At 39.5% G+C, this 144179-nt stretch overlaps 4 protein-coding genes, 1 long non-coding RNA gene and 1 other non-coding gene across 7 annotated transcripts; 3 read left to right on the forward strand and 3 right to left on the reverse strand.

Annotated features, from left to right (window-relative positions):
• Positions 1-6920: 6920 nt before the first annotated feature.
• On the reverse strand, positions 6921-8105 carry LOC131254088 (uncharacterized). 2 transcript variants are annotated; one of them, XR_009175490.1, is made up of 3 exons: positions 7976-7990; positions 7453-7854; positions 6921-7124 (listed from the first exon to the last, which is right to left on the reverse strand). It is a non-coding gene; the product is annotated as an uncharacterized LOC131254088 (long non-coding RNA). The 2 variants fall into 2 exon arrangements; XR_009175489.1 differs by having other exon boundaries at positions 7453-8105.
• Positions 8106-11137: 3032 nt separating this feature from the next.
• LOC131254338 (oxysterol-binding protein-related protein 3C-like) lies at positions 11138-11815 on the reverse strand. The gene is made up of 3 exons (XM_058255326.1): positions 11710-11815; positions 11508-11626; positions 11138-11260 (listed from the first exon to the last, which is right to left on the reverse strand). Exons 1-3 carry the CDS (start codon positions 11780-11782, stop codon positions 11138-11140), a joined length of 315 nt encoding a protein of 104 aa, XP_058111309.1. The 5' UTR covers positions 11783-11815.
• A 23260-nt stretch (positions 11816-35075) lies between these two features.
• On the reverse strand, positions 35076-35182 carry LOC131254548 (small nucleolar RNA R71). The gene has a single exon (XR_009175666.1). It is a non-coding gene; the product is annotated as a small nucleolar RNA R71 (small nucleolar RNA).
• A 9969-nt stretch (positions 35183-45151) lies between these two features.
• LOC131254339 (wall-associated receptor kinase 2-like) lies at positions 45152-58076 on the forward strand. Its single transcript, XM_058255328.1, has 5 exons — positions 45152-46078; positions 46555-46680; positions 46768-46971; positions 56007-57247; positions 57873-58076. The coding sequence occupies exons 1-4, from the start codon at positions 45199-45201 to the stop codon at positions 57140-57142; spliced, it is 2346 nt and encodes a 781-aa protein (XP_058111311.1). The 5' UTR covers positions 45152-45198; the 3' UTR covers positions 57143-57247; positions 57873-58076.
• A 32906-nt stretch (positions 58077-90982) lies between these two features.
• Positions 90983-112848, forward strand: LOC131253512 (alpha-soluble NSF attachment protein-like). Its single transcript, XM_058254536.1, has 6 exons — positions 90983-91061; positions 91610-91761; positions 109389-109548; positions 109642-109689; positions 110380-110460; positions 112599-112848. The coding sequence occupies exons 1-6, from the start codon at positions 91008-91010 to the stop codon at positions 112605-112607; spliced, it is 504 nt and encodes a 167-aa protein (XP_058110519.1). The 5' UTR covers positions 90983-91007; the 3' UTR covers positions 112608-112848.
• A 29019-nt stretch (positions 112849-141867) lies between these two features.
• On the forward strand, positions 141868-142528 carry LOC131254089 (uncharacterized). Its single transcript, XM_058255109.1, has 2 exons — positions 141868-142369; positions 142457-142528. Exons 1-2 carry the CDS (start codon positions 141974-141976, stop codon positions 142487-142489), a joined length of 429 nt encoding a protein of 142 aa, XP_058111092.1. The 5' UTR covers positions 141868-141973; the 3' UTR covers positions 142490-142528.
• The last annotated feature ends 1651 nt before the right edge of the window (positions 142529-144179 follow it).

Consider the following 144179-nt stretch of genomic DNA (forward strand, 5'->3'; position numbering starts at 1 on the left):
CACAAGGGCCTCACGTACATCACCATGGGCCTAACTCAAGGGCTGAATACACATCACGAAGGGCCTCACTCATGAGCCACATATATGTCACATTGGGCCTCGCCCATGGGCCTGGAATACATCAGGTGGGCCGAATCAAATGGGCTGAATCAATGGGCCAAGTCGAATGGGTTGGAAATACATCTCAATAGGTCTCATCATATGGGCCATAAAGACATCACATCATGCCTTGCTCATGGGCCTCGAACACATCACAACGGGCCACAACCCATGGGCTTCAATTACACAATAGGTGGGCCCTACACATGGGCCTCATATACATCAAGTGGGCTACACCAATGGGCCGCACTAATGGGCCGAATCCAATGCATTTTGGAGATCCAACCTATTCATAAGTTAGCATAGAGATAGATGAAGTGAGAACCAAATATCAACTTGGGCGGGAACCACTGTGGCTCTCAAAAAGCTTTAAACGGTGGATGTTACTGTACCCCATTATTATTGCAAATGGTGGGGTTCACTTCATCTTTGAACCTCACTCATTTACTCCACGCCATAAAATGATCTCACAAATGGTTAGACTGTTTGGATACAACACATGTATTATGGTGGGTCCCATAGATAAACAGCATGGATGGAATAGGTGGGACCATGGAACTTGCCGCCGTGTACAACAGCTAGCAGTAGGGTACATTTGCTGCTGTGCATAGCAGCAATATAGCTGCCGTGTACAAGCATGCAGCTGTTGCTGGCCCACCCTTAAATATATACAAGGTATATATAATATAATGTATTTTAATATATATAAGTATCTCTATTGCTAGTGCAGCTAACACATTAAGGAGAGGGCAGAGGTGGGTCCCACGCGGGGCCCACCCTCATATATATTTGTAATATATATACCTAATATTATATTATAATATAATACAATATAATATATTAATATATTATATCATATACACAACGTCCAGGCCCTGGACGGCCTGGACATACACATATATCATGGTGTCCCCACACGTGGGGTGGGTCCCACCGTCCATGGACAGTGGACGGCTTGGATATACACAGTGGTGTGGCCCACCAAACTGGATGGTCGTCGTGGGTGGGTCCCATGTACTCCACCATCACAAACACCCCCCTGCCACCTGCATGGCAATCAATGCCCATACCTCAGTGTTGAAATGAGGAATCCTTCACTCTGTCTGCCACTTGAGCTATGGGACGTGGGTCCCACGTTGAAACGAGGTGTCTTTCACTCGATTTACCAGTTGAGCTATGGATTTGGGTGTGGAAAACGGGCCCCACAAGGATGTGGCCCCACCGTCCAAGGCGGTGGACGGTTTGGATAAAACACATACATCATCGCGTGGCCCACTAAAGTGGACGGATGGAGGGAGTGGATGGGTCCCATGGACCCCACGACCAGTCCACACTTACGTCAGTACTCTCATGTCAGTACACACTCCATGTTAGCCACCACCACAGGGATCAATACCAAGACCTCCAATGTTGCAACGAGGCATCCTTCACTCGGCCTGCCACCTGTGCTATGGAGCTGGGTGGGCCCACGTCAGATCACACTTCACTAGCAGTCATCCTCACTGTTAGCCACCTCAACGTGGGCCCCCTATGGACGGTTGGGATGGCATATAAACATCATGGTGTGTCCCACATAGATGGGGTCCACCTGTAAATGGCATGGATGAAATACACACATCATAGGTGTCCAAGATCATAGAAAGAGAGAGGGAGAGGGAGAGAGACATTGGCAATATCGGAGGGGCCCCGCCACTATGGGCCCCTCTTGAACATAAGCATACATCAAGGTGGGTCCCACATATATGGACCATTAAATCAAACAAATGAATGAAATACAAAAATTCAAAATCACCAACCGCCTTCTTCTTGCTCCATTGGCTTCTTTTGCTCCTTAGCTTCGATCCTAACGGAGGAGATGGACTTTTGATGGTTGAGCTGGGAGATGAGAGGGGAGAAAGTGGGCCACGTACAAAGTTTGCTCATGGAGGTGTTTGGGAGAGCTTGGACGTGTGATACTTCTCTTGCTTGGAAAGTGATTTGAGAAATGAGAGAGAGTGAATTGTAAAAAGAGATAGTTGATGAAGTGATGGAGTGATGGATGTGGTGAGTGATGGGTGTAAAATCTTTTTGACTTTTGTGGTTTTGGTGTAAGAAAGGTATGAGTAGTGTAAGAAACTTTTGACTATGGGGTTGCTTGGGGCTGGGTGAGAGGTGATGGTGTACTTGACATGTACTTGACATGATGGGATGAATTGATTGATTGATTGATGTGACAAGTCATAGAGATTCTCTCGAAATTCGCACGCACGACATTTTTCTCGCACCGTATGCTGGCCCACATCTCCTGGCCAGAGTATCAGATCGGCACGCGAGTCGCGGCATCGGAACCGCGGTGACGGTGCGGTCGCTAGGGTACAAGTCTCAGGTTGAGTCGACTCGGGTTGACGGCGTGTGACGCAGGGTCCCCCGCAAATGCCGATCAAGGGTTGAAGGTTGCCGGAATTCGACTGGGAAGACTGCGGAAGTCCACGGAACGGTACTGTCTAGGATACGGGGCTTACAATATACATCAAAGTGAACCCCGTGGTTAGGTTCCATGCATTTTGGTCGATGTGAGATCCATTGTAGTGGTGCCCAAAAGGCCCAATAGGGCAGGCCCCACAGCATATGTCATCCAATTAAATCACACCATGTTTTTCTAATGCCAGTGTCAGTATAGGCTAAGTAATACCAATAGGGGTGCACATCGAACAGGTAAAACTGTGGAACCGGACCAGAACCGACCAAACGGTCCGATTTGGTCCGGTTCTAGAGTGCACCGGTTCCGGTTCCAGTTCCAAAAATCAAAGAACCGATTACATAGGTTCGGTTCTTGGTTTAGGGGTATGTAGTACCAAACCGAATTGTGAACCGAACCTGGAACTGAACTTGGAACCGAACCAAGAACCCTTTGATTGTTTTCATATTTGACTCATGATTTATGGTTTATAATGCACCATTCATCCAGCACCTAGCACTTGTCGTAGAACGCCCAAGCTTGTAGGGTCCACCATGTCTTATAATATTTAAAATCCACTCCGTCCATCAGCTTCAACCCTCGTGCTAGGACTTGCAACCAAAAAAAAAAACCACAACCCATTCATTTGATAGCCATCAATTGGATGGTCGGGATTTTTATTTTTATTTTTTTAAAATCAGTATGAATTTGGGTGGTTGAGATTGCTTAATCAGTGTGAATTTGGATGACCTGACAGTATAAAATGGTAAATAAATCAAGCCGACTCGGACTGCCATGTACCACCCGTGGTGTGTTGATGTCACCAAGTTCCGTGGTCCCCCATGACGTGTGTATTATATCCTAACCATCCATCCATTTTGGAAGATCATTTTAGGTAATGAGTCTACAAATAATGCAGATCCAAACCTCAAGTGGACCACACCACATAAAGCAATGTGACAAGTGAAGCCTACTGCTGAAACTTTCTTAGGGCCCACCATGATGTATATTTGCCATCCAAACGGTTCATAAAGCACAGCCAAATCTCAGGTGAACCACACAACAGGAAACTGCAATGATCAACCGTTGAAATCTTCTTATGGGCCACGAAAGTTATGGACCAAGCTAATATTTTTATGGTCCCTTCATCTAGGTATGTGTGACCTTATCAAAATGTTGAATGGCAAATAAACATTCCTATAGCCCCCAAAAAGTTTTTAATGGTGGGTATTCAATCACTACTGTTTCCTTGTGTGGTCAACCTGAGATTTGGATATTCTTCAATTTTAGGGATAATGCAGTAAGATGATAGCTTTTAAAATGGATGGACGGAGTGGATGTAAAGAACATACATCACGGTGGGCCCTACAGTCAGGGATCAACCATAGCCACGCCCATTTTCCACGGCTGGCGGGGGTAGGATGCTGTCCACATCCATCTTCCACGGACGTAGATTATTCAAAGGCTCATACGGTGGGCCCCACGTAGCCCTTGCCCTGCCAATCCGTCCTGGCGGTGGTTCCGCCCGTAATCGACTTTTCCACAAACCTGCGACAGTGACGTGCGGCATTTACAAAAAATGGCGAAAAAATCCGGTGACAAAATGACGAAAATGTCATTTTTACTCTAAGAAGGAACGCGCACGCATTGGATTGAACGTGCAAGGGGCATCAACCGTAGAATGATCGTGATCACTCGATTGAGCCTAACTTTCCATTTTATTAAATGTTAACCATTGGATGTAGTTGAGCCACCTATTGGACAAATGGGGACATCTAATAGGGGATGTATTGGTGGGCCACCGGACGAAGGAATTACGTGGTATCCAAGTAGTAGATTTCTATAGTCCTCCTGCTACTATGAAGATTATGATCTGACAATCTGGACTGTTGATATGATGGGAGTACAAAGGATGGAACAAGCCCTAAATGCCCATCAAATAGATGGTTTGGATCTTTTATCCATGAGATCCCTTCGAAAAGAATCCACTCATTGATTGTAATCAACTCATATAATAGACGGTTGGATGGCGTTTGATTTTAATCAGGTGTAAAAGTATATTACAGTTCAACCTTGGGAGTTTTATAGTCTTAGAAAAATCCCCCGTGCATCATCACCGTGAAATGATCATCTACAATATTCTTCTATATACCATCTACATGATCTGATGTTAGATGTTATTCGGCTGCTTTTCTAGCATGCTTTTGCTCCCATTGAATGAATTTACACCTAAGTAATGTCATTTCATTTTTAGTGTACAATAATAAAGTAATATGAATAGTAGAGCCATATACAATACTAACATACACAACAATTGGAATGGAACAGATTCATCACTTGCAGATAATAATTGGTCTTGCATCGCATGCAGCTTAATTGACACCTGTGAATTATTAAGCTTTCGTTATCACAAGGGTTTTGTCCATATTCAACCAATGATCTATCCCTGCTACAACACATAGGCTTGTATGATCTGACTGGATACTAGCTGATTGTGTCTATCCTGTGAGATTTCATCTAAATTATCTTATAAATTAGGAGATACATATTACATGCATATGCATCTCAATGTAATTACTCTTGTTGTACTGTAACAATAGTACTGATCATGCGACACCAGAAGCTAGTGGACCAAACTTTTAATCGATTGAGTATTGGTCACATCTTAGCGTGACAGTGAAAAACAATGTTTATGTATATAAATCAGTGTGGAATAATCACATCTACATGTACAAAAATACGATAAAATGTGTATTAATATTAGAACAGCAGGAGGCACAAAGTCTAATAAGGAAGTCTCCTACACCCAGCACCACCCAACCCATTTGCCATCTAGTCAATGTCCATATTGTTGGCATTCTCTGTGTTTTCTTGTCACATGTGGCATGTAGGGGCATATTAGAATCGATATAACAGCTCAATTTAAATCGATCAACTTTGACCCCAAGCACTGAAATAAGTAGATACGTCTAATATAAATGCATATGATTAGAATATGAGAAAATTGGTCGTCAATTCAGTTACTTGCACAAGTTTTGTAATGATTAGGCGATGATCAGAAGGTAGAGTTCTTTCTCTGAAGATAGGTTGCACTTTGCATTTCACAATAAAAGACTTTTCAATATATCAGTGCAATTAAACAAAATGAAACTTACAACCTGTTGCTAGGAGCTACTGTAAGAATGTGTCTCTTAAAAGAACTTTTTGATATTTGATATCGGTCAAGTCCAACGTATAACCCTAGACTTATAATATTATTGCTACTCCTATAATAACTTAAGATAAAGTAAATTGATATATTTAGTTGGATTAGTATGAGACTTATCTCTCTATTGATTTCGTCTACTATTTATGAATTTTTCGTACTGCTTTCCTTCACATATTTTATTTAATTCAGTAGTTACAGTAGTCAAAGAGTCTCTACCTAGATCCTTCTCTTGTAAAGTTTTTCTTTCTTACTGTTTTCTGTTTTTTTTTTTTTTGGGCCAAGCCCTGTTTTTTCTTTTTTTTCGATCACCGCTCATTTTTTAATTGCACATTAGCCACATTACTTCTGTTGGTTGCCATCATACGTGTAGTATTAAATCTATACCAATTATGACTCACAAAAAATGCAAATATCTTAAAAAATCTTTTCATTCACAACCATCTCTATCTTGCGCAATGCCACTTGTCTTTCTCCAATTGGTTTTTACAATGACAGCAAAAAATGAGAGTAATAAACATACATGAAAGCTCCAGGGAAGACTTTATTGAAAGATTTGGACGGTCCGCATTCATGGACAAGAAAGTGAAGGATCTTTTACCCCTGTGCATCAGTCTTCTTGGTTTCACTGTAACACTACAAGAAGAAGAATCTTTAGGCGCCGCTAAAATCCCCAAAAAGCGCCGGCTTATCTTTTCGCAGCGCTAGACAAGCGCCGATAATTGGGGGTGTCGTTAAAAGCTTCAGCGGCGCTGGTATTCTTTTAGCGGCGCTTGTCTCAGCGCCGCAATTGTACAACGGTATTTTTGACAGAAGCGCCGCCGCTAAATGCGCTATTTCTATACACTTTTTTCACGTAAAAGCGCCGCTAAAAGTCTACATAAGCGCCGGTAAAGCTCTTTGTGTCGATTTCAAAGGCCCCGGCAGGCCAATAATATTTTTTATATAATTCAATTGAAACCTGCATTTTTTTAATATTTGAAATACAAAAAATGATGCAATACAATTAAAACTGAATATTAAACAAAATTTATATTACTTCACAATAAAAAAAATATAATATTTATTACAATAAATTAAAAATGGTCTTGAATAAATAAATAAATAAATAACCTAAAGCGCACACCTTCTGGTCACCAAAGCCATTGATTTGGTGGGCCTGGAATGAGCCATGAGACAGTTACAACCAATGGTTCATATTTAATGGAGACCTTGAACAGTTGTCATTATTCAATAGGGTAGGTGACAAGATTACAATCAAGAAAGTTGTGTTTTATAACGCAGACAACTCACATGCAATGATTCTCTTCTTGCAATTGAACTACCCACCCCTTTTGCTATCATCGAACATGTGCGTGAATGTGGTAACATGTAAACAGGGGCCTGCAATAAAGAAACAACATCCATCATTACATGGCCATACTGCACTTGGGTTGTAATTCTTACAAGGTCATAAAACTGGGAACTATCAATGCCTGAACTGCTGAGAGGGATAACCAATTTATATCTTATTAACCAGAACCATAGTAAAGTCACAAACCCAACCAAAACTGCCTGAACAGCTGAGAGTGATAGCCAATTTATATCTTATTAATCAGAACTAAAGTTACAAGTCACAAACTCAACCAAGACTTTGAAATATTCACAATTATTCTTGCATATAAATAATTTCAAATGCGAAACAGTTCAAACCCTTATCATGGTTTTTTACCTGTTCTGAGGGTCCTTCCATTTCAATCTACCATGGAAGCTTCTGATGGTGAAAGACAGTACTTTGATGAAGTTATAGAGTCCATCTCCAAGGATGAGAGCTATGGAGATAAAGACATGCAAACCCAATCAGCAATTCATGGTAGAATGAGAAAAAGAGAATGGTTGATGACTTAAATGATTCGGAGATAAAGACATGCAACTATCCTCCACGTACAAACATGAAAGGACCTATTACCATCCACCATTTTCCTAACAAGGCTATATACAGAAGGCCTATAGATTTCTAGTAGCTTTAAAATATATCAATGACTCAACAATGTTCTTTTATACACAATTGTAAATGAGAGCGCACCTGTAAGCAGTACTGCACATCAACTATCAACTCTATTATCTCAAACCCCTTGTTCAACATCAAAGAACACTTATCAGCTTGCCAGCCATCAAGGAGGAATGCCATATTTTCACAATAGCCCTAAGTAAAATGAAATGGGAGCCCAATAAGCATTGTGATGCCTGAATACCTTGATTATATCACTGCGGCTTTCACATGTCCAAGTAATTAGTGTTGTTAGATCTGACATGTACACCTGCAAGATGCGGAAGGAGGTCACCAATCACCATCAAGTGTGATATATGATATGAAAAACTTAAAAATTATTTGGAAATAATTTATTTTTTTTCCAATCCTCCTCAATCTGAATATGGCTTCAAATCATCTCGAGAAACTCCAAAACTCTGAAATAAACTTCCTAAACTGCAATGGAAATAAAAAAAAATTGAAAATATCAGTTTCTTAACAAAAACTGAAAGGAGATAGAATTTCACAAATGTTAACAAGTACCAAAGGCATTATCTTTTCTTTTCCTTTCTTTTTTCAATTTCTCTGTTTTTCCTCCTAATCCAAGAACTACACCAAAAAAGATCTCTGTAATTAAAGAAAATTGAAAAAATAAATAAATATGAAAAATCATTAAAAACTAAGCACAATCCATGGGATAGTAACCACAAACATAATGCTCCTTGCAGAAGATAAGTTATTACTTACATAACTTTCAGTCATGGATCAACCAAAAAGTTCATCAATGGAACAACATAAAATACATCAAAAGAAAAGAAATTGGCAACTGCCCACATTTACAATAAAAGGATAGCTTAGTTAAAAATTAAAAAAAGGCATTTTTATGAAGTCACATCATGTCGACACTTAAATGCGTCTGCATATTAGACAGTCCTAAACATGGCTCATATATAGAAACAATTTTATGTTTGCATTTACCTATTGTTACCTTTTATTTTGTGAAACTTCTTCAACATATAAAAAGTTATTTCAGGTAAATATTCATTATTTATTTTGACGATTCTTTCACAATTCACATGTTATTATATCAATAAACTAAAGCATAGCATTTTATTATTTCACGTAGGAGTGACAAGGGAAAAAAGATGGGGTTTCGACAAATAGAGCAACGTGGAAAATCCCAATACTAGAATGCAACATTAGACAACACAGGGCTAATTGGTACTCTTCCTGCAATGACAGAGTAGCAGGTCTGCTTATTTTTTGAAGAACATACAATATTGCTGATCTTCTTAAAAAGCTCATAAAATGCTTCAATTTCACTTACGCTGACTGCAAAGAAAATAAAGCACAAATTATCATCAATGTTATATTAGAAATTGATTTAGCGAGGTATCGAAAAAGCATAAAACATTAATGAGTTACAGCAAGAAGAACATAGCTAGCCAAAGTGGTCACACTTGAAGCAGTTTCCCCTCGAAAACAAAAACAAAAATGATGGAGCATGTGGTTTAATTCTGAATGAAGTATCTGCCTATGGAGTACATTCGCAGGAATGGAACTCAAAGAAATTGATGGGGGCCTGCACAAATGATGGAGCATGTGGTTTAATTTGAGTGGATTTATGCCAATATCCTGGTGCAAGTGTATGAACCTCCACACTCGACCAGAATATCAAAGTTTATACATGTTTAATACTTGGCAAACATGACCATCTTGGTTTTTGTTTTTCTTTAAAATAAAAGAATCAACTCAACCAGATATCATAGTTTTTTTTTTACTCCCTTATATTTAAATAAATCAACTGCCTTGATACGAGCAGCATGCGCTCTATCAGTCCCTAAGAGATAGATATATATATATATATATAAAAGTCGAATACATCACTTATAACTTTGTTGATGTGTCCAAACCGTACACTACAAAACAAGAAACAATAGTGGATGCACCAGATCAACGGTCTAGATCAATATATTATATCATGGGCCCACTTGAAAGGAGGCGTGACCCAAGAATGCTAGAGATAGTATAATTCCTCTTTAAGATGATAGGGGTTGAATCTCCTTGCACATGCGAACATTGCATGTGCATGCAAGATCCTGGTCGTTCATCTGGTATTTCACATCCTGATATGTTTTGTGACAAAAAAAGAGGCCGGTCCAGTCACTAGGTGAGCCATGCTTGTATGAGTAATATTGAGAGTTAGAAAGGATTGAACAATAGTCCATGTTCAATATATTCACATGGCCCACCTGATTACCTTACCAGCCTGCAGGTATTCGAGCCACGGTGCATATGGTCCAGGGCACACCTGATGAACAGCTCAGAACTCTCATACACATGTCACGCGTGTGAATAGAGCGATTGCGTCCTACAAGCGTGCGTACTTAGTAAACTTTGTGGGGCCCAGAGTAATTTATGCCAAAGTGGTCACACTTGAAGCAGTTTCCCCTCGAAAACAAAAACAAAAATGATGGAGTAGGTGGTTTAATTCTGAATGAAGTATCTGCCTATGGAGTACATTCGCAGGAATGGAACTCAAAGAAATTGATGGGGGCCTGCACAAATGATGGAGCATGTGGTTTAATTCGATGCAAAGTCGAGAACAAGATTATTAACCAAAACAGCCTAGAAAACTAATTTTCAGCAAGTAGGAATATATAATCCAACCTGAACACATCTTTCAAAATAGTTATTAAAAAACCTAACTATCTGATTTGGACTGAACAGAGCTCACTCTATATTGGCCCTATATCAACTGTCATGAGTTTTGGTGGTGAGTGATACCGTATGTCAACACAAATAGAGCAAAGAGAGGGTAACCAAAACAGAAACCCCCTCAAAACAGAGCACCACTAAACAATACATAAGGACGCTCAAGGATATGGAGAAATTCTCTAATGATAGATGTACGGATTCCTCTTAGAGGTCCACTGATCTTCTTTGTCATTCGCCACAGTAGATTCCTTTAGCACTAGATCTTGATGCTAAACAAGCATCAGAAGGTAGACAGAAATATCATCTCTTGGAACAGGAAGAAGTGTATAAATCCATTAACAACGGAGGTACAGTTATAAATCCCTCAAGGATTTGAAATACTTCCAGACGTACAAAAATCCCTAATTAGCAAAACACGAAAATTATAATTTAGCAATTTTGGTGTAGTGATGACATGGATCAGCCTAGGTGGGCCCTGACACCTCCCTAGTAGGTGAGGCAGTCCACACTTTACTGACAGATCAATCAAGCATAGGTGGATCAGCCTAGGTAGGCCCTGACACCTCTCTTTCTTTTTTTTTTCCTTTAAAGATGATAAAGTTCTTCTCTTTTACTTACCCCTGTGCCTTTGCTAAGGTAAAGTCCACCACCACGCACTAATGTGCATTTAGAATGACCGAATCACATCAACGGAGTTTCCCAGAAATTTGGTCTTTAACTTGGATGTCACATCATAGGTAAAATGATCATTTTCTGCATGCCCAGCGCTCATTGGAGGATGATGACTCACCTGACATTTGGAAGCATGATAAAAGAAAGGAATTGAGCATCGTAGAACAACACCATGGAAATGACAATGAAAAAGCAACCACAACAAATAATGTTAACATGGTTTAGCAATTAACGGGTGGGTCGTTGGGAGAGGCGGTGGGTGTATGCATGAATGTGTTAAAAAAATCAGCTGACAGTGTTCTTGTGAAATATCAGCAGCCAAAAGATGAGAAATCAAAATCAAAGTAAACTTATGAACAGTTCACCTGCTCCGCAAGGAATGTAATGCCACCATGATTAACCATTTCATAAGTCTCACCAAGGATGGGATTGAAGGGCTTCCAGGTTCGTTGATAGGCATAGTAAACAGATATTGCCCATGATGCTGCAGACAATAGCCAATATTCCATTACACTAGATAATACATGCACACAACTCATAAGCACCACAGTAGAGAAGACCACTCACTAGCATATACCATCCGCATGTAGGGATCCTCACATTCATCAGCCAGGTCTAACAAGTGGGAGTACTCCAGCATATGTGAGGATAATGCAATTTATAATGCTCAATATCTGATAAGCAAGGCTGAAGGCATTGCACAAAATTGACAAGCATCAGGTTTAAAGTGCAAATAGCACAGACCTCTGACACTTCCTAAATCATTGTCATGGACTCAAATATAAGAACTGGAAGTGTCACCATCGATGTAACATCTGAACCTATATATTTCTGCATCATCTTCCAATAACTATCTCGATCCTGCAAGAGACGCAAAGAAGATTCGAAATACAAAAAACAAAAAGCAAAAAGACATTCATCAAAAATAAAAGAGCAAACAGATCAATGTCATGGTCATGAAAATTATGAGCAGCAATTATAAAAAGAAATGAACTTATCTCACTTCATCACTGCTCCAATGTACAGTTGACAATATCGGTGAAAAATGAATCAGACAGTTCCTCCTTTTCCAACTGCCAATTGAGGACTACTTCCTCATTATGAATAGTAAGGAAGGTTGCAGTTGTAACTGCCAATGTAATGTTCGAGTTGATATTATGAAAAGCATAATAAATGCCAATTATATATAAATACTTTTTGATAAGCAAAGCAGATTTGAGTATTCATTCTGTCTAGACCTTGTTCTCTGAGTGTGATATTACCTGCTACATATATTGGCACCAAGAGAAAAGTATAAGCAATGTTTATTGGCTTCTTGAATTCTGAGTTCTTGGGAATGAATGTAGGTGACTCATCAACCTTACACATGGCACTGATATAGCTCCATCCACAGTTGGTTCAGTGATTTGGACAGTCAGGATTGCTGTACAACTATGCCATGTGTACGGTTGAAGAGTCTCCACCAGTTTTTAAGTTGTGGAAAATTAACCTAAGTTTAAGTACCTAACTACCTATCTCAGGTCCTGTTGCGATTATTATGGACAGTTAGTGGATCCATCTGTTTCTGATAGGTCCAAGTTGTGCCACAAGAGCCATCTATCTCTCTAAAGAAATACAATGCGGGTCATTTTTCCCGTTATATGGCCATTATGACAGCGTAACAGTGGCACCGTTACATGACGGCTGATTCGTAGTGACATGATTATCATTCCTGTGTGCTTATAAACTACCGTGCTAAAGAAATACCATGTTTGGCAAGCCACTTTGCAATTAACTCAGATCGGGAAAATAAAGAGAACAAAATCCATATCATCATAGCCGCAAACAACATTTGAATTTGAAATACTATGCCAACTCGAACATATAAATTGAAAACTGTTAGAACAGAGACATTTCATCAAACACATGTTGTGCACACCTTAAACATTCACAACAATAAACCATAAAAGGGATTTTTTAGGAAAGCCCTAATCCTTTTCCCATTACGGAGTTTAGGAAATCCCTAATTCCAATATTGTATCCTCTGATAATCTGCGGATTTACAGATCTAGAAATAAAAAACTTAAATATCTATTTGAGAGAAATGAGTACCTGGCGGGGGAAGAGATGAAGGGCAGGGGCTGCTGGCCGCACCAGATCTGGAGATGATGCAAGTGAGAGAGAGAGAGAGAGAGAGAGAGAGAGAGAGAGAGAGAGGCGCGAGATCTGGAGATGAAGCAAGTGAGAGAGAGAGAGAGAGCGAGAGAGAGATGCGCGGGGTCCGGGAGTGAAATGAGGCTGATGGAGAGAGAGGCACGGGGTCCGGGAGCGAAATGAGTACCGTAGGGTTTTTTTTTAATATATAAATATATACGGTAAAACATCCGGAAACGGATTGGCTACTCCCCCTGACACCAGCCCCGGAGCTGGTGGTCGGTGCTCTGTGGGCCCCACCATGATGTATGTGTTTCATCCATTCCGTTCATCCAATTTTAAATATCATTTTATATCTTTATCACAAAAATGGAAGGGATATAAGTCTCAAGTGGATCACACCACAGGAAAACAATAGTGATTGGATATCCATCATTTAAATCCTCCTAAGGCTCGATGTACTGTTTATTTGACATCCAATCCGTTGATTAGGTCATAAAGATCCAGATTAAGGGAGAAAAAAAAGATCAACTTGATCCAATACTTTTAAGGGCCCCAAAAAGTTTTTAACGGTCTAAGTTCATTCAACACTGTTTCCTGTAATGTGGTCCACTTGAGACTGGGATATAACTCATTTTTTGTAAATTACCATAAATTGATCTAGAAAAATAGATGGACGGAATGGATGAAAAATATACATCATGGTGGGCCCACAGAGCACCGACCACCAGCTCCGGGACTGGTGTCAGGGGGAGTAGCCAATCCGTTTCCAAAACATCCGTGGGCCTGGGCCCTGTTTTACACAGCGCCGGTGCAAGAGGCACGTAAAGTGCCGCTGTTGGTCTTATTTGTTGTAGTGTATAAGAAGAACTTTCCCAGACTCCTATGCAAGTTTAGGACAGTTTAAAAAGAGGTGGAGATTCATCATCATCACCTATGGCCCCAGTGAAAAGCTATCCATACCGTTAAGGATGTGTGTCCCATTGCAGGTGGAGCATATATTTAAAATTACAAAGATCAAGCGATCCTAGCAATAGTGGCTAACAAATGGATGGTTAAAGTAAAACAAGAGTGGTCCAAATTCAAAGGGAAGTATCAGATGGTTAACAATATCCTATCAGTGAAATTTTTCTGTAATTAATGCTCCATCCAAAGTTGGGTCAGTAATTAGGATGGTCTGGATTGCCATACAACTATGCCATGTGTACGGTTGTAGTGTCACCACCAAACTTTATACGGTGAAAAACTAATATAATGCCTAGCCCATAAGTGGGCCCAGTCTAAAGATTCGGTCTGCTTGTGTCATTTTCACTCCAGTCCGAGCTTTAAGGGAGATTCGTTGTACATTTCCACGAAACCGTAGAGTCTAAACTTTCATAAGACTAGTGACATGAAAGGTCCATGGTTGCACGATCCAGACCGTTGATCTGATCATCCTCATTGTGGACTGAGGTTGCTCCGAAAATCTTCTAGATGGACGATGCTCACCGTTCAATCAATTTTTACAAAGAAACATATGTCGACATTGATACTAGAATAGGTCAGGACTGAAGGGCAGGGTTATTCTAACCTTTCGTAGTCCATTGTCCATTCACGTGATGGAACGTCATTCCGGGCTAGAATTTTGGGGGACAGTCCATCAACAGTTGAGGAACTGGCCCACTCGTAAAAATGGAAAGCCCTTGTAAGTATTTTGTGTGTCACGCTCGGATGCTAGCTATAGGACCCTACCGGAACTCGAGCTATTTACTATTAGACCGGATCTAAGGTGCAAACAGGAGGCGGATATCGTGTAGCCTATGTAACTTGAATCTCCATGAGCCCATTGTGATATCGTGTGACATCCACTCAATCTATCAGTTTCATCCACACATATTATAACATGAGACCAGAAATGGGGCAGATCTAAATTTCAAATGGACCAGATCACAGGAACCAGTGGTGATGGAATGCCCACCACTAAAAACTTCCTAGGGGCAAATAAAATGTTTATTTGACATCTAACCGGTTGATAAGGTCACATGATCCTGGATGAAGGGAAAACACAAATATCAGCTCGATCCAAAACTTTTGTGGCCTCCATGAATTTTTCAATGGTAGACATTCAATTCACACTGTTCCCTATGGTGTGGTCTACTTGAGTCTTTTAAATGCTTCATTTTTTATTTAATTTTACAAAATTATCTGTTAAAATATATGGACGGAGTGAATAAAATAAATAAATTACGGTGGGCCCCACAGGTTTTACTCGTTACGCTTTTTCGAGTTACGCAGTTCGCAATCCGCTGCCTTCTTTGACGTACTCCTTTCTCAAAATTTTGGGAAGCGGACTGCGTACACGCGTGCTGAGGAAACTCTGTGGGCCCACCCTGATTTATGCATTCTATCAACTCGGTCCATCCATTTCATCAAATAATTTTAGGGTTTAATTGAAAAATAAAAACATATGCAAAGCTCATGAGGTCCACACAACAGGAAACAGTGTGAATTGAACATATACCATTGAAAAATTCTTGGGGCCACATAAGTTTTGGATGAAGCTGATATTTGTGTTTTCCCTTCATCCATTTCTTTGTGATCTTATGAAAAGATTGGATGAAAATAAACATCACTATAAGCCCCAGAAATATTTCAACGGTCGAAATCATTATTCCCACTGTTTCCTATGGTGCAGTCCACTTGAACTTGGGATATACTTCAATTTTGTGATCAACCCATTAAATGAGCTGTAAAAACGGATGAAAGGCGTGGATACACTACATGCATTCACGGTGGGCTCGACAGAGTTTACTCAGTACGATAAAAGCGTACTGAGTTACTCAGTACGCAATCCGATTTCAAAATTTTGGTGTGAGCTCGGGCTACAGCTGCCAACGTTCCACGTTTAGCCATCTTCCAACCCGGAGGTTTCTGTGTACGTTCCTGAAGCGGATAGGCTGGTGTACCACACACCAGCTATATAGCTGCTGTAGGTACGTGTCTTGCGAAGACGAGCACTGACGCTCCTCGACCTGAGTTGCACGAACGGTTCAAAGGAGATCAAAGTTTTATGGGCCCCAGTGATGTATTTATTATATCTACATTGTTCATCTATTTTTAGAGATCACTCTAGAGCATTATTCAAAAAACAAATCATATCAAAAGATCATCTGGATCACACCATAAATAGCAGTGAAGATTTTCACCATTAAAAAATTTGTAGGGCCCACCATGTTTATTTTCCATCCAATCTGTTCATAAGGTCAAAAAGACCTGAATAAAGAGTAAAAACAAATTTCATATTGAACCAAAACTTCTATGACCCCAAAAAGGATTTCAATAGTAGACGTGCACTCCCCCACTGATTTTTGTAGTGTGGCCCACCTGATAATTAGATCTGTCATTTTCCGCCCCAAGCCTTAAGAAGAGCTCGCCAAATGGATGGATGGTTTGGATACAACACATACCTCATGATCAAACCCATAAAACTTACTGACGTCAATACACCAGCTATATAGCTGGTGTGAGGTACCCCAGCCAATTCGCTTCCTGCACTGATATGGTTAATAATTAAGGTGGATTGGATACAACACCTCCCTTTACCAAGGCAGTACATGTACAAAGTGGCTATCTCAGGCTACATCTCTAACACCAGCATACCATCTAATCAAATCCTACTATATCATGCCTTTATCAACCAACGTCAGTAATTACAAGATAGTACCATTCTGCATTAGCTAAGCTCATTATTTAAAAGTTGTCTATGGTGAAAACTAATCCAGTACAAAAAGACAATGCCATCTTAGACTTAATGAATTATGGCTCTTTTCTCATTGAATACTCATTTTTCAAATGTACTGACCACGATGGACATAGAGTTTGGACAAAAAGGTGCAGGGCCATTTTCTGGACTTCATGAGTCATGGCTCTTCTTCTCATTGGTCTGGCCATGATGGTGGTCCTGCCGGTGACCTTATTTGTTAGAAACTTGGAATCCACGCTCTCAAGGGCCTACCATTAGTCACGTCTCACATCTGACTAAGTGGGTCGCATCCTTTGCAAGAAAAGGGGCTTGGGGCAGACTCGGATCATCTATAGCATCTACCACCTCGTTTTTTCAGATCATAGAATGCCCAGACTTGTAGGGTCCACCATGTTGTATATGTACAATCAACTCTGTACATCAGGTTCAACCCTCATGCCAGGACCTGAGGCAAAAAAGATATGAAGATACACAACTAAGATGTGCCAGTACAGCACAGGAAACAATGTTGATGGGATATCAACCATAAGTTTGTGTGTTGGGCCACCATGGTGTTTATCTTTGATCAAAGCCGTTAATTCTTGTAACTCACCTTGATGCTCTGAAAATGGAAAAATCTGCTGCATTGGCCACACGTGAACTGTGGTTTTAGGAGTAGTTTTACATTGGATGGTTGGGATTGCTCAATCAGTGTGAATTTCAATAGTTGGGTTAGCTATAGTAAACTATCACAAGTTTGATGTATAAAACGGTAAATAAATCAAACCTTCAAGTAGGGTTCTCAACAGGCCGGGCTCAGGGCTGGCCGCAGCCCCCATTTTGTACTGTTTCAGGTTAGCTGTTATTTAAATTTTTTATTTTGGCAAGCCCGAGCCTGGCCCAGTGACAGCGTCTTCAAGGTAGGTGAACGATTAAAATGGCCTTTTACCGTCAATCCGTACAAAAATATAAGAGAAATTTACGACTGTGGACCCTACCTTTTATCCATTGGATATTCTTGAAACAATACAAACTTAGAATACGCAGTTGGACCTCCTCATACGGACGACAAATTTCAGGATGAAAATACCCCTCCTTTTCACGGAAACGGATTGGTACGCCTCCTGCCACCCGCCCATGACGGATAGTCAGTGGTACGTGGGCCTCACCATGATATTTGCTTTTCATCCATGCCGTCCATATATTTTTTCAGATCAGTTTATGGTATGAGACCAAAAATGAGGTATATCCAAGTCTCAAGTGTACCACATTACAGGAAACAGTGTTGAATGAGCGTCAACCATTGGAAACTCAGGTGGAGCCCACTGTGATGTTTGCGAGAAATCCTCCCCATCTAAGTTCATTCATAGGGTCACAAAGACCTGGATGAAGAGGAAAAACAAATTTCAGAATGATCAAAAACTTTTATAACCCCTAAAAGGGTTTCAATGGTAGACGTTCAATTCCCCACTACCTTTTACAGTGTGGTCCACTTGATAGCTAGATCTATCTTATTTTTCGTCTCAAGCCTTAATATGAGCTCGCCAAATAGATGAACGGTTTGGATATAACACAAACCTCATGATTGGACCCACACATTCAACACAGTAAAAAAAAAAACCACAGACAGTCTGGCAGAAGTAGTTTTTTTTTAAAAAAAAATTTACTGTGAGAATTTTTTCTCCCTTACATTTTTCTCTAATACATAATTATATAAATATGTATATATAAGTATATAAAAATATTTTTTTATCTTTTAATTCATTTCTTTGTCCATGTATTCAACAAGCATATCTCCTAAATTAAAATGATTTGTTTTTTTTTTTTTACACACCCCCACACACTCACACTAGTGGAATTTTACCACCTATGGATACTCAAACGCTTGACCAGGTGTTGAAACTCCTAAGAGTCTACCACCCGAGGGAGAGTAAGGATCCAAATTAGAATGATATACTTAACGTACTATATATGATTTTGGGGTAGGAAAAGTTAATTTAGCGGGGCAAGCATGAAATTCAGCGGGGCAAATATGAAATTCAACGGGGCAAACATGAAAATGAGAGGGCAAGCATGAAAATTAGCAAGGCAAACATAAAAATGAGAGGGCCAAACATGAAAATGAGCAAGGCAAGCATGAAAAAGAGCAGGGCAAACATGAAAAAGAGTGGGGTAAACTAGAAAATCAACGGGGGAAACATGAAAAGCAGCGGGGCAAACTAGAAAAACAGCGGGGCAAACTAAAATATGAGCGGGGCAAACTAGAAAATCAGCGGGGGAAACATGAAAATCAGTGGGGGAAACATGAAATGCAGCGGGGCAAACATGAAATGCAGCGGGGCAAATTAGAAAATCAGCGGGGGAAACATGAAAAGAAGCGGGGCAAACTAGAAAATCAGCAGGGAAAACATGAAAAGCAGCGGGGCAAACTGAAACATGAGCGGGGCAAACTAAAAAAACAGCGGGGTAAACTAGAAAATCAGCGGGAGAAACATGAAAAGCAACGGGGCAAACTAGAAAAACAGCGGGGCAAACTGAAATATGAGTGGGGCAAACTAGAAAATCAGCGGGGGAAACATGAAACGCAGCGGGGCAAACTGAAATATGAGCATGGCAAACTAGAAAATCAGCGGAGGAAACATGAAAAGCAGCGGGGCAAATAGATTGAGTGTGGATTGTTTGTGTAGAACGTACACTAGTGACCTTGGGTCTCATTTGTCCACGTCATTTCCAAGGACTCAAGCTAACAAGATATGTCAGATTTCTCTCTCCCAAATAGATTATGTTCTATGCTACATGACTTTTTAAAGGGGTAGTCCTATATTTTAGCTTGGTTTTTTAAAGAAAAAATGAAGTTCTTTATGATGAATAATCACGTATATAATTAATAAAATCATAGATACAAAAAATAAGTCCTATATTGAAATATAATAAACTAATATAATAATGAAAATATTAGCATGTATACACCCGACCAACCCAATCAACCCATCGAGCCCTCTTGTGTTGGGCTTGGGTTAAGAATTCCCAACCCAAGATTGGGTTGGGTTAGGTCAAGGTTTAGGTATAGGAACCTTGGGTTGGGTTAAGGTTGAGCACCAACCCGAACCAACCGGCCCGACTTTCAGCCCTAATTTCATGTTTGCCTTACTCAATTTCATGTTTTACCCGCTAAATTTCTAGTTTTCCCCACTCAATTTCATGTTTGCCTCACTTAATTTCATGTTTGCCCCGTTGAATTTTCAGTTTGACCGCGAAGTGATTGAAATTGACCACAAACTGAATGAAATGGATTTTTGACCATCGACCCGATGGAATCTTGGAAAATAACTAGGTTGGTTGGCTAAATTAGCTTCTCCTACCCCAAAATCATATGTGGTACGTTAAGTAAATCATTCTAGTTTAAGAGATATGCTTGTTAAATAAATAGACAAAGAAATGAATTGAAAGATAGAAAAATATTTTTATATACTTATATATACATATTTACTTAATTATATAGCCCACTATACAGTATGTGTGAAACCACCTCCATCTATCAGGTCAAAACACTTATTTTCACTATTAGTTATAGGGTCCCACTGACCCTAATTCACTAGCTTCTTTTTCTTTTTCTTTTTTCGTTATAATTCCTACGGCATTTTGTGGGTCCCATTATAAGGTACGTGTTATATCCAAACCGTCCATCTATTTGATGAGCTCGTATTAAGGCTTGAGACGAAAAATAAGATAGATCTAGCTATCACCTAGATCCATAGCTCAACTGGTAGACTGAGTGAAAATATCTCGTTTCAACACTTGAGGTCTTGGTATCGATCCTAAGAGTGGGGCAAGCATGAAAAAGAGCGGGGCAAACATAAAAATGAGCAAGGTAAGCATGAAATATGAGCGGGGCAAACTAGAAAACAATGAGCAAATCAAGTATGAGAGGCTTAAACCAAAAAATAAATGGGCAGCAAGGTAAAGTTGATGCAAATAAAAAGCAAGGCAAATCCAAAACTCTGATGGGCCACACCAGCGAAACAGTGGAAACATGAAAACATCCACCTGGTGGCCTAAGCATGGAAACATGAAAAATATCGAGGGAAACATGAAAAGCAGTGGGAAACATGAAAAGCAGTGGCAAACTAGAAAAATAGCGAGGAAAACATGAACAGCGGGGAAAACATGAAAACAATGGGCATGTTTTCATGTTTTCCCTGCTTTTTCTAGTTTTCTCCACTGCTTTTCTAGTTTGCCTACTGCTTTTCATGTTTCCTCCACTGCTTTTTTTTTCCCGCTGCTTTTCATGTTTTCCCTACTGGTTTTTCATGTTTCTCCCGTTACTTTTCTAGTTTGCCCGCTCATACTTAAGTTTGTCCTCGACTTGAATACTCAATTTCTCAAGATAGATTTGCCGCCATTTTTCTAGTTTGCTCCGATGTTTTTCTAGTTTGAACCGCTATTTTTCATGTTTCTCCCGCTATTTTTCACTTTTCCCATTGCTTTTCTAGTTTGCCCCGCTGTTTTTCTAGTTTCCCCCGCTGTTTTTCATGTTTCCCCCGCTGTTTTTCATATTTCCCATGCTACTTTTCTAGTTTGCCCCACTGTTTTTCTAGTTTGCCCCGCTCATATTTCAGTTTGCCCTGCTATTTTTCTATCTTGCCCCACTCATATTTCAGTTTGCCCCGCCAATTTTCTAGTTTGCTCCGTTGTTTTTCACAAAAATACCCCTCCTTTTCACAGAAACGGATTGGGTACTCCTCCTGCCACCCGCTAATGGCGGATCGTCGCTGGTCTGTGGGCCCCATCATGATGTATGATTTTCATCCATGCCGTCCATATATTTTTCCAAATCATTTTATGGTATGATACCAAAAATGAGGTATATCCAAATCTCAACTATACCACATTACAGGAAACAGTGTTGAATGAGCGTCAACCATTAGAAACTCAGGTGGGGCCAACTGTAATGTTTGTGAGAAACCCGATAAAACTTAGGTTGGGCTTGGGTTGAGGTCTCAGGTTATCCGACCTAACCCGAACTCGATCAATATATTAGTTACTTATAAATTATAATTGAGTGTGGATTGTTTGTGTAGAAGGTCCACTAGTGATGTCGGGTCTCATTTGTCCACGTCATTTCCAAGGGATCATACCACGGGAAACAATGGGCATAATGATTTCCACCGTTGAAACCATAATGGGCCTAATAGTGATGTTTATTTGTTATCAAACCTATTCATAAGATCATATAGACATGGATTAATAGAAAAAACAATTATAAGCTTGATCCAAAACTTCTATAGCCCCCAAGAAATGATCAACAATAGAAGTTCAATTAAAAATTTCATTTCGTGTGGTCCATTTGAACATTGAATAAGTTTAGATTTATCGGCTTAAGCAATAAAAAAATCTGTTAAGTTCCCCCATTGATTATCTAGTTTGCCCATTGAATTTCATGCTTGCCTGCTCGAATTTCATGTTTGCCCCAGAGAATTTTATACTTGCCTGATTTTCTAGTTTTCGCCACTGATTTTCTAGTTTGCCCACTGATTTTTAGTTTGCCCGCTGATTTTTAGTTTGCCATTGATTTTATAGTTTCCTCCGCTCAATTTCATGTTTGCCCCTCTGAATTCCAGTTTGCCCCCTTAATTTCATGTACGATGAAAGTTGGCGGGTTCAACCCGACCGACTGTCAACTGGCCCGACATTGGGTTAGGCTCGGGCAGGATATATCAAGTCCGATCTCAAGCTTGGGCTATACAAACACCAACCCGATAAAACTTAGGTTGGGTTTGGGTTGAGGTCTCAGGTTGCCTGACCCAACCTAAACCCAATCAATATATTAGTTACTTATAAATTATAATTGAGTGTGGATTGTATGTGTAGAAGGTACACTAGTGATGTCGGGTCCCAACCTGATCGGTCCTACCGTAGTAGATGCGAAGTGTGGCTAATAAAATGTAACAAATTCGAGCTCTCTTCCAATTTTCATAGCTATGGCCGCTTGCATGTGTCCTGACACAACTAACACAAAGAGAACCGGAAGACAAACCGTTCAGGGAATTTCAGCACTAAAGTCTTAGGCTATGATTCATGCATGTGCCTCGCTAGAATCATAGGCTAAGAACTCCTTTGTTTTTCGCTAGAATCAACCAAGAGGTGAGATCCGACCCTTGACCCAAATCCTAGGTTAATTGGATTTTCTCTTTCCAACTATCCTTATAAACTTCGTGTGTTGGATAGGTTCTGACGACCCTTAACCCAAACCCTAGGTTAAAGCATTTAATCGGGTTTTCTCTTTCCAAATATCCGTAAAAATGCTATACATATGTTATATTTGAGGATTATATAAATATGCAAATCCACTGATGTGTATTGTGTTCGACGAAATGCCTGTGTGGGCCTGATAATAACATTACTAGCTAAGTATGTTTGACAAAATGAGTTCAAACTTGGTTTTGCTAAGTGAGGTTGACAAAAAAGAAAAATGCCATCAGGATTATTGTGAAGGAAAAAAACTAAAAACACATTATAAACTCACTGTTGTGACTTGACCCGGTCGACCCCATCTGGCTGTAATGGCCATTGACCCGGTCGACCGGGTCAGAGCTTGGCCTATCGCTACGGATTATAACCGTAGCCATAACTATAGTGCTATGCACTTTTTTCTATTTTTTCTTTTTATTTTTTTATTTTTATTTTTTACATGGAGAACATTTTCCCCCTTACATTTTTATATAATACATAATTATGTAAATATGTATATATAAGTACATAAAAATATTTTTCTATCTTTTAATTCATTTCTTTGTCTATTTATTTAACAAGCATATCTCCTAAACTAGAGTGATTTACTTAACTTACTGCATATGATTTTGGGGTAGGAGAAGTTAATTTAGCCAACCAACCTAGTTATTTTCCAAGATTCCATTGGGTCGATGGTCGAAAATTTATTTCATTCATTTCGTGGTCAATTTCAATCACTTCGCGGTTGGGTTGGATCGAGTTGAAAGTTGGGTGGGTTGGTTCGGGTTAGTGCTCAACCCTAACCCAACCCAACCCAATCTTAAGTTGGAAATTCTCAACCCAAGCCCAACCCAAGAGGGCTCGACAAGTTGATTGGGTTGGTCGGGTGTATACGTGCTAATATTTTTGTTATTACATTAGTTTATTATATTTCAATATAGGACTTATTTTTTGTATATATGATTTTATTAATTATATACGTGATTATTCATCATAAAGAACATCATTTTTTTCTTTTAAAAACCAAGCTAAAATATAGGACTACTCCTTTAAAAAGTCATGTAGCATAGCACGCAATCTATTTGGGAGAGAGAAATCCGGCATATATTGTTAGTGTGAGTCCTTGGAAATGACTTGGACAAATGAGACCCGACATCACTAGCGTACCTTCTACACAAACAATCCACACTCAATTATAATTTATAAGTAACTAATATATTGATCGGGTTCGGGTTGGGTCAGGCAACCTGAGACCTCAACCCAAGCCCAACGTAAGTTTTATCGGGTTGGTGTTTGTATAGCCCTTCACGTAGGTAGCCCTTCGCACATGTAGGTAACCCTTCACGTGTCATTAAGGGCCCTTTTTACTATGTAGAGCATCCAAATTGCGGGGCAAACTAGAAAAACAACGGGGCAAACTGAAATATGAGCGGGGCAAACTAGAAAAACAGCGGGCAAACTTAAGTATGAGCGGGGCAAACTAGAAAAACAGCGGGGCAAACTTAAGTATGAGTGGAGCAAACTAGAAAAACAGCGGGACAAACTGAATTATAAGTGGGGAAAACTAGAAAAATAGCGCGGCAAACTAGAGAAACAGCAGAGCAAACTGAATTATGAGCGGGGTAAACTGCATTATGAGCTGGGCAAACTGAATTATGAGCGGGGCAAATTGCATTATGAGTGCGGCAAACTAGAAAAATAGCGGGGCAAACTAGAGAAACAGTGGGGCAAACTAAATTATAAGTGGGGCAAACTAGAAAAACAGCGGGGCAAACTGAAATATGAGCGGGGCAAACTGAATTATGAGCGGGGCAAACTAAAAAAACAGTGGGACAAACTGAATTATGAGCGGGGCAAACTAGAAAAACAGCGGGGCAAACTACATTATGAGCGGGGCAAACTAGAGAAACAGCGGGGCAAACTGAATTATGAGCGGGGCAAACTAGAAAAACAGCGGGGCAAACTGAATTATGAGCGGGGTAAACTGAATTATCACAAAATAACATTTTTTTTAGAAGTAATATCTCAAAATACTGTAGAAAAACAAAAGCTCTAAACACTCACACATAGAATCTAACAAAATCGAATATCACAGATTAACATTAGGCATGTTTTGATACAAGGAATGAAATTCTCTTGCTTCCAACAACAAGCATGAATTTCCGAAAAAGAATCTTTAAGTGTTCTAGATAGTTTATCTCATGTGCCTCTTCATGGATTGGTGATGGATAAAAAATCTCTCCCATAAAAGAATCCCAGCCATCCAACCATCAGATTTCTTTTCCAATAGAAAACAAAATTAACAATATTTAAGTAAAAAAATGACCATCTTGACCCTTTCAGGTAATAGTTTCTGGCCCAAAACAAAAGACACCCCACACTCAACATATGCGTCTTTATGCCAATGTTAGTGGTTTTGGAATTTTGAGTATTCATGATATTAAGGTAACTCTTTAAGTAGATATAGATTAACTCATGATATGGCCTGTTCAACTGATATTTTTCCTGTTTTATAGTTGCTACACCAACAAGCTCGTAGCAATTCGATTAGTTAAGATAAAGAAAAGATTTAAAGTCTCCCAACTTATACTTTTCAATATCTTTGGAAGTTTAAAAAAGAAAAAGAATAAAAAATCAGTAAAAAAAAACCATAGCTAAACATACATGCAATTGGAGATTTAAATGCGTTAGAGAGATCTAGAAATATGTTGGATTGAACCAAAAGGATTTCATCAGGATACTTTGGAAAACTTGGTTCGATTTCATGCAATTGTTCATGAGTGACCGTATGATGAAAAGTTGGACCGAGTGTCAACAGTGCCTTGTCTAATTAGATCGGAGTGTTAAACATGAGGTCATTGACCAGTCCCGACAACAGCACATCTAGATCTTTGATGAATGACTCTAGATAGAAAGCTAGAGCAGATGAAGAAGAAGATGTGGCCATTGAGATAAGGAAATTGAAAAATTTTGATGCAAGAGAGAAGAAGCAAAGGTAAAAGAAGAGGCGCACAGACTTAGTCTTGTTTATGTATCGGCGACAATACGTGTGCATTAATGAAAGGATGATCATGACTCCTCGTACAATACGATTTTATATGATGTGTCACATGTACAACTCAAAAGGATGAAGCAAAGGATATCTTTCGGTATAGTTTCAGTCAGGTAGAATGAATGGGCAGACAATATGTGGAACAACGATCGATTACATTTATTGTATCGGACAACGGAAAAACGTCGCTTTCACCTTTTTACCAAAGGCGAACTGACGTGGGGGAAATGATGTAGCTTATTTCTGGCCATTTTGGAAAAATCCAATAGGAGAGCAACATGTGGCATTGTATGAGAAATAGGATATGGATGAAAAGATCTTCAAGATATGTGGAGCGCTTTTTGTAGAATCATAGCTGACGTAAGTTCAATTTTACACATTAGTAAATGGTCGACAAAGTGATATGGCTGAGTTATTCAAAAGTCTAATGAACAAACCACTGTAGTAATGAGAGAAGGATTTGGAAAGAACAAGCTACATGAAAACTCTATAAATAGCAGAGGAATCCAACAGAGAAAAAAATGCAATATCCAAACATAATACAATAAAAAAACCAACCAATATATCCATTGACTTTTATTCTAGCTTATTCTAGAAATAACAATAATCCAATAGTGATAATTCTTAGTTATAATATTTAGTTGTAATCCAAATATACACTCATACGTTGGATTTGATCTTTATTCAATATCATGTAGTCCTTTCAAGAGACACAATCTTGCAGTTGCTCCTACTGACTGATGGTGAGTTTTTCCTTTCGTTTGATTGATGTTTTTCTAGTTTGCCCCTTTCATAATGCAGTTTGCCCCGCTCATAATTCAATTTGCCCCGCTGTTTTTCTAGTTTGCCCCGCTCATAATGCAGTTTGCCCCGCTGTTTTTCTAGTTTGCCCCGCTCATAATTCGTTTGCCCCGTTGTTTTTCTAGTTTGCCCCGTTGTTTTTCTAGTTTATCCAGCTCATACTTAAGTTTGCCACGTTATTTTTCTAGTTTGCCCCGCTCATATTTCAGTTTGCCTTACTGTTTTTCTAGTTTGCCTCGCTTATAATTCAGTTTGCCTCGCTGTTTTTCTAATTTGTCTTGCTCATATTTCAGTTTGCCCCGCTGTTTTTCTAGTTTGCCCTGCTCATATTTCAGTTTGTCATGCTCATAATTCAGTTTGTCCCGCTGTTTTTCTAGTTTGCCCCGCTCATATTTCAGTTTGCCCCGTTCATATTTAAGTTTGCCCCGCTGTTTTTCTAGTTTGTCTTCCTCATATTTCAGTTTGCCCTGCTGTTTTTTTAGTTTGCCCCGCTCATAATTCAGTTTGTCCCGCTCATATTTCAGTTTGCCCCGTTGTTTTTCTAGTTTGCTCTGCTCATAATGCAGTTTCCCCTGCTATTTTTCTAGTTTGCTTCGCTCATACTTCAGCTTGTCCCGCTGTTTTTCTAGTTTGCCCTACTCATATTTCAGTTTGCCCCGCTCAGGTGGTAGACCCTTAGGAGTTTCAACACCCGGTCAAGCGTTCTAGTATCCGTAGGTGGTGAAATTCCACTAGTGTGAGTGTGTGGGGGTGTGTGTTCATGTTTCCCCTGCTAAATTTCATGTTTCCCTCGATCAATTTTCTAATTTGCCCCACTCAATGTTTTCTCAAAGCGATCGTTTTTTATATATCGCAATGGAGAATTCCATCGTTTATAGTTGAAAAGAAGAGTCAAAAGAGGTTTTCCAATATGATGGAATATTAGAAAATAACTAGGTTGGTTGACTAAATTAGCTTCTCCTACCCCAAAATTATATGTGGTAAGTTAAGTAAATCATCCTAGTTTAGGAGATATGCTTGTTAAATAAATAGACAACGAAATGAATTAAAAGATAGAAAATTATTTTTATATACTTATATATACATATTTACATAATTATGTATTAGAGAAAAATGTAAGGGGGAAAAAGTTTTCCATGTAAAAAATAAATTAAAAAAAATTAAAAATAAAAAGAGAAAAAAGTGTATAGCATTATAGTTATGGCTACGGTTTATATTCGTAGCCATAGGCCAAGCTCGGCCAAGCTCTAACCCGGTCGACCGGGTCCTAGCCCGATCGACCCCAACTCACTGGCTTCTTTTCTTTTGTTTTTTTTTTTTTTCCCTTTGTAATCCTCACTGAATTTTGTGGGTCTCATTATGAGCTATATGTTATATCCAAACCGTTCATCTATTTGACGAACTCATATTAAGGCTTGAGATGAAAAATAAGACAGATCTAGCTAGCAAGGGGACCACACTGTAAAAGGCAGTGGGGAATTGAACCAATACCATTGAAACCCTTTTAGGGGTTACAGAAGTTTTGGATCATTATGAAATTTGTTTTTCCTTTCCGTACAGGACTTTGTGACCCTATGAATGAACTTAGACGGAGAGGATTTCTCACAAACATCACAGTGGGCCCCACCTGAGTTCCCATCGCCGGACCGTCGTCAGCGCTCGTCTCTGCATGCCTGCACGAGGAAGGCAGGGGTATTTTCGTCCTCAAATTCGGTGTCCGTACGAGGAGGTCTCGGTGCGTATGTTAAGTTTGTATTGCTTCGTAAAAACCACTGGATAAAAGGTGGGGTCCACAGTCGTAAATTTCTGAAAAAAGAAGAAGCAAATAATACGACAATAAGATTTAAAATCCGAAGAAATTAGAATATGAAGCTAATGCGGTCCGATGCTAGGTGGGGCCTACCATGACGTTCGGTAGGAATCCACCCAGTCCATCCGTTTTGCTGGCTTATGTTAGAATACTTGTTAAAATATGAGGCGGATCCAAAACTCAAGTGGGCGACATGACAAGAAAAAGTGAGAGAAGGAAATGTCTACCATTGAAACCTTCTTCAGTCCACAGTGATGTTTACATGCCATCCAAACCGTTCATTAGGTCATCCAGCTCAAAACCTAAAATATTACCCACCCTGATATGAAACTTATGTACCCCTGTAAATGTTTCAACAGTAGACATTCAATCGTCCTTTTTTTTTCCTATGGCGTGGCCTACTTAGGGTTTGGATCTGCCACAGTTTTGGACTCATGTTTTAAGATGAGCTGTAAAACAGATGGACGGAGTGGATTACTAACAAACATTACAGTGAGCCCCGCTTAGCTTCGGATCTGCAGGAATCGAGTCATAGGCAATCGGTGCAGAATTTATTCGAAATGTCGTACGGTTGGGACGGATTTCCTGCGAAAGCTTTTCGCTGGAACTTCCTGCGCTGGAAATATAGTTGGGGCCCACCGTGATGTTTGTGATAAATCCACTCCGTCCATCCGTTTTCTGAGATATTTGACAAGAGGCCAAAAATTAACCGTATCCAATACTCAAGTGAGCCTAAAATGTGAGTATTGAACGCAGACAGTTGAAATATTCGTGGGGCCACGGGAGTTTTAAATTAGGCTAATATTTGTGTTTTCAGTTCATCCCAGTAGGAATGACGTTATTAACGGTATGGATGGCATGTAAACATCACTTTCTACCTCAGAGAGTTTTCAACGGTAGAAATTTTCCTACTCACCTTTTCCTCTGGTGCGGCCCACTTGAGTCTTGGATCCTTTTCACTTTTGGTCTCAAGTCCTAAAATGGGCTCAGAAAACAGATCTACGGTGTGGATTTTTCAAAAACATCACGATGTTCCCCACCCAAGTTCCCAGCGCTGGAAGTTCCTGCGAAAGGCTTTCGCAGGAAATCCGCGTCCAACCGCCTCCCATTTTCCACGGGGCTGGCTTCGGTCAATCTTGAGATCCACCCAGGTTGGTGGATCCCTGACTGTGGAGCCCACCGTGATATATTTTCCTTACATCCACGCTGTCTATCCGTTTTGAAAGATCATCTTAGTGCCTGATCCGAAAAATGAAGCAGATTCAAATCGCAGGTGGATCACACCACAAGAAACAGTGGTGATTGACCTTTAAAAACTTCTTATGGGCCACAAGTTTTGGATCAAGCTGATATTTGCATGTTCCCTTCATCCAGTTATTTGTGACCTCTTCAACAGGGTGAATTGCAAATAAACGTTCCGGTGGACCCTCAGACGTTTTTAAAGGTGAGTATTCAATCACTATTGTTTCATGTGTTTCATGTGGTGTGGTCAACCTATGATTTGGATCTGCTTCATAATTGGTCAAAATGTCCTAAATTTAGCTTTTAAAACAGATGGACGGAGTGGATATAAGGTAAATATATCATGGTAGGCCTCACATTCAGGGATAAACTGACCTCAGTGGATTCAGGGATCCATTTAAGCCAGCCCCTTTTCCACAGCCCAGATTATTCAAAGTCTCGGAAGTAGGCCCCACAGAGTCCCTTCTTCCTGGCAGGGGCAGGATGCAGTCCGCATTCATTTTCCATGGACTCAGATTATTCTCAATCTCGTAGGGTGGGCCCCACACATCCCCTCCCTTCCTGCGCAGCGGTTCCGTACCCGCTTGTCCGAAATCTGCAACAGTAGCGTTTTCCACGCCGTTAGGCTCGACCTTGCGTCTAAATTCTCAATTATACCATCGTAAGAGCCGAGTTTCCAGGGTGATCTATTATAAAAAATGATTAAAATATCCGGTGACAAGATGGACAAAATGCCAAAGAGCACACATGGACGGAACGTATCACTTTGTGATACAGGATATTCATTCGGAGAACTATGGAAGCACACGGATACCAATCAAGCAAAGAACTATACCAATTTCCCTCGTGCAGGACACCCAATCCATGCAAATGTGGGCCACATCATGATGAAGATCACGTGAGGGAAAAAATCAGGATGGTCCACTGGGACACAACACCTATCTACAAGGTGTTTGGACTCTGTGGGCCCCACCGTGATGTATGTGTTTTATCCAGGTTATTTTAGGGCATGAGTCCAAAATTGGAGTATATCCAAGTTCGAAGTGGACCACGCCACCGGAAAATAGTGAAAAAACCGTGGAGATAATGACATCGACCATTGAAACCTTGTTGGGGCCAATATAATATTTATTTGTCATCTAATACCTTGATAAGGTCACAAAAATGTAGATGAATGGAAAACACAAAATCAGCTTAATCCAAAAACTTCCATGGCCCCAACAAGTTTTCAATGACAGGCATTCAATGCCCACTGTTTCCTGTAGTGTGGTCCACCTTAGCTTCGACAACAGCTGCTGGACTAATTTAAAATATAGGCACAGCTCGTCTAATCTAATGTGGTGGATCCACTGTAATTTTCAAAGGACTTGATCTCCATGGTCTGGTCCATCTCTTGCATGATTTTGATGGCCTACGTACATGACACAGTCGTAGGAAAGACGTGCGGCCATAATAATTCATGTACAGTGCCTATGCCTCATCATTTCTACAAGTGGGTCCTTGATTAAGTAATCCAGTCCATTGGTCCGGTCGGCCCCACTATGCATGGTCCACACCAGGAAAATCTCCTCTTCGGGATAAGCATGGTTTTTCAAGTTTCCGCTTGCAGATGGACGGTTAAAAATGAGTAAAAAGATCCACATGCAACTGGAGAAAAAGGTCAACATTCGTGGCTAGGACCTTCCACAAGTACAATATCCAAGCCGTCCATTCGAAGGATACCACTATGTAGATTCCTCATCCCAAGAATCGGATCGGTCTAGTAGTCAGGTGGCCCACAATTAACTGAACAAATACACGGTTGTGAAAAAATCGACCCAAGTTCTCTAACCTACCCTCTTATTTCTAATATTATCACACCCCTTTTCCACAAGAGCATCTATATGGTGAGGTCCACATGATGGATGGCTTGGATTGAACCTTGGATCATTCACACACTACTCTCTTGTAGAAAATTTAAGGATCATACCTTAAAATGATCTGACAAAAGCGATGAACGGCATGGATAAAACACTTACATCACGATGGGCCCCACAGAGCCCTACCCGGACGGATTACCGTATGGGTGGGGCTAGGACGCAATCCGTGTCTAGGAAGGTATTGTGTGCGAGGACGCGGATTGGATACTGACAGGTTGGCTACTGAAGTGACGTCACCAACTTCTGTGGGCCCCACCATGATGTATGTGTTGTATCAACACCGTCCATACATTTGGAGAGACCATTTTAGAGCATGGTCCAAAGAACGAGGCAGATCCAAGGTTGGGGTGGACCCCACCACAGAAAACAGTGATGAGAGTGACGCCCACCGTTGAAACCTTCTGAAGGTCCACCATGATGTTTATTTGAGATCCCACCTATTCATGTGTTAAAGCAGACATGAAAGAAGGGAAACACAAATATTAGCTTGATCGAAAACTTTTGTGGCCCTTAGAACTTTTTAACGATGGGCGTCACTCTCCCCACTAGTTTTTTTTTTTTTTTGTGGTGGGGTCCTCTCGAGCTTTGGATCTGATTCATTTTTTGGATCATGTCCTAATATGATCTCTGTTAAGACTCAAATATTGCATAATTTTCGCCATTTATATCTTGGTTTTATGAACATAAATCATCTTAATATTCTATTTTACTTATGTATGTGTTGCAAGGTGAATTTAAAAGCTTGGATTGAAAAAGGTGTTAAAAAGTAAGAATTTGATGCTCAAATTCACCAAGGCAATGGATGGATCTTAGGAGATCAAGATTGAAGAATTCACATGCCAAAGATCCAAGAAAACCAAGCGAGGAATGAAGAGAATCGAAGATTTGAAGTGAAGAATCCTGAAATCGTCCTAAAAAAGTGTATTTTGAAGCTGTGAAGTTTATTTTGGAAAACTGCGCAGCAGGAAGTCTGTTTTAAACGAACTATGCAGCGAGAAGTCTATTTTGAGAAAATACGTATATTTGAGGCGTTTTCTAGGGTTTTCAACTTTGTACGAAGTTTGGAGTTCCCTACTTATAAATAGGGCCTCCTAGGGCATTCTAAAGCATCATTAGAAGCATTCAAGAGCAATATTTAGGGTTTTTTTTAAAGAGTTTTTAGTTTTATTAAAGCTTTATAAGTTGTTTCTTTCCTTTTAGATCTTTTTTATTTGCAATTTTTCTTCTTTCTTTCTTGTTGCTTTTTATTTCTGCAATTTAATTATGTTTTTCTAAGTTCCCTCTAGCCCAAGCTAGAAGGGAAGCACATGGGTTTAATATTTCTTTAAATTATGATGATTGATTGTTTTAATGATGAGAATAATGGTGTATGCATATTATCTATTATTTAGGTTTTGTTTTTATCCTCTTCTAAGATCCATATGTTTCCATCATATGAGATTTACATTGATGGATAGGCTTACCCTAGATTAATCAGATTTCTTAGATAGGAGATGTTTTCAACCTGTTATATTTCTTTGATATTCATTATCCTATAAATATTGAATACTTAAAATCACTGACGCTTGAGAATATATGTCAATGGTGCAAATCTATTATTTTCTAATCTTTTATATCATTTATTAAAATATTTAAAGTGTTTTATTTTCCGATTAGGCTGACCATAGTGCTCAGATCCTAGTTGTGTTATCCAAGTCATCATGATTTTGGAACATTAACCTATGTGTGGAACTTTGAAGCTTGGGTGTTTTTTATTCAATTGAATTACATCCATTCAAAAATCCAAAAATCAAATCATCAGTTTAGTTTTTATTACTTAGTTTGTTTTGCATTTGATTTTTTCCTTCTCGCAATTCATCTCCCTGTGGGATCGACCCTGTATTCACAGGATATTACTTATGAACCTCTGCACTTGGAGGCAAGCAATCAAGTTTTTGGCGCCGTTGCCGGGGAGAGACTGAGATAGATCAGATCTGTGCAAGATAGCTAAGGTAAGTTTTCTTCTAAACCCTCCAGATTTTCTGTAGATTTTTTTTATTTTTTTTTCTTCTTTTCTTTTTCTTTGAAAATAAATTCAGTTGGGTCTTTCAAGCACTAACTATGACATAAGGTTGCCCTGCTTGGGATTTTATCACCCAAGTGCTATGGTTGTCCTATAGTTGCTGTTTGATCACAAAGATCATCCACTGAATCTATTTTCCATATTAGCATAGTTTAATTTCTGCATTAGTTTTACTTTTATTTATTTATTTATTTATTTATTTTGCTTTGTGGACTGAACCCTCATGGTCGGCTCTGCCACCTGGGTTGTTGATTTATTTTGCTTTGTGGACTGAACCCTCATGGTCGGCTCTGCCGCCTGGGTTGTTGATTTATTTTTTATTTTTATTTTAAGTATCATACTTGCGATTTGAATTAGTGGTATTTGTTGTGTGGTGTGGATGGTTTATGTCCCGTTGGAGTAGGGATCAAAACAATCGACTCTCCTCTGAAGGGGGACTAGTTCCAGGCCTTGATCATTCACTTAGAAGAGGCACTCAATATCACTTGGATTCCATGGCAGACCCAATTGATAATCCAAATCCAAATCTGCCAAATCCAACTATAAATCAAAATAATCCTCCTCTTGAGGATGAAAATGAAGTTCATAGGAATGTGTTAAACCAACCACGGACTTTACGTGAACATTTATACCCTGAGAGATCAACTTTACCATCTTGTATAGTGTTCCCTGCTCACACAGGGAACATTGTTTTTAAACCAGGTGTGATTCAATTAATTCCTAAATTTCATGGCTTAGATTCTGAAAGCCCCTACTTGCACCTCAAGGACTTTGAGGAAGTAATTGCAACGTTACAAGTAAACAATGGCAATAGGGATGTACTTAAGCTTAGGTTATTCTCATTTTCTCTAAAGGATCGGGCCAAAGCATGGCTCAACTCTCTAAGACCTAATACCATCACTTCATGGCAAGCCTTAAGTAGAGAGTTTTTGAAAAAGTTCTTTCCCGAGCACAAAACAAATGCACTAAAACAAGAAATCATGTCATTCTCCCAAAAGGGGAATGAACTATTTTTTCAAGCTTGGGAGCGCTTCAAAGACATTCTAATTACTTGTCCACATCATGGTTATGAACCATGGCACGTGATTGATGCTTTCCGAAAGGGGCTCACCATGGATACCCGTCAGTTCATAGAGATGATGTGTGGTGGAACCTTCCTTGATAAAGATCATAATGAGGCTTGGGATTTTCTAGATATGTTAGCAGAGAATACTCAGACATGGGATGTTTCTGCTAAATCAGACCAAACTAGACCCATTCCTAGAGAGAAAGCGGGAATGTATGTCCTAAGAGAGGAAGACGACCTTAATGCAAAATTCGCTGCATTGGCTAGAAAGGTCGAAGCTTTGAAAATTAGGAAGATTGATATGGTTAAAGCAAACACTTCCTTAGGTAATTTTTGTAGCATTTGTGGTGGTACAGACCATGACACAAAGGATTGTCCAATAATCTCAGTTGTACAAAATATCACGCATGAGCATGAGCATGCAAATGCTATAAATAACTACCAAAGGTTAGTTATGCAACCAATGGGAAACACGTATAATCCAAATTGGCGTAACCATCTTAATCTTAGTTGGAGGAATGAACCACAAATTAATGCGCCTAATGCACCTCAAATGCCTCCACAAAACAACTTCTTTGGTGCATCTAACAATGCACCATATGTGCCCCTGTCAAAGCAATCATTTGTGGATGATGCATTGACCACATTTATGAACTCTCAAGCTTAAATGAATCAGTCTCTAATCTAATCAAATTAGGAATTAAAAAAGTCATGGCTATGATTGAGACTCAACTAAATGCTAGGGAAAAAGGCATCCTTCCTTCTTGACCTGTGCCAAACCCTAGAAACACATATTTCATTGGAGACTCAAATCCAAGTGAGATACATCATGAATAAGCTAAGACCATCATTACCTTGAGAAGTGGAAAAGAGGTCGATAACAAGATAATGCAACCGATAGAAATACCGAAATGTGAGCCACCATCTCAAGAGAATGATGAACCGGCTACGCTTCAAGAGCCGCAAAAACAAAAGGATAAAGAGACTAAGTCATATGAGCCTCCAGTTCTGTTCCCATCTAAACTTCGAAATTCGACTGTCCCCATGAAATATCATGAGGTGTTGGATGTGCTCCAAAAGGTTGCTATTAATATTTCTCTACTTGATGTCATTAGACAAATTCCATCATATGTTAAATATCTCAAGGACTTGTGCACTGTAAAGAGAAAATTAAATGTGCACAAAAAGGCCTTCCTTACTGAGAAAGTGAGCGATATCATTCAATAAAGGGTTGTACCCAAATACAAAGACCCGGGAAGTCCCACTATTCCTTGTATTATTGGGAATTTTCAAATTGAACATGCTTTGTTAGATTTGGGTGCAAGTGTCAACTTAGTACCTTATTCGGTTTACAAACAAATGGGGTTAGGCGAGCTTAAACCAACCACGATTACACTCCAACTCGCTGACCGCTCTATTAAGGTACCAAGGGGAATTTTAGAGGACGTGCTAGTCCAAGTGGAGAAATTCTACTTCCCCGTGGATTTTATTGTACTAGACACTGAACCATGTGTAAATGCTAGCGCTCAAGTTCCCATCATTTTAGGCCGCCCATTCCTAGCAACTTCAAATGCAATCATAAATTGCAGGAATGGAATGATGAACTTGTCTTTTGGTAACATGACTCTAGAGCTAAATATTTTCAATCTATGTAAGCAGCCCATTGATAATAATGAGATCCATGAGTTGAATTTCATGGACTGCTTGATAGAAGAAGAGGAATTAGAACCTAGTCTGACTGATGAATTGATTCAAGTCATTGGAGACTTGAAAAATTCTGATTTAGAAAAAGTGCTTGCTGAAATTTCTGATGATAATGAGAGCACTACCACTCAGGACATTGGTATGTGCCAATGGAGACCGCGCACTCAAATCCTATCTATCGAGGACTTGCAACCTCTACCATCACCAACTAATGTTCCAAAGCTTGATTTAAAACCACTGCCAAATGAGCTTAAGTATGTATACTTAGGTGAAAATAAAACTTATCCTGTGGTGATCTCTTCATTTTTAGAGAAGGATCAAGAGATTAAATTGTTGAAAGTTCTAAGGGACCACAAAGGAGCCTTGGGCTGGACCATTTCTGACATCAAGGGTATAAGCCCTTCCATTTGCACCCATCGGATCCACCTCGATGATGACGCCAAACCAATTAGACAACCTCAAAGGCGTCTCAATCCAAACATGATGGAAGTTGTAAAAAATGAGGTGATCAAATTATTGGATGTGGGAATCATCTACCCAATATCCGATAGTGTTTGGGTGAGTCCAACTCAAGTAGTCCCAAAGAAATCTGGAATAACTATTGTGCAGAATTCTAATAATGAAATCATACCAACACGTGTCACCACTGGTTGGCGTGTTTGCATTGACTATAGAAAATTGAACCAAGTCACAAAGAAGGACCATTTCCCTCTACCATTCATTGATCAAGTTTTAGAGAGGGTAGCAGGTCACTCCTTCTATAGTTTTCTTGATGGATATTCTAGATATAACCAAATAGAGATGGCCCTGGAAAACCAAGAGAAAACCACGTTCACTTATCGATTTGGCATGTTTGCTTTCAAACGGATGCCATTTGGATTGTGTAACGCCCCAGCAACTTTCCAACGGTGTATGTTAAGTATCTTTTCAAATACGATTGGGAAGTTTCTTGAGGTTTTCATGGACGACTTCTCTGTATTTGGGAGTAGTTTTGAGGAATGCCTCAACAATTTATCTCTTGTCTTGTCTAGGTGTGAAGAGAAACACCTTGTCTTAAATTAGGAGAAATGTCATTTTATGATTCAAAAGGGAATTATTTTGGGACATGTTATCTCCAAAAATGGAATCGAGGTATATCGCTCAAAACTCAACATTATATCTAATCTACATATCTCCCGAACTGTTAGAGATATTAGATTACTTATAGGGCACGCTGGTTTTTATAGAAGATTCATTAAGGACTTTAGTGTCATTACTAGACCCTTGACTAATCTTCTTCAAAAGGATGTTCCATTTAAGTGGACAGATGAGTGTGCAAGTGCCTTTAATAAAATTAAATCATCCCTTACCACTGCACCTATCATGCGTCCACCAGATTGGACACTTCCTTTTGAACTAATGTGCGATGCAAGTGATTATGCCATAGGGGCTGTTTTGGGCCAAAGGAAAGATAAACGGCCCTACGTTATTCACTATGTGAGTAGAACTCTAAACTCGGCCCAAGTGAACTACTCAACAACTGAAAAAGAGTTACTTGCAGTAGTTTTTGCTTTGGATAAGTTTAGGTCCTACTTGCTGGGATCCAAAGTGGTCATTTTCACGGACCACTCGGCTTTGAAATATTTGTTATCTAAGAAAGATGCAAAGCCGAGACTTTTGAGATGGATCCTCCTACTCCAAGAATTTGAATTAGAGATAAAAGATAAGAAAGGAGTAGAAAACGTAGTGGCCGATCACCTTTCTAGATTGGTGTTAGATGATTCCACTGAGGAGATACATATCCAGGACACTTTCCCTGATGAACAATTATTTGCGATCTCTAAATTACCTTGGTATGCGGATATAGTGAACTATCTTGTAACGGGAAAAATGCCATATCATTGGAAGTTACAAGATAGGAAGCGTTTTGAAACCGAGGTTAGGAACTTCTTCTGGGATGACCCGTATTTATATAAATATGGGACTGATCAAATTTTTAGACGTTGTGTCCCAGAGGATGAAGTTCGAAGTGTTATTTCTTTTTGTCACATGGAAGCATGTGGTGGCCATTTTTCTGCTAAGAAAACCACTGCAAAAATCCTGCAATGTGGTTTTTACTGGCCCACCATGTTTAAAGACACCCATGCTTTCTGTGTTGCTTGTGATAGATGTCAAAGGTTGGGAAGAGTGTCCCGACGCAACATGATGCCTTTATCCCCAATTTTACCATTGGAGATTTTTGATTGTTGGGGTATTGATTTTATGGGTCCATTTCCATCTTCTTTTGGATTTCTTTATATATTGGTTGGTGTGGACTATGTTTCAAAGTGGATTGAGGCAGTTCCAAGTAGGACCAATGACAACAAAGTGGTCATACGATTCCTCAAGGAAAATATTTTTGCTAGATTTGGAACTCCAAAGGCCATCATTAGTGATGGCGGGTCTCACTTTTGCAATAGAACATTTGAGGCTTTGATGAAGAAATATGGCATCAAGCATAAAGTGAGCACCCCATACCACCCACAAACGAGTGGGCAAGCTGAGATTTCTAATCGGGAAATCAAACATATTTTAGAGAAAACTATAAGGCCGGATAGGAAGGATTGGTCCCTCAGACCATCCGACGCTTTATGGGCTTATAGGACTGCTTATAAGACCCCGATTGGAATGTCTCCATACAGATTGGTGTATGGGAAGGCTTGCCACTTGCCTGTGGAATTGGAACATAAAGCCTACTGGGCAATAAAAAAATTAAACTTTGATATGGATCAAGCAAGTGGACAAAGGAAATTAGAGTTAAATGAATTAGAGGAGTTGAGGAGAGACTCCTATGAAAATTCTAAAATCTACAAAGAGAGGACCAAAGCTTTTCATGACAAAAATATCCTGAGGAAGAATTTTGAACCTCAGCAAAAGGTCCTATTGTACAATTCCCGTCTCCAGTTCTTTCCGGGAAAGTTAAGATCAAGATGGACAGGCCCCTTCATTGTGAAGAATGTTTATACTCATGGGGCTGTTGAAATTGAGAATCCACGTAATGGCAATGTGTACAAGGTTAATGGTCAGAGATTGAAGCCTTATGTGGAAAACTTTCATTTAGGAGAGGAGTCCGTCCCTCTTCATGAGCCAGAATATTTAGAATGATGCTCCTGGTCTGACGGAGCATTTGTGTAGGATTTGTATCATATTCAATTTTTTTAGTATCACATAACAGGTGAGTTTTTCATGGCAGGTACTATCCACCATTTCTTTTATTTTTATTGTTCTCTACATTACATTATCATTACATTGGGGATAATGTAGATTTTAGGTTGGGGTGTGTGGATAGTCATCCATGTGTAAGTTTTTTTTAGGTTGGGGTGTGTGGATAGTCATCCATGTGTAAGTTTTTTTTTTTTTTTTTTTTGGGAGTTTCAGTTTATTTTATTATTATTTTTATTATTTTTAGGTTTCAGTTAGGTTTAAGTTTATTTTTTTTAGGTTTATGAAAAAAAAAATTCAACATTTTCAAAATAATATTTTTTATATACAAGAATGTGAACATGATATTTTGCGAATTCCAAAGGCAAATTTAATACCTAATCTAGGTTGATAGTAGTCAGAAATCTGACAACTGAAAATTATAAACTTGAGTTCAATTATCTAATCACTAGTTTAAAGTGAGTTGTAATTTGATGTACTGAATTCACAATACACCCTAGCTAACTAAGTGAGGAATATGATATGTGAACTAAAATAACAACTTTTGATTCAAACAAGGTTGAATGAACTAGTACCATTGATATATGTTTAAAAGAGAGAATATTAAAGGAAAAAAAAAAGAGAGTGATGGAAAAAAAGAAATTTTTATTATAGAGCATGAATGCAATGACCATAACAATCGTGTCAGTAATCCGGAGTAAGAATACCTAAGTATCCATTACTGTTACCATTACAAGTACGATACCTTAGGTTATGAAGCAAACCCGATGGGAATCTTCATCTAAGGGTGGTCTATAATAATGAGGATATGATGATAAAAGAAGAAATGTCATAAAAAAATGAGATAACTAGAGATTTCATATTCTTGGGATGATTGAAAGGAGTTAGGATAGGGAACATGCATATTTCTCAAAGTTAGACTAGTGTCACGAAGCACCTAAGGATATTGGGTTATAACTATTCTAAATTTTGATTAGGTCTCTGAACTCAAGGATGTAATGGATTAAAAAATTAAGATTCTAGCTAACTTCATATCTAGGGTAAGTATTGTTTTGGAATTCATATGATTAATGGAGGCATAATTGTATAAATTTTATAGTGTTGAAATATTTTTCTTATTTTCAATGTTTGTGGGTAACATTTCTGGAAACCCTCACGAGACTATAACTCGTCCACTAGGGGAAACCTAGGGGTTTAAAGGCTTGTTGCATATGCTAAATGCAATCGAGATTACTTGCGAAAGTGGTGTAGTTAGAATTTTGTTTTCATTTTAATTTTGTTTCTAGAATTATTATTTTTCTTATTTTTATTTTTCTTCGCTTATTTTGCTCGGGACTAGCAAAATGCTGGTTGGGGGGTGTGTTAAGACTCAAATATTGCATAATTTTCGCCATTTATATCTTGGTTTTATGAACATAAATCATCTTAATATTCTATTTTACTCATGTATGTGTTGCAAGGTGAATTTAAAAGCTTGGATTGAAAAAGGTGTTAAAAAGTAAGAATTTGATGCTCAAATTCACCAAGGCAATGGATGGATCTTAGGAGATCAAGATTGAAGAATTCACATGCCAAAGATCCAAGAAAACCAAGCGAGGAATGAAGAGAATCGAAGATTTGAAGTGAAGAATCCTGAAATCGTCCTAAAAAAGTGTATTTTGAAGCTGTGAAGTTTATTTTGGAAAACTGCGCAGCAGGAAGTCTGTTTTAAACGAACTATGCAGCGAGAAGTCTATTTTGAGAAAATACGTATATTTGAGGCGTTTTCTAGGGTTTTCAACTTTGTACGAAGTTTGGAGTTCCCTACTTATAAATAGGGCCTCCTAGGGCATTCTAAAGCATCATTAGAAGCATTCAAGAGCAATATTTAGGGTTTTTTTAAAGAGTTTTTAGTTTTATTAAAGCTTTATAAGTTGTTTCTTTCCTTTTAGATCTTTTTTTATTTGCAATTTTTCTTCTTTCTTTCTTGTTGCTTTTTATTTCTGCAATTTAATTATGTTTTTCTAAGTTCCCTCTAGCCCAAGCTAGAAGGGAAGCACATGGGTTTAATATTTCTTTAAATTATGATGATTGATTGTTTTAATGATGAGAATAATGGTGTATGCATATTATCTATTATTTAGGTTTTGTTTTTATCCTCTTGTAAGATCCATATGTTTCCATCATATGAGATTTACATTGATGGATAGGCTTACCCTAGATTAATCAGATTTCCTAGATAGGAGATGTTCTCAACCTGTTATATTTCTTTGATATTCATTATCCTATAAATATTGAATACTTAAAATCACTGACGCTTGAGAATATATGTCAATGGTGCAAATCTATTATTTTCTAATCTTTTATATCATTTATTAAAATATTTAAAGTGTTTTATTTTCCGATTAGGCTGACCATAGTGCTCAGATCCTAGTTGTGTTATCCAAGTCAACATGATTTTGGAACATTAATCTATGTGTGGAACTTTGAAGCTTGGGTGTTTTTTTTTATTCAATTGAATTACATCCATTCAAAAATCCAAAAATTAAATCATCAGTTTAGTTTTTATTACTTAGTTTGTTTTGCATTTGATTTTTTCCTTCTCGCAATTCATCTCCCTGTGGGATCGACCCTGTATTCACAGGATATTACTTATGAACCTCTGCACTTGGAGGCAAGCAATCAATCTCTCCAAATGGATGGACGGTGTAGATATAAAACATACATCATGGTGTGGCCCACATAACTTGGTGACGTCACTTCAGTAGGAGTCTCGCTACTTAACCTGTCGCTGGCTAATCCGCATCCTTGTGTGCGAAGGAAGTGGATTGGCTGGTGTTCCACTCACACCACTGATGTGGCTGGTGGGTTGACGTCACCAAGTTTCGTGGGTCCCATCACGAGGTATGAGTTATATCCAAACGGTCCGTCCGCTTGGTGAGCTAGTCTTAGTACTTAAGCCGAAAAATAAGACAGATCTAAAAACTAATTGGCCTACACTGTAAAAAGCGGTGGGCTGGGGGATCGAACGCCTACCATTGAAACCCTTTTGGGGGTCACATAAATCATGGATTAATATGATATTTTTTTTTCTCTTCATTTAGGTCTATGTGACCTGATGAACAGATTGGATGGAAAGTAAATGTTATGGGGGGCCCTACAAATGTTTTAACGGTGAGAATCACGCCCATAGTTAAAAACTTCTCGAGGGCCACAAGTTTTGGATGAAATAGATATTTTTGTTTTCTCATCGCCCAAGTATGTGTGATCTAACAAACAGGTTAGATGCATGGCAAATAAACATTACAGTGGGCTTAGGAAGTTTTTAAAGACCGGTGTTTAATCACAACTGTTTTCTGTGGTGATGTCTATTTGGGACTTGGTTATACTTTGTTATTGGGCTCATGATTGGAAACGATCGGAAAAATTAGATGGACAACATGGATTAAACACATACATTATGATCAATCCAAAGAGCACCATCCAATATCTTCCTAGCTGTGTACAACATGCAATTCTTGTGAGATTGTGAAAATCTTGGAGGGCGAGTCATTATTTTGCAAACTCTCTCATTCTCACGGCTATTGAATCCTAGCCGATGACTGTAATCTAACAGCTCATATAGAAGCTTGCATTAAAGCTCCGTGCGGCCTTGTGCGCAGGAGACCGGGACTATATATATGTGTATATATATATATATATATATATATATATATATATATATATAGAGAGAGAGAGAGAGAGAGAGAGAGAGAGAGAGAGAGAGAGAGAGAGAGAGAGAGAGAGAGTCATGCTCACCTGCGCATGTGCGCACCTTTGCACATGTGTCATGGGTGTCTAATTCGAATGGTTGATCCATGTGATGCAGAATCCCATAAAACCCCAAGGGACAAATTTTCACCCTGATCTAAAATTCTGGTGGGGCATAGCAAAGTGATATGCAAATCAAGGGTGGAAACTGTTTTCATTTTTCATGGTCGACTAGAGTTTTGGATCAAAGTAAAAATTGGGGCCGGAGTGTTTCATGAGGTGCTAATTCACGTGGACTGTTCAGATTTTGGAGTCAAATCATCTATGATGCGTTCTCAAAAAAGTTCACATGTGTTCCGTGTGAACTGGTGCGCAGGTGAGCATTCGGCTACACATACACACACACACACACACACACACACACACACCCGACAACCCAAGTCGAGTCGGGTTTTAGATCGGGTCGAGTCTGATGGATCGAGTGACTGGGTAACTTGAACTTGACTCGGTTTGAGTTCGAATTGGGCGAAGCCTACTGGGTTTGGACCAAATCACCCATTTAGTTCGGGTGGAGTCGGGTCCCAACGAGTCGGACAAGTTGAGCTAGGAGAGTCGATTCCGTTCGCAGCCAACTCTACCTATGTACGAGTACATTGGGTCTGTGGTGAAAATATGTGAATTTCCGGTAGAAACGGATCGACTACTGACCTTGCCACTAGCCAATGGCCAGTGGTCGGTGCTCTGTGGGCCCCACCATGAGGTGTGTGTTTCATCCATGCCGTCCACCCATTCTTCCATATCATTTTATGGTATGAGCTCAAAAATGAGGTTGATCCAAATGTCAAGTGGACCGCACAGTGGTTATTGAACACCTATCATTAAAAACTTCTCTGGGCCCACAAAAGTTTTGGATCGAGCTAATATATATATATATATATATATATATATATATATATATATATATATATATATATATATTCCCTTCATCCGCATCGTTATGACCAAATCAACAGGTTATATCTCAAATAGCCATTACAGTGGACATTCAATCACAACTGTTTTCCCATGGGGTGGTCCATCTGAGATTTAGATCTACCTCTTTTTTGGGATCAATCCTAAAATTATCTTTCAAAATGGATGGACGCGTGTTGATGTACAATATATACATCATGCCAATGGTCATCATCAGTCAATCGTTGACCCCACTTGTAGAAACTCGGAACAAGTGTGACCCGACATTATTATTATTACGTTTTTTTTTTTTTTTTTTTTTTTTTTTTGACCTCTGTTCATTTCAACTGGCCCGAGATTGAGTAATGTATGGCATATTTATAGGGACCATCTCCCACCTACTCTCTACATTTACATTTTGAGAGAGAGAGAGAGAGAGAGAGAGAGAGAGAGAGATGGGTTTGTATCTGTTGCTTCAGCTCTTCTGTCAAGCAACAACATTAGATGCAATAGCATCACAACCTCTAGCAACAACGAGGCGGCACTGCCCTGACAAATGCGGTAACGTTCACATTCCCTACCCGTCTGGCATTCGCCATGGCTGCGACATTGGCGTAGGAAGCTTCAATATCTCCTGCGACAACACTCATCACCCACCGAAACCGTTTTGGGGTGTGTTCGAGGTTCTCGAAATATCCATAGGGACTGGCCTAATGACAATTTCAAACAATATAAGCTACGTGTGCTACGACAAGATGGGAAGATTGGTCAACTACTCCTCCAATGGGATCGGGTTGTTTAAAACTAACTCGTTCACATTATCTGAAACCCATAACAGATTCACCGCCATCGGTTGCGACACAGTTGCCGTGATCAGAGGCATATCAGGCCGCAACTTCACGAAAGGTTGTGTATCAATTTGCAGCCGCGCTGATGATGTAACTGAAGGCCCTTGCTCTGCGGCAGGATGTTGCCAAACCGTAATCCCAAAGGGTTTGAAGAGATTCAAGATGGCTTTTACTAGCTTTGAAAGGCATCGAAATGTTTCAAGTTTCAATCCATGCAGCTTCGCCTTTCTAGGTGATCAAAAAACGTTCAGCTTCCAAGCATCGTATCTGAACGATGTAAATTTTTTGAATGGAAACACAACCGTTCCGGTGGTGCTTGACTGGGCTATCGGAGATAAATCATGTGAGATTGCACAAAATGACTCGGTCACCTACGCTTGCATGAGTGAGAATAGCTACTGCTACAACTCGCCTAATGGTCTGGGTTACCGGTGCAATTGTTCTAAAGGTTTCAGAGGGAATCCTTATCTCCGTGGAGGGTGCCAAGGTATGATTTTCCTTTTAAAGTTTATTTATTATCTCATGCAAATAGGCAGCTCGTGGTTGTGAAAAATGATGTGGATCGGACAAAGTTCAAAATCCCATCATCCATCTTAAGTACTGTAACTTGGGTCCAATCCAATCTTGCAAGCTGAGGATCGTCCATCATGTGCTGCCCATCACTGATGGCCCATCTTGTGGATGAAAATGCATTGAATTTCTATTCATCAGTGATGACATGGCCTGATAAAAATGCAAGAGATGGGAAATCCCTGTTTTCCAGCAACAGCAGAGGATCCGGACTCATTTTTAAATAGACCGAAGGCATTTCAATGGGGCTCTACTAGGACTTAGGAGATAAGATGTACCAGATAGCTCAAATCGACCTCATTAAAAATAGTGATTACGATAATTCACGTTTAAGGGGGGAAATCCTTATCTCACTAAAGGGTGTCAAGTTATGGTGTTTTTTTTTTTTTGTAGGGCAACAGTCTCTGACTGTGAATATGAAGTGGTTTGGACAAGTGAACAACCCAACCATTGATCTGGACCGTAAATTCAGTCCAATCCGCTCTTTGAGTAACACCCAGAAAAAATCACATGGATCCAGTAATTCTAACCATTTGATCAACAGCTTTAAAAGCTTATGTTTTAGATGTAAAATGGACTAAAAACAGTGGGCTGTAAATTACTGACTTGTTGTTGTTGGTTGTGATGGCTGGTTTATAGATATCAACGAACGTGAGAAGGATGAGGTGAAGAAACGTTGTCAACATGATTGCAAAAATCTGCCAGGAAGTTATTATTGTTCTTGTAGAAAAGGCTACCATGGACTCCGCAATGATAACGAAGACTGCATTAAAGACACACATGAATTTCCGGTAGTCTCAGTTGTTCTAGGTAATTCTTCGATTCCAATTACACTAGTAGTTCAAGAACTTCTTGGCCTAGTCAACTCGCTTGAAATAGGAGAAAGATAACGAAAAAAAAGAGTCACCGTGGTATTTCATGAATTTTCAAGCGTCATTTTAATGGTTTTTTTAAAAAAAAAAAAAATTAAATATCAAATTTTTTTTTATATTTTGGCGAAATTAGATACAATCACCCAAGAAAGAAAAAAGGGAAAGGGAAGGAAAGAAATTTAGCACTCATATTTTGGGCTGGGTGTTTTTTACATATTGCATCTTTCTTTTAGGCAATTTTTTGAAAAGTGCATGCTTTCGTGATATTTAAAGAAAAAGAATCACGTTTGCAATTATAGAGAGAAATCGTCTCTTTTACCTTGACTAGCAGTCAAAAATAAGAAAATGCGCGGCAAAGGTGCATAAATGCCACATTTGTCCGTACATTCTAATGATTTTTTTGATATACCTGCTAAAAGGGGTGGGAGCGCGGGAAGCGGATTAGCTGGTGTACCGCACAACAGCTATATAGCTGCTGCATTGCCGTTAGCAAGTTATGTGGGTCGCATAATGAGGTATGTGTTATATCCAAACCGTCCATCCATTTTGTGAGCTCTTCATAAGGCTTGAGACGAAAAATAAGACAGATCTAACTATCAAATGGACCACACTGCAAGAGGCAGTGGTGGATTGAACGTTTGCCATTGAAGCTATTTTGGGGTTCACAAAAGTTTTGGATCAATTTGAAATTTGTGACCTTATGAACAGATTTGATGGAAAATAAACGTGATGGTGGGCCCTAATAAAATTTTAACAGTGAAAATCATTATCTCCACTGTTATTTGTGGTGTGGTCCAGTTGATCTTTGGATATGATTTATTGTTTGCATAATACTCTAAAATAATCTCGAAAAATGAATGAACGGTTTGGATATAATAAATACATGCTTGTGGTGCCATGTAACTTTGATCTCCTTTGAACCGTTCCTACAACGAGGAGCTCGAGGAGCGTCAGCGCTCGTCTTCGCACGACACGTACCTACACGGACGCGGATTGCGTCCTACCCCCACCCGGACGGTAATCTGTCCGGGCAGGGCCCACCGTGATGTAAGTATTTTATAACGCGGTTTATAGATTTTCTCTCATCACTTTAAGGAATAATATTAAACTTAAGCAGGTCCACAGCTCTAGTGGACCACAAAGTGGGGATTAAACGTCCACCTTTAAAATTTTATTGGGAGCTGGAGAAGTTTCCGATCAAGCTTATATTTGTTTTTTCACTTCATCCACGATCTAAATGACCTTATGAATAGGTTGGATGGTTAAAAAACATCACGGTGGCCCTTAGAAAGGTTTCAACCGTGGGTGTCATTATTACTGCAGCTTCCTTGTAGTGTGGTTCACTAGAGATTAGGATCTGCTTCATTTTTGGGATCTTACCTTAAAATGATATAAGAAAAGCGATAAACGGCATGAATTAAACACTCACATCACGGTAGGCCCCACATAGACCTGCCCGGAAGGATTACGATCCGGGCTGGGGTAGGACGCAATCCGCGTCCGGTTGACCCCATCCCCAAAAATAATGTTTGTGAGCCAGTCCATCCGATTTGTTAGCGCTCATGCTAAGACATAACACCAAAATTCAGTTTAGATCTGACACCCAACTGGGCCACACAACTGGAAACAGTAAAATAGGACTGCTTATAGCTCATATCTTTCTGCTCTACACCATCGTGCTTATATACAATCCAAATCGTTTATAAAGTAGCCTAACCAATCACAAGGTCATTTCCACTGAAATGAACCGAGCACGAAAAAATATTAGTCAGATCCATAGCTTATGTGGATTCATAAATGTTTTGATGTTGAGTGTGCAATCTACACTGTTTTCTATCATTTGGCCTGCCCACTTGAACTTTAGATCTACCTCATTTTGATGGTCGAGCCTTAAAATAATCTCTCAAAATGTATGTACCACGTGGAATTTTCATAGACACCATGGTGGCCCACCTAGCTTCACGCATCCCATCTACGATTGGAAAGCCAATTAGGTGCGACCCAGCCTCACACAACACGGTGCAACCCTTGCAGTGCCTTGATGTATGTATTGTATGTTCACGCCGCTCATTGGTTTTTACAGGCCATTTTAGAGCATGAGCTCAAAAGCTAAGCAGATCCATATCACAGGAGGACTGCACCTGGGAAATAGTGGTGTTTAAACACCAACCATTAAAAAAAAAACTTTCATTGTAATGTTTATCTACAATCTAACCTATTGATCAGTTCACACGGACCTAAATGAAAGGAAAAGCTAAATATCAGTTTGATCAAAAATTCTTGGGCCCACAAGAAGTTTTTAATGTTCAGTCAATACTGTTTCTTGTACTTTTAATGGCCCACAAGATTAGGAATTGCTTCGTTTCTGGTACCATGTCCTAAATGGATAGACGGCATGGATATACAATACTTATATCAAGGTCGGCCCCATGTCAGGGCTGCTTCCTGTTTGGTTTGGCCGAGGCCGCACCTTATCAAAATCGTATTGCGTACTGAGTAACTCAGGACGCTCTTACTGTACTGAGTAAACGCAGTTGGGCTCACCTTGAATGTACGTAGTCTATCTATGCCGTTACTCAGTACGCTCTTACTGTACTGAGTAAACTCAGTTGGGCTCACCTTAAATGTACGTAGTCTATCTATGCCGTCCATTCGCTTTTCCATATAATTTAAGGGGTTGAGCCCAACATCGAAGCATATCTAAATATCAAGTGGATCATACCACAAGAAGAGATAATGATTTCCACTGTTGAAACCTTTCTATGCCCTACAATGATGTTTATTTGTCATCCAATCTATTCATAAGATCATAAAGACAACGATGAAGTGAAAATACAAATATAATATTGATCCGAAACTTCTACAACTCCCAAGAATTTCTCAATGGTACACATTTAATTTGACTGTTTCCTATGGCATGGTCTAGTTGAACATTGTATATACTTAATTTTTGGGCTCAATTTTTGGGCTCAAGTCATAAAATTATTTGGAAAAATTAATGGATGGAGCGGATAAAATACATAAATTATGGTGGACCTCACAAAGTTTACTCAGTACGCTAAGCGTAGTGAGTTGCTCACTACGCAATCTGCTTCCCACCTTATCCCCTCCATTCTCATGCCGCAAATTTCAGGTTTGCATGCCGTTCGAGTAACCTGACCATGCCGAAACGCAGGTGGGGCCATTGTGATATTTGTAAAACGGGCGCGGATTAGTTACTTCCCTCGCTCAGAGGGCTACTGAGGATACACCATGATGTTTTCAATTTATCCAAACCGTCCATCCATTTTTCCATATCATTTTATCGTACTGAATAAAAAATGAGACAGATCCAACGCTCAATTGGATCACACCACAGGAAGCAGTGGTGCTAAGGATGCCCACCGTTGAAACCTTCTTAGGGTCCACCGTGTTTTTAATTTTCCATCCAACCTGTTGATACAATCATATACACCTGGGTGAATTTGAAAAACAATTATCATCTTGATCCAAAATTTCTGTGGTCCTAGAGAATTTTTCAACGGAAGGAATCTAATCCCCACCTTGTGGTCCATTTAGGCCTTTGATCTTCTTCGTTTTGATTGGGTACTCTAAAATGATATGGAAAAATGTATGGACGGTTTGGATAAAATTAAAACATCACGGTGGACCCTCAGTGGTCCCGAGCTCCGAATAGGCGGGGAAGTACCTAATCCGCGCCCCTGTAAAACGGACGCGGAATTCCTTCGAAAGCCTTTGGCAGGAAGTAACTTAGGAGGTGTCCACCTTGATGTTTTTCAGAAATCCACTCTCTCCATCCGTTTTGTGAGCTCATTTTATGCGATGAAACCAAAATGGAGCACGATACAAGACTCGAGTGGGCCATAATAAAGGAAAAGATGGTTAGGGAAATTTCTTCCGTTGAAACCTCCCTAGGTTTGACAGTAATGTTTACATGCCATCCATACCGTTAATAACGTCATTTGTACTGGGATAAACTGAAAACACATAGCATCATTCAAAACTTTTTTTGGCCCCACGAATACTTCAACCGTGGACGTTTTCAGCCCACTTGAGCATTGGATATGGTTCATTTTTGGCCTCATATCCTAGAATGAACTCAAAAAACAGATGAACGGAGAGGATTTCTCACAAATATGACAGTGGCGCCACCTGTGTTCGCAGCACAGGAACCTCCTGCGAAAGGCTTTAGCAGGAAATCCGCGTCCATCTAATACAAAACACCCGTCTATCTTTCTTGACAACTCTCTTAATACGTGGTACCAGAAGTTAAGTAGATCCTTAACTCAGGTGGGACGCAAGATTGGAAACAATGGAAAGGGTTGGCTTACCCTTCAAACTTTTTTAGACCTCAACGTGATATTTATATACAACCTAGGCCTTTTATAAAATGGCTTAACTATTCACAAAGTTGTTTCCTTTCTTGAATGAAACAAAAATATTAATATTAACCTGATATAAAGATTGTAGACCTAGGAATGTTTCAACAATAGGTGTTCAATCTCCACTTTTTTTCTTTTTTTTGGGCATGTGGCCGACTTGAGCTCTGGATCTACGTCATTTTTTGGGTCATACCCTAAAATGATATCGCAAAATGTATGGACGGGTGGATTTCTTACAAACACCATAGTGGCCCCTACTTAACTTTGGACCCCTGGATGCGGCAGGCCCTCTCCTAAAATGGAGGGCAGTTTTACCTTTCTATTAATACTTTTACGAACCCAATATAATCCAAATGGAACGATAAGATGTCTAATGATATAAAACATAAGTAGTTTACTTTAATATTTTGAAAGCTGGCATTTTTTGAAAAGTAACTTTTAAAGGCAGATGTTATATGGGAAATACTCTATTAGGTTTGACTTTATCTTTTTAGCATCACTCATATATTTTCAAAATGATAATAGTATTCATAATCAGCTATAGTGATCTATTTTTTCACGAGAACATTGGACTCAACCTAACAGTGAACAAGTGGCATGATATGAAGGATCTCACCATGCTAGAGGGTGGACCACCTGATTATACAATATGAAAGTAGAAATTACAAGAGATAGAGCATTACTAATTTGAACAAGCCTCGAATCCACTTCACAAGCCCTATATATGCGCTTGAAACCCTTAGGAATGCATCAGAAAGTCATAAAACTCTTATACTACTCTCAAATCCTGACTACACCCAATATAGACAATATCACATATATAATGTCACAATCGGAATATGAAACCAATCCCACACTTACGTAATTTTGCATGCTCATTCAATGGAACTTCGATGGCATCAACGATATGTGGATGGCATCAAACACCTTTGATGACATCAAGTAGAAACACCAAAACGTTCTAGCACCAAAATATGAATTTTCTTAATTTTTAAAATCAGACTTCAATGGTGTTGACCACCTGCTCGATGGAACTTCGATGGCATGCACAGACCCTATTGTTTATAAATTTAAGACATCAACAATATTAGTTGACATTTACACACCACTATGTTCCTCATATGCAACCCTCGTAGAATAAACTTATTCTCTTGACTTTTACAATTGCAATGAATAGCATTTCATGTAGAAAAAAGGGCAATAGTCATGGTACATATGGCTCAATTCCGTTCATCTAAAACATTAGCATTTGATAAGCCTTTTGTGGATTGACGTGTGATGAAAATTTTCTAGAATGGAAGATCTTTAGCATTTTATCTTATGTGTGCCCTCTGTTAATTATTGAATGTGTGAAAATTTTTATTTACTTATACTCATAGATATTAGAAATTTACTTTTATTTAATCTAGGTTTGGTAGAAACATACATAGCCTTACTACTCACCTGCTTAGAAAGTGAGAAATTTTAATTTTTCTTCATTTTTTTAGACTTTTGTTGATTTTTATTTTATTTTATTTTTTGTCTTATTTATATTTTGGATTTTGACCAAAAAAGCACTGTGGTATACTCAAATGCCCCAAATATTTGAAGGATTAAACAAATGTCCTGCCTAATCACCCGACGCCTTTTTTTTTTTTAAAAAGGTTGGGACGAAAGTACCTATAGTTGCCTTTTATGTTTAGCCTACATGTGGTGGGAGAGTTTAGATGGGGTAAACATTGTGAGTCCCATTATGGTGTTTGTGAGAAATCCAAATCGTTCACATGTTTTTTCAAATCATTTTATGACATGAGCTGAAAAAATGAAGAAAATCCAAATCTCAAGTGAGCCAGATAACCAAAAACAATAGAGATCATATTCCCATGGTTGAAACATTCATGGGGCTACAGAAGCTTTGGATCAGCTAATATTTTTATTCTTTCAGTCCATCCCCATGGTAAGGATTATGAGCATTTGGGCCACTTTATGAACAGTTTGGATTGCATATAAACATTACACGGAAGCCTAGAAAACTTTGAATGGTAAGCAATTCCTTTCCACTTTTCCAGTCGTGTGGTCCACCTGAGTTTCAAATATGTCCAATTTTTTGTCTCATGTCATAGCATGATCTTCCAAAATGAATGGATGGAGTGGATTTCCTACAAATATCATGGTGGGCCCAACATATTTTACAGTAGTAGAATCTGCCTCTAAAAAGCTTTTCTCTCAAAATCACACGTAAATTGGGTAAATGGACCTATCTAGAGATAGATGGTTTCGTGAGGTCCATTGTGATGTATATATTTTATCCACTTCGTCCATCCATTTTGAAAGATTATTTTAGGACTTGAGCCCATAAATGAGGGATATCAAAGGCTCATGTCAACCACACCATTAAAAACAGTGAGATCGAAAACCTACCATTGAAAAGTTTTTGAGGACCATAGAATTTTTTGATGTAACTCATTTTTTTGGCACATGACATTAAATTAAATTATAAATCCAATGGACAGAGTGGATTCGATACATAACCCACAACAAGACACACAACCCTTAACACATCACAACCTCAACCCTTATCACGTTACAACCACGAGACTTACCATGTTATAACTATGGCCGTTACCATGTTACAACCCCGACGCGGACCCTTATAACATGACAACCTCGACCCTTAACACATAAGAATATCTACCTTTCACATGATAACCTCAACCCTCACCACATTACAACCTCGACCCTTACTGCGTTACAACCCTGACCCTGATCCTTATAACATGACAACCTCTCTTAAAAATAATAAAATAAAATAAATAAAAAATAAAAAAAAAACCTTTTTTATTTCATAAGAGAGGTAGCACTAGGCTGTACAACTCTAATATTAATTCGAGTTGGGCCACCGACAAAAAAGGTTGACCTACCTATCATGTATGACTACGAAAAGAAAGCAAAAACAATGGGAGGGGATTAAACCTCACGAAGGTAGCCTAATCCTACCTTGTCCAGAGACACCTGGCCCTTGATGATCGTTGCAACCACAACCTCGACCATTAACACATTGCAACCATGACCTCGACCATTACCCTTACCACATTACAACCACGACCCTCGACCCTTATAAGATGACAACCTCGATCCTTAGCACATAAGAATATCTACTTTTCACATGATAACCTCGACTCTCACTACATTACAACATCGACTCTTACCACGTTACAACCATGACTTTAACCCTTGTAATATGACAACTTCGACCCTTTACAACCATGACCTCAAACTTTTTTTTTCTCCAAAAATGGTGCGGCGCAGATGTTAGGACCCACCTGCTATATATATTGCAAAAAGAAACTGTATACAACCTATGCTATTCGAGCAGGACTGTAGCACCAAAGCAGCCTTGCCTATCATATCCTATACGGCATCAAGCCTTATAACATGGCGAACTTGCTCATTACCACATTATAACCACGACCCAAACCCTTAACACATGACAACCTCGACCTTTAAAACATAACAACCACGACTCAGAACCTTAAAACATGATAACCTTAATCCTTAACACATGAGAACCACGACCCAAACCCTTAACACACAACCTTCACCCCTTATAAAATGATATATATTCGTTGTCTTCCAAGGTAATGCAATACAAAATCTTAATTTTGATCTCATTCATTATCTTCCACATGACAACTATAACCATCCCTCTCTATCTATAACCAAAAGTGGCTTCCATCGGTAATAAAATGCTATTCTAAAAAAATAAATAAAGAATTCATTTAAAATGTCTTCCACTATTAATGACTTGCCCATATGCTGGAGAAGTTGATGGTGCATGGTGAACGTACGCCGAAAAACGTAGTTGAAAGGAGTGGTGGTGGGTTGAAAAATATTTTTGAAAATGAAGAAAAACCTAACAAAAACTGAAAAAAAAGAAGAAAAAAAGCTCCGTACAGACCAAGTTCTAAGGACAAGGGCAATTTAGTCCTTTTTTTTCCTCAAAAACTTGTCAGATGACTACCATCGGAATATTTGAAACTTTCTATCCTTTTAGAGATTTTTAGCATACCTCAATGCTAGTACGGTCATAATTCCTTTATATTTTGCCTTATTTTGGTCATTCCTATCTGATTCATGAGGATGATCGTCCTCTATCATTGTTGACTCAAAGTTTTGGCAATATGGACTAATTAAGTGGGCCCTTTGTGACTTATTTGTCTTTTCAAAAAATGGGGCACTTTTCCTATTTCATGTCCAAATCCTCCTTTCTAAGATAAAAAATTACCAGATCAACTATTCGAGCAGTCATATAGATTGAATTAAAGCCTCAAACAGAAAATCCTCAAAATCACATAAATCAAGGTTAAAATAGTGAGTTTCAACATTTAGATCCATACAAAGATTATTTTCTTGCAAATTGAGGAAGTTGAAATGGGATGGTAATAACAGTCTCACACAAGTGAGACGTATGCATCAGACATGTTCTCAAACTATATATATATATTGTGGTCTGAAAAGATCATTTTCTAATTAGAACAGGCATGATGTATAGTTGTCATCATGGAGCCATATTATGAAAGTATAGTTCACTTATCTTTGAGGATCCATGCAGGTATTGGCTTAAGTCTCTTATTTCTACTCATCAGTAGTATTTCTTTGTATTGGGCATGGAGGAAAAGAAGACTCATCAAACTCAAAGAAAAATTCTTTAAACAAAACGGAGGTTTCCTATTAAAAGAAAAGATCTCTTCTCGTCAATCATCTGCCGAGCCATGCAAAATCTTCACAACAGAAGAGTTGAGAAAGGCAACCAATAATTATGACAAGAGCCAAATTGTTGGTGAGGGAGGTTATGGTACTGTTTACAAAGGAATCTTACCAGACAACAGAATCGTCGCCGTTAAAAAGTCAAAAATAGTCGATGAGACCCAGATCGAGCAATTTATAAATGAAGTCCACGTCTTATCTCAGATCATCCATAGGAACATTGTGAAGCTCTTGGGTTGCTGTTTAGAAGCTGAAGTTCCCATCCTGGTTTACGAATTTATTTCCAACGGAACCCTCTTCCGGCATAACCATGGTGAGGGCTATGCATCATCAATTTCCTTGGAAAACCGTCTAAGGATTGCTGCAGAAACGGCAGGGGCACTTTACTATTTACACTCTGCAGCTTCCACTCCCATTTTTCATAGAGATGTCAAGTCTGCTAACATACTTTTGGAAAATAATTTCACGGCGAAAGTGTCTGATTTTGGAGCTTCAAGATTGGTTCCATTAGATCACACTCGGGTAACGACATTGGTGATGGGGACATGGGGATATCTAGACCCAGAGTACCATCAAACAGGCCAATTAACAGGAAAGAGTGATGTTTATAGCTTTGGCGTAGTTCTAGTGGAACTCTTGACCGGCGAGGGGCCCATTTCTTCCACTAGGTCCCAAGATAATAAAAGCCTTTCCAACTACTTCCTCTCATCGATGAAAGAGAATCGGCTCTTTGAAATTTTAGAGGAACGAGTTCGAGACGAAGGGGAAGAAGAACAACTCATTGCAGTTGCTCAGCTTGCTAAGAGATGCTTGAAACTTAAAGGAGAAGAACGGCCTACAATGAAGGAAGTGGTGGTGGAGTTGGAGGGCCTAAGAAGGTTTCATGAACATCCTTGGGAGCCAAAAAACCATGAAGAGACTAAGAACTTGCTAGGTGAAGCTGGACCTTCGCAGAGCTACTCTGGCAATGTAACAAACTGAATATAGTGTTGATGGCCACACCCTATCAGCACTAGAGACAGGGCGTTGATTCTAATCTATTCAATTTCCACCAAAAAGATTTGGCCACACTTATTTGTTTCGAAGGTAATACCCTAACATCTGATTTTGTTTTTGTAAATAAGATGAATAGCACGAAGGGAATTGATATCTTCACCAATCCTTATTGATTTGATCATATAACCATGTTCTGTTTTTGAAATTGAAATTGTACCCTATTGTTAATACGGTGGAGACGGAAGAAGCAGAATATGGTGCAGCCACCTCTCTACATTGCACGTGCCAAGCTGATGTGTGAATCGGGTCCGCCTACTATGGATGGTTTATCTAAAAATGACTCATATCTTATCTTTGGGCATTATAGTGTTGAAAAAGAAAATACTTGAGCTATCAAATCTGAAGTGGGATGAATGGTAGAAAATGTATTGGAAAGGATCGTCTCATAGTTTTATTGTTAATGTAAGCTATCCATCTTGGTGCCAATGCATTGGTGGACCTAATGGGTGCATTACCCTGCCACGTGTTCTCTGTGGAGAGATGGCTCTACCATATTATGGTTCTTTGAGGGTTGGTACATTGTATCATCCAACCCACTTGTACGGTACCCATTCAATTCCAAAAATGGGTAACTAGTGTATGCAAATCATCAAAGTGGGTGTAAGTAATGACTCCATTTTCTAATATGGTATTTGACTTTTACTTTACATTTCAGGTAAAACATTAATGTATTATGGTGCGAAGGGAGATATCTTTGAGATAAAAAAGTGCTATATTCGCCTAGGAGTAAGTGTTATACAGCTGCTTGACTGATGTCCACCGTAATGTGGTGTGTTCAAGTATAAAATACACATGTACAAGTAGCATATGTACAACTATATGGATACATTTCTGTTTATCTACTAAGATCTCCTACATATATCTGTTGGTCTCTGCTATGCATTCCTCTCATTCTCATTGAAATGTGTATGACGTACTGTTTTTCAAATTGTAGTCCCAAGATCTCTAACATAGTACCATAGCCCCCCTAGGGGCCTTTGAACCAAAACATTCCTTGCGCAGGGATGACCGTGATCATGAGGTGGTCCATCATCGTCTTCCTCAAGGATAACTAATCCGAATCCATGGAGCTTCTTTAAACTCCTAACCGATATACCTCAAATCCACGAGAGAAAATAAAAAAAAATAGAAATAAAGAAATTTGAAAATTAATTAATTGATGAAATAAATAAGTTTACAACCATTTAAATAGGGATACTAAACTGTGGAAGAAGTTTTCGAATTAAACCATCACTAAAACTCCAAAAAATTGTGATTTACTACGAATAGTAAGCTTACTATTTATAGACAGTCATGATTCCTACTAGGCATCACAGTTTTTGGCCAAAAATAGTATGTCCTATTTGGCTTAACCATGCTATTCTCCTAACTTTTCTAAGGACTTTTCCTGTTGGACGCAACTCCTAAAGCCCAATGGATGAAGAGTTACAATCAAAAACTTACTATAAATAGCTAAAACGGAATTTTGACTGTCGATATGATGAAATCCGGAAACTTAGGTGTGGGAAACCCAATATAGTGGGTTGGTTGGCTAAATTAGCTTCTCCTACCCCAAAATCATATATGGCAAGCCACGTAACTCATTCCGATTTGCGAGATACGCCTGTTTTAAGGTTCCGACGGTCTGGATCACTTCTGCATTCGATCGGGCCTTTCCTGGTCCATTTTGGCCATGAAATTTTTGGCGACCCGCTTCTACATCAATTCCTAATTCCACCAGGTGAACAATGAATCCGGATCATCCAAAAGTATTACCATCCCAAATCTAGATCAACCCATGACCTGGGTTCTTTTGTTGGGAAGTGGATTGCCTGCGACCCTCATATTAGAAGCTAGGTGGGGCCACCATGATGTTTGCAAGAAATCCACCTTGCCCATCTTTTTTGCCCACTCATGTTAGGACATGAACTTAAAAATGAAACAGTTCGAAAACTAAGTGGGCCACATGACGAGAAACAATGGGAGTTGAATGCCTGCCATTGAAAAAGTCACAGGGCCACAGAAGTTTTGGATCAGGATAATATTTTTATGTTTTTAGTTCATCCGAGTGGGAATGAGCTTATGAATAGTTTGGATGCCATATTAAAATGGCGGTAGAACCTGGAAGGTTTGAATGTTGGGAATTTCCCACCTCACTTTTTCTGCCACAGCCCACTTGGAGTTTGGATCTGCTTCATTTTTGGGCTCATGGCAGAACATGAGATAGAAAAAGGATGGATGAGGTGGTTTTCTCGCAAACATTAAAGCGGGCCCCACTAGTTGGGTCTCAGGCAGTCTGTCCCTTTTGTTCGTGCCTCGCTGTCCTGACTCGCATCAGCATAGAACCTGATCTGGACCTGCTTGCATCGTAGCATTTCTTTGTTGGCCACCCTCTAGTATCAAACTGCAGAGGCCAGACCGATCTCAGTGGTGATCCATACCATGGCCCACAAAGAAAACTTCCCTGATTGAGATCTGAAGCCACCGGTACCTTCATCTTCGAGTCATGATCTAATAACTCATTCCTGTCCACAACAGATTAGTTGGATGGATCACTGACAAACCCATCACGGTTTCATTTCCACTAACTTGTGACCTGACACCTGAACTTTCAACGTAAATCAGTTCCAAACCCATCCATGACTACCCCATGCCGGCCCAAATTCTGGCAGATATGAAAAAGTACTTTGCCAATTTCTTCCAGGGCTGGTCAAATGAAAACAAGAAGCTGCACTGGGTCATGTTATTAATGTGGCCGTCTAAGCAAATGGGTCAAGCTCCAGTTGAACCCTATCCCACATGCCATATGTGCGACATGGGCACATGGGCCACCATTCATCTTCAAACATGCCAAAATGCCAATGTGTCACTTGAGCCAATGTGACATAAATATGGTAATCCATTTTCAATTCACGCATCTTTCCCTAGTCTTTCAGTACAAGAATTTAAATTTATTTTTCTCCAAATATCGTATCTTGAAAGGAAGAAATATTTTCCAAGAAAATCTTGTTAAAAAACAATTAAGAGACAGACTTTCATCTTATAACGCTTAGAACCGTCAGTGGGCTGGGCTTGAGTTGGCTTGGGCAATGATTATGAATTGTTTAGGACAGGCATATATGACGGGCTACCCATATTCAAAATTTTGATTTTGATTGGCCTGAGCGAAGACCGTTGACATGATACGGAGCACTTAGAAATTGTACATGAGGCATGCATTAGCACAAGTTAACCCTCTTTAATTGTGGAGCCTAGTACTGTCACTAAGTCTCTATACCAAACTCAGATTGGTGATCAATAAATCCTAACCTCTCATTTGTGGACTGCATTATTGAAAGAGGACCATTGGATTTTTGCATTTTAAACCGTCTAAAGAATGTTTAGAATTCCTTTGGTGTGGCCCATTTGAATCATAAGTCAGCTTGGTGTTTTGGTTCATACGCCTAATGTTGGATTACATAACTAATGGTGGGAGTAGGTTTCACATACACATCACGGTCGGTCTCACCAAAAATTGACAGTAGCATCCTTCCCGCAAGTAATACTGGAACAGATTTAGGAAGCGTGCCGTGCTGATGTTACCAAGTTCTGCGGGTCCGATCATGATAAATGTGTTATATCTACACCATCCATCTGTTTTGCAATATCATGTGAGGCATGGCCCAAAAATGAAATAAATCCAAAGCTTAAGTTGACTAAGATATAGAAAGCAGTGGGGACAATGATGTCTACCATTAAACCTTCCTAGGGCCCACCATGATGTTAATTTGTCATCTAACGTGTTCATAAGGTCACACAGATAAAGGGGACAAGGACAAAACGAAAACACAAATATTAACTTCATGCAAAACTTATGTGGCCCCCAAGAAGTTTTCAATGGTAGGCAGTCATGAATCCCCACTGCTTTTTATGGTGTGGTCAACTTTTCTTTGGATTGGTCTCATTTTTTGCCCGTGCCCTAAGATGATCTCAAAAAATAAGACAGTGTGGATATAACACATGCATTGTGATGGGCGATGTACAAACCACCACCAAGACTGATGCACACCAGGCAATCTACCTCTAACTTTGGTATATTACAACAAGAAGAAAACATATAGCAGGCACACTTAGGCCCGTTTGTTAAATTAGAAGCCTGGATCTAAAATCTTTAGCCTGAATAATCGGAAGCCAAAAAACCCGTTTGATAATTATGACTAAATTCTGACAATTAAGTACTGAATTTGTAACAACTTGTTTGTTAACAAATATCTTAGATGTCTGAAATATGTTAATTTAATACATTTGCCCCTATCTCTCGTTTGAACATGTTATTCTTAATAAAGAAATTATTTTTTATTAAATAAAAATAAAATTATTATATTTAATTCAAATAAACTAAAATACTTAATAAAAAATTAAAATATTATAATTCATGAAGTCCCCAACTCCCCCTGGCAGTAGATTGCCAGTATCTATTGTCCGGTAGCGTTGAGCACCAGTAGCAACAAAACCTACAAATAAGGCACCCCAAAAAGGGTTTTAATGCTAGACGGTCAATATGCCGCTGCTTTTTGCAGCGCGGTGAGAAATTTCCAACTGTACGACCCATACGGCCCCCATTTATCAGGTTGAAAATGCCCCTGCTTTCTTTCCAGAAGCGGATCACTTGGTGCTCGATGACGAGCGCTGACGCTCCTCGAACTCTGAGTTGTACGAATGGTTCAAAAGTGATCAAAGCTACATGGCCCCACAGTTATGTATTTATCATATCCAACAGCATTCATCCATATTTGAGATCATTTCGGAGCATTGCATTATTAAAAAGAAAAAATCATATCCAAAGATCAACTGGAGCACACCACAAAACAGCGGGGAAATTGATTTTCACCGTTAAAAATTTTGTAGGCCCCACCATAACATTTATTTTCCATCCAATCTATTCATAAGGTCACAAAAACCTGGATGAAGAGTAAAAACAAATTTCATAATGATCCAAGACTTCTGTGACCCTATAACCGTTTCAATAGTAGAGGTTCAAAGAAGCAAGATAATGTCTCATGCTATGGTCAGACCTATAGCTATGGATTATAACTGTAGCCATAGATGCCTTGCCCATAATCAAATCCGAATTGGGGTGGGCTTGCTGAATTGGAGGGCCCCCCGCCACTTGTTGGCTTGTCCGGCGGGGCCACGCCGATCTAGTGCCCCCCCAGGCTACGGATTATAACCATAGCCATTGAAAAAAAGAGTACGAACTACTACGGCAGCAGTCTGTGCACTTTTAAAAAAAAAAAAATACATGGAGAACTTTATTCTACCTACATTTTTCTATAATACTTATTTATATAAATATGTATATAAAAAAAAATTTCTCTCTTTTTTTCATTTCTTTCTTTATTCATTCAACAAGAATATCTTCTAAACCAAAATTAGTTACTTGGCGTACCTTATATGTAAGACTCGTATCCTAACCTATACTGTTCTGTAGGCTTCCAGTCCTTCGGGTCGAATTCCGACAACCTACGACCTATAATCGACGTTTGCGCGTTATCGAAAGTCACATCTTTTAAATTTAAGTCGGCTTAATCCGAGACTTGTACCATTGCGACCGCACCATCGCCACGGTTCCAATGCCGTGTCTTGCATACTGATTGGATACCCTGGCAGGGAGATGTGGGTCGACGTTTATTTCAAAGAAAACGCCGTGCGTTTGCAATCTCAAGAGAATCTCTATATCATGTCCCATCAATCAATCAATCACCTCATGTCAAGTACAAGCAACTCCAAAGTCAACTCTCTCTCACCCTCTCTCTTACACACTTATACATGTCAAGTACAACTTTCCATCATTCCATCACTCACATCCATCACCTCTCCCTTACAACCCCTTCTCTCTCTCTCTCTCTCTCTCTCTCTCTCTATCGTTCTCAAAACACAAAATTCTAAGCAAAAGAGAGGTGCACGTCCATGGTTTTTCAAGAGAGAAAGTGAGATGTGTGTGGCCCACTTCCTCATCCAAAAACCTTCATCCTAGTCATTCATTTCTCATCTTCCACCATCAAAGTGAGACACAAGGAGATCGGCTTTCCAATAAACCAAGAAGATCGAACGGTTAGTGCTTTTATAAGCTTAGATTTCATTCTTTTGATGATGGGCCAAGTGGGGCCTACTGATTGATGGTATGGATCTCACTTTAGACCCTAGGTGTGGCCGATGACCCATCTTGATTCTCATGATCATTTCATGATGGGGCCATTCTCCATGGACCCCCATCATGATGTTTATTTTTCCATGCATGGATAATGTAAGACCCGTGTCCTAATCCGTACTGTTCCGTTAGCTTCCGCGGTCCTTCCGGTCAAATTCCGGTAACCTTCGCACCGAATTCGATGTTTGCGCACGATCCTAAGTGAGGTCCCGCGCACCGACGTCGGCTCGATCTGAAACTTATGTCTTGACGATCGCGTCGTCGCCGCGGTTCCAACGCCGTGACTTGCGCACCGAACCGATACCCAGGTAAGAAGATGCCGATCAGCGTTTATTCCGAAGAAACACCGCGCGTTGCGGATTTCGAGGGAATCTCTACACAATTAGTCTCTCTAATTAACCATAAATGCAACCATGCCTCAAAGTACTTCACCCATTCCCTCTTTTTCCAAAAGTCCACCATCTTTCCACCTCACCATTCCTCTTTTTCTCATTTTCAACTTCAACCATCCCTCTTCTCCACCAATTTCAAACTAAACCATACCCCTCATCACTTCTTTCTTACAACCATCACTCCACCCATCCCTCCACCCATTATTTCTATCTCTCCCTCTCATTCTCTAGCAAATTTTCCAAATCCCATGAGAAATTTCACTCATCCAACACTCCTCTCTCAACTTCAAGTGTGGCCCACCCTCTCATCTCCAATCTCAACCATTCATCCTTCATCAATCTCCATTAAAAGTGAAGGTAAGGAGCTAAGGAGTCCAAGGGAGCTAGGAGAAGGAAGATAAGGTGGGTGATCTTCCATTAATTTAAATTTTAGGGCCCACTTGTTGGTGGGACCCATTTGGATGTATGTGATTTAATCAAGAGGGCCCATAGTGGCGGGGTTCCTCTATCTCACCGTGTATCTCTCTCTTTATCTCTCTCTCATTCTTTCTTTGTAATGGTGTGGATCCCACCGATAGGTGTTACATCTCCTCCGTTCATCTACATCAGACGGTGTGGCCCACTCTATTATAGGTGATGATCCGCACCCTCTACTGTTGGGATGGGTCCAATGCATCTTTTTATAGGTATATATATATATATATATATATATATATATATATATATATATATATATATATATATATATATATATATGTATGTTATATTTTATATACTTATGTATATAATATATAATATAATATGTACTTATATATATATACAATATAAGGTAAACATTAAATGTATATGTATATATATATATATATTGGTGGGCCACATTCACGTGGGACCCACCACAATTTTTGTGAATATATACAACCGTCCAGCGTCCCTGGACGCTGGACGTTGCAACAATGGACAGTTAAAAAAAAGAGAAGAAAAGAGTGGTGGGCCACTCATGCAGGCCCCACCTTGATGTATATGTAAGATCCGAGCCGTCCATGTTGTTCCTCAACTCATTTTAGGCGTTGAGCCGAAAAATGAAGTTGATCCCATTTTCTGGCGGGCCGTACCATAGGAAACAGTGTCCGTACCTTTGATTTGCTCCCTGATGCTCCTGTACATCTGAAAAAGCTCAATATTGGACTCTATGGGTTGGTATCAAGCCACAGAGACCAATGGATGGAGTGGATCGTACTGAAGCGGGCCCCACCTAGGAAAAACCGTGAAAAAACTCTTTTTCAAAATAAAAAAAAGAAAAGTAAGAAGCGCGCTGCCTGCGGCTGCGCCAGACCGTCTGACGGACGGACGGCCTGGGCTCACGGCCCCCCAGCTGTGGTCCCACCTTGGTGCATCTCGGCCATCAACACCGTGCATTTGATGGGTCCCCATATTTCAGCCGTCCACCCCAAAATTCAACTGTATATGGAACTCCGGTGGGCCACATCATTGAAAATCATGTGAAGACATACTAAAACATATAAAATCATTTGGCAGGGCCCACCTGAGTTTTGGATGTTGCTTAAACTTGGTCTGTACCATCATTTAGATGGGACCCACATAATGGATGGGCTGGATTTGTGAACCACATTTCGGTGGGCCCCACATCTGCCCAAAGGTCTAATGACCTTACCAACAGGTTGGACGTCAAATATACATTACAGTGGGCTCCCTGCCCGCGTATCCTTTTCAACAGGTTAGATGAGAAATGAACATTGCGGTGGGCCCTTCACCACGTGGCCTGTGTGAGCAGGTTGTACGGAAAATAAACATTTCAGTGGGCCCATTCAAGTGTGCCCTACCCCAGGTGCACGTGACCAACGGGTTGTGTGGTAAATATGCATTAATGTGGGCCCAGGTCACGTGTGACCTTATCAAAAGGTCGAGTAGAAAATAAATATTACAGTGGGCCTTACCTGGCCTAAATGACCTTATGAGGAATTGGATGGCAAATAAACATTACAATGGGCCCAGGTTGGTTAGAAAATAAACATTTCAGTGGGCCAGATTGGGGTGGAAAAGAAACATTATTGTGGCCCCGAGTTTGAGTGACCTTATCAATGGGTTGGATGGGAAATAAACATTATGGTAGGCCCCACACGGGACCCACTTATATATGTATGATAATCCACACCCTCCTTTAGTGTGGGCCCCACCATGATAGGTGTGTTTCATCCAATCATTCAATCACCTTGAAAATTATTTTTTGAGGCCCATTATTGAGGCCCACCTTAAATTGCATAAGCCCTCTGTAATGTATGCAAGGCCCGTGTGACTAGGCCCATGTTGATGCAATTTTGGCCCGTCATTGAGGCCCACCTTGATATGTATCTGAAAGACCCATGTATGAGGCCATTTGATGTTTTAGAGGCCCATGGGTCGAGGCCCAATAAGATGTGCAAAATACCCATTGAAATGTGTGATTCGTGGAAGGCCATCCTTTGGGAACAATGTTGGTTTTATGTCCACATTGTGAGGATAATGTCGGTTAAATGTCCGCATTATGAATCTCCCTAAGGCCCATTAATAGGCCCATACCTGTAGTATATAGGCCGCCCAGGCCCATCTTCATTTTAATCAGAGTCCACCACCTCATAACATGATAGTATAGGTCCATAATTCATGATCATTCGCATCATATGCATGCCTGATGTGAGGAGTGACCAATCATAGCATATGCCTTGGGCAGACTGTTTATGGGCTCCCTGATATAAGTGCATGGTACATACGAGATTGTTGCATGACTGATAATGTGACTCATGCACTTGCATTTGTGTGATTATAGTTACTGAATGCCCTAGTGACATCAGGGCCATAGCCTCCATAGACACATCATGGATGGCTGGGTTGGATGCCGGAAATGTTTGGTTCTAGCATACGGGCGCCATAGACGTCCCTGGGTGAAAATCCCTAAACCCGATGGTACCAGAGGATGACTCCAACGTCGAGACCGAGTGGATATACGAGCGCATGAGGGCCGAATACCAGGAGGCCGCGTCTCCCACTGTGTCGTGGTCGGTTGGAAAGGAGTGTGGCCTTACTCGCCCGAGGGTAGGGGCAATACTAGGCTGAGTTTGACCAGCTCGTGAATGGGTCCGCTATCGACGTGCTTAGCAGGTATTGGCAGACTATTGATCAGGCGGATAGTGAGGTTTCTTACGCTTACTTGGACTGTGCGGCTAGGAGAGCGACAGTGCCATTTGGAGTGTATTGAACCCCGGTGATTATCCAGAATGAAAACTGTACTGATACATGTTGAGAATTGGCATGCTTGAGTTGCATCTCGCATCGCATGGCTGTGTATAGCCGATAGCATTCATATCTTGCACCGCATAGCCTTGGTACGGTTGATTGCATTCATGTGCTCATCACCATGTTTCCGCATCACTCTGACCTTGCATTTTGAGCACGTTTATATTGCGCACACACTTACACCACCCTCTAAGCTTTCCATAAGCTTATGCACGATTGATGCGTGCAGGTGACGCCAGGACGCAGTCGCAGCCATAGTCTCGCCGTAGTTGGACCGTGCAGACGAGCTTCTGGAGTTTTGTTTCTTTTATCACATTGTATTTTCCTTTTCTATCGCATTGTACTCAAAAGTTTTTGATCTTAGTGGATTTTGTGGTGGTGTTCTTGTGGTTATTGTTTGTGGGTTATGCTTTTGTTATGCTCATTATGAATCAGACTGATGACTTGAAATCCTCCTTGTAGTATTCCAGGATCGGAACCTGGTGAATAGGTGCCGGGATCCGAAAATGGGGTTCTACGGAGGCTGTCGGCGCCGGATTCGGCGATCGGGAATTTTGTGAGCCCGGTTTCCGAGTTCGGGGCGTGACAGATAAGGTCATCTAGACCTTTCATTTTAGTGGAGAATAGATCTCCACCGTTGATCTTGATCGGTGGGCCCATATGTCATGGGACCCACTTGAAGTATGTTGTAAATCATGCAAGGGAGGGCCCTTAGTGTTGGGGTCCCTCCATCACACTTGTCCCTGTTTCTCTCTCTCTCTCTCTCTCTCTCTCTCTCCCCTTTTCTTTTTATGAGATGATGTAGTTGTGTAGCCCACCCGGATGGACCCCACCATGAAGCATGTATATGATCCAAGCCATTTGTAGGTGGGGCCCATTTTATATATGTGTTGTATCCACGCCATCCACAATTTGGTGGCCCACTTGAGCTTGGCCCACCTTTATATATGTGGTGTGCCCAATTTGTCCAGCATCCAGGGACGTTAGACGTTAACAACAAAAATATAAATATTAGCTTGGTTTAAAGCATTTGGGGTGGGCCACTTGTGTAGGCCCCACCTCGATGCATGAATGTAATCTATGCCATTCATCCTATTCTTCAGATTATTTTAGGCGTTGAGCCGAAAAATGGAGCCGATCCGATCATCTGGCAGGCTATTTCTTAGAAAATAGTATTTTCTACCATAAAAACTCACTTCGATGTTTCTATACACCAAAACATGCATAATATTGGGCTTGATGGATTTGTTATGGACTGAAGAATCCATTGGCTGAACTGGATTTAGCTGATGCGGGCCCTACCTCTGAAAAACCATAGAAAATGTATTTTTTTTTTCAAAAAAAATAAAAATAAAAGGAGGCAGCAGGTGCTGCTGGCGGCTCTCCTACGGTGGGCGTGAAGGGCCAGGGGCCACAGGTCCCAACCGTGATACGTGTGTACATCAACACCGTGCATTTTGTGGGCCCCTTCTTGAAGTGGGCCCCCTCCAAAAATCAGCCCTATCTGGAACTTAGGTGGCCCACGTCACAGTGAGTAATAGGGATTAAACGGTTGCCATTGAAACCTAGCTTGGGTTCATAGCAGTTTTAGAACATTATTAAATTATTTTTCCTCTCATCCAGGTCTGTCTGACCTCGCCAATAGATTGGGTGGAAATAAACATTATGGTGGGCCCCACGTGGGACCCACTGATGCATGTGTTGTACTCCACCCCGTCCACCAGTGTGGACTCTACAGTGATGTATGTGTTATACCCCACCGTCCAGAGGCATGGACGGTGGGCAGATGTGTTGTATGTGTTTTATTCATGCTACATAGCAGCTGTGGGACCCATGCACGTGTGGACTCCACATAATGCATGTGTTTATCAATGTCATCCATCTGTTTTGCATCCACCGTTCAGATGGCTGGACGGTGGTGCATACTGTGATGTATGTGATTCATATCCTGGCCGTCCATCCCTGGTTGGGACGTGGACGCCACGTGATGTACGTGTTGTATCTACTCCGTCCATTCATTTGACGTGGTCCACCATGATCTAGACGGTGGGCCATACCATGAGTTATGTGTTGTTCATCCATGTCGTTCATTTAGTGGACCCATTTGGAAGGTGTAGGCCCAGGTGCAAGGCCCACCTGTTATGTATATTAGGCCCATATGCAGGGCCCACCTGTTGTGTATTTGTGGCTCAAGTATGAGGCCCATTGTGTTGTGTAGCAGGCCCATTGTGATGTATTAGGGCCCATGGGTTGAAGCCCATTGTAATGTATTTGGAGCCCATGGGTTAAGGCCTATTGTGCTGTATTAGGGCCCATGGGTTGAGGCCCATTGTGATGTAGTTGGGGCCCATGGGTTGAGGCCTATTGTGATGTATTAGGGCCCGTGGGTTGAGGCTCATTATGATGTATTTCCGACCCATTTGGCAAAGCTCATTGTGATGTATTTGGGGCCCATGGGTTGAGGCCCATTGTGATGTATTAGGGCTCATGGGTTGAGGCCCATTGTGATGTATTTTCGACCCATTTGGCAAGGCCCATTGTGATGTGTTTCGGGCTCATATGTTGTGGCCCATTGTGATATATTTTCAGCCCATGTGATGAGGCCCATCTTGATGTATTTGTGGCCCGCATGGCTAGGCCCGATGTGGTGTATATGTGGCTCAATGCGAGGAATGTGCACTCGATGTAATGTGTGATTTCACTATAATGCAGGTAATGATGTTATGGCGGGCCGTGCCTTGGGAGCAATGTTGGTTTGACGTCCACATTGTAAGAATAATGTTGGTTAACTGTTCACATTATAACTCTCCCTAGGGCCCATTAATAGGCCCATACTTGTTATGTGTAGGCCATCAGGGCCCATCTTCATTATGAGGATAGTTCATCACCATATAAAGTGCTTAGTATAACTCCATGATTCATGCCCATACGCATCATATGTATGCCTGATATGAGGAATGTCTGATCATAGCATACGCCATTGGGCAGAATATTTATGAGACTCTTTATGAGACGGAGTGCCCACATTATCGCGCTGTACACGCAGCATTGCTGCATGACTAAATTGTGTGACTCATTCATCTCGCATATATGTGACTTGATCATTGTATGCCCTAGTGACATTAGGGTCGTGACCTCTACAAGCACATCGTGGATGGTTAAATGGGATACCGAAAATACTTGGTTCTATCATTGTAGGTACTTAGAATGTCCTTGGGTGAAAATCCCAAATTCTCCAAGGCTAGGAGGTGCCCCAATGTCTAAACTGAGTGGAACATTAATGCCCAAGTGCTGAATACCATTAGACCACGTCTCCCACTGTGTCATGGTCGGTTGAGAGTGGGTGTGGCCTTATCCGCCCGAGTGAGGGGGCTATAAACTAGGCTGAGTATGACTAGCTCATAAATAGGTCTGCTATCGACGAGCCGAGTAGGTATTGGCAGACTGCTGGTTAGGCGAATAGTGAGGTCTCTTCCACTCGCTAGGCTATGTGGCTAGGGAGGTGGCAGTCGGTGTGCAGTGTAATAGACCCCGGTGATTTTCCCAGAGAGCAACCATACTGATAGGTGGATTTATTGAGTAGGAATTGCATATCCACTCCTTCATTCACTCACTATCCACTCAGGCTGGTGGTGTATAACTATTTGTTATGTGTACCATCGCATGACCAGGATTTCGGTTGGGCGCACGACTAACCTGAGATCAGTAGTTTACCACATTGTGTCTGACTATCCAAATTTAGGTATGGGACTGGTTTAGATAAAAGTCCCTTGTGATGGACCCCATAGCCTGTGATATTTTGTACTATCATCTCGACTTCACATTACAGCATGTTCATTTCATTCGCACCGCATATTACATTGCATCTGCAGTATTTAGCATTTTGATTTACTATGTTTTTGCACTTATATGGCTTAGACGGACTTAGCAGGATTTGCATATTGCATTGCATCATCGACATCTGATATTTGGCTTCCGCATTTGCATAGCCGATCTGCATTGTATATTCTGTTATTGAATAATTCATGGACTTACTAGTATATTTCCGCTAACTCTGATATCGTATGATTCATGATCTTGTTAGTATTTCCGCTTATCCCGATGATGTATAATTTATGTGCTTTATTATATACTTAGCACTTACCTTAGACACACTTTCACCACCCTCTAAGCTTTTGTAAGCTTATGCACGATAGATGCGTGTAGGTGGTGTTAGGTTGTAGCAACGTTAAGCTTGATGCGTGCTGCTGTCTTCTGGAGCTTTGATCTCGATATGTGTAATTCCCTTTCAGCATTGTATTCAAATGATTATATTAGTGGATATGTGGTGATGATGTTGCCTTTGTGACTTGGTTATGCTTGTGGTTATGCTCCATTATAAGAAAAAAAAATTCATACTGAAAATCTTCCTTAAAGGATCCCAGGATTGGAATATGGCATGTAAGTGCCGGGATCTAAGAATGGGGCACTACGGAGGTTGTCGGCGCTGGATTCAGCGATCGAAAATTTTGTGAGCTCGTTTTCCGAGCTTGGGGTGTGACACTATATGATTTTGGGGTAGGAGAAGCTACTTTAGCTAACCAACCTAGTTATTTTCTAAGATTCCATCAGGTCGATGGTTGAAAATCCATTTCATTCACTTCGCTGTCAATTTCATTCATTTCATTTACTTCGCGATCAATTCCATGCATTTCATGGTCAATCCCGGCATTTCCCCTTCACTTCACGGTCAATTCCATGCATTTCACGGTCAATTCCCTTCACTTCACGGTCAATTCTGTTCATTTCACGGTCAATTCCCTTCATTTCACGGTCAATTCCATGCATTTCATAGTCAATTTTGACGATTCCCCTTCACTTCACAGTCAGTTCAATTCATTTCACGGTCAATTCCCTTCACTTCACGGTCAATTCCATGCATTTCACAGTTAATTCCATCAATTTCACGGTCAATTTCATCGATTTCAATTTCACGGTCAATTTCATCGATTCCTCTTCACTTCACGGTCAATTCAATTCATTTTATGATCAATTCCCTTCACGATCAATTCCTTGCATTTGACAGTCAATTCCCTTCATTTCACGGTCAATTCCATGCATTTCACGGTCAATTCCGACAATTCCCCTTCACTTCACGGTCAATTCGATTCATTTCACGATCAATTCCGTGCATTTCACGGTCAATTCCATTCATTTCATGGTCAATTCCATGCATTTCATGGTCAATTCCAGCGATTCCCCTTCACTTCACGGTCAGTTCAATTCATTTCATGGTCAATTCCCTTCACTTCATGGTCAATTCCGTGCATTTCACGATCAATTCCCTTCATTTCACAGTCAATTCCATGCATTTCACGGTCAATTTCGGCGATTCCCCTTCACTTCATGGTCAATTCAATTCATTTCACGGTTAATTCCTTGCATTTCACAGTTAATTCCCTTCATTTCACGGTCAATTCCATGCATTTCACTCCATTCACTCCCTTACACTCAAATACACGTCTGAACTCATCTCTGCCATCCCTATTCCCTCAAAGACACGTTCGAACTTATCTCTTCCGTCCCTATTCCTTCTTTTCACCGATTTTCCTCATTAAATCTCCATCCTACTATCACATTACATCTTCTATGTTCCATTCTACTCAAGGCTACCTGCGTTCATTTTCTGAGAGGATGTGAATGCATTGATAAATGTGAAATGTTACAGGCTTTTCTTCGAAGAACGTGTTACACATCAACACCGGGATTGACCATAAAATGCATGGAATTGACCATGAAGTGAAGGGAATTGACCATGAAATGCATGGAATTGACCGTGAAGCGAAGGGAATTGGCCATGAAAAGCATGGAATTGACCGTGAAGTGAAGCAAATTGATCGTGAAATGCATGTAAATGACCGTGAAGTGAAGCGAATTAACTGTGAAAAGCATAGAATTGACCACGAAGTGTAGCGAATTGACCATGAAATGCATGGAAATGACCGTGAAGTGAAGCGAATTGACCATGAAATGCATAGAAATGACCGTGAAGTGAAGCGAATTGACTGTGAAATGCATTGAATTAATAGTGAAGTAAAGGGAATTGACAGTGAAATGCATGGAATTGACCGTGAAGTGAAGGGGAATCGCCGGGATTGACCTTGAAATGCATGGAATTGACCATGAAGTGAAGGGAGTTGTCCGTGAAACGAATCGAAATGACCGTGAAGTGAAGGGAATTGACCATGAAATGCATGGAATTGATCATGAAGTGAAGGGGAATCGCCGGGATTGACCGTGAAATGCATGTAATTGACCGTGAAATCGACCGGATCCAGATAGGGTCGACCTCGGTCCCCCTCAAAGCTTTTTGGTTCATACCTGAGTTATAGATTTATCTTGTGATTTTGATTTCCATCCAATTGTTAAGGAAACTATAGATTATTAATATACGGTGATTCCAAGAATTTAACATTACACTCTCCAAAATTATCTCACATCCTCTGCATTGAACTTCACGCCAATTGCTTTAAATGGGTCTCGGTATAAAGAAGAAGTGGAGGCCAAATAGCTTTCAGTCGAACCAGGTTGATCCTTCCATGCATTTAATGGTCAATTCCGGTGATACCGCTTCACTTCACGGTCATTTCCGTGCATTTCGCGGTCAATTCCGGCGATTCCAGTTCACTTCATGGTCGTTTCTATGCATTTCATGGTCAATTCTGGCGATTCCCCTTCACTTCATGGTCAGGTCAATTCCCTTCACTTCATAGACAATTCCATGCATTTCACGGTCAATTCCATACATTTCATGGTCAATTCAAGCGATTCTCCTTCACTTCAAGTCAATTCCATGCATTTCACAGTCAATTCTCTTTACTTCACGGTCAATTCAATGCATTTCACGGTCAATTCCCTTCACTTTATGGTCAATTCCATGCATTTCATGATCAATCCCGGCAATTCCCCTTCACTTCATGATCATTTCCATGCATTTCGCGGTCAATTCCTTTCACTTCACAGTCAATTCCATGCATTTAACGGTCAATTCCCTTCACTTCATAGTCAATCCAATTCATTTCACGATCAATCCCTTCATTTCACAGTCAATTCCATGCATTTCATGATCAATATCCTTCATTTCACTGTCAATTCCCTTCACTTCACGGTCAATTCCATGCATTTCACAGTCATGTTCGGCGATTCCCCTTCACTTGATGGTCAATTCCATGCCTTTCACGGTCATTTTCGGTGATTCCCCTTCGCTTCACGGTCAATTCCATGCATTTCACGATCAATTCCCTTCACTTCACGGTCAATTTCATGCATTTCACGATCATTTTCGGCAATTCCCCTTCACTTCACGGTCAATTCCATGCATTTCACGGTCATTTTCGGTGATTCCCCTTCACTTCATGATCAATTCCATGCATTTCATGGTCAATTCCCTTCACTTCATGGTCAATTTCCTTCACTTCACGGTCAATTCCATGCATTTCACGGTCAATTCTCTTCACTTCACGGTTAATTCCCTTCACTTCAAGGTCAATTCCATGCATTTCACTGTCAATCTCGGTGTTGATGTGAAACACGTTCTTCGGAGAAAAGCCTATAACATTTCACGTTTATCAATGCATTCACGTCCTCTCAGAAAACGAATGCAGGTAGCCTTGAGTAGAATGTAACATGGAAGATGTAATGTGATAGTAGGATGGAGATTTAATGAAGAAAATCGGTGAAAAGAAGGAATAGGGATGGAAGAGATGAGTTCGGACGTGTATTTGAGTGTAAAGGAGTGAATGGAGTGAAATGCATGGAATTGATCGTGAAATGATGGGAATTGACTGTGAAATGCACGGAAGTGACCATGAAATGAATTGAATTGACCGTGAAGTGAAGGGGAATCGCCGGAATTGACCATGAAATGCATGGAATTGACTGTGAAATGAAGGGAATTGACCGTGAAATGCACGGAATTGACCGTGACGTGAAGGGAATTGACCGTGAAGTGAAGGGGAATCGTCGAAATTGACTGTGAAATGCATGGAATTGACCATGAAATGAAGGGAATTGACCGTGAAATGCACGGAATTAACTGTGAAGTAAAGGGAATTAACCGTGAAATGAATTGAATTGATCGTAAAGTGAAGGGGAATCGCCGGAATTGACCGTGAAATGCATGGAATTGACCGTGAAATGAAGGGAATTGACTGTGAAATGCACGGAATTGACCATGAAGTAAAGGGAATTGACTATGAAATGAATTGAATTGACTGTGAAGTGAAGTGGAATCGCCGGAATTGACCATGAAATTCATGGAATTGACCGTGAAATGCAGGGAATTGACCGTAAAGTGAAGGGAATTGACTGTGAAATGAAGGGAATTGACCGTGAAATGAATTGAATTGACCGTGAAGTGAAGAGAATTGACCGTGAAATGAATTAAATTGACCGTGAAGTGGAAGGGAATCGACAGAATTGATCATGAAATGAAGGGAATTGACTGTGAAATGCACGGAATTGACCATGAAGTGAAGGGAATTGACTGTGAAATGCATGGAATTGACCGTGAAGTGAAGTGAAATCGCTGGGATTGACTGTGAAATGCCTGGAATTGATCGCGAAGTAAATGAAAATGAATGAAATTGACCGCGAACTGATTGAAATTGACCGTGAAGTGAATGAAATGGATTTTCGACCACTGACCTAATGAAATCTTGAAAAATAACCAGGTTGGTTGGCTAATGTAGCTTCTCCTACCCCAAAATCATATAGGGTACGTCAAGTAACTAATTTTGGTTTAGAAGATATTCTCATTAAATGAATAAAAAAAGAAATGAAAAAAAGAGAGAAAATTTTTTATATGCTTATATATACATATTTATATAAATATGTATTCGAGAAAAATGTTGGTAGAATAAAGTTCTCCATGTAAAAAAAAAAAAAGTGCACAGATTGCTGCCGTAGCAGTTCGTACACTTTATTCCAATGGCATGGTTATAGCTACGGTTATAATCCGTAGCCAGGAGCCCCATCTTTCAGAAATCGCATTTCTGAAAAAGCAGGGGCATTTTCAACCTGTGAAAATGGGTCCGTATAGATGGGGCTTATTCTTAGGAGCTAAAAATAAGTGGGCTTAGTAAGGGGAATGGGCCATAAATGGGCCGTACAGTAGGAAATTTCTCTAGCGTGGTACATGAAATTGAATTGCTTTTCGTATTGAGTAAATTCAGTTGGGCCCACCTTGAATGTATGTGGTCTATCTACACTGTCCATCCATTTTTCTATCTAAATTAAAGGGCTAAGTCTAAAATTGAAGCATATCCAAAGATCAAGTGGATCATACCACAAGAAATAGTGGGGATAATGATTTCCACCGTTGAAACCTTTCTAGGGCCCACAGTGATGTTTATTTGTCATCCAACTTGTTCATTATATCATAAGGACATTGATGAAGGCAAAACAAAAATATAAGCTTGCTCCAAAACTTCTGTGGCCCCCAAGAAATTTTCAACTGTAGATGTTCAATTCAACTATTTCTTGTGGGTATGGTCCATTCGAACATTCTATATACTTCAGTTTTTGGCCTAATGTCCTAAAATGAGTTCACAAAATGGATGAATGGAGTTGATTTCTCACAAAAGTCAGGGTGGGCCCCATATAGGTTTCCAGTGCAGGAACTTCCTGGGGAAGGCTTTCCATGGAATCCGCGTCCATGGGCTGGTGTACCACACGGAAAACAGAATGGCTACTCCCGCTGCCACCAGCCAATGGCTGATGGTCGGTGCTCTGTGGGCCCCACCATGATGTATGTGTTTCATCCATGCTATCCATATATTTTTCCAAATCATTTTATAATATGAGACCAAAAATGAGTTATATCCCAATCTCAAGTGGACCACGTTACATGAAACAGTGTTGAATGAGCTTTGTCCATTGAAAACCTTTTGGGGGCCATAAAAGTTTTGGATAAGCTAATTTTTGTTTTTTCACTTCATCTGGGCATGTATGACCTAATCAACATATTGGATGTCAAATAAATAGTACAGTGGGCCCTAGGAGGATTTTAATGGTGATATACAATCATTATTATTTTCCTGTGATGTGGTCCACCTGAAATTTATATCCCTCTTATTTTTAGGATAGAGACATAAAATGATACGTAAAAATGGATGAACGGAATGGATGAAACACATACATCATGAGGGCCACAGAGCACCGACCACCACCCACCAGGCTGGTGGCAGGGGGAGTAGCCAATCTGTTTCTGTACCACATAGCTGGTGTAGATACGTGTCGTGTGAAGATGAGCACAGACACTCTTCGAGGTCCAAGTTGTACAAACGGTTCAAAGGAGATCAAAGTTACATGGGCCCTACAATAATGTATTTATTATATCCACACCGTTCATCAAATTTTCGAGATCATTTTAGAGCAATATCCAAAAAATGAATCATATCCAAAACTCAAATGGACCACACCAAAAATAGTAGTGGGATAATGGTTTTCACCGTTAAAAAATTCATAGGGCCCACTATAACGTTTATTTTCCATCTAATCTATTCATAAGGTTAAAAATATCTAAATGAAGAGGAAAAACAAATTTCATATTGATCTGAAACTTCTGTGATCCCAAAAGGGTTTCAATGGTAGACATTCAATCCCCCACTGCTTTTTGCAGTGTGGTCCAGTTTATCTTTAGATCTGTCTTATTTTATGGCTCAAGCCTTACAACATGCTCGCAAAATGTATGGACGGTTTAGATATAACAAATATGTCATGATGGGACCCACAGAACTTGCTGACGTCAATACACCAGCCAATCCGCTTCCCAATCCCGTCCCTAGCTAGGGGTGTACACGAATCGAGCTAGCTAGGTTAGCTCGCTCGACTTGATTCAAGTCGGTTCGAAGCTGAGTTTGAGCTGAGTCGAGCTGATTTTTTGAGCTCGAAAATGAGTTCGAGCCGAGTTTGAGCAAGCCCTAGCTCGATTCGACGCGGATTGAATCCAGCTCGAATCCAACTTGGATCGAACCAGTTCGGTGACTCGGTTACTTTGCCATTAATGTTGCTCACCAACTGTTTGATAAAATGACTCAACGAAAGGTGGCTAGTGGCAAGGAAGGTATGTACCTATTGATAAGTTCGCATTCTAGCTACGAAACAAAAGGCTAAACCCCAATAGCCAAAACACTTCTTACATACTGATGGTTGTTGAGCCTTCTTTTCCAATGATTATGCCGCTATACACAATAAATGAGGAAGGTGGATATTTAGTCTCTCTAGGAACTTTGGGTCCTAGAAAATTGCTAGCCTATCCTTACAATTGCGATGACAGATTTCTTATGATCACACTTAAAAAGCCCAAATTTGCATAATTGCAGACTTTGAAGAAGATTTAAACACTGACTACGTGGGAGGGATGATTGAAGATGACACTAGCAAATAGAATAGATTCTGGACTTCAAGTCTGGTGTTCCTTAGTTTATAAGGATTCTTAAGTTAGTAGGGTCTTAAGTTAGCAAATACCCTTTTTCTCTTTGTTTTTCTTAGTTTTTATGTTGCTTAGAAGGTGTTTGATAAAACACCTGTAAAACCATTGCCTCTGTTTGTAAAATAGTGGGATTTTGAAGTTGCAGCAAGGGTGTTTGTGGAAATGGCTCAATGGCGAACTCGGCTCGATCTTGGCTCGAACTTGGCCCGAGCTAGCCTGAGTTGCTGACTGAACCGAGCCTAGCTAGCTAGTCAGGCTTAAGGATCGTGCCAAGCTGAGTTCGAGAGAGGTCAGCCAGTGGTCGAGCCGAGTCGAGCTAAGGCCAACTCGACTCAGTTTGACTCGATGTACACCCCTACCCCAGCCCATCCGCTTCGAACGCGGATTGCATCCTACCCCCACCCGGACGGATTACCGTCCGAGCAAAGCTCTGTGGGGCACACTGTGATGTAAGTGTTTTATCTAACCTGTTCGTCATTTTTCTCATATTATTTTAATATATGATCCTAAAGATAAAGTAGATCCACAACTCCAGTGAACCACACCAAAGGATGCTGCATTGATAATGACATCCACTGTTGAAACCTTTCTAAGGGCCACTGTGATGTCTTTTTACCATCCAACCAATTCGTTAGGTCATGTAGACGTGGATGAAGTGAAAACACAAATATCAGCTTGATCCGAAACTTCTCCAACTCCCAAGAAGCTTTTAATGGTGGACGTTCAATCCCTACCTTGTGGTCCAATTAATCCTTGGACCTGCCTCTTTTTCTGGCTCACACCTTAAATGATCTGAAAAGTTGATGGATGGTGTGGATCAAACACATAAATCATGGTGGGGCATAAAGAAGTTTTACATGTTAAAAGTTGATTTTGTACTATGCAAACAATTCAAAGAGAAGAAAATTTTCGTGTAATTTTGGAAGCAAATTTTTTTTAGTAGAAAAACTTATGGGGCGCATTCCACGTTCACTATTAAGCCAACTCCTATCAAGGAAAGAATTCAGCGAAAAACCATGTAGTGCTTTCCTTCTTCCGCGTTAACAATGCATTAACAAACACCAATAAACACGGAACATTTTTCCAATTTCACGTTAAGTGCAAAAATTTAGTGTTAACAAACAGGCCCTTAAGCCCGTTGCAATGTTCATGTGAAATCCACTCAAACCATTAGTTGTGTAATCCCACCCAAGGCCAAATACCAAAAAGTAGGCTGATTTGTGATTTAGATGGGCTTCATGGGAGGAAACAGTAGGGAGAGCACTACGCCAAAACTGTGAAAAAAGGACGGTTTAAAACCGTCTCAAATGACCAAAAAGGACAGTTATGGACCATCGCATGGGCCGTCAAATTTTGACGTGTCATATTACTTAAAGGACGGTAAAAAATCGTCATTCTTATTGACGAAAAAAGGACGGTCATGGATCGTCTCTTATGAGCCTAGCCGTCCTTTAAAAGGATAGTCATGGACCGTCTCTGATGAGCCTTCAAAGGACGGCCATGGACCGTCCTTTAAAAGGACGGTCATGAACCGTCCTTAAAAAGGACTGTTATGGACCGTCTCTTATGGCCCTTCAAAGGACGGCTATGGATCGTCCTTTAAAAGGACGGTCATGGACCGTCCTTAAAAAGGACTGTCATGGACCGTCTCTCATGAGCCTTCAAAGGACGGCCACAGACCGTCCTTAAAAAGGACTGTTATGGACCGTCCCTTATGAGCCTTCAAAGCACATTTTCAAATTTGAGAGGATTAATATACACTTGTTACAATATATTTCATCGTATTCTTCTTGATATACACCTGTTATATAATATATTTCATCATATTCACATTCATATCCATCTAAACCCAAATTAGGTAAATCCAACATAAACTACATTCATCCAAACATCAACTACATCCATCCAAACACAAACAATCTTATCCACATTACATTCATCCACGCATAAATACATATAAGTTTAACATCATAAATAAAAAAATGAAAAAAATCAGCAACAATTTTCTGTCTTTCATCTGAAAAAAAAATATTAAACCAACAAAACATTATAATTCAAAATCATGAAGAATTGCATAAACTTCTTCCAAAAAAGTGGGCACTTTTTAAAAATAAAACTGATCATTAAAATAAAACTAATGCAAGCAAATAATACAAAAAAAGTGTTTCAATTCAAGTTAATAGAAGCAACAACAAAAATTAAAGCTTTGTAAAAAGGGGCATGTGTTAAAAGGGATACATTCTTGTTTCTTGTCATGTGATTGGGCTATAATTCAAGTTAATAGAAACAACAACAAAAATTAAAGCTTTGTAAAAAGGGGCATGTGTTAAAAGGGAGACATTCTTGTTTCTTGCCATGTGATTGGTCTACATTATTACAGCAATTGGGTTTGGGTTTGGGATCAGGTTTAGGCTTGGGTTTTCAAGTTTAGGTTTAGATTTAGGTTAGAGAGTTGAGATTAGGATTAGGTGTAGGTTTAGGTTTAGGCATTTGAGAATACAATTAGGTTTTAGGTTTAGGTTTAGGTTTTAGGTAATAGGTTTAGGTTAAGGTTAGGTTATAGGTTATAAGTTTAAGTTATAGGTTATAGGTTAAGGTTTAGGTTATAGGTTTTGGTTTAGGTTTACGTTAAGGCTTAGGTTTAGGTTATAGGTTTAGGTTAAGGTTTAGGTTTAGGTTATAGGTTATAGTATATAGGTTATAGCTTTAGGGAATTGAGAATAGGTTAAAGGTTAAGGTTTAGGTTTAGGAAATCGGGTTCGGGTTCGGGATCGGGTTTAGGTTTGGGTTTTCAAGTTTAGATTTAAGTTTAGGTTAAGGAGTTGAGATTAGGATTACGTGTAGGTTTAAGTATTTGAGAATACATTTCTGTTTTAGGTTTATGTTTAGGTTTTAATATTAGGTTTAGGTTATAAGTGCAGGTTATAGGTTTAGGTTTAGGTTAGGTTATAGGTTAAGGTTTATGGAATTGAGAATAGGTTAAGGTTAAGGTTTAGGAAATCGGGTTCGAGATTGGGTTTAGGTTTGGGTTTTCAAGTTTAGGTTTAGGTTTATGTTAAGGAGTTGAGATTAGGATTAGGTGTATGTTTAGGTTAGGGATTTGAGAATACATTTAGGTTTTAGCTTTAGGTTTAGGTTTTAGGTTATAGGTTATAGGTTAAGGTTTTAGGTCATAGGTTTTGGTTTAGGTTTAGGTTAAGGTTTAAGTTAAGGTTTAGGTTATAAGCTATATGTTTAGGGAATTGAGAATAGGTTAAGGTTTAGGTTTAGGAAATCGAGTTCGGGTTCGGGATTGGGTTTAGGTTTGAGTTTTCAAGTTTAGGTTTAGGTTTAGGTTAGAGAGTTGAGATTAGGATTAGGTGTAGGTTTAGGTTTAGGGATTTAAGAATACATTTAGGCTTTAGGTTTAGGTTTAGGTTTAGGTTATAGGTTATAGGTTTAGGTTTAGGTTTAGGTTTAGGTTATAAGCTATAGGTTGAGGGCCCGTTTGGCCGGGTGGATCGGAAGGGATTGAATGACACTAGGGTGGATGGCATGGATTTCTAGGTAATGAAGGTGTTGTCAGTGGATTGTCCTGAGATCCATGGGATTGCTCAATACTTGGATTGCTCTATCCAGTCTGTTTCGCACGCCTGGCCAATCCCGGGATTAAACCTTCCCATCCCTTCCAATCCCTCAAGCCAAACACGTCCCAGGTAAATTTGAACGGATTAGGGTGGCTTGGATGGGATTTAAAGGTAATGATGGTGTTGTCAGTAGATTGTCTTAAGATCCATGGGATGGGGATCAGATCAGCGGTTCTGTTTGGCACGCTCGGTCAATCCCAGGATTTAACTTCCAATCCCTTCCAATACCATCCAATCCCTTCTAATCCGACCGGCCAACGGGCCCTTAGGGAATTGAGAATAGGTTAAGGTTTAGGTTTAGGAAATCGGGTTCGGGTTCAGGTTCAGGTTTAGGTTTGCGTTTTCAAGTTTAGGTTTAGGTTTGGATTAGGGAGTTGAGATTAGGATTATGTATAGGTTTATGTTTAGGGATTTGAGAATACATTTAGGTTTTAGGTTTAGGTTTAGGTTATAAGTTAGTTTAGGTTTAGGTTTAGGTTAAGGTTTAGTTTTAGATTTAGGTTATAAGCTATAGGTTTAGGGAATTGAGAATAGGTTAAGGTTTAGGTTTAGGAAATCAAGTTCGGGTTCGGGATCGGGTTTAGGTTTGTGTTTTCAAGTTTAGGTTTAGGTTTAGGTTAGGGAGTTAAGATTAGGATTAGGTGTAGGTTTAGGTTTAGGGATTTGAGAATACATTTAGGTTTTAGGTTTAAGTTATAGGTTATAGGTTTAGGTTTAGGTTTAGGTTTAGGTTATAAGGTTTAGGTTTAGGGAATTGAGAATAGGTTAAGGTTTAGGTTTAGGAAATCGGGTTCGGGTTCGGGATAGGGTTTAGGTTTGGGTTTTCAAGTTTAGGTTTAGGTTTAGGTTAGAGAGTTGAGATTAGGATTAGGTGTAGGTTTAGGTTTAGGGATTTGAGAATACATTTAGGTTTTAGGTTTAGGTTTAGGTTATAGGTTATAGGTTATAGGTTTAAATTTAGGTTTAGGTTTAGGTTAAGGTTTATGTTTAGGTTTAGGTTTAGGTTATAAGCTATAGGTTTAGGGAATTTATAATAGGTTAAGGTTTAGGTTTAGAAAATCGGGTTCGGATTCGGGTTTAGGTTTGCATTTTCAAGTTTAGGTTTAGGTTTAGATTAGGGAGTTGAGATTAGGATTAGGTGTAGGTTTAGGTTTAGGGATTTGAGAATACATTTAGGTTTTAGGTTTAGGTTTAGGTTACATGTTATAGGTTTAGGTTTAGGTTTAGGTTATAAGCTATAGGTTTAGGGAATTGAGAATAGGTTAAGGTTTAGGTTTAGGAAATTAGGTTCGGGTTCGGGATCGGGTTTAGGTTTGGGTTTTCAAGTTTAGGTTTAGGTTTAGGTTAGGGAGTTGAGATTAGGATTAGGTGTAGGTTTAGGTTTAAGGATTTGAGAATACATTTAGGTTTTAGGTTTAGGTTTAGGTTATAGGTTATAGGTTTAGGTTTAGGTTTAGGTTAAGGTTTAGGTTTATGTTATAAGCTATAGGTTTAGGGAATTGAGAATAGGTTAAGGTTTAGGTTTAGGAAATCGGGTTCGGGTTCTGGATTGGGTTTTGGTTTGGGTTTTCAAGTTTAGGTTTAGGTTTAGGTTAAGGAGTTGAGATTAGGATTAGGTGTAGGTTTAGGTTTAGGGATTTGAGAATACATTTAGGTTTTAGGTTTAGGTTTAGGTTATAGGTTTAGGTTTAGGTTTTGGTTAAGGTTTAGGTTTAGGTTTAGGTTTAGGTTATAAGCTATAGGTTTAGGGAATTGAGAATAGGTTAAGGTTTAGGTTTAGGAAATCGGGTTCGGGTTCGGGATCGGGTTTAGGTTTGCATTTTCAAGTTTAGGTTTAGGTTTAGATTAGGGAGTTGAGATTAGGATTAGGTGTAGGTTTAGGTTTAGGGATTTGAGAATACATTTAGGTTTTAGGTTTAGGTTTAGGTTACATGTTATAGGTTTAGGTTTAGGTTTAGGTTATAAGCTATAGGTTTAGGGAATTGAGAATAGGTTAAGGTTTAGGTTTAGGAAATCAGGTTCGGGTTCGGGATCGGGTTTAGGTTTGGGTTTTCAAGTTTAGGTTTAGGTTTAGGTTAGGGAGTTGAGATTAGGATTAGGTGTAGGTTTAGGTTTAAGGATTTGAGAATACATTTAGGTTTTAGGTTTAGGTTTAGGTTATAGGTTATAGGTTTAGGTTTAGGTTTAGGTTAAGGTTTAGGTTAAGCTATAGGTTTAGGGAATTGAGAATAGGTTAAGGTTTAGGTTTAGGAAATCGGGTTCGGGTTCTGGATCGGGTTTTGGTTTGGGTTTTCAAGTTTAGGTTTAGGTTTAGGTTAAGGAGTTGAGATTAGGATTAGGTGTAGGTTTAGGTTTAGGGATTTGAGAATACATTTAGGTTTTAGGTTTAAGTTTAGGTTATAGGTTTAGGTTTAGGTTTAGGTTTAGGTTTAGGTTATAAGCTATAGGTTTAGAGAATTGAGAATAGGTTAAGGTTTAGGTTTAGGAAATCAGGTTCGGGTTCGGGATCGGGTTTAGGTTTGCGTTTTCAAGTTTAGGTTTAGGTTTAGGTTAGGGAGTTGAGATTAGGATTAGGTGTAGGTTTAGGTTTAGGGATTTGAGAATACATTTAGGTTTTAAGTTTAAATTATAGGTTATAGGTTTAGGTTTAGGTTTAGGTTTAGGTTATATGGTTTAGGTTTAGGGAATTGAGAATAGGTTAAGGTTTAGGTTTAGGAAATCGGGTTCGGGTTCAGGATAGGGTTTAGGTTTGGGTTTTCAAGTTTAGATTTAGGTTTAGGTTTGGGAGTTGAGATTAGGATTAGGTGTAGGTTTAGGTTTAGGGATTTGAGAATATATTTAAGTTTTAGGTTTAGATTTAGATTATAGGTTATAAGGGATAGATTTGAGAAAAGGGATAGACGGTTCGGATGTACAGATACATCACGGTGGGCCGGCCCACAGACCTGCCCGTTCGGAGCTAGGGATGGGCGGGGGTAGTACGCGATCCGCGTCTCAGCAGGGGCAGGCTCTATGTGTAAGATTGAAAATGTGTAAGATGTTCCAGAATCACTATCTTAATAACTAATAAGTTCCAGAATCACCATCTTCATAAGCAGAATATGGTCTAGCAATTAGGCAAAAACCCTGAAATGGCATGCATTCAACTTTGAAAGCAATCCCAATTACCTTCAAAATTGCAATTTGTGCTCTAATTTGCATCCAAACCCACAATTTCTACGAAAGGCAAAATCTGGAGTCCAAAATCACCATGTTTGAACTATAATAAAAATAATAAAAATAAAAAACTATGAAAAACCTAAAAATTGCATGATTTCAACTTTGAAAGCAATCTCGATTGCCTGCAAAAATGCAATTTGTGTTCTAATTTGACCATTCATCAGATAACAAAAAATGCAAAAATGATTCCCACCATCAGATAGCACACATGCCAAAGATCTGACTATTCATTAAGTAGTGTAAACTGTGAAAATGCCTGAAGCAGTTATTGGGGAAAAAAAACCATCTAATATTGTAGCATAATTGCAATGAATTACCTCTAATGTCCTCAAAGGCTGTCTTTAAAGAAACAGAGAGAAGCATCATCAATGACAAATATGAAACAAAATCCTTCAAAGTACAATTTTATGAATTATTTAGATGAGGAGAATCCAGATAAGCAGGTTCCATGTAGAGTGATTCCATTGTTCTCTGTTTATGTCTGCGACCTTAAACCATACATGAGAAAATCAATGGTGCTTTTTCACAATGTTTTCATGCAACTTCCATAGAAACTTACCTGATCAATGTCCTCACAAACAACAAGTTCCTCATGACCAAATGGATACCTATGAGGCACAAACACACCATCTATTAGCTACAGCCATGAACACACCATCTATCAGCTATAGCAGGAACTTAGTTGAGTAATTCCAAGCCAAAAAATGCAGGAAAAAGGTCACTTGAAAAGCTTACAATGAACCAAAACTCGAATAAAGCTTTCGACAGTCATCTCGTGTAAGCATCAGTTGTGGTCCACTACTGAGTGGATCAGACTGATTTTCAAGATGAGGATTACTCATTTGCAGCCTGTTGGTAGGAATGAGTGACCTACATGACAAGTCATGTTGCAGCAACCTATGGAAAGTGTCTAGAGTTGGGATTCTTTGAGTTACAAAGAGAGGATCTGATCTTGAAAAAATGGTATTAGGAAAGTTGGGATATAGAGAAGGTTTGAATTTTATACCATTTGGATCCTTAAAAAAACAGTTAATAGCTTGGTAAAAGAAACAGAAACGCATAGAAATGTCGGGTTTTATAGAGTTGGTAACCTGAAAAGGTGAAAATAGCTATATATGCAAAGACGTGTGTATGTAAAAAAATCTTGCAATATTATCAGATAGAAAATCAAAATACAAAACATTCTCAACAAATCTTGTAGACCTAAAATACCCTGAATTGATGGCTATTTGATAATCATACAGATTTTTTTTTTTTTTTTAATGTTATTTACCCATATTATAATAAAGAGAAATGTAAACCTTTTTTGGCAAATACCTCTCTTTATTATCTATCCATACGGTTGTAATTAGGTAGGAGCCAACTTGTTTTTTTAATAGTTTGTTAATATCATTTGCAGGGCTACTCATGCCACCAATGATGTGACATTTGCAGCTCATCACTCGTCAAAAGCTACACTACTCTTCATATGAGGTAAGGGGCTGTTTTAGGCGAATGTGATGGTCAATCTGTATGGGTTGTTTCTTAGATTTTTATAACATTCATGGCTATCAAAAGCTCTTCATAATCTATAGTTAATGTTGTTCTCTCATTTTCAAGAGCATAGACCCAATATGAATGTGTGAAGCTTCTACAGCTTTCCTTTTTTTGGTACACTAGTAAACCTGGATCACTCACACATGCTACACTTTCTGTTTGTAGGCAACTAGACAAGCAACTAGCTAGGTGGAGTTGCTTGTTAGTTACCAATACATGTTACTGTTACACAAAAGTTACATAACAGAGGAATACTACTTGCAGCCACAAGACATGAATGCCCACATGTGCCATCTTTGAACAGATGTATTTGCCATCAATCTGTCTCCATGCAGTGTGTAAAGTGTAGCAATATGTAATTGTTAAGAGTGCCAGTGCCTGACATACTGTTCTTCATAGATTATCATCTATCTAATGGTTACATAAAGGGCCAAAGAATACAAATTTGGAAGAAATAAAGTACATACCTGACTGGAAAATAATGAATTGAGGACTATGACAGGAAACTTCTCAGAATTCAGTAAGGATGTAGTTGTTAGTCCCATGTCCACCACTTGACCTTCAAAAGAAATTAGGCATGTTGAAAGTTCATAAACCATGCATGAGATGCAAATTCTATACATTGTTATGTTTCTTTCTAAAATTCTGAGAAATAGGATGCAACCACTTGTAACAATAGTGGAGTTCTAAAATTCTGAGGAATAGATGCATGCCCATTGAAATGGTTGTTGCTATCTGCTCCAATACCAAATCAGTGGAAGATGCAGACAATTATTACAAATTAAACCTGAAATTCCTCGCAAGCAAGCATACACAATCACACTTAGAATACCAATCTGGAAATTGTCATGGGTAACTGCTCTAAGAGTTGTACTAATCTGGAAATTGTCATGGGTTACTGCTTTAAGAGTCACCAGATTGTGTCACGTGAGCCTGTGATATATCTGAAAATTGCCTATTGTCTGTAATCAATGGATGATGCATCACTTATGATTTTGTTTCACCGATTGCTCTAATAGATCAACATCTGAATCTTAAACTTGAAAACCTTTATGACCTTATTTTGTAATTAATCCAATGCATATATAACAAAAAAAAAAAAAAAAAAAAAAAGAAAAAAAAAGTCAATCCCGTTTTGTAAAATCAACCTAAACCTCTGGGTTAGTAGAAAGGTTATCTTGCCGGCATCAAAACTAGAGAAGAAGAAGTTCCCATGCAAAAGACCCTGATTATAACACAAGGCACAGTATAACATATTTTCCTGAGGTGGCTGCTCATGAAGGTATTCTCTGTTTCTAGTCTTCTTACAATCAAATCTTCTGGCTGAAAAAAAAAAACACATAAACCAGATCTACAATCAACAATTAAAACCCTATCATTTCGACCAGATCAGAGCTATGAAAGTAAAAAAAAGCATGATTAATCCATAAACATCCCAAGATCCGAGCTAAGGTTAGGGCAAAAACACCCCTACTACAGTTGATGCATCTCCGATTTGAGGCAGTTTTATAAGACCTACTACAGGCGATGCCTATATTCTTAGATTGAAAATTTCAAACTGCCCAACTAAACAAAATCAAAACAATTATTATTAAATGCTCAGCTATACACAGGCGATTAAAATCTAATAAAAAGACATCAAGTAGATTTAACCAGATCATTGAAATTATGGGTCTCATAACTCACTATGAGTGGAGCATCTCAAAAATCACATTGATCAAGCAATCCTTACTATCTGATTGATGGCTATCAAGTAGATGGTCAAAAGTAAATAGTGAGTAGTCCAAATTTGAAGGTGTTAGAAATGGGAAAAAAAAATTACATCATCATCACAGTTGAATATCGAGTGTGCGTGTGGCATGAGTGTGTGGGGTTGTGTGTGCGTGTGTAAAAAGTTAAAAAATAAAAATAAAAATAAAAAGAATCCCATATAGGCTAATTAGGGATTTCGAATCCCAAATCCAGCCATTAGGGTTTTCTGATTTGAATCCCCAAATCAGAAATTAGGGATTTCAAATCCCAAGTCCCATATTGGGGATTCCCGTCATATACCCCATAATCCAGTTGAAATTAGGGATTTTTTGCATCCATCTCTTCGTCTCGATTGTTGTCAACCTAAATAAGTCGATCTGGAGGGTGGATAAGTCAGGATTGTTCTTGGTTAAATCCCTTTATTTCCTTGTGCGTGGAGGTGGCCATCAAATGGAGCTGAGGCATTCCAGGTTCATTTGACATTATGATATTCCCCCAAAATTTGCTGCTTTTGGGTTTTTGGTAGGGAGAGAGAAAATCCTTACTATTGATAGTCTTCAGAACAGATCAATGATTCTCCCCAACATTTGCCTTTTGTGTATGCATAATGAGGAGATTGTGGATCATCTTCTTATGCATTGCTTTTTTGTGAGGCTGATATGGGATGATATTCTTGGTCGCTTCCAAATTCTGTGGTCTTTCTTGGAGTTGGTTGATCTTCTTTTGAGTGCTTGGCATGGGCTTATCCTTGGCAAAGAGAAGAAATTGCTTTGGAGTTTATCTTTGCTCGCTATTTGGTGGGAAGTTTGGGAAGAACTCAATGCTAGGTGTTTCAATAATATTTCAAAAGTAGCGGAAGGATCTTCTCGAAGGGCCAGAGCTTTGGTCATTGAATGGACCTCTTGTACTCCTAAGCTAACCGGATGTAATTTGGATTTTCTTGGGCTGTAATTGGGTCGCTTTCTTGGCACCCCTCCTCCTTCCTTTTTAATAATAGTTTCATTGTCTTCTAAAAAAGAAAAGAATAAAATGCTACTTTCTAATTAAGTTACATAAACCATAGCAAGTCGTCCAGATTGATCCAAGTCCTTGTAAATGAATAATGCACATTTACTTTCTAGCTGTTAGCATCGGGTGTTCTTTTGGACATGTGGCCACCATATTGATCCAACAATCAACTGATCTGATTGTGATCCACTGTGGGCTGCATTAACAGCCATTCTGAAAACTTATTTGTATCCCCTGTACCTACCATAAACTTAATACTTTCTAATACTCATTTGTAAATTCCCTTCATAGTCTCCACCTCCACCTTAGCATGCTAGAAAGACTGTTAGTAGCATTATGTTACTACATAGAACCTAAAACTAATGGAATGGATGAAATGTTATCAGTAAAAACAATGAAATATGAATAACTAGTCAAGAATGGCATGCTCGTACTGTTATCCATGTCCTAAATTTTGAGAAATGGGGTGTCCTGATCCTATTCTTATAACCATTTACCCAAGAGTGCTCTATTTCTTTGTCTTGAATTACTGACACCAGTGTCTCCTCCCCTCTTTTGAATTGCAAACCTCCAAGTCTCCAACTACTCCCTAAGATGTACGGCCTTCTCCCTTGCAATTCTTGTTCTTCCCATCCATTTCTGTTTCTTCCTTATATTTCATCTGAGAACCATCTCAAGATGCTAAATCTCATGATTTGCTGAGTTATCAGCCATGGCATATGCTATACGTACATCGATCTTTCAACTGAGGTCCATGGTTTGGAAATCATTAGCCATAACATAGAACTCACACTTGTAAAGTGTGGACAATTCACTAGAGCAGGAGGTGCTGTAGCGACAACAATTGCAAAAGAGGGTAAATTGGTGGAAAGGGTTCAAGAGATTAAGGTGAGGACTTCCTCTCGTAGTGTCTCCATTATGCATGTATCAAGGTAATTTGCTTCCATTGTAGATTCCTTGGAGTAGGAAAGATCACTGGACTTCCCCTTTATATTTGGGTGTGTGTATACACCATCTTGATAAATCTTTTTGCAGTCACCCTCTTTCTTGTTGATTAGTTCATTTAGTTGCCAATAATAAGAAAGTTCCATGGTTTATCAAGTCTGCAGCCACAAGTTACTTCCCTCCAAATATGTACGAAGAAACTCTGTTTCCATTCTATCCATTTTAGCTGCTTCTCTTTCATCATAAAAATATCTATAAATGAAACACATTTTCTTGCACTGATTTTATTTATTTTTTAAAGATTTTTTTCTTGCACACTGATGATATTGGGTGTTTTTTAATCCACTCTGCAGAAGCTATATCTTGCTTAAATCAGGCCATGAATCTGTTCTTGGAGATTGGGAGATTGAACATGGCTGCAAGATACTGCAAGGTAAAGTCTTTGCTGTGTTTGCAACTTATAACTTTTTGATCTGAAAATGTGTGGAAATATTTATTTCAGTCTATCATATTGGGTGGTCCTTTACAATCAGTTTCGAGTTCCTCAGTGGTAGATTCACAAGAGTTTCAACACTAGGTCATGGGTTCAAGAATCCATTGTGGTGAAAAACCACTGTGGTGTGAGTGCATGTGTAAAAAAAAAAAAATGAAAAAAAAGTTTTGAGTTCCTCTCTGCATGTCTGCTGGATTCTGAGTGTTTTGATTCAAGTACTTCTTACTGTAATTTAATTGTAACCATATGTTCCTAAAGGACCTAAACCTGTCATGGTAAGGGAATTGATATCACCCACTCGATTGATGTATGCCATTTTTGTTTTGGAATTGAATTAGTACAAGGTGGGTATAGTAGCTCCCATATGGAAAATTCTCTGTGACCAATACTTATGCATGATATGTCCCTCGCTGCAACATTATTTCTTAATATGGAGTTGATAAAGGTTTATTAACAGGCTGATTTGGGTTCTGCATCTTAATGCGTAGGAAATTGGTGAATTATATGAGACTGAACAAGACTTTGAACGATCGATGGATTACTTTGAACGTGCCGCCGATCTTTTCCAAAGTGAAGAAGTGACTACATCTGCAAACCAGTGCAAGCAGAAGGTTGCACAATTTGCTGCTCAACTGGAACAGTAAGCTCACTCTCTTCTAGCTGCAAATCTCTTCTTTGTAAGGTTATACAACCTGTGTCTGACTATGACACATGGTTACTATAGTGAGGAATTTTTTTTTTCGGTAGGACCTTTTTTTTTGGGGGGGGGGGGTGTGGGGGTGTGCGGCGAGAGATAAACAATGCTTAGATTTCATTGGAAAAAGGAGACAAACATTATCCAGTTGCAATGGATAAGTGTCACCAACACGCAAGGAATTCCAGGATGCTCCTTCCTTGGCCAAACAACTGGCCTAGGAATTGGCTTCAAAGCAATAAGATTGTAAGAAACCAATTGCAAACACATCAGCCGTTTAATTTCATTTAGAATATATTGCCACTTCCAAGGAATTGGCCTAGATTTTGAGACCCATACCATAGCGCTCGTGGAATCACCCTCAAGGAGTTGATAAGCTTCCAGTTTTCCACTTGGCTAGAGTTGCCAACCTGTAGCAGACCTGGAAAGTCAGGTCAATTAAAACTTTGCCTGTGGATGAAGCACAGTTTTTATCATACTCTTTTTGACAGCTTAGGAATTCATATATGAGTAGGGTTCAAAGATTTGCATTTTGGATGTTGAATTGAACTGAATTGCAACCCAATTCAAACCAGAAAAGATAAATGTTAATCCCCAATGTTTGTGTTTTGTGCATGGAAAGTGCTGAATCAGTGATCACCTGTTTATTCATTGCCCATTTGTCCACATGGTTTGGTCTAGACTTCTCAGGATTTTCAGCATTCCGTGGGTGATGCCAGATTCAATGGCAGATTTGTTTATCTCGGGGCATAGGGTGAGTCTTGGGAAATAAGAAAGGGTTGTGTGGAGATTGGTGCTGTTGGCCGGTCATTAGACCCTTTTGGGGGAAAGGAATGGTTGATGTTTCAAAAATACCAGTGATTGAGCGATTGAGGTCTTCAGTAGGGCGAAGATTTAATTGGCAGAATGGGTCTCTTGATTAGACGCTTTAAAGGATTGTAATTTATTTCTTCGATCGGGTTGTACTTTTTTGTACCTTCTCAGTTCTCTTTTTAAAAAGTTCTGTTGTTAAAAAAAAGAAAGAAGAGATTTTAGGATAATCTAAATGGCGTGATTGTTGCACCATGGCTTGCCCCTAGTTGTATCAATGAATACAGTCCTAATCGACTACAGGGCATGCCGTGTGCCATTTAAAGCTTTGGACATTAGCAAAACCCTATGTCTGGGCATGCGTGTGGGCAAGGTCTAGGAGTTCCACTAGCATATAACTATTTCACTATCGCAGAGATTTCAATGAAATTGAACAGAAGATGCCATCTTTTCTCAAACTAGTTCTCAGGAATTTTTTATCAAAGCATTTCTTGTCTCAAGAGGGTAAAAGTCAAAATGATGTGAATATTTTCTACCAACATGGAATCGTCCACCCACACATCCTCTTACCATCTTCAACCTTATGTGTCCTTAAAAAGCGAGCCTGACTTTTTTAGGTCAAGTCTCACAAACTAGCTATATCCTTCCAGATGAAAGACTTCTTAGCTCTATTCACCACCCCGGGCTGCTATCCCCTCTTCTACTCACCATATTTAGCTTCAATAACTTTCCTTAATGAAGATGTTCCAAAGGGGGTGCATTGGAGGTGTGAAGAAGGGATAGGTGGATGTAATGGGATGGGCATCGATCTCGGATGTATTTGAAGAAGAAGAAGAAGAAGAAGAAGAAGAAGAAGATACAGCCTAAACTTTCCTATGGTTGTGTATGGGATTCCACACACATGGTTTCTTCTGTATAAAATCCTACAGACATGATTTGTCAAGAAGTATAAATAGAAAGGATTTTTTTAGTCTGCCATTGACGCAGGGATGGGTGTGATGAGGTCGATCACCGTCTTCCTTAAGGGGATAACTACTCCGAATTCAGGGAGCGTCTCTGGACTCCTCACAGAGATGCCTCGAATCTACAAGGAAAGATAGAAACTAGAAGTAATTCTAGAAATCAAAATTTCATTAATGGATAATTTTTTAATGTGTATGTGCCCCTGTTACACCATTAATATAGAAAAAAATAAAATTCGTAATTACCAAAAATAGCAAAATCCTAACTCTAATAAAAATCCTAATTCTAATAAAACTCTTCTAAAACCTAATTTCTAAAAATAAGAATTCCAAATAAACTTTTACTAGAAGAGTCCTATCATGATCACAAATTATTTTTTAAAAAGAAGAAAAATCTAAAACTCTAAAAATAAAAATATTAAAAATCGGAATTACTATAAATAGTAATTTTCCTTAAAAATTCATTTTTGAGCTGAAAGCACGCGTTTTCTAATGAAACGGATAGAAGCGACCCACTTTGTGGGTCGGTTCACCTCAGATGACCTGTTTTAGTGAAGATTGATAGGTTGTGTGTCTTGTAACGATACCCGGATCAGAAGTTATGATCAATTTACGGTCCATCTTCTTTTCGCCCAACCATGCTAGGAACGTATCTGTGACCAAGGTGTTCCGTTGCGGTATCGGTGGGCGTAATGGTGCCCACTGTTGCCGATACGGATATGCCCCGTATCGGCCGATATAGGGTGTGTAACGGTGCGAAAAAAAATTTCGGTAAAAAAATTATGGAAAAATATCCATTAAATCCGAACTATTCTAAATATTCCAAATATGCATTCATTTATAATTTGAAATATGTTTATGGTGGTGTAACGGTCCACTTTTTGGTGAGAATGCTATATCGGGTTGTCTGATGGAATTATGAACCTGACAACCTAGAATTAACTGCAAACCTTTTATATTTAGTTTTCTAACTATATAATATATATAAATTTACTATAATGAATGTAATACCAAAACATCTAATGAATGTAATATCAAAACATTTTATATTTTGAAGTTTTCTTTTTATTTATAGTGCCAGTGCATTGCATACTTCGTGACTCACATACATTTCATTTCAATATATAGAGTCTAGGGACTTTTGTATCATATTATGTAATTCATATACCTAACAATTTGATATCATTTTCCTCGATAGATCTTTTAAAAAAATTAAAATTAAATTGGGGTAAATAGTGTTGTCAATTCGGGGCTGATTAGGGGACTGTTTGATGCCCTAAACTAGCCTCAAATTAATGCAATCTACTGCCACTTATCCCACTAATGGATTGGTGGACATTTATTGGACAATGGAAAATGAAAAATATCAAATGGTCCTATTTCAAAAAACAAGTGTCTGCAAACTAATAGTGAAAATTGTTCAAACAATTTAATTTTGGGATTGTGACATAGCAACAATGGTCCCAAAATTTAATTGGTTAATTTTGAGTTGATATATACCTCATGTATAAATTTTTAGGGCCATGTACGTGGGGTTCACTCGATTATGTATTGTACATACATGTCATCCATTCGTTTTGTCAACTCAATTAAGGGTATTGGAAAAAAATGAGGTAAATTCAGATCTTAGGTGGACCACTAGTGGGCCAGGCGGGGCCACCTTGATGTATTTGTATATCCATGCCATCAATCCATTTTGCCAACTCCTTTTAAGACATGGTCCAAAAATTCAGGTAGATCTAAATCTTCGATGGACCACTAGTGAGCATGCCTTTAAAAGTGGGGCCCACCTCAATGCATTTGTTGTATATCCATGTGGTCTATCCTTTTTGCCCACTTATTTCAAGGCATGGACCAAAAAATGAGGCTGATCCAAATCTTAGGTGGATCACAAAATAAGATTTAATTCCCACCATTAAAAATTTCTTAACACATTTTATTTTGGGATCAAGCTATTATTTGTGTTCTCCCTTCATCAAGGTGAAGGTCCCTGTAACCTCATCAGCAGGTTGGATGGAAAATAAACATTATAATGGGCCGTAAGAAGATTTTAACGGTGGACATTCAATCCCAATTGCGTGATCCAATTGAGATTTTGATCCCTTCATTTCAAGGATCATGCCTTAAAATAACATGAAAAATTATGGATGACATGGATTTACTATACATAAATAAAGGTGGGCCCCACCCTACTAATAAAATAGTGCGTGTGCACTATGCAGCGTGCACTGCAGAGTATAAAAAATAAAATAAAATTGCGTGGCTGTGAAGCAGCCACGCCAGTCCATTCATTTTTTCTGGAAAAAGAAAAGGAGAGGGGACCGAAGAGAGAGAGAGAGAGAGAGAGAGAGAGAGAGAGAGAGAGAGAGAGCAACCGCAGCAGTCGCAGCAACAGCAGCGTCGTAGCCCAATAATAATAATAATAATAATAATAATAATAATAATAAGAAGAAGAAGAAGAAGGTATTTTTTTTTTCTTTTTTTTTCATTTTTCTTTAGGGTTATGGCGCGTAATGTTTGTTACGGTACCGTAATGTCTGTTATGGGCCATAACGGCCATTACGAACCCAAAAAACAGAGGTGCCCTGTTTCGAGGCCGTATCGCATAACGGTTGATACCGTTACTGTTACGAATCTGTCGGTACGGCCGAAATGTAACCGATTTTGAATACCTTTTCTGTGAAATGTTCTACATCAGACCCCTCCACTTAAAAAAAAAAACTCGTCTCATGATTCTCAGATAACTTCTGACACTGATTTTTATTAGGCTCTTGAGCTGACATAATACATGTACTCATGCTCTCCTTGACTTGGCGAACATGGATTAGTTCCTTCGCTGGTCCCTGTAAGATCTCCCATTCTTTTTGATAATGTAGGCAATTAGGTAAACTTGTCCCTGTGACAAGATCAATGTGGTTTTGTATATCTCGTATGAGAGGTAATTTATTAGGGAGTTCATCGAGCATAATCGCCTTAAAACTCCTGCAACACTGGTTTCAAATCCTTTGGGATGTTTATAGGCTCCATATATTCTTCCTTTTCAACTAATGCATATATATCTCCTGTTTCCTCAGATTGTTTAACAAAAGCCTGTTTTGTTATGAGAGACTGTCCATCCACTTTAGAACTCTTGGGCTGATTCTCCGTTCCCATAGGGGTCACATGGTTTTTCGGCTGTCCTTGACGAAAACATACACATTATCTCGCCCTTTATAAGTGGCGTCACGGTTGGATTGCGATGGTTGACCGAGTAGTATGTGATATGTTTCCATGTTAACTACGTCGCATACTATATCTTTATGATGTCTGCCAATTGAAAAGGATATGGTGCACTGTTCAGTTATCTTTATTTCATCGACTTTTTTGATCCATCCGATTGTATATGGGGAGGGATGACGCTCTGTTTTCAATTGTCATTTTTCTACCATTACCTTGGAGATGTTCCCGCTGCTCCCATTGTCGATGATAACATCGCAGACTTCGATTCACCGTACACGTAGTTCGGAAGATGTTATGTCGTTCTGGGTGTACCTCTTTCCGTGGCGCATACAATAGTCGCCTTACGACGAGTCACTCGCCATGATCCTGTTGAACCCTACCTATCTCATCCGCCTCATCATCTGTGGCGTGCTTTGGTTCCTCGGTATCTGGATCTTCTTCGGCATTTTCAGCGCTACCATTAGTGGCGAGGTTTGCCACCTGTCGCTGGGGACAAGTATTTGATTTGGTGACTCAGTGGCCACAACAAAAGCAATTGTCGGGTCTTGATTGAGCATAGGGGTTCGGGTTCCTGCTCGGACCAACAGCAGTTGATATGCATCTTTGGGGCCTAGCTTGCCCGCTTCCCTGATCTCAGTTCATGGGTGTAGGAGGTTGAGTGCGTGCTCCTACGGGCTCCTTCCCTTTGGGCTGTAGAGCTCCCTAGGGCGGACCTGCCGCGACGACCCTGGTGGTAGGATAGGTCCGCGTGTTGGGACGTTCAAGTTGTGCTTCTCCTCGGCTAGCCAACTTGATTGCATCATTAATTGTCCAAACGGACTGCATCTGGACCTAATCCTGGATCGCCATACGCAATCCGCCATTGAATCGGATGACTTGTTGCGATTCAGTCTTGACCAAATCGTTACGTGCCGCCAAGTGGTAGAATTCTTCTACGTAATCTCTTACCGACCAACTACATTACCAACAATTCTTATATTGTTGGAATAATACCTGATCGTAGTTGCTAAGGAGGAATTGGGTGCGTGGTAGTTGCTTCATTCACTGCCATGTGCGGATTGGTGCTTTCGTTTGCTTGGTTCGTGCGAGTTGCAGTTGCTCCCACTAAGCTGAAGCTCCGCCCTTCAACTTGTAGGCCACAAGCTTAACCTTTTTTGCTTCAGGGATGTCCATATAGTCGAAGAATCGCTCAACTTCAGAAAGTCAATTGAGAAAATCCTCAATGTGTAGTTGGCCATTGAAGCTAGGAATATCGACCCTTATCTTGAACTCTCGATCCGTGCGATCTACTCGATCGCCGCCTTGTTTAGGATATTGGAGGACCATGTCATCGACCTCCTCATCGTTGGATCCCCCTTCCTCAGGAATGATCCTTTGGTGCACTGCTGGCACTTTCTTGTGATCAGGATGATTACGAGTTCCAGGAATTGCTGGTGGCGAATTACCACTAGGAACACGGAATTGCCCTATGGCCTTCGTCATGCGATCGATGAAAGCCTATGGCCCTTACATGGCTTGTCGATTCTCTTGCTATGTTGCTTCTATTCTTTCTAAAAGATAACGATCCCTGGATCACCGTCTGCTGGATTTTGGCCCATACCTTCATTGTTTGCCATTGGCCCGAGGGGAGTCCTCGCTCTGATACCAAACTTACGTAGGGATGGACGTGATGAGGTCGATCATCGTCTTCCTCAAGGGGATTACTACTCTGAATCCACAGTTTTTCTGGACTCCTCACAGAGATGCCTCGAATCCACGAAAAAAGATAGAAACTAGAAGTAATTCTAGAAATCAAAATTTCATTAATGGATAATTTTCTAATGTGTATGTGTCCCTATTACACCATTAATATAGAAAAAAATAAAATTCGTAATTACCAAAAATAGCAAAATCCTAACTCTAATAAAAATCCTAATTCTAAAAAAACTCTTCTAAAACCTAATTTCTAAAAATAAAAATTCCAAATAAACTTTTACTAGAAGAGTCCTATTGATACGAGACATGAAATTCAGATATGATGTGTGTGATTTCAGATTTAAGATCAAATAGTTCATAAACAATTACACAAATTCCACATCCTACATAAAAGTCCAAATATTCAATTAAGGGGAATCTATGTGGGTCCAGGCCTATACACATTAGGGCTGGATCAATAAAAATTATGAACCAAACAATACTCAAAGAGAAATAGAAATCATCCACACATGCATAACAATCAATCCCTAATCCAAGAAATTCACCAATTTCAAATCAAGGAACCTTAGGTTGAGAAAAGAAATATAAATTGGGGATTTAGGTCAATATAGGGTTAGGGTTTATAAAATTAGGGATGAAAAGAGAAAAACAAGAGAAAAACCTGATCTAGAAATAACTCCCGCGTGCAGACGGTGCCCCGGGGCTGACGCTCGAGCACGGATGGGCTGGCCGCATGTGCGATAAAGGCCCGCCTTCCCAAATCGGCTTCTTGGCCCTGGTCGGCCAGGCTGAGGCGGCAAAACCTCCAAATTTCACGTCGATCTGGGCTGTGGTCTGGGCGTGGTACTCCGTCGAAGTTTCAGCCCCCCTACAAGTCCAGATTCTGAAAACTGGTTGTAAAGAGATGAACAGCTATAAAACAAATAGATTGGGTGTGAAGATGATTGTGGGAAGGATAAAATAAGATGGAGGGACGGATGATAGAAGATGAGAGCGAATCGGGATAGATGTGGCTCTGCACCACGGTAGTTAGCCCTTCGAAGAAGGGAGGGTTTCGTGCCTAATTAGGTTTTCATAACTCAAAAAGGAGTAGAAAAACACAACAATTTTTATTAATCTTCATTGAATGAAAAAAAGCTACAAGGGGTGCCTATTTATAAGAAAACCCTATACGTCAAAACTTGCGCCATGTGCACAACTTATTACTTGGCAATAAAGTAAACTAAAATAAAAACTAATTAAATAAATCTAAAGCGTTTATGATGTTCTAAATAACATTAATAGGTAAAACCTAAAATATGAAATTAATCCGACTAGTGGGCCACGATCATGAGTTCTCATGGTGGGCTTTTCTTGACTGTCGGGCCCACTCTTTTGAATCAAAACTTCGTCTCCTAACTAAGAGGTCCTCCCTGGACATTGTCATCGATCCAGATTAATGGTGGGGTCCTCCTTCTGGCGTACGTGCATAAGGGGAGGCGTGCGCGCGCGTGATGTCTAGTCCCTATCATAATTACAAGTTATTTCTAAAAAAGAAGAAAATCTAAAACTCTAAAAATAAAAAATATTAAAAATCTAAATTACTAAAAATAGTAATTTTTCTTAAAAATTCATTTTTGAGTTGAAAGGACACGTTTTTTTAACAAAACGGACAGATGTGACCCACTTTGTGAGTCGATTCACCTCGAATGACCCGTTTTAGTAAAGATTGATAGGTTGTGCGTCCTGTAATGATACCCAGATCAAAAGTTATGATTAATTTACGGTCCACCTTCTTTTGGCCCAACCATGCTAGGAATGTATATGTGACATGATCTACATCAGCCATCTTTCAAGGAAAAAAGATTCCTCGTTACGTTAGGTCTTTAGAGTGTTTTTTTTTTTGAAGGATGGTCAAATATGACTTCCCTTTTTTTTTTTTTTTTTTGGCATTTAACTAGCAACTGTCCTTGACCCCAGTTAGTCAGGATAAGGGTTAGATGATGATGATTTAATTAGCAACCATCAGGTCATAGCAATAATTTCAAAGTCATGCATTAATTAGTAGACTTGAATATTTGAATAAAGTTAATTTTCTCAGGTTTGAAGCGTTGAGTATGTCCCTCAAGTATGTGTTGCACTTACCATCTCATTAGTTGCGGGGTTATTAGATGGTGTTGCGTAGTCTATTGTATGTATTTTATTTATCTATCTTGGGATCTATAATTGTAGCTTTTGACTTCGAGAAAGTAGTATGCATTTTTCATATTTATAAAATTAATTGTATTTCCAGATTTTGTTGCGTCAATGGGTGGGTTAACTGCTTTGGACGTTTCCACTTTATCGAACCAGATTATTGCAATTCAATTTGATTGATCATCGAACCGCAATCTAAGGATATTCTATATCGCTAGTTGAAAAATGTTGGCTCCTGAATTTAAGGAATCCCATACCACTTTCTTAAGTTTTCTCCTTGTATTTCTTCTTCTCGGACATTGAATAATTGCTGCATGTGCAAGATCTGCAAATTCCTTTTGAAGCTTCATTTTCTTTAATAGTTTTTTTTTTTTAATTATTATTTAATTTTTAGGTGAGAGTAATTTGCACTATATATTAGCAGCTGTATTTTCTGATGGGAATTAGTGTTGAGGGTCGAATATTGCACATCAGACCCTAGTTATTGCCAGGATTTACAAACATAGTACTGTTTATCGGCCTGATTTAATCATGTTTGTGATGCAGGGCGTATTTACGAGCCTGGACTGAAAAAGGGTGATAAATGCATGGATTTGACGCTCCAGAATCACCAAGGCAAGGGACGGACTCTAGGAGACCAAGAGCGACGAAATTATACACCAGGGGTCCGCGAAAATCGAGAAACTGAAGCTCAAGCGGCCTGAAAGTCAGGCAGAATGCAAGATCACTGGGTTTCCATCATCTGTTCGGTTCAAAACTTCATACATGGCCTGAGGGCCATAAATTAACCGTACACGTAAAAATTCATCCATTGGATCGCTGTGGAAGTGGCCCAACGGACAGATCAGCCCACAATTTACTGATCTGGGGCCACCTGATCTCTGGATACACCTCATCTTCGGTCTCAACGCCTTAACTCATGTGAAGAACCAGATGGACGGAGGAGATTTTGTACATACACCATGATGGACCCCACGTGTGCATTGCATGTGTACAGTGTGCACGTGCACCAGCCGTGCACCCGTGCACTCAAAGTCGGTCAGCAGGCGCTGACCGACACAAACTCAAATTCTTCAAATTACGCAACAGCGTAACGCTGCCCGTCTGTCGGTTTGCTTAGTGGGCCCCACTCATCATGTGATTAGAAGATCCAGGCCGTCCATTAAGATTTCAAAGGCTGTATTGCCAACGCCTAGGTGACAGAATTTTAGGAGATGGCATATATCAGATTTCAACCGTCAAAACGGAAGATGGACGGCAGTGAGAAAACTCTTGTGGGCCACGCATAAAACAATTCAAAACCATCCATTCCCTAATGGATTTTTGAAAGGATCATAATGGACGGAGTGGATTTCTCAAAAAGATGTCTAATTGGGGCCCACCATCATCTCAGCGCACGAAGAGCGAACGCTCTGTTCGCACGTGACCGGAAGATCGGGGCCGTTTTGCATTCGTGGCAAGGAACGGTTCAATGATCTGAACCGTTCAGAAGTCTCCAACGACCCAGCTCATGCAGACCTAGGAGAGCGAATTTGAAGAGAGCTGCATGATCAGTTTTTCATTGTTTAAACGCAACTCGGACGGCGGTCTAAAAAGCTCAGGTGGGCCACACCAAAACAGACGAAAAACGGCCATGTACGACCGGTTTTCCGTGTGCAGTCCAATGAATGGACCCGATCTCGCGAGAAGATCCAAGAAATGGGCCCACCATCATCCCAGCGCAGGCCGTGCGTCCAAGCAGAGCCCGGGCGCTGCTGTTTTCGTGGCTGCGTAAACGGACTTGCGCAAGGAGTTTCAGAGGGGGTTGCGGAGCATACAATCCGACTCCAGCCAGGCCTCTCCGCTACTGCTAGCAGACTTTATAAGCAAGAGAGAGAGAACCAAGGAAAAGAGGAAAAAAAAAGGAACGGAGGGGAGCTTGGCTTTTTGCTGGACGTCAGGGAGAGAGAAAGAGAAACAGAGAAGGAGGAGAGCAGTGGTCGGCGTGGCTTGGCTGGTTTGGCTGCTGGAACGTGAGGCTGGAAGAAGATTGAGAGCTGGTTCTTTCTTCTTTCCTTCTTGTTCTTTTCTGTCTCCTTTTATTTTTATTTTTATTTGCTTTGTTTAGCCCATTCATGTGTGGCTAAACCTCTTAGCTAGGGCTAAGAGGTGAAGCCTGTAGCGAGATGGGAGATTCTACTTTGTGCCTTTAAAATTCATAAACTGAATTTGATTTAGTTGATTATTAAAGGAATATTTTTCTTAGTCTTTAATGGTCTGTTGTGACTGAAATTACAATGGGTTTGCAATGGCTTTGAATATTTCTTTTCTCTTTTTATGTTTATGAAGTCAGGAAGCCCTGTTGTTCATCATTGTTCCATGGGCATGGTAGGATGACAGTACCCTTCCTGATCTTCATACATTGTTGATTGGTTGGTAATTAGTTTAATCTTGTTGTTTGCTTTGTCTCCTGGGCATGGTTAGATGATAGAATCCATTCTAATTCATATACCTTTCATCTTGTGAAGACTAGATCAAGTAGGTTCAGTTTGATTTCCGTGATTCTTGATGCAGGAAAAAGATCTCCCTAATCCCTACAAGTGGATCCTCTGAATCCCTAGTTTCTTTTCTCTGAATTCCTTAAGTTTTACATTAATCTCTCACCATTATTCATCAATTTATATTTGATTTAGATTGCATCTTAGGCTAGTTCTATTTCTACCTAGTTTCAGGAAACGTATACAAGTTTCAGTCCCTGTGGATTCGACCTTGGTCTTACCGAGTTTATTACTACATTACAACCCTATACTTGGGGAGTGAACAATTAGTACATGTTTATGTAATGTGTCACCAGTGTAAATATGATTTATCTATAAGATGGATATAATTCTGAGCTGCTGGTTTTTGATTAACCTGATCCCTGCATGTCAATCTTAGACTTGCTATGGAAACCTATGGTTAAATGTGCCTGATATACTTGGTGTCGGACAATGTTTGAGTTATCGGCATTGTTATAAGTTTCACTGGCCTGCTGTATGGAAACAATATCGTTATCGCCAATAGTATTGCTGATAACCAGAAATGTATCACTGACTGAGGGAAACATTGGGGAAACACGAGGAAATGGTGGAATTTCTCAATGAAATTTCAGGAGATTACTAAAATCCTTATATTTGCATATTTAGGAATCAAATAATTGAAAAAAAGATGCATGTATAATAAGTTTATCTTTAATGGTGGTATATAAGAATGTAACATTGACTCGGGGAAATATTAGAGAAACATGGGGAAAATGGTAGAAATTTTGAATGATGCTTCAGGGGATGCTAAAATAACATATTTGCATATTTAAGAACAAAAAATAGCAAAACAAACGCATGTTTACATATTTAGGAATCAAATAATGAGTTGCCCTTTGATGGGGCCTAAAAACATGTATCCTTAACTCAAGAGAAACATAGAGGAAATTGTAGATCCATGTAACTAACCTTCTATCAATGCATGCACATACGTACAAATGTACATGCATGATCCATCCATCCATGCATGCATGCACAACACCCAAACACACATATATAAACACACACACACACACACACACACACACACACACGTACTCATATCCATCCATCCATCCATGATCCATCCATCCATTCATATCCATCCATCCATCCATGATCCATCCATCCATCCATGCATGCATGCATGCATACATATACACACGTACAAACATGCATTTCATCATGCAACCATGTGCCCTTTAAAAAATTTTGAAATGGAAACTTTTTAAACTAACAGATTTTTGGTGATATCGATACATTGGCGATATTATTGGAATTAGTACATGTTTATATAATGTGTTATCATTGTAAATATGATTTATCTATCAGATGTGTATAATTCCGCACTGTTGGTTGTTAATTAACGTGATCCCTGCATGTCTTAGACTTGCTGTGGAAAGCTAATGGTTAAATGTGCCTGAAATACTTAATGTTGGACAGTGTTTGAGTTATTGGCATTGCTACAAGTTTCACTAGCTGGGTATACGGAAGCAATATCGTTATCGCCAATAATATCACTGATAACCAAATATGTATATTGAGCGAAACATTGGGGAAACATGAGGAAATGATGGAATTTCTCAATGAAACTTTAGGAGATTACTAAAATACACATTTGCATATTTAGTAATCAAATAATTGCAAAAAAGACACATGCATGCATTATAAGTTTCTCTTTAATGGGGCTTTAAAAGCATGTAATGCTGACTCGGAAAAAAATAGAGAAACATGGGGCAAATGGTCAAATTTTTGTATGATACTTCAGGAGATGCTAAAATAACACATATTTGCATGTGTAAGAATCAAATAATAGTGAAAAAGACGTATGTTTACATATTTAGGAATCAAATAATAAGTTTCCCTTTAATGGCGCCTAAAAGCATGTATTGTTGACTTTGGGAAACATAGGGAAAATTGTAGATCTGTCCAACCATCCATCCATGAATGCACATACATACAAACACACTTACATGATCCAGGAAAATTGTAGATCTATCCAACCATCCATCCATGAATGCACATACATACAAACACACATACATGATCCAATATCCATCCATCCATGCATGTGTGCATACACACATACACACAAACACACCCCAATCCATCCAACCATCCATCCATGCATGCATGCATATACACATAAAAGCATGCATTTCATCATAAAACCACGTGCCCTTAAAAAAATTGCAGGGAAAACTTTTTTAATAAAACAGTTTATTTATTTATTTTTTTTTTTTTTAAGGGCGATATCAGCACATTGGTGATATTATTGAAATATCGTTGATACACTGGTGATACAAGCGACGACTGGAATTTACATAGTAAAAAATGTTGGCGATGCATTGGTGATATCGATACACTAGTGATACAAGTGACACCTGGAATTTACACAGTCGAAAATGTTAGCGATACATTGGCGATATTGATACATCGGTGATACTTAGTGATATATCGCTGATACCTGGAATTTCCAATGCTACCAGTGTTATTGGTATCACTTGCAGTCTTATCGGTGTCGTTGAGCTGGAGATACAAATAATATCAGGGACATTATCAATATATCAGGGATACTTAGAACAATGGCGTCGGATACTAATATATCCATTTAAAAAAATCAGCTGGTCATTTTCATATTTCATTAGAAATGCTAGAATATGGTGCCATCGAGAAACACAAATGGGACTTCTGTGAGCGAGATATAAATGTTGTGGGGTTGCATATCTGTTTTTTTTTTTTTCAATTGCAGGGTGGGGGTGGGGGCGGGTTTTTGAGCCTGCTGTTAAGATGCCCTAATCCAAAATCAGGCTGCATCACTAGTGGTTTTTTTTTTCTTCTAATGAACTGTATTTTTCATACACAGCCTGCCTGCAGATTAGGCAGTCAGATCTATCGCGGTGAGCCCAAAACTCCGAATATAGGGCTTTATCTGTAATGGCTGGGGCTTCTCCCTATGCTTCATAGTTTATTCATTTAATTTACAGGCCATGTGGAACCAATGGGGTATTTGGGATGAAAAGGATTGGCAGATTCCTTCATTTCTGGATAGATAGTAGTCTTTTCTTTTTTCCTTGGACCTTTGCATTGAAAGGACATATTCAAAAGAAAGGGAAAGGATAAGAAAAGAAAAATGATATGATTCAATCTCAGACCCATTTGATTGTAGCGGACAACAGCGCAGCTTGAGAATTGACGCTTATTCGAATCCATCTTTGTCAAGCCAGCTCCAAACCAGCGTAGAAAAAAATGACTCGAGAGTTTTCTGCTGATTTCGAGCAGGATGGGAAGAAAGCTGGAGCGCACCAGCATGCCTTGTAGTTTCTTGACTGGATTGAAGTGTCTTGGGTAGGAGAATCACCGAGCGAGACCCCATAGAGGCCTGATTTTGGTTAGGGTGTTTTGGTGTGGGTAAATGTTCACTCCCCAAGTATAGGGTTGTGATGTAGTAATAAACTCGGTGAGACCGAGGTCGAATCCCAAGGGACTGATACCTGTACGTTATCTGAAACTAAGTAGAAGGAGAACCAGATTAAGATGAAATCTAAATCGAATGATTTTTGAAGAATAATAGTGAAATACTAAGCTAAAACTTAATGAATTTAGAGGAAGGAAACTAGGGATTCAGAGGATCCACTTGTAGAGATCAGGGAGATCTTATGCCTGCATCAAGAATTATGGAATTTAAACTGAACTTCCTTTCATATAGTTTTCAAGAGGTGAAAGGTATATGAATTAGAATGGATTCCATCACCAAACCATGCCCAGGAGACAAAGTAAACAATAAAATTCAACCAATTGGCAACCAATCATTGATGTATGAAGGTTAGGAAGGGTACCGACATCCAACCATGCCCAGGAGATGATGGCGAACAACAGGGCTTCCTGACATCATAATCAAAATAAGGGAAAAGAAATACTCAAAGCCATTGCAAACCCATTGTAATTTCAGTCACAACAAGCCATTAAAAACTAAAAATATTCTCATAATAAAATTAAATCAAAAATCCCTTCAATCTAAACAAAAGGCACAAGCAACATCTCTCCCATCAGACTACAAGCTTCACCTCTTAGCCCTAGCTAAGAGGTTCAGCCAAACATGGATGGTTGGTTCTCTTAAAAATAAAATAAACTAAGTAAAATAATAAGAAAAGAGAAAAAAAATGAACTCAACTTCTCTCTCTCGCAATCCACGTTCAAGCCAAGCCCCTGTCCTTCCCCCCTCTCATCTCCCTCTTCCTTTTCTTTTGTAGCTGTCCAAGTCCGTCCAGAAACGCTGGTCGCAGTCACCTTGCTGAGGTCGGTCATTGCGGAAGGAGTTACGCACTCCTTTCGCAGAACGTGCGTAGTTACACGTGAGAGCCCGAAATTTCTGCCCCTTTGCTAATATTTGTGATATCCACAAACGACGTAAATGAAGACGTCCCTACGGACAGTTTTGGCCCCTCTACACAATAGATGGTCAGGATCAAGCACCTGATGTACGATAGTGGCCCACCTGGATCAACTGCAGCTCTATTGCGGAACAGAGCTTGCATAGTCGGGCGCTGTGAAGGTCGGTGGAGTCCATGATCGAGTTCGGTTTCAAAATCTAGTCCGTCCATTCGATTTCTCACGAAAAAACGTTCAGAGATGGGTGATTTTGGATTGAGTTAGGTGTGGCCCATTGAATTGTAACCCAGCTGTTCATCCTGCGTTCAACGGCTAGGATTTTACCATGGATTGCATGATGTCAAAATATCACCTAGGTGAGGGTAATAACCCTCCTCTGTACACAGTGGACAGTCCAGATTGATGATTTTGATGAGAACTGGGCCCCACTGCACGGAACCGGCGGATGGCGTGAGGACGCTGTGTCCTTCTTTGATTCGGAGAAGATGGAGTCAGTCAGCGTGTGTTGACCGACTTTGAGACTTTTAGTGCACGGCCAGTGCACTTGTCTACCGTGCACACATGATATACATGAGGCCCTTTGAAGATGTTTGTGAGAAATCTGCTCCGTCCATCTGTATTCTCATTTCATTTAACGCATTGATACCAATTTTGAAGCATATCCAAATAGCAGGTGGGCCCAAAATCAGAGTTTTAGAGGCTGATCTGTCCGTTGGGCCACTTCCACAGGGATATAACAGATGAAATTTGACGTGTACGGTTAATTTATTTTCCCAATCCCATGTATGAAGTTTCAAGCCAATCGGATGGCGAGAACCCTGTGATCTTGCATTCTGTGCCAGTTTCGGGCCTCTTTAACGTGAACGGCTTTATTTCCTCGGATCCCTGGTATGTAAATCCTTCAGTCTTAGTCCCCTGGGGTTTGTCTCATGCTTTGGTGAATTCAGAGAGTCAATCCATACATTTAGCATCATTTTTCAGTCCAAGTTCTTAAAGTCACCTTGCAACACAAACACAAGTAAATTGGACTGTTAAACAGTATCTTGTTCGTAAATCCAGGCAATAACTAGGTCAGATATGCAATATTTGACCCTTAATAGTAAAACCTGACAGATGGCTAGCATTTTGCATGTGTCAGATTGGCAATTATTGTGAAAGGCCCCCTTTGTGTCACTCACAATCCCCTTCAGCTTAATGTTATCATATGCCCTTTTCAGTTAGAGTAATTAACTTCTCTTCTACGATCGGTAGTAAGAGCAATTAACCTGAATTTAGAACAATTAACAATTCTCGGAACTCAAATTTTGGTTAGAATTGAACATACCGCTGATATGCAGCAAGAGTGCTAATTGTAAAACAAATATAATCCTTATCTAAAAAATGGTGAGTTGAATACCCCATTGATTGGGAGGCCTGGTTTTTGGTCTAGGCTGTTTTGATGGTGGGCCCAACCTGGCGGATGGCCCAGAGCTTGCATGTGTGCCAGATTGGCAATAGGGCTGAAAGGCCCTCCTTGATGTCACTCAAGAGTCTCTTCAGCTTGGTGTCATCACATGCTTTTCTTTCTTTGATCTATAATCAGAGCAATTAACCTGCATGTAGAACAATTATCAGTTCTCAGAATTGGCAATTTTTGCTCAGAGTTGAGCACGCCATTGATATGCAGCAAGAATGCTAATTATAAAACAAGCTGAACTCTCTATCTCTCTCTCTCTAAAATAAAAATAAAAAGTAATATATAAAAATAAAATAATAATAATAATATTTTCTTTCTCTTCTTCAGATATCCTAAGGCCGTTGAGATTTTTGAAGCGATAGCCAAGCATTCGATGAACAACAATCTTCTGAAGTACAGTGTTAAAGGAATTCTCCTCAATGCTGGCCTCTGCCAGCTTTGCAGGGGCGATGTTGTTGCAATAACAAACTCATTAGAGCGATACGAGGTCTATGTCTTGCTCTAGATCAACAAATCAAAAATTCATCCGACATATGGATTGACTTTCTTATACATGTGCATCTTGCAAATGCTTGTGCAGGAAATGGATCCTACCTTTTCAGGGACGCGTGAACACAAGTTTTTAGCTGTAAGTTTTGGCATAAATCTCATTCCTTTTTGTTTTATGAAAACTATAGGAGAGCTGTGGTGAGCTATCAACAGTGACCCTCTTATTGCTCACTTTTCTATCAAGTGTATCAGTTTGCCTCTCGCAGGACATGGCTGGTTTGAAATGTGGCAACTGGTTGTACATTTTCTTTAGATCCTTTAGAGTTTGTTTGGGAGGATGTAAAATGAGAATTGGTTCCATGACTTGCAGATATCAGTCAACTCTTCCCTCGGGTCTTGCGAAAATGGAAAATTGCATTAAGTGTGATTCCTTTTTTGGTGTTCTCTGCGCTAAGTTTCAGTTGGGATAGGAACAGGAAGGTTCCTAGATCTTGACTGTGATAAGAAAGGGAAGGCCCCCAAATCTGAACTAGGATAAGAAAGGGAAAGCCCCTAAATCTGAACTAGGATAAGAAAGGGAAGGTCGATACTTATCCTAATTGAAATTTGAGCGGGAGTACTTCCTGTCTGCTCCTCTTAAAATCTTGCCGAAGTATTAAAAAATATGTTCTCTTTTGAAGGCTATATAAATATTCGTAAAACAATTATTGGTCGTTAACAGTAACCCCATGACCTGATTAATTATGAAAATGAGTGTTATGTTAATACTGTTTGCTTCCTCACGATTTTGATTCTAGGCTAAACCAGGAAATTTCTATTTATATGGCAGGATTTAGCTGCAGCAATTGATGAGGAAGATGTTGAGAAGTTCACTAGTGTGATCAAGGAGTTCGATAGCATGACCCGCCTGGTAATTTCTGTTCTGTGGGAACTTGTTTCTACCGATTTTAAAAGAAAGCTGCATTCTAATTAGTGGTCTTAGTAGTAACCTTGTGAAATTTGGGGCATGTTTCAAATTTTACTTCTGATGGTGGATCTGATCTGGATGGGCATATCATGGATCAGTTGTTTTTTTTTTTTTGGCATGATTATTGTTGCTTACCCACCATAATGTAGTGGTAGAAAAGCTTTGAAAACCTGGGCCAGTTCTGCTTAGGGTCGTAATTTTGTACATCTGGGGCACCTTGTTTGGTGATAGTAAACCATTGATCTGATGGGACCCAATGTAGATGGGCCACACCCTAAAATCTCCCAAATTCAAAGATCCTAACTCTTGAGTGTACAAATAGACCTCAAGAAAAAAGAATAAAAAAGTCCACATCTAAAGAAGAATGGCTGAAGCTTAAAAGGTCACAATTTCCGATCTATGTGATTCTTGACTCAGGATGAAGCAACAACCAAACCCAAAAATAAAGTTAGAAGGTACATGCCAATCCTAGGATAAAATTTCACCTCCAATTTGCAAAAATAACTTGTGGGAATTAATGAGAAAAGAAACAGGAGAATAAATCTTAGGATATCACACCACTAAAAAGGAGATTTAGAGAAAATGAGCATCACATGCCACTTTACGGCCTCAGAGACAAATGCGCTGACCAATTTCCTTATTTAACTTAAACAACCATTGTTGCTTGTGAAGCAAGTTTAATTGGAAAAGGTAACTTGAACTTCCTTAACTTGAATGTGATGGTAAACTAACTAAAAATATGGACTAACTTGTCAATTATCCAATTCATGCTTGTCTATAGATGAACAGACATGTCTGGACATTGCAGTTGTGTGAACAATACCCACATCTGGGTCTATAACTTGATCGGATAACCTTTGTAGCCTGCCAATCTAGTTGAATCACCTGTATCAAGATTTGAACTGCTAAACCATGGGTATCTCCTGCTTGTCACGAAACCATTTTCATGGCCCAATAATTCCTCATTTTACTCTGCTGATTGATCTTATCAGCCTTGCACATGTAGTAGCTTTCTACCATTTCATGCGACCTGTTTTATACCAGATGTTATGAGAAATCAAAATTGTATTGTTTACTTTTCTTTTTTTTTTTGTGTGCGCATGGATGTATGTATATATACATACACCTACACGGCCATACATATGCGCGCATACACATGCACATATATACGGGAAATGTTCCTATAAGGTTGGCCTTACCGTAGCTTATGGTAAGGTCGAGCTCTGTGGACCCTACCATAATTGTCTCAAACATCTAATCCATGCATCCAGTGAATCCCCTCCAGGTGATGAATTGTTCCAAAAACCAGCTGTATCCGAAACTCAGGTGGGCCATACCATCTGGAACAGTGCAAAATAATGCTTAAAACATCTGGCATCAATTCATGGGGCCCACCTAAGTTTTGGAATAACTAGAAATTTGGTGGGACTCCTCATCCAAGAGGGTCACACAATAGATGAGTCAGATGTTTGATCCACACTTTGGTGAGTCCCCACAAGCAATCAGCAAGGTTATAATGGGTGGGTGTGGATCAGGCTGAATTTTGGGCAGTAGGCCTAGAAAGTGGGGGTACATCTGATGGATGGGGTGGATGCATGACACACATCATGGTGGGGTCTACACAGCCTGACCTTTCCCTTAAAGTAAGGTTGACCTTATAGGAACACTTTCCTGATATATATGCACACATACATAAATAAATTTGCTAAGCCTACACAATTCTACATGTAGCTGGCATTTGTAGGACATCCAACCCCTGCATCAGGTGTGTCCCTGTTGGCCTGATCCAACAATCAGGCCTGTCAGCTCATCATGCAGGAAACATTTACATTGCTTGTGTACTGGCTTTTTGACTGTGACACTTGGCCCACCTATTGAATTGATCAACCTAATTATTGGGCAGGTCATCTCCATGGTGGGATACCAGCACTTGATGCACGGGTTATGCCAGGTTTGCATATGTGGCAATGTGTAGAAACACCCTGGCTCAGCAAAGCTAGTATACAAGCCTATACCTTGTGTCTGGGCGTGTCATTTTGTTTGCTGAGTTGCGTATATTTCCACTTTGTATCTGTATGTAGGATGCTTGAAAAACCTCTCTACTCTTGAAAGCGAAGAATGCACTGAAAGCCAAAGAAGAAGAAGAGGATGATCTTACCTAAGTCTTCTCTCTGTCTTTCACTCCATGCTTTCGGTTTGTATTTTACTAATTTGCATCATGCTGTGGTGGAACTCTCTTGCGCCTTCTTTCACCTATTAATATGATCGATCATTTGTATCTACCTTGGTTTGGGATATCACTATTTAGATAGATTGGATTCGTTTTCTTGAGTTGTGTCAATGGGTTGTCTCTTGAATGGTTGATTTGTGTTGATAATAAACAAGAACCTTTCACTGGAAAAGCGGATGATTTGAATTGTTGCTACAACGTTGACCTTGTGATTGGTCCCACCTTAGCAGGTTAGGTCCTTTCAGGCTACGAGGTTGGATTTGTATGAGATGCTTTGGACCCACACTAGAATTTTCTGCTTCCCAATTGAGTGTGGGTGGTTGGGATTTGTTATTTTAGTAGGGATGGTGGGAATCCTGAAATCGTACATTGTTCTTGGAACTCAAAATCTATGTTACTATGGATCTGTGGTGACCCCTGAATCTCTTCTCTGCTATATTCCCCTCTTCTGTGGATTCCAATGTTATTCCGGAAGTGTTTATTTTGCTTGTTATTATGGCTGTCTTGAGGTTGTGTTTGGATGCAGGATTGAAATGAATTTCAAACTGAATGAATTGTGAATGTTCAGTATGATGGAGAAATATGTTTAGGAGATTTAGAAACTGCTTGCTTCCACCATTAGACTAGTAATTACGATTCCTATCAGGGATGCATCCAAATGCATGCAAAATCCAACGTCGGTGCCCTCAACACCCATCTGATTCCCAGGCGTGGCATGTGGTTCGGTGATTTGGATCTGGGTTCATTTAATTGGCTTCATTGTCGACAGTGGTGGCTCAAATTCACATTAGATTAGACACTGGATTGGCGAGCATTGCCTATTGTCTATCATCATTCTAGTTGCTGAGTTATTGTTATTATTTTTTATTCTTTAGTCTGGAAATAGATTATATGTGATGTATGCATGGTTAAAAGACTTTGGCCAGTTGGATCAACTCAACTGGTTTCGTTGAACGGGATTGGGTCCTACCGACTCTTTTGAGTCAGTTGGGATGAGTCGCAACAGTATCGTCAAAGTCTTAAAACCATGGTTGTATGGGGATACCATTAGTTAAAGAGCCATGCCACTCGTAAAATCATTCCCCGGATTATTTACAGTTTTGGGCCTGACTTACCAGGCCGGTCCAAGAATTTTCTTTGTACAAATGGGCATCACGGTCCACTAATTCAAACCTTTAACGATGAGCCCGTACTGTGGATGTGTGGTCATTAGCTAACTTGTACACGCTCATGGGCTTAAACAGGTGGATTGATGTATGCCTTGATAAAACAAGGGTTGCAGATGGATTTTCTTAGATCTCTATTCGAATATTTTGGGCACGTTACATGGGTTCTTAAACCTTCTACTGGCTGTTTCGTATTTTTTTGGTAAAACAACGATTAATTAGGCTGCGGCGGGAGTATGACAACCTTTAAGTGGGTCCATGGCTAGGCCCACATTGCCCATCAATAAATAGATTTGAGTCAGAACTTTAGCCGTACATTAATGGTCCCACGGGATGGGCCACAGACCAAAAAAGTCACGTCGATGTAACAACCTAAACTATCTAGTTACTGAACCTTTGCTGTCCATTCTCATAACAGCCTTTCGTTTATATAAAACCTTGGAATCACTTGATCTACCCTTGTTGCAACTGTCATCAACTCCTGTTTTATGGATTAGAAAGAGGAATTCTAGGATCTCACTTCTAAGGATTATTGGCATGTGGAGAGCATGGTTGGATAATCGTAGCCATTGAGATGACGTAGGAGTCACCATGGATGGAGGCAATCGTAATGTCCTACATCTAACACAGGGTTAACGTACAAGAAAAGCGGTTGGAGAAAAAAGGATCAAATATTGAAGGTACATGATCTTCCAATCTGGGAGATTCTTGTAGCATCCCTCTCCATGGTGAGGTCCATCATATCCACGGTTTAGATCATCGAACCTTGGGCAACCGTCCAAACCCTAAAATTCGTAAGAACACAAAAATCGAGGATGAGAAATTATCCACGTGGAAAATCTATACTGTACATCGGACCCTCTACCTAGCAGTTTTTGCTCTGTCCAGTAGATCTCTACCTAGTAGGACGGTCTTGATCGATGTCAGGAAGCATGCAGTAGCTTCAAATCGAAGCTTCGTAAAGATTTTCTTCATGGGTTCCGGTTTTGAAGGGTGTGGCTGCCGCAAGTGAAACTTCCGGAAAAACCCGGATTTCCAAACATTTTATGACGATTTTCTTCATGGTCACGAAATCCAATTTTCTTCATGGTCATGAAAGTTCCGGAAAAACCCGGATTTTCTTCATGGTCATGAAATCTCGTTGGAACATAACCAGGAGTCTCGTAACGTCTACGATCCGGATTTGATCGGGTTTCTCGTGTTTTTGGTTTGAAGATCTTTTCCACCGCACACTATTCCGACGAAAACGGAGGTTCGATCACTGTCGTAAGGTCTCGAAGTATCATGAAAGTGGGTCCCACAACTTCAAACGACCTTGATCAGACATCACGTCTCCTGCTGTGGTCGGGTCTTGAAGGAGACGTTATGCTGGAGGTGTATTTCAGGCCTGCATCTTGCGCCTTGTTTGGACGGCTGAGATCATTCTCAACGGATGGTTGAGATCAGACTAAGATGATTTGTGGGAATTTAAGTTTGATTGGGCTTTTAATTTAAAGGAATTAGACAGATATTCTTTCCTACGAACGCTCTCGGTTTGTTTGTATGCAAACACGCACATGTGTTGGTTTGTACATGTGCAGAGTTAGGGTTGGTTTGTAAGTTAGATTAAAGGTCCTATAGTCCCAAGACCCACCCAACATGTGATAATGGATCGTTATTAATTGATTCCTATCAATCGTCATTGCGTTAATGGCTATAAGAGATTTGGGATTGTATTTAATGGTCGGATTACGTTGGTAATATAGCTCAAGTGGTCCACATAGGTTTTTTGGGTTGTTATTGCATATATGTGTAAGTATTTTCTCAGATCAACGGTTAAATAGTGCTTTTATTAAGCGAGGGTGCATGATGAGGAATGTACATACGACTACTGTATATATTTTGAGTTTTAGAAATTACGGAGTGTGTAGGATTCTCCTTGGACGTGGGTGGACTAGGTATAGACATGATCTTTTGTGGATAACAACGACAGTCATTAAATGATTTTCGGCCAGGTGGCCTAATGAATATAATGCAAAATTTGATGGACAATGATTACGGTGAGTTAGGTCTTGAAATTAATAGTATACTGCTTAATTGTACTAGTTAAACATTGTCTGAAGTTTCATCGCGATCATGTTCTTAAAAATAGATTTTGTGAGGTTCATTGTCGGGTATAAACATATACACCCTCAAAAGCTATAGGTAATCAATGATGTATTTTTACCCATTAGAATTTGATTTCAATGATATAAAGTATTCACCTATATAAGAAGATCATAATCTAACTAATGTCAAAATAGTTGATGATCAAGTTTACGTGCTAAAATTATATGCGATTTTCTAAAATTTCAAGTTAGGTGATTTCAGTTGCTACACATATAATTAAATTTTCATAATAACATTTGAGGACTTTCAATACCCTAGTATTGAAAAGTTCGGTGTATAAAAGGGGCCCACTAATTATGTCCATGATTTTAAGTCATCAAATTAAAAATCAGCCAGATCCACAATTCGGGTGGATCACACCAGGAGAATGATGGGAATAGGATTTTCCAACCATACGTTTGTGTGGTGTAAGGATGGTGTGCATCTTTCATCAAAACTGTTAATCAAATGTAATTCACTATCATGAAATGAAGATACAAAAAATAAGACTCCTCTAAAACTTAGGTAGGCCAAACCACATGGACTTAAGAGTTGTAGGTGAAACTTTACATTGTTCCCTTTAGTTTGGCCTATATGAGTTTCTTTGCTAATATTTTGCATGAATAGTTCAAATAAAGATTTCCCCCTTGATATATAGAGTGGATTTACACACAGGATACGGTGGGCACCACAAAGTTTGAAGTGCAGATGATCTATGTTAAGGGCACAATGGTTTCCTGTGCCCTAAAATTCCATTTGGCCACGACATTTATGCTCATGTCAGCACAACAATGAAAAAGAAAAGAGAAAATTAAACAAAAGAACAAACTAATGATTATGAATTTTACATTCCATTACTTCAAAAAAAAAAAGAAAAAGACTCATCTTGTTCCTTTGGTCTGACATTCGCCATGCAAGCGATGGGTGGCTTGGATGGTCCCACTGTGATGTTTATGTAAAATCAATGTTGACTGTCAGGTGTGTCCCCTAATGTTATGTGACGAGCCCAAACCTCAGCCCCATCTATGATCTAACTGGACCACATGATTGGAACAATGTATAGGGCAACGCTCGCCCTCCTAACAGTGCACGGGCCATATCCTATTCGAAGAGATAGCTACGAAAGAGATTTTCATTATGAGATGAAGATTGGTAGGAAAAACGGGCCATATCCTATTCTAAGAAATAATTGTCATTATGAGAGGAAGATGGTTGAGAAAAAGTGATGTAGAGCGGGTCGCGGACACTTTTGTGTCCAAGATGGACCAGAGAAGGCCCAATAGAAGGTAGAAGTCATCAAGACCGTTAGAACCTTAAAACAAATATATCTTGCAAACCGGAATGAGTTACTCGACGTACCATGTATGATTTTAGGGTAGGACAAGCTACTTTAGCCAACCAACCTGGCTATGCCAGGTTTCCCATGCCAAATTTGCAAGATTCCATCAGTTCAGCAGTCGAATTCCATGTTTATTTCCATTTTTACTATTTTTAGTAAGTTTTATTTTGGTTATAACTCTTCATCCGTTGGGCTTTAGGAGTTGTGTCCAATATGAAAATTGCTTAGAATAATTAGGAGAATAACGTGGTTAAGCCACATAGGACACTTATGGCCTGTTTGTTAACGTTGAATTTTTGTACTTAATGTTGAATTTGGAAAATATTCCATGTTTAGTGGTGTTTATTACCACAGAGGAAGGAAAGCTCTCCACCATTTTATGCCGAAAATTTTATGTGATAGGAGTTTAGCTTAATGGGGAATCAAGAATGCGCTCTGTGGTTTTTTTTTTTTTTAATCCAAAATTGTCCTTTGCAACAAAGATTTCTACCTTGCGTTATATACATCCCAACTTTTAACATGGGGCACTTCTCTGAGCCCACCATGATTTATGTGTTAGATCCACACCATCTATCAACTTTTTTATATCATTCTAAAGCATGATCCAAAAAAGATGCACATCTAAAGCACAAGTCAACCACACCACATAAAGTAGAGGGACTGGAACGACTGACGTTAAAACCTTCCTGATGTCCATCGTGAAGCTTATTTGCCATCAAATCTTTTTATAAGGTCACACAGACCTGGATGAAGGAAAAACACAAAAAATAGCTTGATCAGAGCCTTATGTTGCCCCAAGAAGTTTTCAATGATAGGCACCCAATTCCCATAGTTTCTTGTAGTGTGGCCCACTGAAGCCTTAGATTTACCTTGTTTTTTGTCTTAATTTCTAAAATAATATGAAAAATGAATGGACGGTATGGATAAAACATATATATCATGGTAGACCCCACACAACCCTTAATTGTCCATATTTAGGTAGATTTTGGTGGGGTGGTACGCAACTCCCTCTCAGATTTGAGGTGCGAATTATGTGCAAATGCCTTTCATAGGAAGTTCTTGCATTGAAATCTTAGGTGGAGCCCATCATTATGTTTGTGATAAATCTAATCTGTCCATCCGTGTTTTGATATCATTTTAGGCCTTGAGACAAAAAATGAGGAGGATACAAGACTTAAGTGGACCGCACTAAAGGAAAAGGTGGGTAGAAAAATTCCTACTGTTGAAACCTCCTCGGGGTTGACAGTGATGTTTACATGCCATCAATACCGTTCATACTGTCATTCTTAGTGAGATGAACTCAAACCACAAATATTAGCATAATTGAAAACTTCTGTGGCCCTACGAATATTTTAATTATGGACGTCCAATCCTTACATTTTCGGCCCATATGAGTATTAGATAAGGCTCATTTTTAGCACCATGTCCTAAAATGATCTCACAAAATGGATGGACGTGGTGGATTTCACACAAACATCACGGTGGGCCCCACCTAGATTTCCAATGGTGGACTTCTTGGCAAGGCTTTCCCATGAAATTCATGAAGTTTTTAAAGGTAGAGATTCAATCACAATTGTTTCATATGAGTAAATGTGTCAAATTAATATATTTCAAATATTTTAGACGTTAGTTAACAAACAAGTTATTCTAGATTCATTATTAGTTTTTCGACTTCAGATTCAGATTTCAGATTCAGGCTTTGGATTTCAGATTAACAAACAGGCCCTTACTATAAAAAGTAAATTTACTATAGGAGTTTTAGTTGTAGTTTGATTATGAAACCTCTCCCATTGTTTAGTATCCCTATTTAAAGGGTTGTGAACTCATTTATTTCATTCATCAATCAAATTATAAATTTTATAGAATTTATTTATATTTTTCTTACTTTTTTCTTTGTGGATTCGAGAAGTCTCTGTGAGGAGTCCAGAGAAGCTCCGTGGATTCGGAGTAGTTATCCTTGAGGAAGAAGCTCCGTGGTTATCCTTGATGAAGAAGCTCAGTGGATTCGGAGTAGTTATCCTTAAGGAAGACTGTGCTCAACCTCACGTCCTTTAGGATGAGAGGAAGATGGTTGAGAAAAAGGGACCATATCTTATTTTAAGAAATAGCTAAGAAAGAGATATTGTCTTTATGGGATGAAGAAGGCTAAGAGGTGAGAAAGAGATATTGTCTTTATGAGATGAAGATGGCCAAGGAATTGAGAGAAAAACGAGGTAAGATGGAGTTAGGGTTTGGTAGGACACAAACCATCTTCTCACTTTCAAATAAAGATTTCCCAATTGAGATGAAGATGGTTGAGAAAAAATAGCTACGAAAGAGATTTTCATTATGAGATGGAGATGGCTAGGAAAAACAGGCCATATAATATTCCAAGAAATAATTCTCATTATGAGACGAAGATGGTTGAGAAAAGGGGACATTCTATTTTAAAGATGGCTAAGAGCTGAGAAAGAGAAATTGTCTTTATGAGATGAAGAAGGCCAAGGAATTGAGAGTAAAACAACGGGAAGATAGATTTAGGGTTTGGTAGGACAAATAATCTTAACACTCTTTTTACATGGTGGGTAAAACAACTAAGTTTTCTGTATAGAGTGGGTCTGGGTAACATGAGGGAGGAGTAATCATCTGTTTTTGCTTTTCTACATTTTTTTTCCCTTTCTTACGATAGGTGGCCCTATCTCTTTTTGTTGATCAGGCTGGCCGAATTAATCTATAGCAAGGAAAATCCTTTTGAAAAAAAAAAAAAAAACTAAGTTTTTTGTGGCCCACCATGTTGTACATCTGATATCTATTCCGTCCATCATGTTTGGTCCTTTACGTTAAGCCTTACGACAAAAAATCAAATAGATTAAAACTCAGGTAGCCTGCAATATTGGAAACAATGAAGATGAGATGAAAAATATAGGTTGTTTTTGGGGCCAACATTGTGTGTATCCTTCATCAAACTTGTTCACCAGATGTCATTCACTAGCATCAAGTGAATATATAAAATCAACTTGATCCAAAACTGAGGGCCACATCTGGCTTGGCCCATTTGAGTTTTGCATCCGGCTGAAATTTTGCACATACGAGGACATTAACTGTTGAGAATAATTCAAACTCAACGGTCATAAGGATGTTTGAAATTCCACGATTTACTCTCTGTTTGTTGTAACTAAGTTGGATGTGGTCAAGTCATATGTCAGTAGCTGCTTAAATCTCTCAAGTGTTAGGTGCCTCATCATGTCTATAAAACAGTCTACTACGTAGTGTAAATGTACAACAAAAATTGAATATACTCTGCTATCTTACGATCTAAAGAAAACAGCCCTTATTGCTTATGTGTGTTATTTGTGAAGTTTGTGTTAATCGTGATTGAGTTGCTATTACTCCAACATATTTGGTATCAGAGCCAAGTTCCACAGCGATCTGGAGCAAGGTAAAAGGTAATGGCAACCACAAGTAGCACGGTAAGTGTTAATCAAAATTTTGTTCCCGTTTTCAAAGTAGAAAATTATCCATTTTGGGCTATTAAAATGAGAACGAAATTTATGTCTCACGATTTATGGGAATTGATAGAGACTGGTTTTACAGAGTATAATGATCAAGAAGGAAGGGTGACCACAGCTCAAAAAGCGGAGATGAAAGAAAATAGGAAAAAAGATGCAAAGGCCCTGTCATATATCCAGCAAGCTTTGGATGACACAATCTTCCCAAGAATAATGGGAGCTAAAACATCTAAAGAAGCATGGGACTTGCTTCGAAATGAATTCCAAAGGTCAAGTAAAGTAACACTGTAAGATTACAATTTCTCCATCGTGAATTTGAAACCTTATTGATGAAAAATTCAGAATCGGTTCAAGAATTTTTCACTCGGGTCACCTCAATAGTAAATCAAGCTAGGTCTCTTGGTGAAGACCTATCTGAACAAAAAATTGTTGAAAATGTGCTTCGGAGTCTTAATTCAAAATTTGATTCTATTGTTCCTGCAATAGAGGAATCTAAAGATCTAAGCACTTTGACTTTAACTCAATTAATGGGATCTCTTCAAGCTTATGAAGAGAGGTTACAAAAAGACACAGAAAATTCTGTTGAGCAGGCATTGCAGACAAAACTCACTGCAACTCATCCATTTGAAAAGGGTCATGGTAGTGAAGCTCAACCAAACCAATCTTTTAAAGGGAAAGGAAAAGGCCACTACAACAACTCTAGAAACTCAAACTCCAATCAAGGTAATTGTAAATCCCCTATTCAATGTTACAAGTGCAAAAAGAAATGGCATATTGAAAGAGACTGTTGGTATAAAAATAAGGATTCCAATGTACCACATTGTTCAATTTGTAGCATGCTGGAAAAGATTGTTGGTATAAGCCAAAAGATAGGGCAAATTTTCATGAAGAAAAATGTGATGATGAAAAAGCTGATGAAGAAAGCCTGTTTCTTTCATGTTTTACTGCATGTACTGAAAATGTTTGGTATCTAGATAGTGGTTGCAGTAACCATATGAAAGGTGATAAATCATTATTTGTTGAGATGGATGAGACTATTAGGTCTCAAGTACGGATGGGAGATGATAATCAAGTTCAAGTACGAGGTAAGGGAACTATTTCCATAGACACCAAATCTGGTAAGAAGCTTATTCATGATGTTATGTATGCTCCTGGCATTGCTCAAAATTTAATCAGCTTGGGACAATTGATGAAAAGAGGACTTTATGCTATTTTTGATGAAAATAAATGCATGATATTTAATAAGAAAAACAAGGAATTAATAGTTTCAGTTGAAATGACTGATACTAAAATGTTTCCTCTTAAATTTTCTGATCTCACCATCAATGCTTTTAATGTTGAATCTAGTGATGCCTCGGGGCTATGGCATAAACGATATGGCCATCTAAACTTTGGTGGGCTAAATTTACTGCATAAAAATACAATGGTTGCTGGTTTACCCATGGTGACAAATGATGGAAAGTTGTGTGAAGCATGAGTATATGGAAAACATCATAGAACTCCCTTTCAAGTGGGTAAATCTTGGAGGGCAACTGAACCTTTGATGCTTGTACATGCTGATATCTGTGGTCCTATGAGTACATCCTCTTTTGGTGGATGTAGATATTTTCTATTATTTGTTGATGACTTTACTAGAATGTCATGGGTGTATTTTCTTGAAAAAAAGTCTGACGCTCTTTCATTTTTCATACAATTTCGGGCTTCTGTTGAAAAACAAAGTGGCTATTCTATTAAAAAATTGCATACTGACTGGGGCGATGAATTTACATCCAAAAAATTCTTTATGATGTACAGAAGTGTAGGTATAAATAGAGAACTCACGGCAAGCTTTACCCCACAACAAAATGGGGTCGCGGAACGAAAAAATTGAATAATCGTTGAAACCGCAAGGTGTATGCTGAAAGAAAAGGATCTACCAAAGACCTTTTGGGCTGAAGCCATTGCAACTTCGGTTTATTTATTAAACCGATTTCCTACCAAGGCTGTCACAAGAAAAACTCCATATGAAGCATGGTTTAGGAGAAAATCAAATGTGAGCCGTATTAAATTATTTGGATCTATAACCTATGCTCATATTCCTTCGCAAAAAAGACAAAAATTAGATGATAAGAGCAAAAAATATATTTTTATTGGTTATAGCGATGAAACAAAGGGCTATAGGCTCTATAATCCAAAAAATAAAATTTTGAACATCAGTCGAGATGTTATCTTTAATGAAAGTGGTGCCTGAAATTAGGAAAGTGGTGCCGAAAATACTTATTTAATTGTTGATCATGAAGAAACCCCATCTTATATGCCACCAAATGAGTTTCATCCACCACATTCACCACATATTGAATCAAGTGAATCACCTCCAAGAAGGGTAAGAAGTCTTACTGATATTTATCAATCATGTGATTTTACCCTCTTTTCTTGAGAGCCCACATGTTTTGAAGATACAGTGACAAAAGAAGAGTGGTATGATGCAATGAAGGAAGAAATTGATGTTATTGAAAAAAAATAAAATATAGAGATTAGTTGATTTGCCTCCAGGAAAAGAAGCCATTGGACTGAAATGGATTTATAAATCCAAATTTAATCCTAATGGATCTTTGAAAAGGCATAAAGCTCGTTTAGTCGCAAAAGGTTATGCTCAAATTTCAGGTGTTGATTTTTTTGAAACCTTTTCTCCTGTTGCTCGATTAGAAACCATTAGAACTGTTTTATCTTTGGCATCTCAAGAAAGTTGGCATGTTTATCAATTTGATGTCAAATCAGCTTTCTTAAATGGTGAGTTACAGGAAAATGTATATGTAGAACAGCCTGCAGGATTTAAATTCAATGGGATGGAAAATAAGGTTTACAAATTGGAGAAAGCTTTGTATGGACTCAAACAAGCTCCAAGAGCATGCTACAGTAAGATCGACAGGTACTTCCTTGATACTAATTTTAAGAGGAGTAAAAGTGAACCTACTCTTTATGTGAAAACTCAATGTATGGAAATCCTTATAGTTTGCTTGTATGTTGATGATATGATATATACAGGCAATTTTATAAGTTTGATGAAGCAATTTAGAGAAAATATGATGTCTAAATTCGAAATGACCGACTTGGGCCTTTTACATTATTTTTTAGGCATGCAAATTATTCAAGATTCTAATGGTATTTTTGTATGTCAAGAAAAGTATGCTCATGATATATTAAAAAGATTTTATATGACTAATTGTAATCCTGCAAAAACTCCCATGAATACAAATGATAAACTTATGTTAGAAGATGGGATAGATAAAACTAATGGAAAAGACTATAGAAGCTTGATTGGTGGACTAATCTATCTCACTCATATAATGTTTGCAGTGAACCTTCTATCCAGATCATGCAAAATCCAAGTAAACAACATATGGGAGCAGCAAAAAGAGTCCTACGATATATTCGTGGCACATTGAACTTTGGAATTAGGTATCGCAAGGTGAGTGATTTTAAACTCGTGACTTATAGTGATAGTGATTGGGCCGGTTGTGCAGATGACAGAAAAAGCACTTCGGGATTTTCGCTTAGTCTTGGATCCGGAATGATATCATGAGCGACTAAGAAGCAAGAAACTACCGCGCTATCAAGTTCAGAAGCTGAATACATTGCTACCACAAGTGCCGCTTGCCAAACAGTATGGCTTAGAAGGATCTTATTCGATTTGAAGGCAAAACAAGAAGAAGCTACGGTAATCTACTACGACAACACATCTACCATTGCAATGACAAAAAATCCAGTATTTCATGCAAGGACTAAACATATAGAAGTACGTCATCACTTCATAAGAGAACTCGTGGCGAAAGGAGAAATCAAGTTGGAATACTGCAACACCGAGGATTAAATTGCAGACATTTTCACTAAAGCGCTTTCCTGGCAGAAATTCGTCAAGTTACGAGAAATGTTCGGAGTTGAGGTTGTTTGAATTAAGAGGGCGTGTTGAGAATAATTCAAACTCAACGATCATAAGGATGTTTGAAATTCCACGATTTACTCTCTGTTTGTTGTAACTAAGTTGGATATGGTCAAGCCACATGTCAGTAGCTGCTTAAATCTCTCAAGTGTTAGGTGTCTCATCATGTCTATAAAACAGTCTACTACGTGGTGTAAATGTACAACAAAAATTGAATTTACTCTGCTATCCTACGATCCAAAGAAAACAACCCTTATTGCTTATGTGTGTTATTTGTGAAGTTTGTGTTAATCGTGATTGAGTTGCTATTACTCCAACATTAACCACCTGATGGAGGGAGTGGATTTCACGTATTAACATGATGCAAAACAAGTGTTGTAGATGATTTGGGTCCAGTTTTGAGGGGTTTTTTAAGCTGAAATACTCTACAGCACTACTTTATACCGCGTCTCTGGGGTTTATATGTAAGACACTGCAGCCCTATGGGGCCCACTGGTCATGTCCAAGATTTTAGGCCATCAGAATAAAAATAAGCTAAATCAACAATTCAGGTGGATCACACCAAGGGAATTATGGGAATAGGATTTTCTAACCATAGGTTTGTGTGTGGAGTTAGCATGGTGTCCATCTTTCATCAAAACTATTAATTAACAAGCTAAAAAAAAAGAAAAAAAAAGAAAAAGGAATTCACCGTCATGAAAAAAAGATACAAAAAATAAGTCTGATCTTACATTGTTCCCTTTAGTTTGACCTACATGAGTTTCTTTTTATTAAACATTGAAACTTATATTTCCCATGTATAGTTCAAATAAAGATTTCCCACTTAATGTACAAAGTGGATTTAATAGAGGACACAGAGGATGCCATAAAGTTTGGATTGCAGATGGTCTCGGTTGAGGGCACAAGGATTTCATTTGGACATGTTATTTATGCTCATGTCAGCACTTTTTTTTTTTAAAGGAGATTTTGCATCAATGAGGAAATTAGCCCCAGGCTATACAGAGACACGCTTCGGGAGGGCGTGCTACAAAAGGGGCCGACCCTCTTATCATATTGAAAGTAGTTTACTCGCAGATAGCCCAACCCGGCTCTGTGCAGGTGTCCCTTGGAGAAGCTGGGAAGGGACTGAAAAGAGCTGAAAAAAGAATTTGACTGGTTTCGCCAGCCCATCGGCCACTACATTGACTTCTCTAGGGACGTAGGATATCTTGATTTCCATGATGCTCCTCAATGCTTGGATCCTCCTTCTCCAGTACCATAAGACCCAGTGATCAAAAGAACATGAATGAAAAAGAAAAGAGAAAATTCAACAAAAGAACAGACTAATAATCATGCATTTTACATTCCGTTACCTTTTCCAGTAAGGACTCGTCTTGTTCCTTTCGTTACATCCACCATGCAAGCGAATGGATGGGTGGCTTGGATGGGCCCCGCTATGATGTTTATGTAAAACCAACCTTGACAGCTAGGATTGTCATGCAATGTTAGGCGACGGGCCCAAAACTTAGCCTCGTTTATGATTTGACTGGACCACATGATTGAAAATAGTGCACAACGTAACGCTCACCCTCCTAACTGTGTACACCGAAATATCCTATTCGAAGAAATAGCTATGAAAGAGATTTTCATTATGAGATGAAGATTGCTAGGAAAAACGGGCTATATCCTATTCCAAGGAAAGAAATCTTCATTATGTGATGAAGATTGCTAGGAAAAACGGGCAATATGTCCTATTCCAAGGAAAGAGATTTTCATTATGAGACGAAGATTGCTAGGAAAAACGGGCTACATATCCTATTCCAAGGAAAGAGATTTTTATTATGAGATGACGATTGCTAGGAAAAACTGGCTATATCCTATTCCAAGGAAAGTGATTTTCGTTACGAGCGCAGATTAGCTACTGACAGGTTGAGTAGCGAGACTAGCTACTCAAGTGACGTCAGCAAATACCGTGGGCCCCACCATGATGTATGTTTCGTATCCACACCTTTCATCCATTTGGAGAGATCATTTTAGGGCAATATGCAAAGAACGAGTTAAGTCCAAAGCTCCAGTGGACCCTAGCACAGAAAACAGTGGGACAGTGACGCTCACCATTAAAAACTTCTAAAGGCCACAAAAGTTTTAAATCAAGCTGATATTTGTGTTTTCCCTTATTTACTGTCTTTTTTAACTTTTGAACAGGTTGGATTTCAAATAATCATTATGATGGGCCTTAGGATAATTTCAACGGTGGGAATCACTCTCCCATTGTTTTCTTTGGTGGGGTCCACTACAGATTTTTATTCGCCTCATTCTTTGGTTCATACCTAAAATTATATCTAAAAATGGATGGATATAACACATACATCATAGTGAGGCCCACAGAAGTTGGTGACATCACTTCAGTAGTGACTCGCTACTCAACCTGTCAGTGTCCAATCCGCGTCCGGTTGAGAAAAAGGGGCCATAACCTATTTTAAGAAATAGCTAGAAAGAGATGGTCTTTATGAGACGAAGATAGCTAAGAGCTGAGAAAGAGATACTATCTTTATGGGATTCAGGTGGCCAAGGAATTGAGAGAAAAGCAAGGTAAGATGGAGTTAGGGTTTGGTAGTACACAAATCATCTTAACACTTTTTACGTGATAGGTAAAACAACCAAGTTTTTTGTTGCCCTCCGTATTGTACATCTGAGATCAACTTAGTCCATAAGGTTTGATACTTTATGTTAAGCCTTGTGACAAAATATCAGCTATATTGAGGTCGATCACCATCTTCCTCAAAAATAACTACTCTGATTCCACCAGAGTTTCTTTGGACTCTTCATAGAGATTTATACACGAGGGATGAAAATAGAAATAAATTCTAATAAATTCAAAATTATTTGATTGATAATTAAAAAATAAAATTACAATCCTTTAAATAATGTACTCAAACATAGGAGTGAGTTTTAAACTCAAACTCCACCTCAAACTCCCTAAAAACGTGACATACTACAAATAGTAAACTTACTATTTATAGACAGTCACCATTCCTACTAGACTTCATGGATTTTAGTAAAAAATATAGTAAGTTTCCAAATGAGCCCAACCACATTATTTTCCTAATTTTTCTATACCCTTTTCATGTTGGGCCCAACACGCAAAACTCAAAGTAAAAAAAGTTATGATCAAACTAAAGCTTACTATTTATAGTAAAAACAAAATTAAAATGGACTTTCAACCGTTGATCTGTGGGCAACCCAGTGTAGTGGGGTTGGTTGACTATAGTAGCTTCTCCTACCCCAAAATCATATATGATATGTTGGAAAACTCATTCCGGTTTGCGAGATACAACTGTTTTAAGGTTTTGACAGTCTTGATCACTTTCGCCTTTGATCGGGCCTTCTTTGGTCCATCTTTGCCGTGAAAGTGCTCGCAACTTGCTCTACATTAGTCCCCTTCACTTTAAAAGAACTCGACCTTGAATTCTCGTCCTCCTTTAGTTTATGATACTTGGTTTGAATAATTATTATGAATAATCTAATAGTTGGAGTAGATTCATATAGGTATCATGATGGGCCTTGTAAAAATCAAAGGTGGATGTCTTTCTTCCAACTGTTTCCTATAATGTGGCTCACCAAAATCTTCAGTCCATCTTTGCCATGAAAGTGCCAGCGACCCGTTTTACATCAGTCTCATTCCCTTCAAAAGAACTCGACCTCGAGGTTTCATCCTCCTTCAATTTATGATACTTGGTTTGAATAATTATTATGAATAATCTAATGGTTGGAGTGGATTCATATAGGTATCGTGATGGGCCTTGTAAAAATCAAAGGTGGATGTCTTTCTCCCAACTGTTTCCTATAATGTGGCTCACCAAAATCGCAAGGGTCAACATATTTTTTGTCTCAAGGCCTAAAATAGGACTCAATATCTAATGGTCGGAGCGGATCATAAAATCATGGTGAACCCCTCAAAATCAACAGCAGTGTCCCTTACAATTTTTCTTTATTTATTTATTTTTGTTAGATTATGAAAAAACTCAGTACCGGTGGAGAGCCTGGACTTGATTTTTTGGTGGGCCCACCATGATTTGTATGCGAAATCCACTCCCACCATTGGATGCCTATAGTCACGCTGACTTGTGATTCATGTGGGCCAAACTAAAGAAAGCATTGGAGAGACAAGACCACCCTTGAAATTTAGATGATCTACCGTGATGATTATATCAAATACATTCCAACCATTGGATGAAAGCCAAACTTTATATATTAGGCCTAAAACTCAGGATCACTGGTGATTAAGGTGGGCCATATCAAGCGAAATAGGTTGGAGGGACTATCATTGCTTTCCACGTTCTTTCCAAGAACATTGTCCGCCTGAACCATGGATATATGGAGGTAATTTTTAGACCCTTGGCCTTACATGAGACGACTCATCTGTTGTTAGGATGAATTTTAAATAAACATTACCGCGGGACCGCACGCCCAAGCAACACATAATCCTACTTGTCACATGACTACACATGAGTGCGATCCTCTGGTTCGTGGAAACAGGGAGCAGCTGATTCCACCTTTATTATTGGTCCACGTCAGTGTGTTGCCACATCAGCAAAATTTTAAATATATTTAAAAAATTACATAAAATCTAACCGAAACGTTAGCTTTTAACCAGGGCATAGACAGTTTCCAATCGGGGATTCCTATCTGAGTGCAAATAGTCTTTTTCAGAGGGACCGGATTTCTCACAAAAGCCTTTAGCATAAAGTTGATGCGCTAGAAAGCTAGGTGGGGCCATCATGATGTTTGTGAGAAATCCACTCCATCCATACATTTTTTGAGATTATTTTAGGACATGGGGCGAAAAATGAGCCACATCCAATTCTCAAGTGAGCCGAAAATGTGAGGATTGAACATCCACAGTTGAAATATTCGTGGGGCCATAGAAGTTTTGAATCAGACTAATATTTGTGTTTTCAGTTCATCTCAGTAGTAATGACGTTAAGAATAGTATGGATGGCATGTAAACATTGTTGTAGGCCGTGGGAGGTTTCAATGGTAAGAATTTTCCTACCCACCAAACCCTAAAATGATTTGAAAATTTTGGATGGGCGGCATGGGTAAAACCCATACCTCACGATGAGCCTCACATAGCCCCTGCCTAGAGGGAATATGGTAAATGTGGGGACAAGATGTAATCTACTTCCCTGCAGAGTTTACTCAGCACCTATACTAGTTAGAAATATAATGTCCATGATTTGGAGCCCTAACCTCTATTTATGTGAGGGTAACCTTTGATGTGGACCCTACATTATGTAGAGCACAATTCAATGTGGGCCTTAAATTATGTGGGGCCACCGACAATATAGATCATCTATTGCCGATAATTTTTTCTTATTCATTAGACAAAGGAACGGGATTCATTGGATAAAGTGACGGGGTTATTAGACGAAGTGATAGAGTTATACTAAACAAAGTGATGCAGTTGCCGGACAAATCAACATGTTTCCACTAAACAAAGTAATAAGGTTAAACAAGACAAATCAATAGGGTTGCATTAGACAAAGTTATATATGTTCACTCCCCAAGTATAGGGTTGTGATGTAGTAATAAACTCGGTAAGACCGAGGTCGAATCCACAGGGACTGATACTTGTACGTTTCCTGAAACTAAATAAAACTAGAACTAGCCTAAGATGCAATCTAAATCAGATATAAATTGATGAATAATGATGAGAGCTTAATGTAAAACTTAAGGAATTCAGAGGAAAGAAACTAGGGATTCAGAGGATCCACTTATAGGGATCAGGGAGATCTTTTGTCTGCATCAAGAATCACGGAATCAAACTAAACCTACTTGATCTAGTCTTCACAAGATGAAAGGTATATGAGTTAGAATGGATTCCATCATCTAACCATGCCCAGGAGACAAAGCAAATAACAGGATTAAACTAATTACCAACCAATCAACAATGTATGAAGATCAGGAAGGTACTGTCATCCTACCATGCCCATGGGACAATGATGAACAACAGGGCTTCCTGACTTCATAAATATAAAAAGGGGAAAGAAATATTCAAAGCCATTGCAAACCCATTGTAATTTCAGTCACAACAGACCATTAAAGACTAAGAAAAATATTCCTTGAATAATCAACTAGAATCACATTCAGTTTATGAATTTGAAATTACAGGAAAAAAATATAATCTCCCATCTCGCTACAGGCTTCACCTCTTAGCCCCAGCTAAGAGGTTCAGCCACACATTGGCATGATGTGGATGAATCTCTTAAACAAATTAAAATGAAAGAAAAAAGAATAAACAGAGAAAAATACCAAAATCAGCCACTTTTCTCACGTGTCAGCCGTCTCTGCTCTCCAGCCATGTCCAGCAGCTCTCTCTCCAAAACCGAGCACACCACACGCTGCCGGTCCCACCGTCCAGCAGCCCTTTCTTCTTTTCTTCTCTTTTTTTTTCTTCCTTCTCAAAGTCAAGCCCCCACCTTCCTTTATAGGATTCCGACCCTGATGGCTGAGTCGAGCCCCGAATTCTCCTTCGCAGTCCGTTTGCAACGGAGCCGGACTCCCAGTTTACGCAGAAAGAGCCTACGCAGCAAAGATTCGCAGCCAGAAGAAGGACGTGTTCGGTGATGTTTTACCGCGGTTCGAGAAAATTCCTTTGCACGGTCGGTTTCCGCTCCTGCTCCATCCGAATGGCTTGGATCAACGAGAGGTTTGATGATGGTGGCCCACCAGAGACGACCGCAGCTTCCTGTTGCAAACAGAGTCACCGAAAGTCGACTCTGTTCATGTGATGGCCCATTTATTGAGGCCAAGTCGAAAATCCACTCCGTCCATTCGAATCACGTCGAAAAACCGTTGGGGACGGACGAGACCGGTTTGATTTCATTGCGGCCCACAAGACTTGACGTTACACCGTTCATCTTGCGTTTGAACGGCTGGGATCATGAAGATGCTTGCATGGTGGAAAAAGGACACCTAGGCGTTGTTCTTGGCCATCTCCTACGACAAGTGGACGGTTTGGATCATCGAACTGAGGAGCGAGTGGGGCCCATAGCGATCTCCCGGCGAAAACAGCGTCGGACGCTGTTTCTTAAAAGAAAACGAACTGCGGGTCAGTCCATGGTTTGACCGGACTCTCCGTCCGATGCACCTCTCGTGCACATGTACCCTATGTACATGCAGTGTACATAGGGGTTCATCGTGATGTTCGTGAGAAATCCGTTCCGTCCATCCATTCTGTTATATCATTTAGACTGTCTAGACCAATTTTGAAGCATATCCAGATATCAGGCGGGCCCCACATAATGATTAAAGGGGCTGATCTGTCTGTTGGGCCACTTCCAGAGGGATCCAATGGCTGAAATTTGACGTGTACGGTTACTTTATGGTCCTTAGGCCACGTATGAAGTTTCGAACTGATCAGATGGTGGGAACCCTATGATCTTGCATTCTGGACACTTTTCAGGCCACTTGAGCTTCAGTTTCTCAATTTTTTCGGACCCCTGGAGTGTAATTTCTTCGATCTTTGTCCCCTGGAGTCCGTCCCTTGCCCTTGGTAATGCCTGAGCTTTAAATCCATGCTTTTAACATCCTTTCCAGCCCCTGCTCGTAAATATACTCTGCATCACAAATACGATTAAATCAGGTCATTAACCGGCATCATGCTTGTAAATCCAGGAAATAATTGGGGTCTAATATGCAGTATTTGATCCTCAACAATATATTGTTGGAAAAAGTGATGGATTGCCGGACAAAGTGACCTGGTTCCACTAAACAATGTGACGAGGCTGGAAGACAAAGTGACTGGGTTCCACTAGACAAAGTGATGAGGTTGTTGGATAAAGTGACGAGACTATTGAACAAAGTGATGAGGTTCACTAGACAAAGTGATTGAGTTGCGGGACAAAGTGATGAGGTTCTACTATACAAATAGACTAGGTAGAAGGACAAGGTGACAAAGTTCTACTATATCAAGTGAAGAGGTTCTACTAGTGATATGTAGCCTTTTTCTTCTCTTTACATATGATAGGTGTGGTCCAACCCTTTTTGTTCGAACCTGCCCGAATTGCTGTAAATCCTGTCAATTCAATAAAATTCTGGTGCAATATGTCCACCTTTCTTTAAAAAAAGAAAAAGAAAGAAAGAAGGGGCTCTATTAGACAGAGTGATGGGGTTGCTGGACAAAGTGACAGAATTTCACTAGATAAAGTGAAAGGGGTACTAGATAAAGTGACGTGATTACTGGACCAAGTAATGGAGTTCCATTAGACAAAGTGACGATGTTCCACTAGGTAAAGTGATGGGGTTGCCAGAAAAATTGATTGGGTTTCGCTTGATAAAATGATGAGTTTTCAAATAAGGTGATTTGGTTCCATTAGACAAAGTGATGGTGTTACTGTGCAAAGCGATGGGATTTCACTAGATAAAGGGGTAGCTTGTCAGATAAAATGACGGGGTTTCAATAGACAAAGTGACAGGGTTCATTTGACAAAGTGATAAGGTTTACATTAGACAAAATGATGGAATTCCATTAGACAAAATAATGTGTCCATTTTATATAATCGTAATGGTGGGTCCCATAAGTTTCAAGGGTGGATGTCTCTCTTCCAAATATTTTCTTTGGTGTGGCTCACATGAATCTCGTGTTAACCAATTTTTATTTTTATTTTTGGATTCGGTCCTAAATGATTACGCATCTAATTGTTAGAGTGGATTTTGCATACACATTATGGTGGGCCCCCGCCAAAAAATCAATCCCCCATACTTTTTCAATTGTAAAAAGAGTTTATATATATATATATATATATATATATATATATATATATATATATATATATATATATATATATATATATATATAGGAAGGATCCACCTGATATTCATTGATGAAAGATCGGACTATACATCCATTCGGGCGGGCCCCTATATGGCAATATGGACCAAGTCATTGCTGACTCATTTAACTCTTAGGGCAATATGGACCAAGTCACCCTTTTCCTTTTCAGAAAGTTGGAAGCTCACCACTTGTAACTTTGTTGATATGGAAAAAAATGCTGTTTTATAGAATATTGGTGGGCACCACTATAACGCCATAAAAATCGGGGGTCGAGCAGAAGCTCAGCTCCTGAGTTCCAACACATCACTTATGCAACATAGGTAATGATGATTGAATGTTATCCATATTAGTGCACTAAACATGAATGGGATTATACCAAATCAGCATATTATACTCCAGAGACAGTTAAATTACGCAAGCGGAAGACTGTGATAGATATATAAAATATATAAACTGTTGTAAGTCTCCAGATTGTGAACATGTTACCAGGTTAAATATATACATGTATACTTAAAAAATGAATAAAATAAATATACATGGGTGTTCCAAAAGTGCAAAATAACAAGTATAATGGTGTTTATCAGCATCCCTGTAACCTCGTCGATCAGAACATGGTCTACATAGACCCGCCTGATAGTTGCATATGGGAGAAACCCTCCTCCTCATCATAAAAGTCCAGCTCCGCTTCGTAAGCATCACCATCATCTGAAACTAAAACAGGGTCTTGTTGGTGTTTAAAACACCATCCCGTAATGTGGGAGTGAGTGATCAACTCAGTGGAGCTATACAGTAAAGGTTAACATGTTATCAATTCAATCAAGCAGTAATGATAAAGTAATACAATCAAACATCCCTAAGTACTCTAGTTAATGCAAACATGATATGTACTAATGATGCATGCCCTCGCCTGCACTCCCTCTGCAATCTTCCTCTTACGATCGTGACATGTACCCCTTCCTCTGTTCTCAGCACCAACGTCAAAGGCACATGCAATGCGGTGCATGACCGTGATCACCGAGTTCTTATTAGACCTTTTCATACAGCAGGATTGGGAAGCTAAGGTATCTCCCTTATATCAATTCCCGAACAATGATCCATTTTAGGGTTGTCAGTCCTAGTAAATCTCATATGATGTTGCGGTTCTAGGTCACTATAAAGGGCTCGTCACCTGATCAATGTAGGCCTAGTTTATACTTTAGTTACTATGGAAAGACTTGTCGCCTTAACACAGTCTCAGAGTATGCTCGAGGTCACTCCACCAACGCCCTACCAACTGGCAATCTATTTTCGAAGGCTTGTTACTAACCCGACTGGGGACCACAGCCAGGCTGCGCCAGTGTAGGCCAACAGCTCGAATATCTCATACCACCGTATCTGGCCTACGAGTTTGGGTTACTCACTGGTCACTACGGGGAGGCTCGTCACCCCAGCGTAAGCCGACAGCTCGACCACGGTGTCCTATACCACTATGTCTGGCTCATGAGTCTTAGCGGATCAAGGTACCAAGGTTAACGGGGTTTCCACTTGTGAGTTTGGAACCATAGGTTCAAGCAATAGCGTCCATACATGGTGAACATACATCGGGTCAATCAGGTTACTTGATGAGCCTGATTAGTACGAGCACACGTCGAGATGATTGACATGAAGTGCATAAGCACTCTGTGTGGCCTAACCACTGTCAACAACCAAAGTACGGCTCGGATTCATCGAACACGTCCTGTGTGACGAAAACAACTTCAGCCACCTCGTCGGAACCTGTTACCGATTGCTTGGACTATGTAATAGTCTCAAACACCTTCCAAACAATAACATTCACATATAGTAAGCCAAAACAACATGTGGTAACTGAAATCAAATACAAATCTCACATGAGCATTTCAACAAACACATAGGGTACATGTTAGCATATATAGGCATTTCAACCATAAAACACATAGTAGCGATATAGGTTACATAAATGAAACTATAGCCATAGTTAAGGGAATTGAGAATCCTATCTCAACGCCCTCATTACATACATTTCTACAAGTATTTCCTCATTGAGGCATTTTATCAAACACTTAGACTACACATATTACATACATATAATAACTTAGTTAAAACACACATTATAGCAAATCTTTTCACAAGGAGATGCCACGTGTACAACGATCACACATTTACAATCAATAATCATGGCAAGCATGAATCATAATTCCATATTCATTCAAGTATATCAACAAACACTGGATTTCACTATATTCAACATAGTTCATATATGTGTGTAAAGTGCGGGAAACATCGCATCTAGGTATGTGGAAGCATTCAAGTCAGTCATAAATCATTAACTGACATTAAAAGCCTTGAAAACCATAACCTAAACATTTATAGTCCGCTTCTTTCACCGGTAGACTCGTAACGAACTCAGTTTAAAAGCTAAGTTTTTGTCTACAGCACCACAAAAACCTAAAACATGGAATATGTTAGCTATTCCACCATTTACACTATTGGAAACCCTAAAACAGATTAGGGTTTGATTTTCTTACCTAAGAATGGAATCGGAATCGCTGGAATAGCGACACGAGAAGGGTGGTTAAGGGCGCGGAGCGGCGGGATTGAATTCCTGGAACAAATACCAACTCTCTCTCTCTCACTTTCTCTCTCTTTCCTTCTCTTTCTTTTCTCTTCTCTCACCTAGGGTTAGAAATTCGTATTTAAAGGGAGAGAGAGGGTTTATGACCTTTATATAGACCCAGGACTGATGGAAATGGCCCAAGGCCAAGGTATACTTAGGTTATATTGAAAGGGCATCTGTTTCAGTCCAACGGAGCTGTTCTGGAGGCCCCTTTTCTGCGTACGGTCGGACTTAAGCTCCTTGATATTGAATCTAGGTTAAGCTGAGTTTTCGGTTCGATTGAATTTACAGATCGACCGTGGCGGACCAGTTTCAGTTCAACGGTCGTCGCCACTCGATCAAGGCCACAAGTGCACTGACATGTGTTGAAATTTTTTCCTGATCCGAGGTTATAATTGAGTCAGATTCTGACAGTCAGAATCCTTAGATTTGGCTTACAAGTGAATGACTCAATTCACTTAAGTTTCAGTTCATTTTCTAAATATATTCGTGTTTCTTACACACTTCGCTCCGGGCTCAAGTTGTGCGTTTCTGGGTACTATTAAGACTTAATTTTTGAGATAGTTGTCAAGTCCAGTAATGCAGTCATAACCGTCTAGTTTCGCAGTAATCGGATTTTTGACGTACAGTCCAAGTCCGATACGGAGTTTCAAAGTGCTCCCAAGAGCAACTGGGTTTTGAGATGGATCCTAAGTTTTAAGGTAATGTAGCGTTAACGATTCTACACATTTTAGATCTTACAAATCATATTTAAAGTGATTAGTATTAATTTTACAGGTACTCTAGTGTAGCACTAGCTAATACTCGTCTAATTTCTAAAGGATTTGGTCCTGAGTGATTTCTGTCGGAGGTGGTACTCGGGTCTTTGTACGGATTTTTCTGGGACATTACAATCTACCCCCCTTAAAGAACATTTTCATCCCTGAAATTGCCTAAGGATATTAAGTAAAGGTCTTATTATTTCATTTTGCTTAGTCTTGTTGGTTTCAGGTTTATATACATGTTAGGGTATATAATAACTACATCAGCCTAACTCATATTGATCTACCCCCCTTAAAAGTTTCTACCTTTAAGGTTTGGAAATAAATGTCCAAATCATTATTATTGTGCGAAGCGTTTGATGATAAAGTTTACCTAGGGGTGGTATAATCTACTTTTTATGATTGGGCTAATACAGAAAGTCAGTTATGGTAGGCTCGAACCCGATACGTCGATTGCCCGCCTGACCAAGGCAGACGACACATTGTATCCCTTCCTAATCCTCAGCTGATCCTGTCTTCTGGCCAAAGCAAGAAGTCCTCGAGAATCACTTGTAGATTTAGAATCGAGTTAAGCCGTAAATGCATCGTAGGGGATATGGTTCTAAAATTCTCAACCGATCATCCTAAGTATTTAAGAAGTATTATAATTCTCTCTAAGAAGTTCAAGCCTCATGTTTATAAGGTTGTCATTCGGTCTCAGCCAAGATCATTAATCCTTAGACTCTTGCTGAAATGATAAAAATACTTTTTTCATGTACTTCATATGTTGTTTCTAAGAGACATGCAGGTTATCTACCTTCTTTTCTAAATTATCCAACATCTCTAAGAACTTTGAGGGCTGAAAATCAAAGTCATCGGTATCATCAGTATCTTCTAGATCTACAAATATATCATCCATGTTCACATCTTCTTCAAGAACACCTTCCTGATGTCCTCGCTGCTCAGGTCTTAGCTCAAGTTGCATCATTTTGATATTAGCATTACCAAATGGGAGCTAAAACTCCAGTGCTTCAATTGTCGGGAGTTAAACATTGATTTGGGTTTGTGTAATCCACTCAATTCATCATTTGTGTCATATCGTGTTAACACTTAATCCCAAAAAATCAGGCCCATTCATAACGAAGCGGATGAGCTATTGACAGGTTGAGTAGCGAGGCCTGGCTACTGAAGTGACGTCACCAAATTTTGTGGGCCTACGATGATGTATGTTTTGTATCCGTACCATCCACCCATTTGGAGAGATCATCTTAGTGCATGATTCAAAGAATTAATTAGATCCAAAGCTCAAGTGGACCCACCACAAAAAACATTTGGGAGAGTGGCACCGATCATTAAAAACTTCTATGGGCCACAAAAGTTTTCGATCAAGTTGATATTTGTGTTTTCCTTACTTTCATGTCTGCTTTAACTTATGAACAGGTTGTATCTTAAATAAAAATCATGGTGGACCTTAGGAAGGCTCCAATGGTGGGCGTCACTCTCCCCACTGTTTTCTATGGTGGGGTCCACTCCAACTTTTGATCTACATTATTCTTTGGATCATGCCCTAAAATGATCACTCCAAATGGATGAACGGTGTGGATACAACACATACATCAAATGGGCCACAACACTTAGTGGGAAAGTCTCGCTACTCAACTGGTCAGTAGCTAATCCGCGTCCCTGATGTTACATCAGAATTTATAGTGGGCCTCACAGATCATTCAATTTAGATTTAGATTGGCCTTTATAGAAGTGACTTTCGCCGTGGAAATCCGAGCAGAATGGTCTACAATGGAGGCGGATTTGGTGATGACAGGAAACACCGACTTCCATGAAGCCCTAACCATAATCAAATCTCAGGTGGACCACACTACTTGGAAAAAGTGATGATTGAATACCCACCATTAAAAAAGTCATAGATCAAGTTGATGTTTGTGTATTCCTTTCATCGACGTCCATCTAACTTTACTAATAGGTTGGATCGAAAACAAACATTATAGTGGCTCCGAGAAGTTTTTAATAGCAAGCATTCAATCACCACTGTTTCTTCTGAGAATTGACCACTGTAGACCCCACTGTCTTTTCTAAACACTACCAAAATTTTACATTCTCAAACTAAACCATTCTGTACGGACATACTATTTGCAGACGAAAACACCCTTAACCTATAGCTACGGATTATAACCGTAGCCATAGGATAACATGCAAATCAACAGATTCACCTCGCTGGATTTCATGATTGGATCATTGAGTTCAATTTACTCCAATGGCTACAGTTATAATCTGTAGCTATAGGTTTCACGGTGCCACCTTACTACAAGGGTATTTTCGTTTGCAAATAGTCCGTACAGAATGGTTTAGTTTGAGAAAGTAGAGTTTGGGAGCGTTCAAAAAAGACGGTGGGTAAAATGTGGAGTATACAGTGGTCAATTTCTCTTGTTTCCTGTGGTGTGGCCCACCTGAGATTTGGATCTGCCTCATTTCTGGGCTTCCATCCTAATATATGCAGGAGAAACTGATAGATGAAATGTATGTCACACGGAAGGAGTGGGCCCCGCAGAGACGGATTCAGGTTACATGGGCTACAGGATATCCGCCTTTTGTTTCCGCCCTAGACCTGATCAAATAGTAAAGAGAAATTGACCACTGTAAACTCACAAAATGAGTAATTTACGACTGTACGACCCATTTATGGCCCATTTAGGAGACTAAGCCCACCTCATTTTCCCTTGCGAGAATACGCCCCAGCTGTACGAACGCCTTTCCAAAGGTCGAAAATGCCCCTGGTATAAACGACGGGTTTTACTACCGCTGCCAGCTGCGTCTCCACCGAAAAAATCCTAGCTTTTTTCCTTTTTTCTCTCTCTGATCGTTCATCCTACCCGTAGATTACCAATTTCTGATCACTTCTCCCCCTTGTGACTGTCCACTAAAGTAGTAAAATCCTTCTTTAACCGCTTCCTTCTTTCCCCTTTATCTGGTCGAGAATACACACCTCACAGACGTCCTTTTCGACTTTTTTGAGCCCAAGATAGGACAAAATATGGTCCCCCCAGCTAAGAAGCCTCGAATGGCAGGTATATTGAAACCCCTGCTTTCGTTTTTTCGACCCCACTGTATATTTTACCATATATGCGCACTGTCCACAATTCATTTTCAATTTTTAAAAATATTAAGCTTTGTTTGGGTGGACCACACTGTATATTATAGTATATATGCGTACGGTCCCCAATTCAATTTCATTTTTTTTAAATGCTTAATGGTATGGCATGTCCTGATAAATGAGCGAAATTAGGACTCAAATGGCCCACATTGAGAGTTGTTTAAACAAAGAATAAAATTAGATATGAAACTAAATGAAGAGCATGAAAGTGACTGAGCACCGACTGAGTTAACAGACTGAGGACCCACTGAGTTATTCAATTCGCTTCAAACCATGATCATTCCCATGCATTTCATGGTCATCCCAAACAACTCCATGTTGATTTACGGGCATTTCGAGGCATTTCGCGGTCAATTCCCCTCACTTCATGGTCATTCGCATGCATTTCGCGGTCAATTCGCTTCAAACCATGATCATTCCTATGCATTTCACGGTCATCCCAAACAATTCCATGTTGATTCATGGTCATTTTGAGGCATTTCGCGGTCAATTTCCTTCACTTCACGGTCATTTGCATGCATTTCGTGGTCAATTCGCTTCAAACCATGATCATTCTCATGCATTTCACGGTCATCCCAAACAATTCTGTATTGATTCACGGTCATTTTGAGGCATTTCACGGTCAATTCCCCTCACTTCACAGTCAGTTGCATGCATTTCGCGGTCAATTCACTTCAAACCATGATCATTCCCATGCATTTCACGGTCATCCCAAACAATTCTGTGTTGATTCACGGTCATTTCGAGGCATTTCGCGGTCAATTCCCTTCACTTCACGGTCATTTGCATGCATTTCGCGGTCAATTCGCTTCAAACCATGATCATTCCCATGCATTTCACGGTCATCCCAAACAATTCCGTGTTGATTCACGGTCATTTCAAGGCATTTCACGGTCAATTCCCTTCACTTCACGGTCAGTTGCATGCATTTCGCAGTCAATTCGCTTTAAACCATGATCATTCCCATGCATTTCACGATCATTCCCGGTCATTCCCCTTCACATCATGGTCAATTCCATGCTTTTCATGGACAATACCCTTCACTCCACGTTCAATTCCACCCATTTCACAGACAATTTCCTTCACCTCACGGACAATTCCATGCATTTTAGGGTCAATCCCCCTCACTTAACGGTCAATTACAGTCCTTAGACAAATCCGTGCATGGTCAAATTCACGACGTTCATGGCCAAAATGCAACATATAACTCTGAAATTGACCCATATCTTAGTGAAATTGGCCGTGAAGTTGTTGAATGTGACCTATGAGATGACCATTTGACATGGAATTCTTCAAAATGCCCGATGACTGCTTGATATTGACATTTTTTTGACTGCCAACCTTGATATAAATTTACCAAGAACTGTATGAAATATACTGACAAATGAGTGAAAGAGGCCCAAAACTTGTGAAAATTCACTAATAAGTCTTGTACTTTCATTTGGAATTCGCTAAAAACTGACTGCTAACTCGGCACAGTCACACCATACTTTATGAATTTTCACCACAATAAGTCAACTTTCACATTATGTGTCGTTAAATATAGAATGTTATCGTTGATTTAATTTCTAATTCATCATTGTCAAATGACAAACCCTTACATAAGGGATTCGGCGAGTCGGCCCCTACCATCTCATGCAGATGTTCATTGACATGGTGGTTTGATAGTGTGAAGAGGGAGTTGGAGAAGAATAACACTAGATTAAATATATTTAGGCAGGCCCCATTCTCATTTTTATTAGACATTCCATCATTTAGGTTTATAGGAGCCATTTTTCACGCACTTATTAACAGATATATAGGCAACCTTGTATTCAAGATACAGGGGAACCATATAAAATTTACTAAGATGGACTTCACCCTAATAACAGGGCTGAAGACTGGTGATCTCTATATACCCAATATCCATCGTTCGAAGAAGTCATTAAGAGACAAATACTTCCCTAAATATCCTATCCTAAAGAAACATGTACAGGAGGTGTTCAATAGGATAGTTGATAGCAATAAGCACGAAGATGTCGTGAGGTTAGCCCTAATATTATGTGTAGAGTGGTTTGTTAGGGGTATCGACACGAATATTAAATGCTGTAAAGAGTTCATTGACCTTGTCGACTCATTGGAAGACTTTAATATCTACCCCTGGGGTAGTTTGGCCTACCAAACGATGACAGAAGGGATCGAGAGTGCCTTCATGGCATCCCAAGGGCCTCATTACAATGTCACCGGTTGCATATTTCCCCTACAGGTAAGGATTCTTTCCTTGTCTATTTTAATTCATAGTTTATAGCAAATTATATTTATTTAACATCATCTTGTTATTTCATTGTAACAGATATGGGCCGTTGAGAGAGTACCAGCTCTCTAACAATGTATAATTTCATATGTTCCCTTCCAATTTCCACGAATCATACAATATCAGGGATGGAAGCTTCCAAGGTATAAGAAGATTCATGAAATTATAGAGAGTAAAGATGTAAGTCAATTTCTATGAAGCTAAGTGGTCACTCATTTAACTATATATATTTGTGTATGTGTGTGTCTCTGTGTGTGCGCAGGTGTGTTTCTGTAACATGAAAATGAAGATGTTCTCTTGCAGGCTGAGATCATTGTTAACTTAGAGCCGACCACAGAGGAGTTGGAGACGGAGTCCGTTCGTTTGGCCCGTGATATATTTGATGTAAGATGTCAGAAACGTCTTCCTTTATGTTGATATTTTATATTTAATTTGACATGTTATATAACTGATACATACATTGCTTCATTCTGTAAAGCACTAAAGATGAAGATGATGAAGATATGGAGGAGAAATCGGGACAGGGAGAGGGGGAAGAGGGTGGAGAGGGAGAAGAAGGGGGAGAGGAAGACAATACTGGTGATGGAGAGGGAGAGGGAGCGGGGTTGCAACTCACTGGGGAGTCGATGGAAGATAGGGAGGAGCTGGAGGTGCAGAGGCTTCAGTTGAAGAGAGAGAGGGAAGAGTTGAAGCTTCTCGAACGCACACTAAAAGAGATAGAAGAATCGATTAAGAGGGAGAGAGAAGTAGTACTCAATGAGGTTGAACTAATGCTAAAACTGAAAGAAGCTTTGAGGTTAGAGAAGGAGGAGTTGAATGGGAGGGAGGTTTTGAAGAAGGAGAGGGAAATGTTGCTGAGGGAGAAGGAAGAATTGAAGAAGGAGAGCGAAGAGTTGGAGGAGGGTAAAGTGGAGTTGAAGAAGCAGATGGAGGCATTTCGTATAGAGAAGATTCGATTCTGAAAGGAGGACTATGAAAATCAGAAGAAAGAGTCTGAGAAGGAGGACGAGGATGCATTGGGCGTTGATATACATGAGAAATCACTGCAATCCATTCCATTATATACGAGGAGACCTAAGAGGGTGCTGAAGTCGTATGTCTACAAGTGTTCTCCATTCATTTCTATCTCTGCCGTACAAACCACTCCAAGTAACACCGCCGACGATGAGAAATAGAGAGAATTTCTGACTTCTCCGATACCCCTTCAGGCCATGATCGATCCACTTAGGGTAATATTGCAGGACGAACTCCATGAATTGGAAAGCTGGGCCAACGCAAATAAAGAATCACCTGAATTTCGATGGTTCAAGACCATTTGGGAGAATAATGCTTGGGTTGACAGCGTGGTAAGAAAATCACACACATACATACATGGTTTTTTTCAGAATTTATATATAAAAGAGTATAGGTTAATTTTCCTTCTTTATTGATTAGGCTATTAACAAGTACGTCGATTTCTTAGAGAGAACACACCGATCATTTCCTCTATTATATACAAAGGACTGTAAGTTCTGTCCCACATATTTCCTAGTAACTATATGATTTAAATCATGGTTAATATGCTATTTCATTATATGATATATGTTCTAATTTACTATGTTGTTTGTAATAGCCATGTATCGGCATGCAAATGTCGACATTGCGAATGTATCAGGATGTTGGCAGTGACGATTCGCGTTTATTATTTGAAGGGCTAGAAAAACTCTCTCCGATCAGCATTGTCAAGCCGCATGAGGGGCAGAAGGCCATGTGGCAACATGAA

This window comes from Magnolia sinica, chromosome 8 (genome assembly GCF_029962835.1).
Source record: "Magnolia sinica isolate HGM2019 chromosome 8, MsV1, whole genome shotgun sequence".
Classification (NCBI taxonomy): Eukaryota; Viridiplantae; Streptophyta; class Magnoliopsida; order Magnoliales; family Magnoliaceae; genus Magnolia; species Magnolia sinica.

Excerpts from the sequence above, each read along its gene's own strand:
- LOC131254338 (XM_058255326.1), bottom strand. The coding sequence starts at position 11,782 with ATGCTGGAGTACTCCCACTTGTTAGACCTGGCTGATGAATGTGAGGAT. Across the intron at positions 11,627-11,709 it reads CATGCGGATGGTATATGCTA|CATCATGGGCAATATCTGTT; the intron begins GTGAGTGGTCTT and ends TATTGTCTGCAG. Across the intron at positions 11,261-11,507 it reads TTACATTCCTTGCGGAGCAG|GTGAGTCATCATCCTCCAAT; the intron begins GTGAACTGTTCA and ends TCCAAATGTCAG.
- LOC131254339 (XM_058255328.1), top strand. The coding sequence starts at position 45,199 with ATGGGTTTGTATCTGTTGCTTCAGCTCTTCTGTCAAGCAACAACATTA. Across the intron at positions 46,079-46,554 it reads TCTCCGTGGAGGGTGCCAAG|GGCAACAGTCTCTGACTGTG; the intron begins GTATGATTTTCC and ends TTTTTTTTGTAG. Across the intron at positions 46,972-56,006 it reads GGTAGTCTCAGTTGTTCTAG|GTATTGGCTTAAGTCTCTTA; the intron begins GTAATTCTTCGA and ends GGATCCATGCAG.
- LOC131253512 (XM_058254536.1), top strand. The coding sequence starts at position 91,008 with ATGAATCTGTTCTTGGAGATTGGGAGATTGAACATGGCTGCAAGATAC. Across the intron at positions 91,062-91,609 it reads TGGCTGCAAGATACTGCAAG|GAAATTGGTGAATTATATGA; the intron begins GTAAAGTCTTTG and ends CTTAATGCGTAG. Across the intron at positions 91,762-109,388 it reads TTTGCTGCTCAACTGGAACA|ATATCCTAAGGCCGTTGAGA; the intron begins GTAAGCTCACTC and ends TCTCTTCTTCAG.
- LOC131254089 (XM_058255109.1), top strand. The coding sequence starts at position 141,974 with ATGGACTTCACCCTAATAACAGGGCTGAAGACTGGTGATCTCTATATA. Across the intron at positions 142,370-142,456 it reads GTTGCATATTTCCCCTACAG|ATATGGGCCGTTGAGAGAGT; the intron begins GTAAGGATTCTT and ends TCATTGTAACAG.